We start from the raw sequence: 144,179 nt of genomic DNA on the forward strand, positions 1-144,179 counted from the left end.
TTTATTCACGTTATTTTTCCCGCCAAGTAAAAAATTCGTGCCCGTGCGAAAACCGGTTACGACAGCTTGGCGACTCTGCTGGGGATCCTTTCAAGCTTTTAAAATCAATTATAAATTGTCTCTATTAATTATAAATTAAAAATTCATATTTAATTATAATTCTTTCTTTTCAAAATTTTTTATATATCTTAGTATTTCATAGTATATATTAATATTTCATTTTATTTGCAAGCATTTTATTTCATTATTTATTATCTGTAGAGGTTTGAACATTTCTCCTCACACACAACACTTGCATTACATAAAGCTCTATAATTGAGTTTGTCCCTTTTAAGTGGGAGTGTAAGCGACGTCTTCGTGAGAATTTATTCTCCGTGTCAGACTTAACAAGTAACTTTCGGGGTTCATGCTCTATGTCTTCGTGAGAATTATTCTCCGTGTCAGTCATAAAGAAATGTGTCCCTCGAATTGAAACTCGATCCGCTTAAAGTCTGTAATGGACTAGGATTGAGGGTTTTGACAGCCCAAGGGGCATCAACAAGGACAGTTCGAGTACCTTTACTCCTAGAACTGAAAACCTGCATATAATAAACCCTAGAAACCTCCGATCTGAAACCATTTCGTAGGTATACACAAAGGAGAAATAGCTCTAGTTTTAATTTATTTATTTCCTTTTCTTTTTCCTGAATAAATGCATGGAACTAGAAATCATGCGGTTAGGTTAAATTTTCCAAAACAAAGCATGGAACTAGAAAACATGAGGTTAGGATTTATTATATACCATGATAAATACATTTTTTCTTTCAATTAGTTGGTATAACCATTTATTTTTCTTATTTTCCCATGCATGTTATTTTTGCTCTAATTGTTTATATGTTTTATTTTGTTTGCATTGCATGATCATGACCAAAAGGTGTTAACTGAAAAGACTGTTCATCAAATGGAAAGAAATCATAAATGGACAAAAGTTTTATGATCGAACAAAATATGACGCAACCGTGGAATGGCATCCTGAGGGAACTCCAAGGATAGAGGAGAGCTATGCACCCAAGATCGTATGCCCATTAAAGATCAAAAGGAGATAGTGAGATAAGAGAGCAGATGTCCAAGATGATGGATGGATGAATATCTGTTTGGCCAAAAGAGAAGAGATCCTGCACAGAAAGAGAGAAAGCTTAATAAAGATAATCCTGCAATTTCAGATATGCAAGAGACTTCTGATCCTAACCAACTTGAGAAATTACAGACAGTCATCATTCGTATTCACAAATCGTCTGGAGATACCAAAGAAATGGTGACCACTGTAAAAGCTCTCAGAGATGAGAAGAAATCATGTAATAAGAAATCATCAAGTTGGTCTGCTCCCGATGTCTAAAACTCAGGTTCAATCCAAGACAAAAGGTGGTTCTTATCTTGATACTATCCATATCATATAAAGAGTGTATGAGAAGCTACTTGAAGCACGAGAAGTGGATCCATATTATATAAAACGTTCCAACCTCCGTATCGAATTGGTATGACATCAACGCTCATGTGAATATCATGCCGGAGCTCAAGGACATACCATCGAGAATTGTTTGCCTTCAAACGTCGAGTCCAAAGTCTTTGGATCATGGAACCTTACAATTTATGGTAAATGATCGACTAGTTTGGTAACCGAGGGTCCTGCTAGATTAATACCAAAAGTCTTCAAAGGTAAGAATATCAGTAGGGGCTCCCAGAGAAAAGAAGATTTGCTGAGGTTTGAAGCTCAAATACGTCATTTGAAGATTGAAAACGATAAATGAGCACAAAATGGAAACCATACATGAAGATTTCCAGAAGGTCAGTCAAGCCTTTCAAAATGCTGGCATAGGAAACACCCCAGAAGAGTGGATAGCAAGGGTCACCAAACTGAAAAAGAGTTGCAACATACATGAAGATCTTGTCCAAAAACTTTTTGAACAAATGTTCTCTCACAAGGGAAATGAGCAAACTTCGAGAATGACAGGGATGAAAGAACATCAGAATGTCATGGAAGAAACTGCAGTCCAGACAAGCAATATAACCAATAAGTTGATAAAACTAACTTGATTTTAGAGAAGAAAATGGGAAAGTTATTCCCTATATGTAAAGTTTGTTGAAGTTAGGACTGAAAGTTGTCCCCTACATGTAAAGTTTTGTTTGAAGTACTGAAGTTTTTGTGTTCAATGAAATATGTTCTAAGATGATACTCTTGAGTAACACCTTTTCATACATGCATTACATTCTTATTCTTACTTTTTACATCTTTGCATTTCCATCTTGTATTCTTACTTTTACATTTGCATTACACAGTTTGCATTCTTATTTTTGCATTTATGCATTTCGCATTTACATTACATTTTTTAGTATTGTTATATACATTAAGTATAAAAACATGTAATAATTAATGAAAGGTTTGTAACAGTAAAACCAAGGTCATTCATTTTACTTTACCATTATCATGAAACAATGGAGCAATCTTATGAGGGACTACAAGATCAGTGGCTAGAACATTGACAGGGTTACCTCAGGATATAGGAAAGAAACATCAGATCAGTACCAGATGGATCAAATTAAATTATTCAGTGTGTGGCATTGATAAAGAAAAGATAATGCTAAAGAGCAACCATGCTATCAGAATGAAGAGTCAAGAATGATATACTTTGGGGCATCCCACTTGAACCAAAGAATAGCCTAGTCATTATTCACAATATGAGGAAAGATTTAAGAGGATGGATGAAGCAATCAAAAATATGAAATGGTTGATCTTCCCACAAAGAACTAGAAGCAAGAGAACTCAGTTTGGTTCCAGATTTGATTATTCCCTATGAATTCAAAATGCTGATTTTGAGAAATATGATGGCACAGTTGTCCCTTAATCCATTTGAGAATGTTTACAGAAAATGGACGGATATTGAGTTTGATGATCTATTACCTAGTTTGGTAACCGAGGGTCCTGCTAGATTAATACCAAAAGTCTTCAAAGGTAAGAATATCATTAGGGGCTCCCAGAGAAAAGAAGATTTGCTGAGGTTTGAAGCTCAAAATACGTCATTTGAAGATTGAAAACGATAAATTGAGCACCAAAATGGAAACCATACATGAAGATTTCCAGAAGGTCAGTCAAGCCTTTCAAAATGCTGGCATAGGAAACACCCCAGAAGAGTGGATAGCAAGGGTCACCAAACTGAAAAAGAGTTGCAACATACATGAAGATCTTGTCCAAAAACTTTTTGAACACAAATGTTCTCTCACAAGGGAAAATGAGCAACTTCGAGAATTGACATAGGAGATGAAAGAACATCAGAATGTCATGGAAGAAACTGCAGTCCAGACAAGCAATATAACCCAATAAGTTGATAAACTAACTTGGTTTTAGAGAAGAAAATGGGAAAGTTATTCCCTATATGTAAAGTTTTGTTGAAGTTAGGACTGAAAGTTGTCCCCTACATGTAAAAGTTTTGTTTGAAGTACTGAAGTTTTTGTGTTCAATGAAATATGTTCTAAGATGATTACTCTTGAGTAACACCTTTTCATACATGCATTTACATTCTTATTCTTACTTTTTACATCTTTGCATTTCCATCTTGTATTCTTACTTTTTACATCTTTGCATTACACAGTTTGCATTCTTATTTTTGCATTTATGCATTTTCGCATTTACATTACATTTTTTTAGTATTGTTATATACATTAAGTATAAAAACATGTTAATAATTAATGAAAGGTTTTGTAACAGTAAAACCAAGGTCATTCATTTTACTTTACCATTATCATGAAAACAATGGAGCAATCTTATGAGGGACTACAAGATCAGTGGCTAGAACAATTGACAGGGTTACCTCAGGATATAAGGAAAGAAACATCAGATTCAGTACCAGATGGATCAAATTAAATTATTCAGTGTGTGGCATCTGATAAAGAAAAGATAACTGCTAAAGAGCAACCATGCTATCAGAATGAAGAGTCAAGAATGATATACTTTGGGGCATCCCACTTGAACCCAAAGAATAGCCTAGTTCATTATTCACAATATGAGGAAAGATTTAAGAGGATGGATGAAGCAATCAAAAATATGAAATGTGTTGATACTTCCCACAAAGAACTAGAAGCAAGAGAACTCAGTTTGGTTCCAGATTTGATTATTCCCTATGAATTCAAAATGCCTGATTTTGAGAAATATATGATGGCACCAGTTGTCCCTTAATCCATTTGAGAATGTTTTACAGAAAATGGAAGGATATTTGAGTTCTGATGATCTATTAATTCACTCTTTCCATGATAGTCTTGTTGGCCCAACAGTAGTCTGGTACAATCAGTTGACCCAAGAACAGATCAAGAGATGGGTAGATCTAGCTGATGCATTTTTTGGGACAATATCGGTATGTTAAAGGCTTAGTTCCAACACGTATGGATCTTCGAAGAATAAAGAAAAAAACTAATGAAAGATTTCAAGAATATGCCTTAAGATGGAGAGGAGTGGTAGCACAAGTTCAACCTCCCATATTAGAAGAAGAAATATCACGTATGTTTCGTGATTCCCTTCCAGTGCCTTTCTTCGAGTTAATGCAGGCAAATCCGACAAAGGAATTCGAGAATCTTGTGACAAGTGGAGATTTAATTGAGAATGTAATCAGTGAAGAAAACTCAAAAGTCACATCCAGGAGCCCGACGGATCAAAAAGCAAAAGCTGATCATGTGAATGAGTGTCGCATCCAGAGTCCTCGTAATTGCAAAAGAAAAAGAGCAAGTAACTGTTCGAATCGACCAAAGAAAGTCATGAGATCAAGAAAAACTTTAGAAGTGTTCAAAACTTCCATTTCAGACTTGTATCCTCATTTGATTAAAGGTCAATACATCACACCAAGACCAAAGAAAGTGACACCAAACCCTTCTTCTCATAGCTATGATCAAGATAGTGTTTGTAATTTCCACTTGGGGGTATCTGGACACTCTACTGGCAATTGTAGGCCACTGTTGAAAGAAATTGAGATGCTTGTTGACAAAGGGGTTTTGACACAAGAAATGATCAAGGAATGGGGGGCAAATAAGGATAAAAATCTTGGGCCAAGTACATACCCAACAATAGAGGAGTAATGATGAATAAACAAGTGGAAGTGTTATCTATCACTGTAGTACTTTCTATTTTCAGCATCCTGTTTAAACTTGTTTTTGTTCATTTCTCCGCCTTTTGTGCAATAAATAAATTTGTGTTGCTTATTAAGGTTATGAGCATTGAGTCAATTTTGCAATCTTGCAGTTCTTTGAATATCAACTGGATTAAAAAGTTCTTCATGATTAGAGTTATAATCTTTGACAGAATATTAGGATTGAAAACCAGAAAAACAAGGACCATTGACCTTACCTCAGAAGAAATACACCCAAACACTATCCTATTACAAATATGAGATAGCCTACTCCTATTGAAAAGAATTACAAAAAGGCTTGGTATTTATATATAGGAGCGTACAACATGGGGCATCATTGATGTATTACATTACAAAACTGACTAGAGTATTTTTCTATGATGACATTCGATGATGAACATAATTTTACAAATAGTAAATCTAGTTTAAGTCAATTGCTTGAGAATTGAACTCTAACAAAGAGATTTTCTGAATTCCACCAAAACACCTAGACTATAACAGGTTCTTCTTAACAAGCTTAAGAAATTGGATTTGGATAGCCATGTTATATTATTATATACAATAAAGCTTGAGTTGTCCCACTAGAGCAAATGGTTAATCGCCCCGGCTTTATGGATATTCAGCCAACCCATTATATATTATATAATAAAGCTGTCCCTCTAGAGCAATTGGTTAATAGCCCCGGCTTTATAGATAAGTTTCAATTAACCTGATAAAGGTGATTATATTATTATATACAATAAAGCTGAATTCAGCTAGCCAAAATGGCAAATGTGTTAACAAATAGACTAAGGGAGTTGTGAAACACCTGTTAGTCAACTTCACACAAGCACTCAGAAATTTCATTTTTAGACCGATATTTTTGCACTGTTTTGATTAGATGAGTCTAAATGAAAGATTCTAGAGAATTGAAATGGAAGAATTCTAGAAGGTCTAGTGATTGGCAATCCTAGTTGCGTCATTTTGTACGCATCCGGTTAAAATACCAAGTACTTAAAGTGAGGCATGTGATAAAGTTCACAAAGAGATAGAGAGGAGTGACATCTTAAATAGATGTAAACATAGAAAATAGGAAAGCCATCCTGAAATCAAACCAAATCTTGATACTTGTCAAAGAATTATAATTCTCAAACATTACAGAGTTGTTGATTCTTTTGATATTATTTGAATTCATGCTTATGATTTGATTATATTGTGAACCTGAAAGGGGTAATACTTTACATAATTCTTTCATTCTTCAATAAAGAAAGGAGAAAAAACATTTTCAAACAGGACAGTCTCAAATGGAGAAGGTCCTTGAAGCAAATTGTTGCTTATTCTACCTCTGTTGAAGAAAAAGAATGAACGAGGCCAGAATAATGAAGCACTTCACATTTTTGAAGGCAAGTGGTCCAAGAAGCCAGAAAGTCTGGAGAATTGAACTTGTGATACTCTCCTAAGTGCTACTTCTTCTATGCCGATCATTTTCTTTGTCAAGATGATATCCATTATGTCCTTCAGAAGATTGCTGAATTTGAATTTGAGGACTTATGGAACAGAATCTACCCTTATATGCCTTTTATATAGGGTAAAATTGGTTACAGGATTCCAAAAGTTAAAGATGACCAGTTTTATTGTCAACTAAACCGTTCCATGATTCGAAAAGAGTGGGATATATTGGAGCAGCAGAAGAGACAGCTGTCGTAGTAGTCATTGCAAGAAAATGCACCAATAAAAATATTCTAGTTTATCCTGATGATGTTTATTTCTTCTAGTAAGGTTGTTACGCTGGATGCCACCGGCAACAAGGTCGAATTTGACAAATCTACTCATTAATTGCTCTAACCGATCATCATTCAGTTCTTGCACATCTGTTTTCAAAAGTATACCAAGACAGTAGAAGGTAACCTCTGCATCACTGATTTCAGAGAAAAGAGACAAGACATTGATATCACCGGGGAACATGTCTCTAGCATATCCTCCTCGGTATGGTTAAGGTCGAATTTGACAAATCTACTCATTAATTGCTCTAACCGATCATCATTCAGTTCTTGCACATCTGTTTTCAAAAGTATACCAAGACAGTAGAAGGTAACCTCTGCATCACTGATTTCAGAGAAAAGAGACAAGACATTGATATCACCGGGGAACATGTCTCTAGCATATCCTCCTCCTCGTGTATGGTTTTTAGGGAAACCTAGAAGCATTTCCACCTCATAAGGTTCAAGTGGAGCAACTTTATTCCTTCCAACCCATACTAGATTCCATTTTCGGCATTCATCAAGAATATACTTATGGATACTCGAAGATGGCTCATCATCACAAGCTTCAAGAACCTTGCAGATCCTTTCTGTCAATTTGGCATTTCTTGTATATAGTTCAACCTTGTTCATTGGATCTCATGAAGGCCACCATTTTGTCAATAGAAAAGCATCATGTATGGTGCAATGAGAAGGCAGATAAGAGGAAATCTGTTCTCAATTGGCAGATTATGAATATAGCCCTTTTCAGTGTAGCAGCATGAAAATGCTTTGAATCTACAAATTCTGGCTCTACATCGAATAAGTACTGTGATATTCCAGTCCAAACATTAACTGGAGCAAGTGCCACATTCTCGTAGTAGAAATAAGGAGACCCAATAGCATCTTCTGGAAATGTTCTTTGAGTTATCTGATCTGGTTCGGTATGAATCCCAGAACCAATCATTGGAATTGAAAGATGAACTGCATGATCGTCTTCATTAAGAAGCTTCTTTTCAAGCTTCCTTTGCTTCTTCCTTTTCAAAAATCATATCCCAAGTTTTGTCTTTGCTTGTTATTAGGGTCATTGCATAATTACTTCCTATCTTCTACCAGAAGAAGTGCGTCAACAACCTTTAATATTTGAGCAGCACATATAAAATCTATCAACTCTGTAATTGAAGAATTCAGAATCTGTCAACTCTGCAATTGATTAATTCAGACCACATCTCTTCATGGCTATTGAAGTTTCAGCTTCTGAGTACCCATTTTCGTCAAGAATAACAGTTTATTCTCCTCATCAGAATCAGAATTCAGGATTTCCTCGGTATCAGAAAGAACTATCAATATCTGTGAAATCATCCTGAAAGATCACTTCATAATCAGATGAGTTGTTATCAGAATCAACATATTGCATGGGTGTGGATTTTTCAAGAGCATGTACCATTGTATATGTAGTCTTGCCATTGCATCAGATTACTGTTTGCATAAATTGGTTTCTCTCCTACGGAAAAGTATATTTCAGAGATGGCCTTCACTGAAAGATGATAAGCCACTGTGTCAGCCTGGAACAGATTACCAAGTAATTTATACTACTCTGTCTCACTAGACCCCTCCAGATACAGAAAATGGTCACCTCATTTAGAAGACACATATTTCAGACGTTTCTGTCAGAATGATTGAGTACTTCTTAAATTTGTAACAACATGAAGAGAATTTCTCTAGTTACTTGACAATACTACTGTTTAGTGACACCAGAATGAGAGTATTCAAGATAAACAAATTTGGGTCACGAAAAAAGCTACAAGTACTTACAACAGTTCATTGTCAAAATTGGACCTCGTGGGGATCATGACATTTCTGTCAAACAGACATTGAGAGTGAATCAGACAAATCTAGAGGGACATCTTGAGGGCCCATTTCAATCCGAAATAGAATATTAGGGCATTTTGAAGGCTCACAACAATATGAATATTTGGGCATTCTTAGAGGCTCATCTCAACAAGAAGTAATGTTGAGCACATTTTAACATCTGTATCAGCAAATGTTGGGGAATTTTAAAGGTTCCTTCAGACAGATCCATGTGGGGCATTTTGAAGGCTCAGATTAACAAGAAGCAAATATCGGGGCATGCTGAAAGCCCATTTCAATCAGAATTAGGATTTTTGATGCATTTTTGAACGATCATATCAGCAAATGTTGGGGCATGCTGAAGGCCCACATCATCATGTGTTGTTAAAAATCATTGACTTGAGCAGATATTTCCAATGAGACAGAAAGATATGAAGAATGAAAATGATAAAACAGTGACAGTCGAACTGACTATACATAATTGCTTCGTTCATCAGGCAGTTGCATTAGAATCTTGTTGTTGAACAAATATCTACTCACCAAGTATGGTTTTCAAATACCCAATCTTCTTAACCATGTTTCATATGACATCGTGTTCTTTGTTAAGCTACAACACGGTTGCATGAATAAAGATGGTCCCCAGACAGACTACTCAATCCAGGGTTCAGTTCCTCGAGATCTCAGCTTTGAATTTGGCCTTTTGTGTGTCGGTGATAATTGAAAATATTTCTTTGAGATTCCTGGCAGTTAGTTTCAACCATATTGTTGGGATTATGAAACTATTTTACACATCGGTTTTTGCTTACTTGATGACATTGAAAAGGGAGACTCAACTCACTTATATTACTGTTATTCCCGTTGTTACTGGATCATCATTGCCAGCCAGGCTGAACTGAATTTTTATTTATTTTAGGTTTTATTATGTGCGTTTCATCCCCAGCAGCAAGAATTCCACGAATATCTTTATGTGCATGGATCCTATAGCTAAAGTGTTTCTACTTTCTACAATGATCATTACAGAAGAAAACGTGATCAGTATTATATTTGCATTTGCCCGATATGAAAATGTGATTAGTTGGTACTTCTTATTCAATTCGACACTAGCACATTTTGTGAATTTGACCAACTTTTTGGTCATACTAACATCACACTTGATTCCCCACTGAGTTTTATTCTCAAATGGTCTTGTGACATCATACAAAAATTTTGAACACTAGGCAAAGAGCTTCAATGATTGAGAAATTTGAGCAGAAACCACAGAAAAGGATGAATGTGTTGTCAAGTGTTTTACATTTGAGCAGAAACCACAGAAAAGGATGAATGTGTTGTCAAGTGTTTTACATCTAAGCAGAAACCACAGAAAATGATGCATGTGTTGTCAAATGTTTTACGAACTAGTTATTCTGATGCTGAACCAATGTTGTGATCATATGGTTTCCATTTTTGATCCAAGATAAAGTTTGTATTCTTCAACTTCAAGATTAGAAGTGAGATATGATGAAGATTTCTTTCCGCAGAAAGAGAGCTGAAATTTTAACAACAAGAAACTAGTGGAGCCAACTAAGGTTGAACGATAGGTTGTTGTTAAACATCTCGACATGATATGGTCGAAGTTGCCTTATTCGAGATCTGATTATATGTGGAGACATGAAAGGAATTGGAATAAATCTTCCTTGTGACATGTTTCAAGAGTCAAATTAGAACAGACTCTACTCTCCTAATTAATTCCTGCTGAGTCAGGCATATCTACATCTACCTCTTCAAAGATGATAGATTCTCTTTTCAAAGATGATAGATTCTCTTTTTAAAGATGATAGATTCCCTTTTCACAGATGAAAGCTTTATTGGATTTCTACACAAATCCAGACAAAGAAAGCCGGTGTTACCAAAGAAAATGGGGCATCAGGGTCATAATTTTGACTACGACAAGAGTTCCATAAATGAAACATTCTTCTGAGACTTAAATGAAGTTAAGAAGATGCAAAAATACAAGTTGATCAGATGATTCTGTAGAAATGCAAGCTTGATAGCATAAGTTTCTACACTGATATCCAGAGGTAACCCTGGCAATAAATGATGAATTGAAAGAAAACCAAGTTCACCACTTTGAAGTCAAATGAAGATTGCATCAACATTCATGCATTCATAAGAATATCATTTACACAATAGACAATGCATTACATTGATACATCTGAGTGCATTCAAACATGAAGTTTTACAGATCTTCGGAAGAACAAGAAGATTCATGGTAAAAAATACCTTACACAAAGAATGTATTCAAAACCACAAATACATGAATCATGCAAACATCTGAAAAAGAGATGGACGTAATCCACAAAAATGAGCATTATCTTCAGATTGGGTCATGTTACCCAATCAACATGTTATTTCAAAAACCAGAATGAGAAAACGATTTTCATAGTTTCTCATTTTATCTTTTCTAAAATGAAATTGTTGAAAAGTAAGAAAACGATTTCCTTAGTTTTTTTTACTTATTAAACTATTTCCTACATCTGTAAGTCCTGCAGTGCATGATGTTTCCAAAAAGCCTTCGGGAGCTTTCTGATGTTTTCAAAGCCTTAGGGTCATCTGTAAGTCCTACAGTGCATGATGTTTCCAAAAAGCCTTCGGGAGCTTTTTGATGTTTTCAAAGCCTTAGGGTCATCTGTAAGTCCTACAGTGCATGATGTTTCCAAAAAGCCTTCGGGAGCTTTTTGATGTTTTCAAAGCCTTAGAGTCATCTGTAAGTCCTACAGTGCATGATGTTTCCAAAAAGCCTTCGGGAGCTTTTTGATGTTTTCAAAACCTTAGGCTCATCTGTAAGTCCTGCAGTGCATGATGTTTCCAAAAAGCCTTCGGGAGCTTTTTGATGTTTTCAAAGCCTTAGGGTCATCTGTAAGTCCTACAGTACATGATGTTTCCAAAAAGCCTTCGGGAGCTTTTGATGTTTTCAAAGCCTTAGGGTCATCTGTAGTCCTACAGTGCATGATGTTTCCAAAAAGCATTCGGGAGCTTTTTGATGTTTTCAAAGCCTTAGGGTCATCTGTAAGTCCTACAGTGTATGATGTTTCCAAAAAGCCTTCGGGAGCTTTTTGATGTTTTCAAAGCCTTAGGGTTATCTGTAAGTCCTACAATGTATGATGTTTCCAAAAAGCCTTCGAGAGCTTTTTGATGTTTTCAAAACCTTGGGGTCATCTGTAAGTCCTGCAGTGCATGATGTTTCCAAAAGCCTTCGGGAGCTTTTTGATGTTTTCAAAGCCTTAGGGTCATCTGTAAGTCCTGCAGTGCATGATGTTTCCAAAAAGCCTTCGGGAGCTTTTGATGTTTTCAAAGCCTTAGGGTCATCTGTAAGTCCTGCAGTGCATGATGTTTCCAAAAGCCTTCGGGAGCTTTTGATGTTTTCAAAGCCTTAGGGTCATCTGTAAGTCATGCAGTGCATGATGTTTCCAAAAGCCTTCGGAGCTTTTGATGTTTCAAAGCCTTAGGTCATCTGTAAGTCCTGCAGCATGATTTTCCAAAAAGCCTTCGGGAGCTTTTGATGTTTCAAAGCCTTAGGGTCATCTGTAAGTCCTACAGTGCATGATGTTTCCAAAAAGCCTTCGGGAGCTTTTTGATGTTTTCAAACCTTCGGGTCATCTGTACCCTTCAGTGCATGATGTTCAAATATTTCCATCATGCTCAAAAGAAGCAAATGAAAAAATTATTGTCTTTTTCGTCTTTGCTCTATTCTTGTTAACAAGGATAAGTAAAGAGGGGCAGCTGTAGACATCATTTTTCATTTTAAATTTAAATTTATTATTATTAAAATTAAATTATTATTATTATTATTATTATTAATATATTTATTATTTATTAAATATTACAAAGCCCAAATCACATCCCAATTACATTCAAATCCCAGACCCAACCAGAACGGTCCAGACCTAAATGGAAACCCTAAACTGATTTGGGGTTTTAGCTAGGGTTTCTAAACCCTAGCGCCGCAGCCGCCTCTCCAAGATTCCAGAAGGCCAGCCGTTGCCTCTGCCAGGTGGTCCAACGTCCAGCTGCCGACGCTCCACCAGTGCCACGCCTCCGATGAAGACTCCAGAAGACTCGAGCGCCGCACACGTTGAAGTCTAGAGTGAGTCACCACTATAGCTTGGTGACTCACCAAACTTTACCCTATTATCCGGTCCGAGAAGACACTGTGGGGCTATAAAAGCCACCACGAACCTGCAAAGAGGGGAGAAACCACATCAAGCAAAGACGGAGAGCAAGAACAGAGAACAAAAAAAAAAGGAAAAAAATAGAAAGCAAACCAAAAACAAAAAGAAGAGCGAGAGAACTTACGGGAAGACAACAACTCGATCAGAGTCACCGGCCTCCAAGCGTCACCAAAAACCTTCGAAACCGAAGGTATTTTCCTAGATTTGCTCCGATCGGAGCTATTTAAGAGAAAAGAACACCAGAACGTCATTAGGACGGTCCGATCTACGTTTTGGTATAAAATAAAATTTTCCGGCCACCGGATGCGGTGGTCGGCGGTGGGGATTACGGCGGCAGACTGCCGGCCGATGACCGGCTTCCCTCTGGTGAGGGAAGCTAGAGAGAAGCGAGAGAGAATTCTCTTCTCTCTCAGTTAGAGAGAGAGAGAAAAGAGAAATGGAAACGATGGCCCTTCGCCAGCTGGAAGGGGAGTATATACCCCTTCCCAAACGACGTCGTTTGGGAGGGGTATGTCCGTATTTCACCACTGACAAACCTTTTCGCGGCCCTTCAGGTTTTGTAAACAATTCATTTTGGTCACTAAAATTGACTTTTATGCCTTTTAATTCATTATTTAATTTTGTGTTTTATAATTTAGTCACTACAATAATTTCTATATATTTTAATTTAGTCTCGTAATTTTTATATTATTAGTCCTTTCCAGCATATACTTTAGGGTAAATAACCGATTTAATCCCTTATAATTTATTAATCTATATTTATATCCCAATTAATTAATTAGGTTAAATTACACTATAACCATTATCTTTCAATATTTGAATTATTATCTTATTTTTGATATTTTATATTTAGTTTTATTTAATTTCTTTTATTTTGATCATTATTTAATTACAATATTAATTTGTTATTATGGCTTTAATTATTATTTTATTATTATCTTAGTCTTAAAATATATTTATATATTTTGTTTAAATTAAATATTATAAAAATTATAATTTATTTTTATTTAAATATTTTTTATGAAAAAGTATTACATTTTTAATATTTATTTTATTTTTTATATCGAAGAAAGAGCTGTCTTAAAGCACCTAGAAGCCCTTTTCTGATATTCTAAATAAATAAATCTTATTTATAATATATATTTTCTTAAAATTATTTGAAATAACATAATTATGAATTAAATATATCTTTGAATTCTTAAATTTCTAATAATAAGAGACAATGTATAATTAAAAAGTATCAATTTTGGGCGTTATATCATTCCCTAAACGTAACCGACCACGAATCCTTTTTTATTATTAAAAAGAAAGAATTTTTTGTTATAAACGCAGATCAGTTTATCTTTTAACTGATGTTTTCTTAAAAACTCTTTTAAAGATAATTTTAGGTATTCGACCTACCTGACCCAAAAGGCCGATGGTGACTCCCAAATTTATTTTAAAAACCATTTATTCACGTTATTTTTCCCCCAAGTAAAAAATTCGTGTCCGGGCGAAAACCGGTTACGACAATATAATTATAGAATGAAAAAGAAAACACAAAAGCAGAACGTTGGCATACGGTTGCAAGGAAGGGGTCAGGCAGGCCATAACGGTAAAGTATGGACACAACTGCAGTGTCATTTTGGTCACTGCGATGAACAATGTGAACCTCCAAGGGAAACCTTACTCCGTCGAAAGTGTGCTCCGAGGGTGAATGCCAGTGAATATTTTGCACTCTATAAGCTCTTCCATTTATGGTAAGTTCCCATTCCCTGTAAAGACCACCTGATTCACCAAATATGTATTCTTTTATTATACTTCATTCTTTCACCAATCAAATATTAACTGTTGAAGGGAATTGTCTTATTGTGTATAAGTAAACAATTTACGGCGACATCTATAGTTCTGTTCCTCAAATCAGCTGCAGCATATCTGTAGTTCCTTTGCAACTCTCTCAGCTCAGAACTAACTTGGACCGGTCGGATATCGATCGCAGATTGCCGTAGTCCGGCGCTGCAGTTTAAATTGAGTGTGCCCCAACTCGACGGTCCCCTTCCACTTCCTTCATCGTAGTTAAATTCGTCTCCTGTCACAAACGAATTACTAGGTCAGTTTTCATTTTTTTTATAAAAAAAATAGGGACCAAGTTGAAAATCTTGTTGTGTTCGGGAGTGGAAAATGCAATTTGCCTATTAGTTTATTTTTGAATTGGTGTGATAACTAATAAGGCATAATGATAGATTTAATCTTTAACGTCTACATTTTCCTTCAATTTAGCCCTTAATATTTTTTTAGTTAAACTTTCAACACTTCACTAGAAAAGTTAAAATTAACACTCACCTTTTAAAAATAGTTGAATCATTATTTTTTTCAATAGAAATATTAAGGTTTTAATATACAAAAGGTGCCCAATGTATACCCGTTTTTCTAGTTCAGTGCCTAAATTTTTTTTCGTTTCAGTTTGGTGCCTAACGTTATATTTCGTAACTCAGAATGGGTCACGCCGTGACAGATCATTAGTTTTCTCCGTTAAGTGACATGTGTCACAATATGGTAATTTTAAAAATTTCTTTTTGAAAATAAATATTATTATATTTATAAAAAAATTTTATTTCTTTGAAATTACAAAAAATCCCAAATCCTCACATCGAAACTTAACCACGATGACGGACGACGACTACAACGTGACCCACCAGTTGGGTTTTGAGAGGACAGCGATGAGGAAGCTTAATGTAGTGGCGGTGTGGAAAACAGAGGTCCGAGGCGGCCGGAATCGTCCAAAATCCGAGATGTCGGGGTGGGTTTTCGATGAAACGATTCTGACGAATGGCGACTACTATCCACCAATTGTTTTGGGGGGTTTTGATCATGGAGGCGAGGCGCTTCGATTGGGCTGGGCGGTGACATGAACGAACGAGCGACGGCGACTATCGGCGTGGGTTTAGGGGTTGAAATGAATATTTTTAAAGTATTGGGATTATTTCTTTTATTTAATCATTTTTCAATCCCCAATCTCTTGATTTAATTACGTTGGAACGCTCTTTCTCCATCTAACCACGCAGCTGGTGACTTTGCCATGGACGCCGGTCACCAGGAAGCCTTTGAAGTCCTTCTCACCGCAGGTAATCCGTTACTTTGTTTATCTCTTTACATGAAGTTTAATATCAAAGAGATTTAGAAAGCTGAATAATTCATTAAATTTAGTAATTGAAACCAGTTACAGCAAAAAGGTTACCCATTGTTTCAAAAGGAACGACGGGGGAGATTCAAACAGCGAATTTATATGATGTGTTCACAAATAAGTGTATGTAATTGAACATGAATTCAGGCCGACTTGATTTTAATGAGGATAAGTTGATGGACTCTGATAGCAAGGCTGTGATGATGACTTGGGAGAAACCACTGATGGAAGCTCATGTTAAATCTGGTTGCTCTGGGATTGAAAATGATTAATTAAAAGAAATAATCTCAAAACTTTAAAAACCTTCATTTCAACTCCTAAACCCATGCCGATCGCCGCCGCCGATTGTTCGTTCTTGTCACCGCCCAGCCCAATCGAAGCGCCTCACCGCCATGATCAAAACCCTTAAAACAATTCGTGGATAGCCGTCGCCGTTCACCGGAATCGATTCGTTGAAAACCCACCCCGACACCTCGGATTTTGGACGATTCCAGCCAATTGGACGAAAGTCCAATTTAAAATCAATTGGACTACAAATTATGAAATCAAAAGAGTAGAGGGATATTTTTAAAGTGGAAAGAGTATAGGGACTGGAGGAAGAATTAAACCTTGAGTATTTCTTAAGTTTTAAGAAAAAAAAAACATAAAACAAAAAGACAAAATATTTAGGTATTTAAATATGTTTAATATTCTCACAAAAATGCATCAATTTAAAAACTTTCTTTATTAAAAAAAACACATTGGATCATTGATTAATGTATTGCTTATTAAAATTTAAAATAATTATTTTATTATGTTAAAAATATTTAGGTATTTAAATATGTTTAATATTATTTTATTTAACGATAAAGTACATAAATGGTTCATCGATTTTAGAATATTGTTTTGTTGAATCTTCGGACTATTAAAAGTTATAAAATATTCCGACTTTAGGGATTACTTTGTTGAGTCTCTCAACTATTAAAAGTTACAAAATAGTCACCGATTATTCATTAAATTTCAAACTCGTCATTTCCTGTTAAAAAATTAATGGTTGTCTGAGTTGGAAATTAACATGCTGATTGAGATATGACAATCGTTTGAGATTATGATACCAAATTTTATCATATCTCACTCAGCAAGTTAACGTCTAGCTTAGGCTATCGTTAATTTTATAATAAAAATGACGAATTTGAGACATATGAATAGTCGGAGATCATTTTATAACTTTTAATTTTTGGAAGGCTCAACAAAACAACGTTTTATAGTTAGAATACTATTTTGTAACTTTTAATAGTTGAATGACTCAACAAAACAACACACTATAGTTAGAAGATCATTTGTGTATTTTATCTTTTATTAAAATGACCATCCAGCTCAGTTGGTAGAGCACAAGGTTCTAAACCTTGAGGTCGTGGGATCAAGTTCCACGGAGGGCATTTCATAATTCGGAGGTCTCCTACGGAAGCTGCTCTCAACCTGGTGTTGGGGGCCTCCTACTATCTTACCTCCCCCTTACCCCATACATATGGGAAAAAAGGGACAGTCATTTTATCTTTTATTAAAAGTTAAAATATTTACAAATAGAGCAAATTGAATTAAGAGAATCGCTCTAATATCTATGTAAAACTTGAACTGAATTAAGAGGTGAATTAAGAGGTAGATTTAAAACAATAGATCCTTATAAAAATATATGTAAAGAAGAGTAGCAAACGTGTACATTTAAACCTGAATAAGATTAAAGAGGAGTACATGATTAGAGACTACGCGTAATAGGAAGTGTGACCCAAGACCTTGACCTGCTATACATCAAAGCGAGTAAATGGCGAATAAAGCCAAATACTTATATTATTATTACCTGCTTCTTCCTTTTTAAACACTCAACTTTACGTCCTTGTCACATGGTTGCAATTACAGTGAAATTATAATCCCCCAATATATATTAATTCAATGCCCACCATTGATTTATCCTCTATTATCCTTTACAGCATAGAAAACAACTGCTTGACAATCCACCCCTTTAAATGAAAATCAAAGAAAAGTGAAAAACTTGAAGAAGAAGAAGAAGAAGAAGAAGACTCGGTGATGGAGTCAAAGCCTTTGCGTTTCCTCACACAGCAGTGTTTCTTCGCAGCTGTTCGATCTGGGGAGCTCGAATCCGTGAAGCTGTTATTGGATAAGTTGACGAAAGATGAACCGGCAGATGGGTCATCAACGGTTTCTGATGTTATGACTGCTCGAAATGAATCGGGAGCTACCGGTTTGTATATTGCTGCCGAGAACAATTCCCAGGAGATTTTCAGCTATTTGCTCAAGTTTTGTGATGTGGAGATTGTTAAGATCAGGTCCAAGTCAGATATGAACACTTTTCATGTTGCTGCCAAATTAGGACATATGGGTATCATCTTTTTTTTCTTGATCCCTTTGCTTAATTTTAATGGTTTCTACTGTTTTCAGCTTTGATTTTGATGAATTTTGAACTTTGGGGTTGATGGGAAAGGGATGAATTTTGATGAAATCATCTGCATATATCTAGATATGGGATTGGACACATACCGATATATTATTCGACATGCTCGAGTTCGAGTTTGAAATTGAATTAAGCTTACTTTAGCAACATAGAATTTTGTCATTGCTGTGTGTATACATAAGATCATTCACTATTTCTCGAACCTTGATCTCTGCCTTGGCCTTGGATGAACCGTGTAGCGAAGATGAACCACGAGCTCGAATCGAAGAGCTTTCTGCACCCATGAATAAATACTCCGTAGTAGCCTCATCAGGCTGTATATCTTTCTTGGTATATTGAGATTCGAGATAATCAATAGCTGCATAAGTATACGAGCAACTCTGAGCTGAAATCCGGTATTCGTTCTTGCAGCCTTGTGATGTAGCCTTCCATGTGATTTACGATAGTTAATAATATAGAATTGAACATGTTTTATGTTGTCGTTTGTAGACTGTGATTGACTGTTACGGATTTATGTACTGAATTTTGTAGGCATTGTGAAGGAACTTTTGGGGATATGGCCGGAGCTTTGCGAGATATGCGACTCTACGAATACGAGCCCCCTTTATTCTGCAGCTGTTAAATGTCATTTGGAGGTGGTAAACGCGATATTGAGTGCCGATGCCAGCTGCATAAGGATAGTGCGGAAAAATGGAAAGACTGCATTGCATACGGCCGCTAGGTATGGCCTTATCGATATAGTAAAAGCTCTTATTGATTGCGATCATGGAATTGTTAGTGTCAAAGATAAGAAAGGCCAAACCGCACTCCATATGGCTGTCAAGGGTCAGTGTCCGGCGGTAGTCGACGATATATTGCTTGCCGATCACTCCATTCTGAACGAGCGTGACAAAAAGGGGAACACGGCATTGCACATAGCTACAAGGAAATCTCGCCTGCAGGTATCTGTGTAAATATGATAAACCAAATATATTGCTTCAGCTTTTCATTTTTCTTGAAGTTCCTTTGTCCAAAATCCGTGTATAATTCATATACCTGTGGTGGGCACGTATCTTATCCGATGCTCACACCCGAATTCAAGTAATATGTCTTAAGATTTCAAATATTGAGGATATATAATCTGCTTACTGATTTATGGATATTTCCATCTACTTATGTTTTCTGCTTCCTTTTGCAGAATGTGAGCTTGTTGCTAACTTATAGATCTATCAATGTCAACACCGTAAATAATCAGAAAGAAACTGCGATGGATTTGGCAGATAAACTCCAGTATGGAGAATCTGCACTCGAAATTCAAGAAGCTCTAACAGAGGCTGGTGCTAAGCACGCTAGGTATATCGGTCAAGTAGATGAAGCAATGGAACTAAAGAGGACAGTGAGCGATATTAAGCACGAGGTGCACTCGCAGTTGATACAAAACGAGAAAACAAACCGAAGAGTTTCCGGAATCGCCAAAGAACTTAGGAAACTTCACAGAGAAGCAGTCCAGAACACCACAAACTCCATCACGGTCGTGGCCGTGCTCTTTGCATCGATAGCTTTCTTGGCCATCTTCAACTTGCCCGGTCAATACATAAGCGATGGAGCAGATTCTGGGAAGGCTAACATAGCCAATCAAGTCGGTTTCCAGGTCTTCTACCTCCTGAACACTATATCCCTCTTCATATCACTTGCCGTTGTTGTCGTTCAGATCACGTTGGTCGCATGGGACACGACGGCTCAGAAACAGGTCGTATCAGTGGTTAACAAGCTGATGTGGGCCGCTTGTGCTTGCACCTGCGGAGCATTTTTATCAATAGCTTTTGTGGTTGTCGGAAAAGGTAGTTCATGGATGGCTGTTACTATAACCATCGTAGGAGCACCGATCCTGGTCGGAACACTTGCCAGCATGTGCTACTTTGTTTTCCGGCAACATTTCGGGATCTTCCGGAGCGACTCTCAGAGACAAAAACGAGCAAACGGGAGCAAGTCTTTCTCGTGGTCATACTCTGCAAATATATCAGATGAGGATGACTATAATTCTGATCTTGAGAAGATATATGCTTTGTAAACACTTATTGTAAGCATTGTAAAAAAAGCACGGTACGGCCCAGAATAGTTAATACTTGAGAAGAATCGGTCATTCGTGGAATGGCCATTGGTCCGACCAAACTTCCGGCTTACTTTGTAAGGATTGAATAAGGGGAGTAGAGATCGGAATAGGCAATCCCTCAAGCCAATCGTGATGTAAATCTAGACTTCTTGATTACAAGGTTTGGATGTGTAAGCTAATAAGACACGGTAAATGTTAACAAAATGCTCGAGTACCGGTTAAGTATATATTTATAGAAAGAAACTTCTCTTTCCTTTCCCGGTAAAATGATAATTGAATCATCTCTGTCTTCGAAGATCTGAGAGGGGGGGGGAATTCAAAAATTGATCGAAATTGTAGTATTTGGATTAGTTTTTATTCATAAGCTAAACAATAGGAGTGTTAGAATGAAATGAAATCTGATTTTATTTTTTCATTATTTTATTATAATAATTAAATAAACATTTTATATTTCAGATAACGGAAATAATTTTAAATGTGTTATATACAATTTTTTTTTAAAATACTATATTAAGAATTATTGGTTGTTTTTATATACTTTATAAATATACTTAAATGATCATTTTATAATAATTCAATAAAATTTAATGATCATTTTATAATAAATTTATTGATTAATTTGGTAACATCACAATAATTAATTTATAACAATTTAATAAATATAATGATCATTATGTAACTTTTAAAAATTCAATGGCAAAAAAATTATTTATACATTATTTAAGAACCTCATATGTACTTTATACAAATATTTTAAAAAATTGTACTTGTGAAAGATTTTGAAATGTTACCTAATAATGTTCAGAAACAATAACAAAATTCGATTTTAAATTTTAATCCTAAATTATTATTATAATCAATAAATCCAAATAACTTAACTACAATCAATTATTATAATACAAATATAATCCATCAAAATAAATGCACTCATATATATGTCTAAAAAGATCCCTTGCCAAACAAATAATCAATTTATGTAGAGAATGCAAGGAAGGAATATATGCACAGTAGTTTCACCCAATACAAATTTTGTACATTAAATTAGAAAATTCCCTTATTTTATAAGATTCCACCAACAAACAAATTGTATTTTTCTAAATTCAGTTTCTCCCTCTAAAACCATGTGGTTTTCTTCAATAATAATAACCGAACCACATGCGCGTAGTTTGTTTATAAAGGGAAAAAAGAATAGCTTTCCAACCCCCCAAAGCTTATATTAACCATGAGATTTAGATGAAAACAAACTACCATGATATACAACTTTACAATCTACTAACAGATATCGGATCTCACCTGGACCATGGCAATGGTTAAATTTACGACTGCCCCGGGCCTCTCTTAGATAATCTCGAAGGGGGCCTATTTGTGTCCGATGTTGCAGGCTGCCAGAGTTCTTCAGCTTTTGGCCCCTCCTGCATAAACGAAAGACAAGAAGTTGAATCTCATAGTGTGGAAAGCCATACAAGAGACGGGTAAAAGAATAAAGGTAAATCGGAGTTGCTAAGGCGTGCGCCCTAGTGCCAAAACAACAAAAGCACATTACAACCTTTAAGACGACGCCTAAACATGCTTTTTCATAATGCGATAACCCCCCAAAAGGCCTGCTCGATATAGGCATGGGGCTTTAACCCTCCAAAAACCCTCAAAATACAAGGAAATCTTGAAAATAGTTTTAACTCGAACCCGAGTCCAAGTAATATAGGGTTTTCAACCATTTTTGAACATACAATGATATGGATCTAATTTGCAGTTATTCCATTCTTTTAACATAAATTTAGAGATTACCGACTAATGTCTAACACAACCATTATAATAATATCCACCACAATTTAAACGAGATTCTCTCGACAAGCAGCTTACATACCTTCAATAACAAAATGGAACTGTTTCGTGATTGTGATTGTGATTTTGCTGCAAGCATACGGTGTTGTTGCTGCATTTGCTCAAACTGTCGCAGCCTTGAAGCAAAATCAATTTCGTTTTGTAACTTGTCATCATCCAAAGTTATTTGAGATGCACCATGTAAAATTTGGGAGTACGGGTTGCCTGATGATGCTTGTTTGAGTTGATCACCATTGAAGGAGTATGATGGTACAGTTTTTAAGCGAGTTCGCAATATCTTGAATGCAGCACTTTGCTGCAGTTAAATAAAGAAAACGGAGTAACTTAACAATGAAAAACTAATGTCCAGTGTATAAGTACCATCAGTTTCTTACGGGCATGAATGAACTCGTGGTTTCTCATCATACCCAAAAATGGAGTAAAACAAAAAGAATACACATACCTGTGGAAGTAGCATTAAAAGACCATATAATGCTTTCAGCAACCATACATATCTTCCAGGTTCGAGAAGCTGAAAATAGAGAAAAAAAGGACCAACTACATAACGGATCTTCAAAAGACAAAAAAGGAAAATCGAAATAAACCAATTACTTACAAAGAAAAATGCAACTATAATGACAATTTTTGAATTCAACAATGCTATGTTCGAAAATTTGAATTTAGATATCATTTATATAATTTGTGAAATGAGATGCATGGGTTATGTATAAGGTAGTTAAGATTCAATATGGTAATATTTTGAAAGGTATAAGAACATGAATTTCAGTATCATAAATATTTTAAGAATTTCAAATTCACCACTGAATAGCAATCCAACAAATCCATCAATTTGAAAAATAATTACGGGTGTTACATTTATGCGTTTTATCACACAATTCACACTATTTTTAGAATCCAAATCCATCTTTTAAAATCAAATTTTCAATTGCAAATAATGCTTCAGAATTGCTGAAACAAACATGGGATGTTACAAATTCTAGAAATCAAGCTTATTAAAGCTATTAAAAGGACACATTTGGAAGGTAAGTAGTTGGTATATTTATGCACCTGCAATCTTAGATAAGCGAATACTGGAGTTTCGAGCAAGCGAACTAATTTATCAAGCTGAACCAAGAATTTGACGTTAATATCTTCCTCGACAAGGGACTGAATCACAGCGCTTGCGTGCTGATACATCTATCAAGCAAATAAATACTAGATTAACAATCACGAAAGTAGATGGAACAAGATTGCATCTCCTTCCCCTTAGCCCACCACAAAAAGAAAATAAGAGATTGGCAGGCCATTACAAGGAGATAGTTTCTTACCCGAGCTAATAAACAAAGACTTATAATTGCCATGGGTGAATGGCTCCATGAAGCATACAAAGAAACCAATAAATCTTTTCCGGAAGCATTAGCCAGTGACTGTTTCAAAAGTTTACGAAGCTCAGATAGCTCAGAAGAAGTGAGCAGAATTAAATTCAAAGCCTGAAACAGAAGAGAATAAAATTTAAAATTTGGAGCTTGATGGAAATAACAAGCTATTAAAAGTAAAAATTCAAATCTATTTTCTCTTTAATAACAATGTGAAGTCCATCCCAAATTTAAAGTCGTGGGGTTACATTATTTTCTAACTTAAACCAAAGAGCATAATTGCAATAGCTAAATTCTTAAATATATGACAACAGAACCTGAACCATAACGCATGCAAAGTCTAGGTCTGCTTCTTCCCCTAGTATGGTGGATAGCTCACGGTAGACCCTTTCAGCACCCAAGAGAACACAAAGTCTACGGATTATCAACGGACCACGCCTAAGAAAACAGAAGTGTGATTTGCAAAAGAAACAAATGAGACACAAGTACATAGTTATAATAACCATAGCTAGTTGAACATGTAGCCTCCATGACTGCTCAACATAACAAAACAACTAATATGAGTAACCAATTTGATTTAAAATATAAAAATAAGGGGCTTGAGGGGCCACCTCTCCAGAAGAGAATGATCAATCTGGAAATTATGCACCAGAAAAACAAGAAGCTGGCGGAAGTGTGGAGGGTCTTGTGCTATGCATGCATGAATGTCAAGAACCAGGAGCACCACCTGGTAGAAAAAATCCGATTTGCAAAATAAATTAAATATACAAACATGAGCAACTTAAAGTTAACACTACACAGACAAACATATAACAAATATATTAATAAGAGAAAATTATATAAATAGTTGAACTCAAAAAATCAGAAAATCAAATATAAACAGTTAATTTCATTTTTATGTCAAAAAACATATTTTTTGAGAGGAAGAGACATCATTCTATTTAATACAAGGCAAAAGAATTAAGGACTAACTAATAGTAATGACTAAGATGTTTCAAAAACATTCCTAGGAAGAAGTTTTTCCTAAGCATATGCCCCATTATCTTCCATTCAGCCTTTAAAATAACTATTGGGAGATAAAGAGAGCAGTAACCAGGACCAATTATTGCAATAAAATCACAACTAGAAATGAAACCAAATAAACTAAATAATTGAAGTTGAAAATGCACTGCCTGGTAGTAACTTAAGACAAATTATGGAATATAATGTCAAAGGGATTAAGATAGATGTTATTATAACAAAATTAAGAGAACAACCAAAGGGAGGCAAGAAATGAAACTAACTGTGTGTGCCCAAGAAAGAGAAACAACAATCACAGCATAATAATGTTTCACTTCATAAGTACTATAATTTTCCAACCCATTTTCCCCCCTTTTTGATGATATTTTTTAGGCCCAACATTTCAACATAACAGGCACATCCCAGACTCATCCTTTGTCCCCAATTCCTTCCAAAAGTGGAAGGAAAAGGAGGGAATGTAGACAAGGAAAACCTCGTGCAGAGGCACCTCTTTCTATTTATGGGAAGATAAGGTTATTACAGCTGACTTGGCTATAAGTTTCAATAGCAGTTTCACCCAAGAAACAAATTGTCACACATAGGGCTCGTCCTATTGTAATTATAGTGATACTATATACAGAACAAGAATAAAGGAATTCAATAAAATAAAATCCTTAACGGAACAATTAAATACGAAACACATAAGCAGCAGCAGAAATTTACCTCATCAGAAGAGTCAGATAGAGCTTTCAAAAGAGTGTCAAATATGTCATTTAGAAAACACAAGACCTGTTTTAGGTTTAAAAAAAAAATAAGCATCATCTATATTTGGCATATGAAATTTAAAATGAATATAAAAGTCAAATTATAGATTTCAAATGAGCTTATACACTTTTTCCTTTGAAAATTATCATGCCTTTACACAGGTAAATGTGGACTTTTTTATACATGGAAATATTTCAGGTATGCAGCACCAATGTGCTTCACCAAACATGAAAACCACAACTTATAAAAGATATGAGATTTTACCTAGGGAGCCTTTAAATCCTTCAACAATGACAAAAACATGGACCTCTAAGTTTTTTGCAAGTAATGATCACTATGATGATAGTAAAAGACTAATATATTATGCACACCACCAGATGTATATGAAAGTCACAAGTAACAAGCTCATCACCTCAGAACGATGTCTGTCTAAAAGGGTTGATATCCAGTGCAATGCTTCAATTCTTGTGGCTTCCCACTCACTATCCAGTTGCCTGATCAATAAAAAATTATAATAATCACTACAAAATCATTGTAATGTGAAATTATTTTAGGAGTAAAACAAGTAACAGTTTTCTGCACTTCTTTATATAGCTCTTGAAATACAGAAGAGTTATATGTAGCCATTTGTTCAGGAGTAAGTGCAAACTGCTAGTAACATTTCAAACCTAGAACTTTTCTCAGGTAAAAAAAACTACACCTCCTTGCAATGGAGAGAATGGCTCCCACGTTAAAGGCTTCTTCAGGTTCACCCTTGATTGAACGAAGCTCCTCATTGGTTTCACGAGCAACCTAATAAGAAAATATAAACACAAACAAAATTAACAAAAAGGAAAGAACTCCAAATAAGTTTCTAAAAGACATTGCAGATAGTTATGGGGAGAACCCCAAATGAGTTTCTAAAAGACATTGCAGATAGTTATGGGGAGAACCCCAAATGAGTTTCTAAAAGACATTGCAGATAGTTATTTAAGATACATTAAGGAGAATATAAAATAAGAAAGCTTACCACTCTAATTTTCTCTTCTTTATCAGATATGCAGGGGAGAATTGCTCCCAGTATGTCAGCATAGTAAGGAACAAGCTGATCTCCACCAAGTTTTACAAACTCATTTATCTGTAAAACGAGAAAAGAAAAATGTGAAAGTACCAGATGGGATAATTAGTCCATGAATAACAAGAAATATAAAGAATACCATAGTATGGACAAATATATTGACGAGGGAAACAATCCACTATCAAGATACTTTTCCTTTTTATGCTTTACTAATCTTATTTACATTGTAACCTAAGTCTAACTCTACTTACCCAAGTGATAGCTGTTAACCGAGTGAATTCATCTGGAGAAGCTGCCCTTTGCACCAGTATTTCAGCCATGCGACCATAATCTACAGACTTCAAGAGTAGCACTGCTTGAGTCAGAAAATTACAAATGAACAAAATATTTAATTTTCAAGAGCAATACTTCGGTAAATGATACCTAAAAATGGTGCAACTTTTTTTTACTAAAATGTTGAGGTGTCAATCACATAATTTCCATAAAGATGTGTGGAAAAGAAAGTAATGGCATAAGAAACTTAAAAACAAGCACCCACGGAACAATCTAGCAGTCTAAGATCAAAATATTAGTAAAAAATTTACTGGGGAGTTCTTAATCTCTTGGAGAAATTCCGAAAGTGCTGAATCAGCTTGTTGCCGTATTTCATGACTAGAATCACTTAACATATTAAACAAACCTGAAAGTTATCAACAGCTAGTTAATCAAAATAACATCTCATAGGGAAGTAGCAAATTAGTTTAAAAGACCATATTTTTATTACCATCAAGAAAATCAGGTAGGAAACCCAACATGTCAATATCTGGAACACTATCCAGTACTGTTATCCATCCAACCAAAAACTGACGGACAAAGGGATTCAGGACATTCATGCGCTCTCTCAACAATGGTATAAATTCTTCAATACTGAAGACAAAGAAACAAAATAACATTAAGAATAGTTCCCAAGAAAACTTGATCAAGACCTGTAAATATGACAAGATTCATGGAGTGAAATTGGATGGCAATAAAGCACACCTGAACTGGTCACTTTCAGTAACAATATCCTGTTTCACATGGTAAAATAGAATAGAAATAAATCCCAAATTTCACATAATTACCGATATGCCAAATTTAGATCAGGGAGCAATTATTAACCTTCACTAGCCTGTCTAAAAGGTGAGCAGCACTCTGCACATTGGCAGCTGAATCAGCCGATAGCTTGCATAGAGCATCAAATATCTGATTAAAGAATATGATGAAATCTCCTCGAACAACCTGTACAGCATATGAAAGCATATACTGTCCACCATTAGTCAATAAAGCAATAAATGGCGATAAAATAAAAATCATAAGCTAACCAATCTCCTTTCACCTTTGCAATGTTATATAGAGCTTCACAAGCATAATAACGAACCCTGCTATCTTGGTCAGAAAAAGAATTAAGCACTGGCGGCACAATTTGCTGGCAGATTTCACCAAAAGCAAATTAATCACTAAATTATATACAAAAGAAGAAGAGAGAAACAAGTTAATAAAGTAAACGACTGAGAAACAAACTGACACTTCTATGAATACAGGTAAAAAGTAATCATCCGACAATTTTTTTAAAAAAATTTACTCTCCATTCTACTTGAGAAAGATTTGAAACCCTTCTAACTGCATGAAATAGCCTAGAGTCTCAATTCTTTTAAGTGTTACCAATTCTACACATGTTTCTAACAATGTCACAGTAAACATTATTCTATACGTGTTTCTAACAAGATTTAAACATGTTAACAGAGTATTCAAATGCAAACTAATCCTTACCTCAAGATGTTGGGAGGCTTCAGAAGTCAACCCAACAGTAGCAGCAGCTAAACCTATCAATCCTCCCTACATAAACACAACACCAAACTTCTACAAAACTGAGCCGAATTTTAAATTAAATAGGTTCAAAATCACATAAAAAATCAAAATTCTGAAAAATTAGTCATCATGCACAAACCTTACGGTGATTGGCTTGTGGCGAGTATGTAAACTCTGTGGTCAACAAACTGATCACCGCTGATATCTTCTCATAATCTCCCGACGCCGCCAGCTGTTTCACAATTCCTTCAACCTAAACATAGAATTATTACATTTACGATAAAAAAAGTTTAAGCAACTCACTATCCAAAAATCAAATTCCAAGGGAATTCACAAAAAAAGATGAACCTCAAGCGCCGCATTCTTCCGTTTCTCGTATAGCTTATCGGAGAGATTGCGTAGAACGGAGGCGGGAATCACAGAGAGCGCGTCAGCCATAACAGAAGTATTTTCAACAAAGAAAAACGAGGAAAAACAACAACGAAGAATAAACTTAAAAAAGAAATCCTTCGATTCAATTAAATTCGTTCTCTGATATTTTCAAATTCGAATCTGAACATAGCTTTTTTTTTTACTCATTTAATCTTCCACCCCCCCCCCCCCGGGTTCCCCGTTTTGGTCTTTTTTTATGGGATGGAGAAATGAAAAATTGAGGGAAGCCAGATCTGACGAAATTAAGCATAGACGAAGCGCTTTTTTTCGTAAAAAGTCGATAGGATTTTCTTTTTCTTTTCAGTTATGAAAATAATAATAATTATTATAATAAGGGTAAATTCACTATTTAGTCATTATACTATAAGATCAATTTAATGGTGATCATTGAATAAAAATTATCAATTAAATCACTAATTAAATTATCATTTTAGTTACTAAATTATAAGATCAATTTTCACATGGTTTTAAATTAGTCACATAAAAAACTTCTAAAATGTTTTCAAATAATTCAATTAACGAAAGCCTTCAGATAATATCAATTGAGTCCAATTATTAAATCAAAGGAAGGATAAACTGATTAAATTCCTGAAATTTAAGATAGAGGACCAAATTTCAAGTGTAGGAAGAATATACAGTGACCGAGCGCAGAGTTATACCAAAGATAAAAGAGTGCTGGAACGGACGTGACTAAGGAAATGACCAAATTACTCTTCTTTAATGCAAGCAAAACCACGATTGATGATCCGGCGCCAAGCCTGTGATAGGTTAGTTTAAGATGGGCGGTCTTAAGGGTATACTCGGAATTTCTGAAATTAAACAGTTAATTCACTTCTAACTAAATTCATTTATAAATACCTTTTTTGTAAAGTAACAACTATACTAAAAGTAGTTTACTAAGAACGAAGTTAAATGTTTGAATTTTATTGTGTGAATTAAGAAAATTAAGTTGAGATTTTATAATAAATATTAATAAAATTTGATTCAATTTAATCGAATACCGAACAAAAAATATCTGTAGAGTCCGGCTCAACTAGATCGTCACTCGGCGGGATACAAATAATATAGAGGTAAAGGCAATTTCAAATGTGTTGGCTAACGCTTTTGAGCTTTCCTACGTCTAGACTGTGTCTTCTGCCATTTCTTTTTCGGAACCAGCTTGCTCTTTGGTTTCAACTTCAACTCCGGCGAAAACTTGTAGTTCGGATCCCTCATTCGTGCTTGAATATCCTTGAAAAATTCCATGTTCAATTTCTTAGGTCCTCCTTTCCGGAGCTCCTCATATTCCGGCCCCGAAACTATGTTCTCGAACGCTCCTATTAATATGTCGATATCACTCATCACTTCCCAAACATTCGTATATCGCCCATCCGGTCCTTTCTTGAGTTTCTTCAATGCATTCTCTACCGCTAGCTTCCTTGCTTTCTTACCTGGCGATAGCTCCTCGGGTTCTTTTTCGGATTTCAGTAGCTCTGAGATCGTCCTGTACTTCGGTTTTTCCTCAAACTCGAAAAGTTTGTCTATGTACTTATCGCTAGCTTCATTAGGGTAAGGTTCTGTAGGAATGTCATCATCGTCATCACCTTCACTACCAGTCCATAACGTCTTTTCCTCATCGCTTCCAGACCAAACACTCCTTAACTCATCACTGTCATCAGCATCGATTAGCTCCGAACGATCTTTGGCCTGCTGTCTGGCTTTCCGTATCTCTCTTTCCAGGCAGTTCCGGTCGGTTTTGGAATCATTTTCGGGATCACTGTCATCTTCGCTGCCAGTCCATAGGGTCTCATTTTCATCAATCTCTTTCTGCCAGACCTTCCTGAAATCTTCATCTCCTGGCGTTTTGCTCCCAAAGAGATCGTAATGTTTACGCCCTTCACGAGCATACGATCGCAATACTGGCAAACATTCAACAATGTAGGGATGAGCATTCAATCCATTCGGTTTGTTTAATTTCAAAGTTTCGAAAATCAATTATACCAGCTTAGGCGTTTTAAACAATTAGTCGACGCTGAAGTTATGGATTAAGGGTCATAGTGCTTCACAATAATTATATCTAAAAATCAATTAAAAAATCAACAAAAACCATATAATTCGAACCTATCATATTTCAACATTACAAGAGAAACACAATATGAACAACATCTAAAATGGGTCAACTGAAAAATTCTCAAGCTGCTTCTTTCTGTCAGTACTTTTTACAAACACATTGACTACATTCCATATTCGTACCTAGTTCAAAACAATTAACTAGACCAAAGACTATTGACTTCTTCACATGCATTCAAGATATAAATTCAAGAAACGGGTATAAAAGAAATTGATATTTTACACTCAAGTTAATATAAATACTTTCTCTTAGTACTTTTTACAAACACATTGACTACGTTCCAATCTGCACCTAGTTCATCCCGACCAGCTTCATGGCTTCTTCACATACATTCAAGAGATAAAATCAAGAAGAAATGGGTATCAAGAAAATGCATTTTATACGTAAGAGAGCAGGAATCTTACCTTGAAAATTCGGATCAAACCCGCCATTAAGATGATTTTTAGAAGAGCTTAGCAGTGGGTTCAGAAGAGATTCTGACCTGCAAACGAAATGGGTTTTTCCCTTCTTATTTTGCATTTAAATTTCAAGCATCGAATAGAAATATTATATATGGAAAGAGGTATGGATTTTGACCTTGAAAATGGTTGTGGTGGCAGCCAACAGGGTTTCGGCGTTCTAAGGAACAAGAGGCGGGAACAAAGCCTGCGAGCCATTGTTCTCAACAAGGCGGCAAAACTAAAGCAAACTAAAACACAATAATTAACAATCCAATAGTATGGATAATTATACATACATGGATCTTTTAACATGTTAAAATATACTCATGTCATTAAATTATGTTCAAATAATTATTTTGATAATTGAATTTTTAAAATTTATAAAATAATTATTGTAATGTTATATTAAATTGTATTATTTTAATACATTTAAGGATTATTTTGTAACATTTCCATAAAATTTAATAATAAATTTATAACAATTCGATAAATTTAATATCATTTTATAATCATTCGGAAAATATAACGTCCATCTTATAACTATTAAAAGTTCAATTACCAAAACAATCAAATGAGCATAGTTCGATGACCTCTAGCGAATAAATTTCAGTGTCACTTCTTCCATTGTTTTCGTAAATATCAAGTATATACGGATACATATATCTGATACTCACACCTAAACTCGCTTTAACTTCATTACCTAATCACGATCTGTAATCTAAAGAACATCTTCAAGTCGTTTGTAAAGTAGCACCTTTCATGATTGAAATGATTTTCCATGCAAGTTTTTCATCAGCCACTGACCAACAGCAACAAAAGAAAACCGATTCCGAATCGTTCTGAAAACTAGCGGATAATCTATGAGGGCAATTGTCCAAAGAACAAACGGATACACGGAATGATTCTATTTGAAGTTGTTCCCCCAAATCTAGGATATTACCTTCAGAAAGTTCATTTGATAGTATCGTTGATAATCGAGTAATCAAAGTGCATTTGTCAAGATCGCAAAGCAAATCGAAAGCAGATGGGATGTCTTCGGTTCTGGTTGCATGCATCGGGAAACAATAAGCAAACTGAATCTCATGCTTTTTTTCTCCGAATGTATTCAGAAGCTCACCCTGGTGTATAATCTTTGCCTTTTTGCCTTTTCCTACTACTAAGATACTTCGGAAACTCTATCATCACTTACGGAAAGCCTTGAAACTGCTTTCGGTTCGTTTGAATCCAAATAAGATTTATCTACTGAACTACATGTTGAGAACTTGAAGTTTGGATTCAAGCAACTCCGGATAAAGGTACCTGATGCGTCTGCTTTCACATAGTGTGTCGAAGGAACAGTCACCGTTTCATTGTTTGACGGACAATAACATGGGATCCCAAGTTCAGATTGAATCCTTTCTTTAAGAGTGGCCATTTTCGGTTTCTCACCATGTACAAGAATAGCGTGTTTTGGTGAGAGAAATTTGACAAGATCCATAATCCCTTTGGCATCGGTATGAGGACTGAAAGATAGCTGGTGAATCTGCAATACAAATTATAATGTGAATTAAAATGCATATATATGATGACCTTTTTTAAATGCAGAAATGAAAAAACCTGGAAAAAGATGAAACGAAAAGTTGAAGCATGAAAATGGGATAATTTTATGTTTAAGGAAAGGGGCATCAACCTGGCATCGCACATCGATTCGGGTGTCCTTGTCCAAATCAATTTTGGTTGGTTTACCGGACATTAACTTATGGCCTATCGTTCCGGCCACACAATACCTATAAAAGGAGAAAAATTAGAGCAATATAAATTCACACTGTTGAAAGTATTGTTAAAAATGGTTTTCAAGTTTGGCAATCAACTTTGAAAATTTAGTTTTTAAAGTTTGGTAAATTTTTCTTTGAAAATGATTTTTAAAGTTTGGTAAATGTTTCTTTGAAAAATAGTTTTTCAAAGTTTGGTAGATGTTTGTTGAAAAATGATAATGGGATAATCATAATTAATCCCTAGGCTTTAGGGTATTTACAAGATTAAGTCCTTAAGTTTCAACTATAAATACCCTAGCTCATTTAGCTTCAAAACTATCCTAAATCATTTTCTTTCTCCTAATACTAGAGAGCTTTCTTGTGAGTAGTGAGTGTTTTGTAAACACCTGAAAATTTTCTCTCTTAGTAAAAGATCTGCAGTAGTCCAGAGACGTAAGCACAATTGGCTGAACTCCGTTATCAATTTCGGGTATTATTTTTTCGCTTTTATTTCGCATTCTAACTAATCTGGTTATAGCAAAATTACTTGTACTCGGTTTATTTTATAACTGGTATCAGAGCTTTTGGTTGTGAATTTTATCATTTTTTGCGAGGTTACTATTCATTACTATTCACGTGAATAGTAAAATTTTTGTTGGCGATACGAGCTTGTCGAATGAGGTGTTCTAATACACGGTGGTTCGCAAGAATTGTCAGAAACGATCCAAACGAAACCAGATTCGAGTGAGAGCGATTGCTGCAGACGAAGGAAATGTGAAAATTGAAAAGTTCGATGGTGCGAACTTTGACTTTTGGAAGATTTCAGATTGAAGATTTTATGTACCAGAAAAATCTATATCAATCTCTCTCAGGAAAACAACCAGAGGGCATGAAGAATGAAGACTTTGCTCTTCTCGACAGACAAGCCCTCGGAGTTATCCGACTGACGTTATCCCGCAATGTTGCTTTCAACATAGCAAAGGAAAAGACCACGGCGGGTCTTATGGCCGCTCTCTCCAGTATGTATGAGAAACCATCAGCCTCAAACAAAGTGCACTTGATGAGGCGATTATTCAATTTGCGGATAACGGAAGGCGCATCGATGGCACAACACTTAAATGAACTCAACACAATCCCTTATCGATGATGAAACCTTGAAGATCGTCGGAAAAGGAGACGTCCGACTAAAGTTGTCAAACCAGACCACCTGGACGCTGAAAGGAGTGAGACATATTCTTAGCCTCAAAAGAAATCTGATTTCTGTTGGACAACTTGATGGAGAAGGATATAGCACAACCTTTTCAGGCTGTGAATGGAAGATTACCAAAGGAGCACTTGTCATTGCTCGTGGTAAGAAAACTACTACTCTCTATGTAACCTCAAATTTAGAGAATATCATTACAGCCGCAGATGCTGATGGAAAATCAAACATATGGCAGCAAAGGCTTGGTCACATGAGCGAGAAAGGGATGAAGACACTTTTGTCAAAAGGAAAGCTGTCGGATCTAAAGAATCTAGATGTCGAACTATGCGAGGATTGCATCTTTGGCAAATAAAAGAAAGTCAGCTTTGCAAAGATTGGTAAGACACCCAAGGCTGAAAAGTTAGAGTTTGTTCATATTGATGTATGGGGACCATCTCCAGTTCCATATCTTGCAGTCTCACTATATTATGTCACCTTCATCGATGATTCTACAAGGAATGTGGGTTTATTTTCTGAAGAAGGAAATCAGAAGTCTTTGATACCTTCAGAAAATGGAATGCCATAGTGAAAAATGAAACTGGTCTTAAAGTCAAGCGGTTGAGGTCTGACAATGGAGGAGAATACAGAAATCGTAGATTCAGAGATTTCTGCGCAAAACAATAGGATCAAGATGGAGACAACAGTTCCCATGACACCGCAGCAAAATGGCGTAGCAGAGCGCATGAACAGAAATCTGAATAAACGTGCCAGAAGCATGAGGATACATGCCGGATTGCCCAAACTTCTATAGGTTGAAGCTATCAACATTGCAGCTTACTTGATCAACCGTGGGCCCTCGGTTCCTTTGAATGGCAGTATACCAGAGGAAGTTTGGAGCAAGAAAGAAATAAACCTTTCACACTTAAGAGTGTTTGGTTGTATTTCTTATGTACACATAAACTCTGCTGAAAGAAGTAAACTTAATGCCAAATCCAACAAATGTGTCTTTTTTGGTTATGGTGGTGATGAGTTCGGCTACCGGTTTTGGGACTATGAAAATCGGAAGATCATCAGAAACAGAGATGTCATTTTCAATGAGAATGTGATGTACAAAGACATGTCAACTGTAGAATCAAGCAGCTCCAATACCAAAGCTGAAACAAAGGAATTTGCTGAGTTCGAGGAGATTTCTGGAAATGATGTTCAGATCAGTCCTGAAGCAGTTCAAGAAGAATCAGGCACACCGGAACTAAGACGTTCCTCCAGAATTCCTAAACCAACCCAACGTTATTCTCCTTCTTTGCAATACTTGTTGCTGACTGATAATGGTGAACCAGAGTGCTATGATGAAGCAATGCAGGTGGAGGATTCAGTCAAGTGAGAGTCTTCCATGAAAGATGAGATAGACTCGCTTATGTCAAATCAGACGTGGGAATTAGCTGAATTACCACTAAGCAAGAAAACGCTCCACAACAAGTGTATTTACAGGATCAAGGAAGAGCACTATGGGAGAAAACGCTACAAAGCAAGATTGGTTGTCAAAGGTTTTCAGTAAAAGGAAAGTATTGACTACAATGAAATTTTCTCTCCAGTTGTAAAAACTGTCTACAATCAGATTGGTGTTGAAAATTGTAACTGTAGAAAATTTACATCTTGAGCAGTTAGATGTAAAGACAGCTTTCCTTCATGGTGATTTGAAGGAAGAAATCTATATGAGACAGCCAGAAGGCTTCATAGAGACAGGCAAGAAAAACCTGGTATGCAGGTTGAAGAAGAGCTTGTATGGTTTAAAACAAACTCCTAGACAGTGGTACAAGAAGTTCGATAGGTTCATGAGTAGCAATGATTTTACCAGATGCCAAGCAGATCATTTTTGCTACATCAAGAGATTCGACAATAGCTTCATTATTTTATTGTTGTACGTTGATAATATGCTCATTGCAGGCTCAGACATGCAAGAGGTTATAAACTTGAAGCAAAAATTGTCGAAGCAGTTTGCTATGAAGGATCTGGGCGCTGCAAAGCAGATTCTTGGGATGAGGATTAAGAGAGACACAAAGCGGGGACTTTGATGTTATCACAGGCTGAGTACATCAACAAAGTACTCCAGGTTCACATGCAAGATGCTAAACCAGTAAGTACACCTTTAGGAGTTCATTTTAGACTCTCCAAAGAATGGTCACCAAAGGCGGAGGAAGAACGTGCACACATGGTGAAGGTGCCGTATGCCTCGGCAATTGGAAGTCTAATGTATGCCATGGTTTGTACCAGACCAGATATTGCTCATGCAGTGGGAGCTGTTAGCAGGTACATGAATAATCCAGGCAAGGTACACTGGGAAGCAGTCATATGGATCCTCAGATATCTGCGCGGTACTACAAACAAAGCACTTTGTTTCAAAGGTGGAGATACGATACTGACAGGCTATGTAGATGCTGACTTAGCTGGAAATGTTGACATCAGAAGGAGAACTACAGGGTATGTCTATACTCTAGGAGATACTGTAGTGAGTTGGGTTTCTCAACTATAGAAGATAGTTGCTCTCTCCACAACTGAAGCAGAATATGTCGTTGTTACGAAAGCCAGCAAGGAGATGGTTTGGGTCCAAAGTTTCTTGGAAGAGTTAGACAAGAAACAAGAAAACAATGTCTTGTATTGGGACAGTCAAAGTGCTATCCATCTAGCAAAGAATCCATCTTTTCATTCCAGAACGAAGCATATAATTGCGATATCATATGTTCGGTCTTCTGGAAGATGGGATTTTGAAACTTGAAAAGATTAGTGGAGCTCAAAATCTGGCAGACATGTTGACAAAGACGGTAACCACGGACAAACTGAAGTTGTGTTCAGCTTCAGTTGGCATGCTAGACTAATAAGACCAGAAATCCTATTGCATTGATCGATGTGTGAAGACAGATTAAAATCAGTCTTCAAGTGGGAGATTGTTAAAAGTATTGTTAAAAATGATTTTCAAGTTTGGCAACCAACTTTGAAAAATTGGTTTCCAAAGTTTGGTAAATGTTTCTTTGAAAATGGTTTTCAAAGTTTGGTAAATGTTTCTTTGAAAAATAGTTTTTCAAAGTTTGGTAGATATTTGTTGAAAAATAATAATAGGATAATCACAATTAATCCCTAGGCTTTAGAGTATTTACAAGATTAAGTCCTTAAGTTTCAACTATAAATACCATAGCTCATTTAGCTTCAAAACTATCCCAAATCATTTTCTTTCTCCCAATACTAGAGAGCTTTCTTGTGAGTAGTGAGTGTTTTGTAAACACCTGTAAATTTTCTCTCTTAATAAAAGATCTGCAGTAGTCCAGAGACGTAAGCACAATTGGCTGAACTCCGTTATCAATTTCGGGTATTATTTTTCCGCTTTTATTTCGCATTCTCACTAATCTGGTTATAGGGAAATTATTTGTACTCGATTTATTTCGTAACACACACACAACATAATAGACGTAAGATTATTATTCTCATTAAATGGGTTTCTGTGCTTGAATGTGATATCCAAACTTTTAAAATTGACACGATAGTTTTTTCTTTTTTTCCCCCTTATGTTCCATGTTATATAAGTACCAATACTAGCATTATGATGTAAGCTTGATGATGTACAAGAAAGCCATACCCTGGCAATGTCACGAGATTGTTTTCCGAAGGCGCCCATTGCATAAAAACCTCAAGTGAAAATCCGCCAACAATCATACCAGGTGTAGCAAAGAGAACGCAAGGTCCAGGAGCATTTATCAAAGAACGGTCAAAATTCCGAACTGCAACAAAAGAGTAGCAGATGAAATACTAGTATAAAAATATATTTTTTCCTTCCTAAATGTTAACCCTATTATATTCATGCAAGTCGCTATACCACTTCATTTTTCGGTGATAATTTATAACCTTAAAACAACAGTAAAAAGAAAAATGTGTTACAAAGATATAGCTCATGCAACTTTTAATTTCCCTGCTTTATGCAATTCTTCTATACCAAAGGGAACTAATTTTTAACACCTTCAAGTTCTCACATTCTGCCTCTTCAATTCAAGAGTTTATTTACATGCATGAATAAATTACATACATATATAGGAAATTTTAGGTTATTTAAGCTTTAGGACATTAAAAGGTATATTAAGCCTTTGGTGTTTATGTTAGGGTTTGGCTGTAGTTTCCTATTAGTACTTCCTATTTCAACATCATTAATTTCTCAAAAGAAGAAACTTGGCAATGGCAGGAACAAGGAAATAAGTAAACTGGTATGACTCATTAATCATTATCTCAGCAAGATTTGTACCACTTTTAAATTCAAATGCATTATGTGTGGCATATGTCTCCTTGATCTTCTGGCTCGTCCAGTTAATAAGCATTTTTATAATACATATTGGCTTGGATGGTCAAACCTGAAACGCGATAAATCCGACTCATCAGCAGAAATTCGTTATCTATCAATTAACTTAAATACAGCTATGAATGAAGACATTGACAAGAACATATAGATTCCACTTCCAATAATAAGACAATAAAAAAGAAGAAAAAGAAAAACCAATGAGGCAAAAAGTTAAACACAAAAGATGGATCAAACCTGCTGAGAAGTAGATAGGAACATTTAGATTCATGCGTTCCCAGTAATCTTCCAATAGTATACATAGTTCCTATGATATAATCATACGGAACTAGATATTAATCAATGGATCAAGTTATACAGCATGAAAGCATCTACGACTAGTCAACAACATAATTGTTAAAGGTGACAATGACCAATAACTGTAAGCAGCTTGAATTTGAAATACTATTTTAAAATATATGCAGATTGGTTAAGATTTATTGACTCCTTTATAAATCAACAGAAGTGTTAAAAGGAAAATTGATTCATTTCAATGAGGTGAATTTTTTTAACCTGTTTCCCTCATGATTAGTGGTCATCTGAAAAGTATGGAACTTTGAACAACTATTGGTTAACATGCCCTCAATAATCCATACTAGTTTAAACTTTTGCTACCAACTAAATCATTTTAATACCAAAAAAATCATAGCTACCCAATATATATAAGATCGTCATATATACCTGAGCTCTTCCTAGTGCAAATGTTGGAATAAGCACCTTTCCTCCAGCAGCAACACAATTATGAACCTGAAAAGTACCACAACCACCCCACCCCCAAAATAAATAGAACAAAAAGGAAGAAAATCAATCCCGTAGAGTGTAACTTTAAAATAAAAAGCACAAACCTGAACCAAATATATTAATCCATGAAAGTTCGAAGTACTAAAATAAGGAACGTCCGCAGAGAACATGCTCAGGTCAAATGAAATCATCATACTTCCAACATTTCTCTCTCCAGTAGATAAAAAATGAAGTTTCTAGAATAAAGTTAACCATGTACTTCGGAGACCAACTACTAACCTCCAGTTCAAAATTCTTCAGTTAAGCTCATTCTTCAAGTAATTATGCATCTAAGACTAAGAGCATTCAATTATCTAGTTATTATCCTCTGTGCTTAGGAGACTAATACCACTGTATTCACAACTGTAATAACTTCCTGTCCCCACCCGGTGTTCCCTCAAAAAGGAACAATTAAAATAAAATAAGAAAATACTATCAAAATAACATAGAGGATAACACAGAGAAACCAACTGCATGTGGAACAGATACTCTAACTTTAGCGATCTAAAGAGCAAGTAAACAGTCACAATGTGCAAGAGCAAATTGTGAAAGTAGTATATACATACAGCTTTAAGGAACTCCCTCTCTCGCCCATATCTTGAATCACGTATGGTTGTTGCGTAAGTTGACCTGTTATGGGAAAAATATTAGGAAAATTTTTATCAAGCACTACTAACCAAACTTTACTTATTAATGAAACCAAAGAACAATATTATATTTGTATACTCTGTTATAAGAAGGTCCAACTGTAGTCTATCAATTTGAGCTGCCCCGAGATGTCTATCTGGCGTCATATTATAGTCTCCTGTGTACACCATAGCAGCATCTCCCACCTTTGCATAAAACATTGCTGCCCCAATGACCTTGCAACGAACAAAGAAAATTAACCACTTGGATAGAAATTATTGAAAGCATTCTCAGTAAAGAATGGTGAAGAACTTTAAAAAAGGAGGAAGACTTAGAAAGAAAATTAATATTTTAGAAATGAAAAGAACTATTACTGCTGTGCAATTCATATTTCAGCCTAATAGGCTACAATATAGCTAAAGCACTCAATGATTTAAACTCAAACAGTGGTCCAACATTATTCAATCAATTCCTCGATAGCCCTCTTAAGACCTAAAAGTTAGGTAGCTCTATCAGAAAAGATAAAATTTAGCAGACATACTTGGCAAATCTGCAATGATAAATGTGCATCGTTCTTATACCAATGGATTAAAATGTATAGGCACTACAAATATAAAAAAAGGCTAATAAAAATCATGCTTTAGAACTGAATTTAAAATGCTTACATGTCCTGCATAGTAGGCACGGATTTGAAGACCTTTATCAACCTGCACAGTCTGCTTCAAATCCACAGGTATAACTGAAATAAGGAGTCGAATCAGAATAAAAAATAAAAATGACAACTTCAGACAGTACAATTCAAGCAAGTAATTAAAACCAGTAGGCTGGTCTTGCATAAAAATATACTTGTGAATATGTAAGGAAACTAGATCATATATATTAAGGAAATCTTTACAACAATCCTATTCCACTAGCTAGTCAATAAAAGTTTCATGATTTAAATTTTAAATAGTGAAACTTAAAGTTTGTTTCAAATCAAATGATACATTTGATAAAGTTCAAGTTGACCACTTTTCAATTCTACTATTAGAGCATTTAAATACAGGAAGCTAATAATGATCAGAGATCAATAATGTGATGCTACTCAAGGTGAACCCCAATGTCCAAAAAAATAAAACTGATCTAATGCTTGAGTGCATTTTCTCAATAGTTAATCTTTAGTTGCAGCTTGATACCAGGTACAGCATGCGATATCATCTTGATATATCCTTGATAAAATGATTTCCAGGAAGATTGAAGAACATAAAATTATGAATGGGGTTCCATGTCCACTTTAGATCATAAGAAATATTTAGCCTGAACCATACTCCAAAAATAGCAGGGTTGTGCAAATGATTCCTATCACAGCTAATGACACAACTTTGAAAACATATTGGAAGGAAAGTGGCACTCTTAGACAATTCTGAATTGCTACCTGATGAACCAGATAGACAAGTCAACCCATCATATGCACATAAAACTACTCATAATAACAATACTTTTTTAAGCACTGAAGCATCTGAAAAAAATGTTCAAATAGAGATCCAAGTACCCTTTTTCATGCATTCTGCAATATGGTCCGCAGTAAATTGTTCGTCCTCAACCCTTCTGTCCATATTCTTTCTGTAGTCCTCCAACATCAAAGGGGCCAATGCTTTTGTCGGATACTGCCAATACCAGAATTAACATCAAAAAAGTAAAACCAAAAGAATAAAAACAGTCATACCCCAAGTGGGACATTTTATCAAATACATAGAGGAAGAGAAGTTACAGTCATGTAAATTGGACCCTTGTACCCGCAAACTTCAGTGAAATAAGGAAGCGCTCCAATATGATCCAAGTGACTGCAAAAAAAAAAGTTTGTCAAAAATTCAAACCAATAAATTATATCGACTGAAAGAACCAAAGAAAAAGTAAATCAATTGAGTGAATGAAAGAATACAAGTGAGTAACAATGACACAAGTGAGAGCATTATCAAAATCTCCGGTTTTTGAAATGAGAGAGAAATTTGGGTAGCGACGAGAATCAGTGTATCCCATGTGCATCCCACAGTCGAACATGATTCTCTTGCCATTTATCGACACCACCACGCAGCTTTTCCCAACTTCTTGGCCTGCCCCTGAAAATTAAAATCGTCGATTATTTTGTGAAAAGACTAAAAAAAATCTTGGAAATTCATGAAATGGGGAAATAAACCGTGGGTAGTGTTTAGAAGTTACCAAGGACGAGGCAGTCGATCGCCATGATCGGAGCTAATCGAGTTCAACTTCAAAGAATTGAGAACTACTTGGTTGGCGCGCTTCCCCGTGATTATCAATGTATTTATTTAAGGTATAAACTATGGTTTTAGTCCCTCTACTATGTTTAAATTACTATTAAATCTTTTTGTGTGTTTTCTTTTTTATTTATCTCTTATTGTTCTCTTTATGATTTGGTTGAGTTGGATTTATGGGTTTTGTTGGTTGTGATTTTTACATTGGATTTTTGGGATCATGGATGTTGGTTCAAGTTGATAAAGAATCAATTATGTGTGAAGAATTTTATTGTTTATGATTTATGATTAAAGTTTAAATTGTTCTAAATTTCTTTTAAAGTTTAAGATTTAAAAAAAAAATCGAAATTGGTTAATCGTGTTATAAGGTTATGTTAAATGGGATAATTAAGTGGGGTGATGATAGGGTTATGCCAAATCTCAATTAAGTTGTGATAAAATTACAATTTAAGTGTTGTGTTGTTGAGAGAGGAATTTGATTATAGTTGTGTTTTGAGGTTAATAATGACTATTGAAATTTAATTTTATAATGGTAGACTAGATGAAATTAATATAATTTATAATTATAAATAATTATATTTGTTTGATTATACAAAATTAATATTAAATGAAGAAAATGTATAAATATTAAAAAATTAATTTATTATCCTACAATTAAAAAATAAGTTTAAATGTACATGAAATTTTTAAATTTTTTATTAGTTCATCATTTTGATCCACGTTGATTATTAAATTTAGTCTTTTTTATTAATTGGCGTTGTATATATTATCACAATATTCTCAAATAATTATATTCTATAAATTTATTAATTTTAAGATGAAATCATTTATATAAAAACCGTATGTTTTAATTCCCTTCAATCAAATCAATAAGATTTTTGATTGATTAAGGGCGTCGCCCTCATTCTTAGAACCCATTGAGGGGGGCTCGGCCCAGGAAAGGGAGAGTGGTCGAGTGGTCAAAAGCGACAGACTATAAATCTGTTGAAGTTTTCTAAGTAGGTTCGAATCTTCCCTCTCCCACTTGTTTGTTGTAGACTTTAGAGAAGAGAAATGAGGCATTCGTCAACATAGGAAAGCCCACCGAGCGAAGCTCTTTCTTTTTTAGGGTGTGTCGTGAAGTAAAATTGTATCGTATGTTAGTTAGAGAGGTTGGTGAACTACTACGATTTATGGATTCCCCATCTATATCCAATCCAAACGAGAATAGAAGTGAGTCGCTTTCGACTTGGCTTTTAGTTGTAGTCCTTTAGCTTATGTAATGGTCGAACTTTTTACATGCACGCGCCTGCCAAAATGCCTCGTTGATTCTAGACGAAGCCAAGTCGATACATATGATAGGCGAAGGAAAACCCCCCATTTAATAGCGCCTAGGGAACATAAGTTTGATTGAGGATTAGAGAGGAGGGATGGAAGAAAAGACTCGAAATGGATTTAGGAGTCTTTGTGTGAGTCGTATGCAGTGAGAGTCGCATGTACGATAACGATGGGGTTCGCGTCTATACGTGTAATGTGGTGGTTGGGCCTACCCACCCTATTTGTTCCATGATCTATGGGTCGACTGGAGCTACCCACTTCGATCAATTAACCAAGATTTTGACTGGATATGAAATCACTGGTGCTCGATCTAGTGGTATTTTTATGGGGATTCTTTTTATCGCTGTAGGATTCCTATTCAAGATCACTACAGTTTCTTTTCGGGCGGCTGTAGGACTGACAACCGCTTATAGGTGGTAGGGTATGGTGGGTGGTACCGATAAGATTTCAGCCAATCTTCATTATCGCATGTGGGTCGTGCTTAGAGTGCGTGAAACTCATCACTACCTCATAAGGGCATTAAGACAATAGCATGTTAAACAAAAGTGTCGCTTTCTCTGTAGTGTTGTCACACAACTGCCCAAAGCTACTCACTCTGTAATATTATCAAACAAGATAAGCACGTCGCCCGCCTACTGGTCGGGCGAATCGAAGTTCTCTTCCGGTCAACTGTCCACCTTGTCAAGTGCAAAAAACACAGTAGAATCATGTAACACACACTACTGGTGTGCTTCTTGCCCACGAGGAAAGAAAAAAGAGCGATAATGTTTAGTTTAAATTTAACTGTTTGTAGTATGGGAGCAGATTGCCCAAAAAATCCCTTGAAACAATGAAAAAAAGATATCTCGGTAACGAAAATTATAGGGGTCTGTATTGGTGAGATCTAACGGTGAATAACTGCCTAAAAGAAAAACTGCCTGAAAGTCCGAGGACCTTTAGTACCGTACCCTTCCCCCAAACCAACAGCCTTCGCACCAAGCAAGACCACCCTTGTCCCTTTTCTTTATCCATTATGCCTTTTCCTTTGCTTTATTCTAATAGATTCTAAGGCAAAGTAAAAGTAAGTAAGTGATTTGTATGCCTACTTGACGAAAGGAAACGAACTTTGGTTCGTTTTCGGGGTTATGGATTGGATTTAGTCACAACATAATCAAAAGAAGGGAGTGCCGCTTTGGTTACCGAAGAACGCTTCCAAAGTCGACCCTCTCGAGTTTTCGGCTGTTTTCTAGATTGAAATAGCCTTTTCTCGCCCTAGCAAACGAAAGAATTCACTATCAAACATCTTTTCCTATTGAAGTACCAAAGGTGCGCTCCGCCGATGACTAAGTAAGAAATGGGTTTGACTTAAATTAAAGTGATGAGGTTGCAAAGAGGGAAGTAGGGATCCTATTGACTAAAGGTTGGTTTTTCGGTTTCCTTTAGAATGAAAGTAGATATGAAGCCCTTGCTACTTACTTTGTTTGATTCAAAAGGCTACCCCGACTAGTCGTATGGGGTGGGGCTTGTGGAAAGCTACCTCGGATATGAGAAACTCTTAAAAAATAGGCAGAGCCCAATATTTGACAAAGATCTTCCTATCAATAGATAGGAATTAGTGTTCGATATAGGTTATATTGAGCATCTGCTATTTCTCTCTCTATTTTTTAGAGAAAAAAGATATTTCGTTCATCAATCTTTTGTCTATTTATCATTGATTCTATATATGAATCAAGTCGAAAGACTTCATTTTTGGGTTCCCAAAGTCCCGAATGGATTTGATCATTTCCGCCAACGAAATGAACGTGAATCCTGTTCCGATCTGGAAGTTATTACAAAGAGAATAAAATGTTGTTCTCTTGCCCTTTGTCTTTTCTCACTTTGCTAATCTTCCCCTCTAAAGCGGGCCGGGAGATCGCGGGCGTGGGAGAAAGAAACCTAAGAGAATACGTTCTTATCCGTTGTCCTTATTTTTTTAGTGCAACATAGGAAAACACCCTCTTTTTGTCATCTCTACAGCTTTTTTTTTTATCTTATTTCACTAATTATACTTTTAATTTTTCTAAATTACTCTCTGAAGTTTTGAATTATTCATGTTTTGGTCTCTTTGAATTATTTTATTATTATTTCGGTATTACATAATATTTTTTACTATTATTTAATATAAAAATTATCTAAAATATAAAATAAAAGTAAATGGTGATCGTCCATTGTTCGCCGGCATTGAAACCATCGTTGACGACTGTAGATGGTGGCCATTCGGTCCCAAATTTCATCGATCATTTTGTCTCGACCCCTGAGTTCAAATGTGACCTCCATTTTATCGGAACATGCTCCAAATCTGATAAAAAAAAAAAGAAAATCGAAACTTTGATCGGCGTCAACCATCTTAAATGGTGGTTGTTCCGTCCCAGATTTCATGGGTCACTTCTCCTCAACCCTTGAGTTCAAATCTAACCTCCATTTTATCGGAACATGCTCCAAAGTCAAAGATAAAAGATTGAAAATGAGGAAACCAAAATATTTCTATATATATTCATGGGTTTTGAGACATTTTCAGATGAAAAATCCACAAGATTTGGACTCAGTGTGTCGAAGTGAGTCTCTAGGTACAATTTCAGATCATCCGATTATTAGTTTCGAAGGCCGATACTGGTCGACGAAGACTAAAATGAGAGGTGGAGATGTTGCAAATGATGAAGAAGTGAAAATATTATTTTATTATTTATTTTAAATTATTTTTATATTTTAATAAAAAAAATACCACATCATAAAATAATAATAATTATTATAGTGACCAAAATAGAAACAATTCAAAAGTTAATAAATAAATTAAAAAAATTGAAAATAAAGTGATTGAAATAAGAGAAAGAGTAATATTCAGTGAGAAATGGTGTAGTTTACTCTTATTTAATATGAAAAATTAAGATTTTTTTAAATAATTAACACTCTCTTTCTCACACTGCCACTGCAACCAAATTTAAACCCACAATTTAGAGAGAGAAAGCTAATGCGAAATTATTATTTTATCTCACTCAAAGCTCAAACTTTCTATAAATATCTCAAAACCTATTCAAACATCTGGTTTCAACTGATTTTGGAACCCTAACATTCATATCCAACTTCAAGTTATAGACGTGAAGCAAACTTCTCTCCCTGAATAGTTTTTTTTTGGTTGCATTTTGTGCTTGCACTGCTGAGAGGAAGTGTTTGAATCGGAGATGGAAGAGATTGCCGGCGAAACGGCGGAGATAAGAAGCAATGCGAGGAGCGAGTCGCCGATGAAGGCGAGTGTACCTCCGCCTTTGACGGTCTCTGCGTCGTTTAGGGAGAGTGGAGGGAAAAGTTCGTCGAGGAGGAGAGCTGTTAGACCTAGCTTCGAGGCGGATAATGATTTCATCCCGTTTCTTCACGGGTCGGATCCGGTGAAGCTGGAGATTACCCGATTGGAGAATGAAGTTAGAGGTGATGAATGTGGATGGATCTAGTTGTTTTTCGCCTTGATTCGGTTCAATTCAACTGCTCTTTTGGTTAAAAATTAACTTTATTGTTTTTTTGATGTAATTTCTTTGCCTTTTGGATTGGATTGCAGACAAAGATAGAGAATTGGGAGAAGCACAAGCGGAAATTAAGGCATTAAGGATGTCTGAAAAGCTAAGAGAAAAGGCTGTCGAAGAGGTTTATTTTTTAATTTTTTGAAAAAAAATTACTGGATTTTATTTTTTTTGGAAGTAATTAAACTTAATTGATTGGTGGAACTCTTTAGCAATAGTTGTAATTAAAGTAATAAATATTTAGAAAATTTTTGGAATTTTCTAATTTCGAGGATTGAAGTCTGATCTTAGTAGAAGGTCCATTTACCTTCTTTTTAAGTGATGGATGTTTGAGTTTTGGGGTAAATTTAAGAAATCTTTGAAATTTATAAATTATAATAATGTTATAAAAATAAGAAATTGATGGAAGATGGTCTGAATTTTGGTGTGTATAGTTAGGGGAGATCAAAACTCAATCAAAATCAACTTAATCGATCTAACTATGCTAATTCTTGTAACATGTTTTGTGATTAAGATGGAACTGACTCTTTTTATTTTTCTTTTGTACCATAGATCACTGATGAGCTCTCGAAAATGGCGGAGAATCTTAAATTGACAGACTCTCTTCTTGAAAGCAAGGTATTGGTTCAAATCCTTCTCAACCCTTTCTAATTTTTATGTTGTCGTGTTTAGAAAGAAATTTAGTTCATAAACATGTTTTACAGAACCTTGAGATCAAGAAAATAAATGACGAGAAGAAGGCATCCATGGCTGCTCAGTTTGCAGCTGAGGCCACTTTGCGGAGGGTTCATGCTGCTCAAAAGGATGATGATATGCCTCCGATTGAAGCAATTCTTGCACCCTTGGAGGCTGAGCTGAAACTGGCTCGGCAAGAGGTATTTCATATGTTGTTTGAACTGTTGCTTCTGTCTCACAAAGAAAATATAGAATGCCTTCTAGACTTATATGTGATAAATTATTTTCTTACCAGTTAGTTTTTTTTTTTTTGGTGCAGATTGCAAAGCTTCAAGATGATAACAAAGCCCTTGACCGTCTAACTAAATCAAAAGAAGCAGCTTTACTTGAAGCAGAAAGAACTGTCCAGGTTGCATTGGCCAAAGCGTCCATGGTGGATGATCTCCAAAACAAAAACCAGGAGTTGATGAAGCAGATAGAAATTTGCCAGGTATTCCTATCATCCTTGGTGTTTCCTTTTCCCAGATCCATATTTTTTTGGCTTAGTCCGTTAACTATATAATGAAGAAAGTCACATGTTTACTACTTGTCTGTGGCAGGAAGAAAACAAAATTTTGGACAAAATGCATCGCCGAAAGGTTGCAGAGGTCGAAAAGCTTACACAAACAGTAAGGGAGCTGGAAGAGGCTGTTCTTGCTGGTGGTGCTGCTGCAAATGCAGTTCGAGATTACCAACGGAAAGTTCAGGAAATTAATGTAATGCCTAAATTTTACCTGTTCTAGACTTCTAGTTTGCCTGATTTCCTTTTTGTTGATATAATCCTAAAGCTTTTCTCAAAATGAATGATTGTTTTGTGTTTCTTAGGAGGAACGAAAAACACTTGATCGAGAGCTGGCACGTGCGAAAGTAACTGCTAATAGAGTCGCCAAAGTTGTAGCAAACGAGTGGAAAGATGCTAATGACAAAGTGATGCCCGTAAAACAATGGCTTGAAGAGCGAAGATTCTTGCAGGTTTTTGTAGACAGTTTCTCCCATTGAATAAAACTACAGGCATTTGCTTTAATAGTTCTTATTCATTGTGGACTTTATTTCTTCCAGGGAGAAATGCAGCAACTTCGTGACAAGCTTGTTATAACCGAGCGAGCTGCAAAATCTGAAGCACAATTGAAAGTATAATCTGATTGTGATAATTACCATTCTGTTATCTATTTTGATTCTGTTTGTTTCGAAATAAGAGCTTTTCTCTGATTTTCCAGGAGAAATATCAACTGCGGCTTAAAGTTCTAGAAGAAAACTTGAGAGGATCTTCAAACAGTGTTAGTATCAATACCTCAGATGGAAGAAGCATGAGTAATGGACGATCTAGGCGTCAGTCTCTTGGTGGAGCTGATAACTACTTAAAACTTACATCCAATGGATCTTTACCCAAGAGATCACCAAGCATTCAATTGAGATCTTCTTTGTCTTCTAGTACAGTGTCCAAGCATGCTAAAGGAACACCCAAGTCATTTGACGGAGGCACGAGATCAATAGATAGGGCTAAAGTGCTTTTAAATGGAACCGGATCAAATGCATCATTAAACCAGCCTTCTGAGGGAACCAAGGAGGGTGAGGCCCTGAATGATGAAAAAACAGACGACTTCCAGCCAGTAGACACCGAGGATAATGTTCCAGGAGTATTGTATGATTTGCTGCAGAAAGAGGTCGTAGCTTTGAGGAAAGCTGGTCATGAGAAAGATCAAAGCCTTAAAGATAAGGAAGATGCGATTGAGGTAGATACATGTGTTCTCTCAAGTCAATACCATTTTAATTTATTGTTCAGGATAAATGCTCTAGTAATCCTTGTATTTTTCAGATACTTGCTAAGAAGGTGGAAACATTGACTAAGGCAATGGAAGCTGAGGCTAAAAGGATGAGAAGAGAAGTAGCTGCTATGGAGAAAGAGGTTGCTGCCATGGGGTGGAGAAAGAACACGATAACAGGGCCAAGCGGTTCGGTAACTCCAAGGGATCGGCTGCTCAGCTGCTTGGTGGAAGGTACTTCCATCTTTTATTTAGTTGTTTCTATTTAATATTCTTTATTTTCCTCAAATTATTTAAGTTAAAAATTAGTCTCCTTAGTTTGTTGCATTTGTCCTTTATAAATTACAAAATTATCAGCCATGGTTCATCTTATATTACTCCAACTCTTCATTCTTGAAGTACTCATGCCCAACATTCATGTCTAGCACATATCCGGACATATGTTCGAGGATATGACCCTCCAAGGATGTACAAATCCTGTCTTAGTAAAGATACAGGACTCATAACCTACTTGGCCCATACCCATTCTGTTGTTTACGACCAAATGTCCATGCATATCAATAATTTGTCCTTTGTAAAAAAGATGAGCAACTCTGCATACGGTTTAGAGTAATTCGAATGAGCGCTGCAAGAATTATATAGATTGGAGATTCTTATACTCTTCTGGATAGGGTACTTCAATACACCGATGAACTTCCGATTTGGTTACATGTTGATGTTTGGATTCATTTATATTTTTACTTCAAGTCTTTACTCACTCGGGTAGTTGGGTGCAAGTGTTGGTCTATGTGTATATATCCAACACATGTCCACACGGATATTTGAAGCAAAATGAAGAGTCGGAACAACATAGCTTCAAGCTGTAGTGACCTATTCCAATGGATCCACCTTTTATTCCTTTTCAATTTTCAGCTAATCGATCTTCAATGACTTGTGGAGTCCTATATAAACGTCACCACTCTAGTTCAGTATTCATTGATTACATAGGTATATATTTTGAATTTTGATACTCAATATAACTAAGCAGATTCTCTTATTTATGCAGAAATGTGTCCCGAAGTGGGTTAACACGTAGCACTCAATAACGACAAATTTTACTCGAAGCATCAACGGCAAGTACATTTGCAAACTTGCATAAGTTTCATTTTTCTTTTTTATAATTTTCTTACTCTATAACTTGCATGCAATTGAACCTATGTTCTTAGAAATCGACAAAGAGAGGAAATCCGGGAAAAAAGAGGGCAAAATTCGGAGGAAGAAATCAAATTGGTGTGCTTCTAACATAGACTGCTTGTTCCTCTGCCTAGAGATTAACCGAAAACAAGAAGAGATAAAAAGGAACTATTAACTATGGGTGGGGCTAACATTATGATAGGTTTTCATGGGTGGCCAGTGATTGTGTTTCTGTATAGGTAGGGTTTCTATTCTTTCGGATTTTTCATCGGTCATTGTCGAATCATCCCTGGGTTTCATTTTCCCAGTTCATATTTGTAATATGCAATTACAGTGTTTGTTAATATTCTTGTATTGAGATCTGTTGGTTGTGTTATTTGAATCATATTAGCAATCGAGCCGAGTTTAATAAAAATCGAACTAAACACGATAATCCGAATCAAATTTCAATGTTCTCCCTGCTATTGCCGAAGCGGGCCTTAAAAGATTGCCATTGGAAAGCTATTTCAATGTATTGAATGTTGGAAGGATCAAAAGGACCTTCCATTCTATAAATGGAGTTTATCACCGCTCTTCTTGGAATCACACTCTTTGATGGATCTGGTGAAGTCCCGTAGCTCAAACATGAAGAAAACCCCTACAACAATGACAAATCGTTCTTTCACAAAAAAAAAAAAAAAAAAACAAAAGACTAGAAATTCGACTATAAATGAAGATGGTCAATATCGTACCAATGATTTAGAGTGTAATGAGCTGAACCTGAACATACACGAACTCAAGCTCGAAGGACTCCATACTCGGTTTGAGCTTGATTGAAAAATCGATTTATAAATTCAAGTTCAGCCCAATATATAATTACATTATTCAAACTTGATTAAATTTGTTCATCGGTTTTTGTATTAAAGTTTGAGCTTGAGTTCAATTAAGTTGTCTGCATTTAATAACATATAGCAAGGATATAAATGTAATTTAAAAATATAAATATACATTAAAATCTAAAGGTTTGATTAGATTTGCGAGCCATTTGAGTCGAGTATTATAGTGTTTGAATTTGGTCCAACTGTCCAAGTGATAATTTAGGTTCGGCTCGAAAATTACCGAGTTGACTTTAGAGAAAAATTAAATCAAATTTTAATAACTTAAAAATATAGGTGTCTCATTTACATTCCTAAGTCCTAACGATGAATGCATTGTTTTATCTTGATATTGACATGGGCAGAGCCGCGTGGTAAGTAGAGGTGTCAAATGATTATCCAAAAATTTAAAATTATTTTTTATAAGTTTTTTATATATAAATTTATATGGAAATTTGCCATGTTTTGGAGTCATGTACCTTTCCGACCGGAATCGTTTCTACCGGTATTAACGGAAACAAACCAAATATAAGATCGGAATTATAAATACCGGCGGCGATACCGATTACCATGGTGTAAATAGATCAAAGTAACAACAACAACAAAAGCTGATGGTAAACCAGACCTTGAATATAAGAAGTTCAACTTGTTGTTCATCTACAAGTGCATGAACGATAAGAGCTTCTTCTCTAGCAGATTGACTGTAAACCTCGAGCATTGCGATCTTTCCATTGTACCCATTCTCTTATTTCGTCGTCATATCTGATTCTTCTTCTTGCGGCACAAGAAATGTTGAAAGCTCTTTGATGGCTCCAGAGTTTCAAAGCTTTAATGGCAGGGAAACGGCGGGTTTCGTGTATGGGGAGGTGAGTCCTCAAAAAATGGGTTACACGAATGGAGTAGATGCTTGAAATTTGGATCAATATGGCATCATGTCAATTGTCACATACCTTTTCTTCTCCGTCAACCTCTAAAGCTCCTGCGATGATGAATTGGAACGACGCGAGCCAACAGCGGGTGTGGTTGATCTTTCCATCGATGGTAAGATCATCACCGGGAAATCCAAATGCATGTGGATGGGGATGGTACCTAATTATGAAAATAAGTACATAAATGCTCCATTAAATACTATATTACAGATAAATATCAAAATTAAGTATGAAAATGTTATATTTACCTTTTTTAAAGGTAAATCTTATTTTCTATTTCCTCTCTCACTTTCTCTTTCATAGTTTTTTTTTTATAGTTTTCTTCTCTCTTTTTAGTTTGTTTTTCCTCTTGAGTTCTCTCTCTCCAGAAAGGGCAAAAATCTAAAGATCCATTTACACCCCAAAATTATGAACCCTCCTTCAAAGGACATCTCGGTCTGCAGCTAATGTCGAGCGTGGTTGAACGGGACACAAAGCCGTTTAATCCCGGGAGTGATTCCAATCTCATGGTTAATACCAATGCAGCCTTTCACCCACGGGACTGCATTGTTTCTGAGGCACATATCCCCATGAATTATGCTCGGGATAGTTGGATTGGCGAGAGAGAGAAGTTTTTCAACATGTTACCGGCCGCCGCCCCAATTACGGCATTCTTCCGGAAACTTCGTCAGCTCAGTCATTGTAAAATTTGCAGCCGCCACCTGATTCTTCAACAAGAGATGAGATGGTGGCAAGTAGAGTCGAAGAGGTACCAGCTAATAAGGACGGTGTTCAACCAAAGAAAAGGCAGGATGGGGCTTCAGCTAAGATGCCGAAGGCCAATAAGCCTAGGAAGCCAAAGGAAAACGTCGATTCTACAGTTCAACGTGTGAAGCCAGCAAAGAAGAATATTGACATTCAAATAAATGGTTCGACATGGATGTTTCACGCATTCCGATTCCGGTTTGCTCGGGCACCGGAACCCCTCAGCAATGTTATCGATGGGGCTGTGGTGGTTGGCAATCCGCTTGTTGTACCACAAACGTAACCATGTATCCTTTGCCAATGAGCACCAAAAGGCGTGGTGCGAGAATAGCTGGCCGGAAATGAGTCAGGGGGCATTCAAGAAGGTCCTCGAGAAACTCGCGGTTGAAAATTATAACTTCAGTAATCCAATTGATTTGTGAGTCATTGGGCGAGACATGGTACAAACAAGTTTGTCACTATCAGGTAGGTTTAAAATCGACGGTAATGATAATCCAACTCCATCACTTATTGTCTGCCTCACCTGTATATATATATTCTTTTCAACTTTCTACTTTTCCATTTATGCTCCTGCTTTAGCAGCATCCCTTTATTATTGAACTCGATTTAACAAATATTTTTATCATTTTAATATTTTTTTTTTATTTTTTTTAAAAATAACCTTGAATGGGATAGCTTTAGGGGAAATTCACTTAAATGTATACGTTGAGTAGTTAATGGTATTGACTATATAGAAGTAAAACGAACATAAAATATGAGCAAAAATAGTAAAATAACATTTCTTAGAAAAACTAAATTAAATTTTAAATTTGAACATAATAAAAAAAGACCAAAATTATAATTAAATCATTTTAGACATACAACTTGACTAATTAAGACAAACAAAACAAAACATATATAGTCTGCATTGATTACTGTATAATCTATTGACTCAACACAGATGAACCAATCAATACATAGAAAAGTTAAAGAGTATGAAAGCAATTGGAAAATATATGGAAAAATTGTGCTATGCAAGCTATTCGAGTTGGATTTTATATATATATATATATATAATCCCACACGTTATAATTGTTCCAAATTAAACTGCTAGAAACATATGAAATCTGGGATTTCATGAAGATTATAAAATGGAACATGATGAATGAGTGCAGATGAATTCTTGTCATTATTTTCTTCACTCATCTTTGTATTTTCATCAAAAACCACCCATTCCTCTGTTATTACCGTCTTCAAACCTCCCTTTACTTCTTTGTATTCAACAACGGCGTCGCCCTTGTACGCTGTCATATGCGAGGCTTGACTTGAAGCAACATATCGAGCAAATATTGCCATTTATGAAGTGTGGAAATATTTACAAAGAAAACTCCACTGCTAATGTCTTAAAATAATTATTTATAAAATTATTAATATATATATATATATATATATGGTATGTACATCTTGAATTTGATGTTTTAAAAGAACATACAATATATACACATACATTTATAATTTTATCCAATTTAATTTGTGTGATTAAATATTCTCTATGTTAGATTCAAGGTGTCATTGAGTTAATAAATAACAAGATGAAATAACTTGATTGATAATATATTATTGTTTGGAAAGTAAATTAAATAATTTTCAGTTTCAAGGATCAAATTAGAATTTAAACCATTTGAAGATTGACGTCGCAATTATCCCCTTAAACTTATTTGCACGCATGTTTTAGGTTTGTTCTTTGTAACAAATGAGAAAAAAGTTTAATTAAAAATTAAGGGTGAACTGCACCCTTACTCATCCAATTATTAGTAGTTTTTTATTTTAGTCACCCTAATTGGAATATAATATTGACATACACATCGAAGCTATTGGACAAACTTTCACATATGGAAAGCATTATTATCAGGTATATTGCCCATGAAAAGTAGAAATTTCACAGCGGCCTTAAATTGATTTTTATTTTTTATTTTTGTGAGAGCAAAGCATGCAATTTTTTCATTTAATCAAGGAGCTAAAAGAACTTAACTTGAAATATTATTTTTTGGAAATTAAGGGATATATGATGAAGTTGTGCATACCCCAAAGAAGAAAAAGCAAAGGAAAAGTGGGAGATTTTCAACCAAACTACAGCGGCGGTTTGTAAAAAGCAATAAAGGAAAGAGTAAACAAGAAAAGAAAAAGAAAAAGCCCCCGTCAATTCATGTGTACATACAGACCTAGTAAAGTAACAAAGAAACAAAGAGAAAATGGTTAAATTTTGAATTTTTCTAACAATAATATATATAATTGTCGATTGATTTATTGAGATGAGATATTAATTTTTTTAATTAAGGTTAAAAGTTTGAATTATAGAATTGTGAATAGAGAAAATTGGGTTGCAATGGTTACCTTATGATAAATCTTTACAATACACGATCTGAATTAATCGATCAATAAATTAAATATCGATGGTTATATAAAATATGAAGAACACACGTCTCTTTTATTTAAATATAAATTTATTTTTGTTTTTGAGAAATACAACACATGTATATGCACATTTGGTCGATCATTATTTTTATTCTATACAATATATATATATAAATTATAAAATAGTTGTGTATATCTACGTAGGTAGTTGAGTGTATAAATATTATAGTATGAGCCTGGGAGGGACCGTTGAAGGTGTTTCACTGTGCAAGCGTCGATTCTCCTTCTTTTGATGCTCCCTTTTTCTTCTGCTTTATCCTTCTCTTTCATTTTAATACAGACTCAAGCTTTTCTCTCTGCAATCTGTTCCATGAGCTTCACTCCTTTCTATTTCTCTCCTCAATTCCCATCTCTCGTAGCTCCTTTCTCCAACTGCATTTCTTCAATTCCAGAATCTTGCTTTTATTTATGGTTGAATCCATGTTTGTTTTCGTTTTCAGGAAAGTGAAGTTGTTGTGAGGGGGCGGAGCTGGGAGCAGCCGGGACTCGACGGCGGTGGAATAGACATGGACTTGCGCCGGCAGCCACATGCGGTGGAGTTTGACGTCGATTTCTTCTGCCCCTTCGAACATCCCATGGAACCTCCGGATGAAGATCGACCTGTGAAATGCCCAATGTCTGCTGCTGCTGCTTCTTCTTCCATCGATGTACGTTACAATATTCTTATTTCTTTTCGCATTTTCTACAAAAGTTAATACATCAATTAAAGTTCACTAAACTAACGAATGAATGACCTAATTTGCCAAGTATGTATTTGTTTTTCAAGTATGGAAAGGGACGTGAAGGAAGAGTTGCCGCAGAGAGTTCACGTAAGAGATCAGAGCAGCCAACGACGGTGAACAACGGAATTGTGGGGATGGCAATGACGGAGGAGCCACCGATAAGAGCTGTACGTAAAAGGCATCACACACTCACCCGCGACAACCACATAAAGACGGAGCCTTTTATTACAAAGCCTTCTCTTCCTCCAATTCCACCTCACACTCTTACCACCTCTCAAATGCTTAATAGATTCGACCAAGTTTGAATCATTTGAGAAGAAACATCTTCTTTCTCCAAACTCGTAATGTTTTAGTTTCAAATGCATATGGAGAACTGAGAAAATCGAAAATTTTACCGGGAAAATCCTTGAAATGAAAATGTAGCCCAGGCTTCTAATGTAGTAGTAGCATGTTGAGAGCCATTATGTATATTTGAAGCTGAAAATATGAGATTTAGGTTTCTCTTTAAAAATAATAAAACATCTTAAAATTTTAGCCGTATAAAATGAACTTATTAATCAATAAAAAATATAAATAAAATAATTAAATTATATAAAGATTTTACTCTCTTTTTTTTATCATTTTCTCTAACACTCTTATAACCTATCATCACTGCTCATATTCGTATTTAAATAAAAATATCAAATACGAATATTTTAAAAAAACTCGAAATAAGCAATAAATAGGGTTACCCAACGAATATGGAGCAACATACACAATAAAACAAAGAGAATGAAGTGAAAGGGGTTATTTTCCTCGATTCTCAACAGACAAGAGGGGACCATTCTTCTACTAAAATCCACTTTCATATTGCACTTGTGTCAAACCATGCACCAAATCTAATCTTAATTCCCCTTTTTTGTTTTATCTTAATGATATATTAATAAATATTACTCCAATTTTTCCACTTACATATAATCTAGAGGGGCGAATAAAAATTTCAAATTCCTATATATTTTAAATATTTTCTATTGAAAATATGTTTTCACCCCTCTAAGTTCTCCTATGCTTAAGATCTTATAAGTTTGCCCCTTCAAACACAAAATCTTGCATTCTTCCCTACTTATAGAGATGATTCTCATATTTTACATACCCTTGCTTCATTGCACCGATGCTAATTTCTTGTACTAATAGAATTCTTCTAATAAATATTTTTTCCTTCTTTTTTGTCACTCCCTTTTCGTATTAATGATATCTATCTCTTAAAAATTATAAGAAGACACAATATATTCTGATTTTAAGGTGATCGAATAATGAGAATTATAAATCCAAATTATTTTTTCGAATTTTGAATTAAAATTTAACAAGTTTTAAAGAGATTTTAAGGAAACCTAAATTAATAGAGTGATAGGAAACGATGAGACAAATTTGAGGAGACAATGAGACAAATTTGTCAATATTTAAAATGGTTGAAAAAGACAACATAGAATTTTGAGATCGATGTGATTAGAATGAAATTATAAAAGTTCTAAAATTGAGGGAGGGAAAGCATAGTTTATCAAAGAATATTTTCTATTGTAGTGTGTAGATACATATCCGGATTCGGATAACATACCTAATACCTTTATATTCCATTCTCATGATATAATAATATATCCTCTGGTTCTGCCAGCTTCTCTACAATATCAAATCCGCATTCATTTATTTGCATAATATATAATAAATATTTAATAAAAAAGAATGAATATAGTTTTAAAATTGAAAAATAAATATAAAAGGGATTTCGGTGCCCAAGGTAAAATATGTCAGCAAATGCAGCATGTGGGGACAAAAAGCAGTACCACTTTATCCTACAATATAACGCTACCTGTTTTCAAAAAGAAAGGAATATAACAGAGAAATGTAGCTTTCACCTATGGGGGAGGGAGAGTGAATAATTATGTTACTTCGACTCCGGTATGAATATCAGATACTAAATATGTGTCCGACAATGAAATGCTTAAAGAGAGATGTAGTTTTCACCTTTCGACTCGGGTGTGAGTATCGGATATGGGGTATGTGCTGGAGAAGGGTACGATGCCGACAATATATAACCGAGTAAAGTTACCACTTGATTCATTGATTCTTACCAAAACCAAAACATTCATCCATACCTAAATCCAACTTATTTTGTAGAAGACACCTCCAAATCGGACAAAATGAACTCAAAGCATAGTATCGAGGTTCACATCAACTTATGAGGTATTATCCGTTATCGACCTATTGGGCCTCAAAGGATTTGATCAACTCCGGGATTCATAGCTCCTCTGTAGGACCATGACATCCCCATTTGAACGGAAGCTCACTATCCTACATGATACACCATTAGTAACTTCAGAGCCAACTTTGATACTGATTGTTACGATCCCCCCTAACCAAGGGGAATTATTTGTTATCGACCTATTAGGTCTCACAGGATTTGACCAACTCTGGTATTGTCTGCTTCAGTTCTTCGAGCCTAGCGGTTTTGCTCCCAAAAGGCAATTCAAAGGCTTAATATGGTATGGACACTTGAATACTAACACCAACTCTAATAAGTAGTTGATGCCTAGAATTCATGGTTCCTCTCCGGACTATGGCACATAATATAACCACAGTTGTTCAGTCATCAGGGGAATGTTTTAACACTAGCATCTAAAGGCTAGGGGTGAGCATTTATCGTTTTAAACCAATTTAACCGATCAGATTTAGTTAATTTGATCAAAAAGCAAAACAGTTTTGGGCTATAAAATCTAAAAATACAAATAGCTAATAAGCTGAGGTATTTATCACAAGATCACCATAGATTCTATAACTAAATTTCCTCCAGAATCATGACACATCAAATTTGATACTATATATAGCTTGATGAGCTCTCCATTGAGGCAAGCTCAATAATATTTCTTTATGTAACTTGCATGAATAGTCTTCCCATGCAGTAATAGCACCAGAAAAAGTGGCTGGATCAAAATAACATTGATCCGCACTATGAAAAACGGACTCCACCAGTTTAGTATCCTTCAGAAAAACAGAATTCACCTGAGTAATCTTCTCGGATTGTGGTTGTGATAATCGAACAGCCTTGTCGCATTGAACTTCGTTTGTCAAAGCTTGAGATTTGCACAATTTCCAAAAGTAAAACTGTGCCACCTGTTCAACATCAGAGATTTACTCTGGTTATCAGAGGATGATCGGAATATCCGCTGAAACAGCTTTAGGAATTGCAATGAGTAGACTCAGTTAAACTCGTGGATAAATTCAAATATGACAGTATCTTATTATTCTATTGCACCAAATCAACAGATTTTTTGAAACTGAAATACTGATAGTAAGAAAACCTGAAGTGAATGCAGAATGTTGACAAATTTATGGTCAATCAATTGATCTCGCCTTGCTAATTGCATCGGTTCCATAAGGAGTTCAGACAAATCCGCAGTAAAGTTCAAATCTTGGGAATAATATACATCAAATCCAAGAGCATGTAATCTTCCCAAGCGAATATCGAATTCGATGTATTGATTAGAAGCTTGGTTAGGTGAAAACCAGTACATATTATCCGATGCTGGCAAAGGTAGGAATGACCATGGCACATTGTTAGACTTGTGCATTAGGTTTTCTTCAAGTAGTGAAATAAGTTTAGCATCCTCGTCATGGGAACTATCACGGCTGAACCATAAAGTAAGTGTCAGCCGTTCTCCGTCGGCTACCTGTCAAATAATGTAATATGTAAACACCAAAATGGCCAACGTAAAGGGCCCATTTTATTTGCAGCATATTTAACAACTTTTTTTTTCCAGAATACTCTCTTACCGCTTACATTACGGGATTGAGTTTTATAAAATTGTCAAGCCATGAAAGAAAATGGAAGTTAGCATAAGTCAAATTTTCACTAAGAACGTGACTCAGCTAAGACACAGTATTGGCACTATCTTCTTAGCTCAAATCCATGCTTAAAATCCTGCTTTAAAATCGATATCAAGCCCAACACTAAGCAGCTAAACTTGGTTTTCCCAATTGAACCCTAATAGCATTCATTTTCCTTTGATAGACGAATTACATAGCATATTATATATATATTACGAGAGAGAGAGAGAGAGAGAGAGAGAGAGAGAGAGAGTACCTCATCCACAGAATGAGTGTTGCGGCTGTCAGCTGTATAAATCACGACATCCTGATATATATTAACGCAAAGAGTATCAATCAAATGTCAGAGTGAACATGCTTTCACTAGCTAATAAAATAGACATGGCTGCTTCTTCACCGAGATGAGGAAACTCACCGCAGAAGAGGTTTCCAAATACCTTACATTTCATTAAGTAAAGATCATCTTAGCAACCAATGGATTCTACACAAGCAAAGTAAGAACTCCGAAATTTGGCACCCCAACCACATTATGTTACCTTCCTCATGACTAACAACTCAAAGGCATTTTCTACCCCTTATTTAATTCCTATAAGTAACACTTGGAGAAGTACTTCTCGAAATTAGACCTCAATAATTCTAGATTGTTACTCCGAATATTCATTTTTCTTGAAGCACCCGACACATCTCCAGACATGGATATGGAGCTACACCCTCCAGACAATGGAAAACATTTAAAGATTTAAGCATACCCCTGCTTAAATATGATTGTACATTACCGTGCAAGAAATACTAAGAGAAGACATATCTTAAGAGGACATTTAACAGCTGCACTTACTCCAACCATAGGAGCAATCGTTTTCGGTTCCCCATCTTGGAAATGAAACAGTCCGCCTTCAAAATCCTTCCCATAACTATTCAAATAACACACTGCCTTCAAACAAAAACGAAACACCCTAAGCAGGAATTTATTGACAAAAGACTAATTGCAAAAGACATTACTATTTCCCAGAAAAAGCTGTGAACACACACCGTAAAGTCGCGTTGCTTGAGATAAGGCCTGTTATCATCACTATGCCAACCTATACTTGCTCCTCTGCTCCAACTATACAATACGCATGATGTATGGTAATCATAACATTAATCAAAGGTAAAATGAATAAAGAAGCATATGCACATCGACTTATCACTTTTCTTTAAGTATCTATGTCCGACACTTGGACATGGTTATGTATATGTGGGGGTAAAACTCTACAAATTCGAAGATACCCATGTCAGACACATATCCATATGCAACACTCTCATCCGAGTTTGTGTAACAATCCTATATTACTATTAACTTCCTTAAAAACTTAGGCCAAAATTGGTACCTAATGAGGCCAGTGAACTCAGTAACAAGCTCATATTCACAACCAAAGAACTCCTCCACCTTCTCTTTCAACCTATCTGTACATCAAATTTTTAAAACTAATAATTAAAAATAATGAAATTATTCATTAAAAAGAAACAGAAGCAACAAAGGATTAACGAAGAACCTCTGATGGGAAGAAAAGGGGTGATTAGATGAGCAGAGTTAGTGGCGATGAGATGAGAAAGCGTTGTTGAAAACACGTTTGGCCTGTATCCAATCGTACTGCAGCTCTTGTGTATGAACTCCAATTCCTGTTTTATTAAGCTTTCAATTATTTTTCCTGTTAAATTCATTCATAATTTGACGATGAAATAGATTATAAGTGGGATCGAAAGTTTGGATCTAACCTTGCATTCATCTTCTGTAAGGAAACTGTGTAGAATCAACCTGGGATGCTCCATCTCCGTCTCAGTCATTTGTTTCACCACTAAACCATTAAATTGTTTGAAAATTTTGGGCAATGGCTCAATATTCATGGTTGGGTCAGATTATCGATCCGAAATTTTTTGTTTTCCAGGCCCGACAATCTATCTCATCAAGACAATGAGAAAGATTAAATCGTTAAAAATTTAGTAAAGACAGTTTAATTGGAGGTAGCAGGGTGAGTTTGGTTAACGTAATATAAGATTAAAGCCTGAAATAAGAATACCGGCATAAATAAAATTACTTAGAATGTTGTATTTTGTGTTTGGTTCGTTTAGCAAGGATATAATATTACAGTGTCTAGTTAAAAGAATAAAAAATTATTAAAATGTATATTTTACCAAATTGTCTTTATTATATGTTTGTTTTTTTAACAAGTTAAATTCTACTATAATATTACTATAAATAATTTATATATTTTATTTAAAAATTTTAAATTCATAAAATTTATATAATTATTTTTACAAAATTAAAAAGATAAATATGTTTAATGAAATGGTAAAATTTTATTTTAACCCCTGAACTTCATATAAATTTCTAATTATATATTTTTTGTAAATATAAAATAGTTTAAAGATAAATTTATAATTTAACCTACGTAGAATTTTTTTTTATTCAACAACAGAAGAAGAATATTTTTGAAAAAAAAATTTAAGGGCATTTTAGTCTAAAAAGCCAGGAATGTAACAATACCTAAGGGAATGAGTATTTATATTCCTGGTAATATACTCCTAAAATATCACTGTTGGGAATAACTTATTACCGGGGCTGGGAATGTTTGCCAACTAAAAGGGGGAATGACATTCCATTCTCCTGATAATGTGAGATACCCTAAACCAAACACCCCCTTAATATCTCCGTCCTTGTTTCTCAACATCTATTTTCTTCTTTTAAAATACTTAAATTATTTTAAAATTGAGACTTTACTTAAAAGAAACGAAAGCATCCTCCGATATTTCATATCCCATAGTCATGTATTAAGTAAAAATTTAATTATTATTTTGTATGGTATTCATAACATATAATAGTATGCTATTCAAAATTGCTAAGATTAAGCAGCACCAACTGAAAAAGCTTTTGTTTCATCAGATCAGGTATCAGAGTGGCCTGCAGTTTAAAATAGCTAAACCATATCCAATGAACCTTGTAAACCAGATATCATCATTAATGAGACGACCAAAGAACAAAAGAAAAAGAACAAGGTGTATTGTTGCGAGAAACTAACAAGTTCCTCGTTCCCCTAATCTTACTGGTTTCAAATGTTAAAAATGTCTTGAATCAATATCTGGCCACTCTTTTACAGTTGCATTCGATTTCCACACATCTCAGTTCGCAGCCCCCTCTCTCTCAACTGCACTAGCAGGTTTCCTCGACACAATTGTTAGTTGTTGTTAAAAGTTTCAAAGTTTGGCAACCAACTTTGGAAAATATTTTTTCAAAGTTTGGTAAATGTTTCTTTGAAAAAATATTTTTCAAAGTTTGGTAAAATTTTGGTAGATGTTTGTTGAAAATAGGAATGCGTAAATTCACTTTAGTCATTGCACTTTAGGGTATTTTCAAAGATTAGTCCCTAAGTTTCTACTATAAATACCCTTACCCATTTAGCTTCAAAATCATCCCAAAACATTTCTTTCTTCCTATACTAGAGAGCTTTTTTGTGAGTAGTGAGTGTTTTGTAAACACCTGTAAATTTTCTCTCTTAGTAAAAGATCTGCAGCAGCCCGGAGACGTAAGCACAATTGGCTGAACTCCGTTATCAATTTTTGAGTATTATTTTTCCGCTTTTATTTCGCATTCTCACTAATCTGGTTATAGGGAAATTACTTGTACTTGGTTTATTTCCCAACAACTGGTAATCAGAGCTTTTGGTTGTGAATTTTGTCAAATTTTCTACGAGGTTACTATTCATTACTATTCATGTGAATAGTGAATTTCGTGAATAGTGAAATTCGGTCAGCGATACGAGTTTGTCGACGGTGGTGTTCTAATACACGGTGATTCGCAAGAATTGTCAGAAACGATCCAAACGAAGCCAGATTCGAGTGGGAGCGATGGCTGCAGACGAAGGGAAGGTGAAAATTGAAAAGTTCGATGGTGCAGACTTTGGCTTTTGGAAGATGCAGATTGAAGATTTTTTGTACCAGAAAAATCTATATCAACCTCTCTCAGGAAAGCAACCAGAGGGCATGAAGGATGAAGATTGGCTCTTCTCGACAGACAAGCCCTCGGAGTTATCCGACTGACGTTATCCCGCAATGTTGCTTTTAACATAGCAAAGGAAAAGACCACGGCGGGTCTTATGGCGGCTCTCTCCAGTATGTACGAGAAGCCATCGGCCTCAAACAAAGTTCATTTGATGAGGCGATTATTCAATTTGCGGATGACGGAAGGGGCATCGGTGGCACAACACCTAAATGAACTCAACACAATCACAACCAGTTGAGTTCAGTGGAAATTGAGTTCGATGATGAAGTTCGAGCTTTAATTCTCTTATCATCTCTACCAGACAGTTGGAATGCTACTGTTACAGCAGTCAGCAGTTCGTCGGGAAACAGCAAATTAAAATTCGACGATGTTCGGGATCTGGTATTGAGTGAAGAAATTCGACGAAGAGAATCGGGTGAAGCATCAACCTCCTCAGCCTTGCACACGGAGTCTAGAGGGAGAACTTCAGAAAGAAATTCAGATCGTGGCAGATCAAAATCCAGAAGGGGCAAATCAAGAACAGGAAATAAAGATTTTACCTGTTATAATTGCGGCAAGAAGGGTCACTTCAAAAGAGATTGCCGAGCACTGAAGAAAAATACCGGCGCACAGGAATCTGCCAACATGACGGAGGAGACAGGTGATGCCATGATTTTAAGCGTCAACAGTCCGATTGAATCATGATCTTGGATTCAGGGGCATCTTTCCACTCCACCCCATGCCGAGAAATCATGGAGAACTATGTCAGTGGTGATTTTGGGAAGGTTCATCTAGCTGATGATGAAACCTTGAAGATCGTCGGAAAAGGAGACATCCGACTAAAGCTGCCAAACCAGACCACCTGGAAGCTGACAGGAGTGAGACATATTCCTGGCCTCAAAAGAAATCTGATTTCTGTTGGACAGCTTGATGGAGAAGGATATAGTACAACTTTTTCAGGCTGTGAATGGAAGATTACCAAAGGAGCACTCGTCACTGCTCGTGGTAAGAAGACCAGTACTCTCTATGTAACCTCAAATTTAGAGAATATCATTGCAGTAGCAGATGCTGTTGGAAAATCAAACCTATGGCACCAAAGGCTCGGCCATATGAGCGAGAAAGGAATGAAGATACTTTTGTCAAAAGGGAAGCTGCCGAATCTAAAGAATGTAGATGTCGGACTATGCGAGGATTGCATCTTTGAAAAACAAAAGAAAGTCAGTTTTACAAAGATTGGCAAGACTCCCAAGGCAGAAAGGTTAGAATTGGTTCATACTGATGTATGGGGACCATCCCCTGTTCCATCTCTTGCAGGCTCACTATATTATGTCACCTTCATCGATGATTCAACAAGGAAGGTGTGGGTTTATTTTCTGAAGAAGAAATCAGAAGTCTTTGATACCTTCAGAAAATGGAAGGCCATGGTGGAAAATGAGACTGGTTTGAAAGTTAAGCGGTTGAGGTCTGACAATGGAGGAGAGTACAGAGACAGTAGTTTCAGAGATTTCTGCGCAAACAATGGGATCAAGATGGAGACAACAGTTCCCATAACACCGCAGCAGAATGGCGTAGCAGAGCGCATGAACAGAACTCTGAATGAACGTGCCAGAAGCATGAGGATACATGCCGGATTGCCCAAATTTCTATGGGCTGAAGCTATCAACACTGCAGCTTACCTGATCAACCGTGGGCCCTCAGTTCCTTTGGATGGCGGAATACCAGAGGAAGCTTGGAGCAAGAAAGAAACAAACCTTTCACACTTAAGAGTGTTTGGTTGTATTTCTTATGTACACATAAACTCTGCTGAAAGAAGTAAACTTAATGCCAAGTCCAACAAATGCGTCTTTGTTGGTTACGGTGGTGATGAGTTCGGTTACCGGTTTTGGGACTAGGAAAATCGAAAGATCATCAGAAGCAGAGACGTCATTTTCAATGAAAATGTGATGTACAAAGATAGGTCAACCGCAGAATCAAGTAATACCGAAGCTGAAATAAAAGAATTTGCTGAGTTCGAGGAGATTTCTGGAAATGATGTTCAGATCAATCCTGAAGCAGTTTAAGAAGAACCACACACACCAGAACTGAGACGCTCCTCCAGAATTCCTAAACCAACCCAACGGTATTCGCCTTCTTTGCACTATTTGTTGCTGACTGACAATGGTGAACCAGAGTGCTATGATGAAGCAATGCAGGTGGAGGATTCAGTCAAGTGGGAGTCTTCCATGAAAGATGAGATGGACTCGCTTATGTCAAATCAGACGTGGGAATTAGCTGAATTACCACCAGGCAAGAAAGCGCTCCATAACAAGTGGATTTACAGGATCAAAGAAGAACATGATGGGAGAAAACGCTACAAAGCAAGATTGGTTGTCAAAGGTTTTCAGCAAAAAGAAGGTATTGACTACAATGAAATTTTCTCTCCAGTCGTAAAACTGTCTACAATCAGACTGGTGTTGAAAATTGTAGCTGCAGAGAATTTACATCTTGAGCAGTTAGATGTAAAGACAGCTTTCCTTCATGGTGATTTGGAGGAAGAGATCTATATGAGGCAGCCAGAAGGCTTCATAGAGGCAGGCAAGAAAAACCTGGTATGCAGGTTGAAGAAGAGCTTGTATGGTTTAAAACAAGCTCCTAGACAGTGGTACAAGAAGTTCGATAGTTTCATGAGTAGCAGTGGTTTTACCAGATGCCAAGCAGATCATTGTTGCTACATCAAGAGGTTCGACAATAGTTTCATTATTTTATTGTTGTACGTTGATGACATGCTCGTTGCAGGCTCAAACATGCAAGAGATCATAAACTTGAAGCAGAAATTGTCGAAGCAGTTTGCTATGAAGGATCTGGGCGCTGCAAAGCAGATTCTTGGGATGAGGATCAAGAGAGACACAAATTCGGGGACTTTGATGTTATCACAGGCTGAGTATATCAACAAGGTACTCTCCAGGTTCAACATTCAAGATGCTAAACCAGTAAGTACACCTTTAGGTGTTCATTTCAGACTCTCCAAAGACCAATCACCAAAGACGGAGGAAGAACGTGCACACATGGTGAAGGTGCCGTATGCCTCAACAATTGGAAGTCTGATGTATGCCATGGTTTGTACCAGACCAGATATTGCTCATGCAGTGGGAGCTGTTAGCAGGTACATGAATAATCCGGGCAAGGTAAACTGGGAAGCAGTCGAATGGATCCTCAGATATCTTCGGGGTACCACAAACAAAGCACTTTGTTTCAAAGGTGGAGATATGATACTGACAGGCTATGTAGATGCTGACTTAGCCGGAAATGTCGACATCAGAAGGAGCACTACATGGTATGTCTATGCTCTAGGAGGAACTGCAGTGAGTTGGGTTTCTCAACTACAGAAGATAGTTGCTCTCTCCACAACTGAAGCAGAATATGTCGCTGTTACGGAAGCCAGCAAGGAGATGGTTTGGCTCCAAAGTTTCTTGGAAGAGTTAGGCAAGAAACAAGAAAACAATATCTTGTATTGCGACAGTCAAAGTGCTATCCATCTAGCAAAGAATCCGTCTTTTCATTCCAAGACAAAGCACATACAATTGAGATATCATTTTATCCGGTCTCTTCTGGAAGATGAGATTTTGAAACTTGAAAAGATTAGTGGAGCTCAAAATCCGGCAGACATGTTGACAAAGACGGTGACTACGGACAAACTGAAGTTGTGTTCAGCTTCAGTTGGCATGCTAGAATAACAAGACCAGACATGCTGCTGCATTGATCGAGGTGTGAAGACATATTAAAATCAGTCTTCAAGTGGGAGATTGTTAAAAGTTTCATAGTTTGGCAACCAACTTTGGAAAATATTTTTTCAAAGTTTGGTAAATGTTTCTTTGAAAAAATGTTTTTCAAAGTTTGGTAAAATTTTGGTAGATGTTTGTTGAAAATAGGAATGGGTAAATTCACTTTAGTCATTGCACTTTAGGGTATTTTCAAAGACTAGTCCCTAAGTTTCTACTATAAATACCCTTACCCATTTAGCTTCAAAATCATCCCAAAACATTTCTTTCTTCCTATACTAGAGAGCTTTCTTGTGAGTAGTGAGTGTTTTGTAAACACCTGTAAATTTTCTCTCTTAGTAAAAGATCTGCAGCAGCCCGGAGACGTAAGCACAATTGGCTGAACTCCGTTATCAATTTTCGGGTATTATTTTTCCGCTTTTATTTCGCATTCTCACTAATCTGGTTATAGGGAAATTACTTGTACTTGGTTTATTTCCCAACAACTGTCATCATAGATCACCCGCTGCCAGTTCCATCTAAACTTCCACTGCCGTCTTGGTTTCGAGATTTCCCATCCGAGCTCACCCCAGGAAAAGTTGTGTGAAGGTTGGGTTTCTGAGAGCTATACTCTTTTTTCGTTGGGGAAGTTGAGTCAACGGGAATGTTGAGTTCATTTGCAGTAGATGGCAATAGTTGAGGTGATGAATTATTGGATCCTGGTGGAGGTAGGAAAACTCCGGTGCCAGGAACAGGTAGATGAGGTGGGGAATGCCTTGGAGGAGGAGCCGGCCAAGCAGTTGAACCGGGTGGGACAGGAACCGGAGCCGAGAAAGGAATTGAAGGAGCAACTGGACCGGGCACAAATAAAGTTTGAACACCATTCGGAGGTCGAATTTGTCGCCAAGTCGGGGAGACTGACAGTACACCGGTTGTTGGAACCACTTCATAATACTTGCATCCAACAGAATGTCGAAAATGATTGGGTGATCTATTAGGTGGAAGACACTGTCGAGACGACTGCAAAATCAAAGGTAAAATAAGTCTCTGGTTGTCAGACACAGATTTCCTCGGTTGACACTTGGTAAAGGAAACAAGTATACGTTGCTTCCGGACGGATGGCAGGGCTTGCTTGGCGAAATAAGTCGATTTTCCTTCCATCACAAGGAGAGATCTGCATGATAGTTAAGAAATAACACAATCTCAGGGCTATTAAACAGAACAGGAGACTCATATGGAACTTGAAATACCTTCGAAGCCATAATACCAGTTTTCAAGATCGACTAAATGCCTAACTTTCACCTTAGTGATCCAGAAATATATAGATATTATTAAAATTTTGAAGGATCATGAATGTTTTCATAATCAGAGAAACAGTAAAACTATTACCCGGGTGAAAGAGAAAGCTTTAGAGAGCCTCGAAAGTCCCCAGGATGATCAACTGCAATTACCCTTCCGAAAGCAATTTCGCACTCAGTCAAGAACAGGAGGCAAACAGGCTTTCCGAACCAAGGTGGCCATGTGCAAGGCTGTGAATGATCCCCCTAGAAAGAAAAAGCCACCATACTATCATCCTTAAAAGCTTAGCTCGCTTTATATAAAACCACAAGAAGCACCATCTTTTACCAACCTCATTATAGACATCGATGATGCAGGAATCGGGCTTTGCAGTCATATCTTGCAACTCGACCAAACGTTCAATAGCATCATGCAGAAAGGAAATAGTTATCTAACGGGAATTTTTTATACACATGCTTTGAATTTGATACCTACTCAAACGATATTAAGTTATTTATTACTTAAATCAATTAATAAATTTTTGTTCATTTTTAATTTATAGAAATTTATTTTATCGATAACAAATATCGTATTTGATATAATAAAATAATATAATTAACAACACTGATTATAGAACAAGGGAATTGAGAAAATCATCACCAGAATTTAATCCGTAAAGGGCCAGAGATAACATCAACTAATAAAATGGAATGGAAGCCTAATTTAAATGAAGTAAACCATGTAACATATCAAAACAGAAAACTAAAGGAAATATGCAGCAGAAACATAAGAATATTAGATAAGAAACATAAACGAAGAAGAGAAAACCAACAATTTCATTCATATCATTCTTATCTTTCTTAGCCTAACACATAGGGTTTATACAAACTTTTTCAAAACTCAACTCTAACATTTATTTATTTATAAAATCCCATTACATACCAATATCACGATGATATACAATAAATATGTCGTCTTCCCCATTTATTGGATGCAATCAGTTTCGGGCCAGCTTGCTTAGCTGCGGTGTTGTCATTTACAGTGACGTCGGCAGTGGCGCCTGCCTTCTCCACATGTAATCGGAACTTTGTATCGGGTTTGATCGTAGCAATATCATGTGCTTATTCTTCTTAAAGTTATCCATGTTGCTTCTTTGTGATGAGGGGTGAGAGTGGTTGGGCTTTGGGTGGTGTTGCATGTCTTTGATGGAAACTGGGTTCAAGTTTAATTGAATATTACTTTCAAAGTTGAAGCTTAATTACAAATAAAGATTAAATTGTTGTAATAATCTGATTAAGCTTATTCATGTATTAATAAATTGAATTTCATTTGAGAAAAGAAACTGATATTAGCAATTACTTATGAACACGTTAAATCAAAGACATACACACAAGTTGGTGAAATGATTCACATGAAAGAACAAAAGGTGGACTCACTGGGTTCCTCAGCTTTGGATTTGATATCTACAGATTCCGCAACTCGTGAAGATTTCCCTCTAATTTTCTTGGCATTAGAATTCAGGTCCCCACCTGTGATTTGAATTTCTAGGGGTTTGGGATCTTTTGAAGAATTTCCCCTCTTAATTGGAAGCAACTTATCATGTATGCACCAAGGGAAGCTAATGAAATGTTGTTCATCAGCCCATCTCTGGATAAACCCCAAAAGCTAGGGTGATATGTGACATGGTACCAAGCAGAAGCTTTTGCAAACTTATCTTCTGGGCTACTACTAACCTTCTCATTGAACCAACCTTTTGCTTCTTTTCTCAGTGATTTCACCGCTGCAATGATGTTCTCTAAATCTACCCTTCGATCGTAATATTTGGACAGTTTCAGGATGCATCCACTGATGATTTCAGCCTCGGTTTTTACCCCGAATCTAAGCATCAGGCTAGCTAGCTTATGGTCATACAGACGCTTGTAATGCAAGGCGTCGTTGACATGAGCTAGATACCCTTCAAATTCCATGTCGGGGTCGTAGGAAAGTTTCGCTACCGATCTGGTGAAATGTTTAGCAGTACTGACCTCGGCTTCGATGCTTTTCACCTCGCGGTAGAGCCGACCGATCACAGACTGGGACTCATAGGTTAACCTGTTAGGCTTTTCCATGAAATCCGGGTATTCACTGATGCGTAAACGACTGGGTATTTTGGCCGGAATGCCGGTTTTAGGGAAGTCAACCGCTTTGGACGATAGCTTGGCGAGCGCAATGCATTGCTCGCTCATTGCCTTTGCTGACTCCTTGTCGGCAAACACCGTGTGGGCATTAGAAATGACGCCCAAGCTGTCGTTTATTATGTAGTTAGTGAAATATTCTGCCACATCCTGCACATACAAGTGTATGCACTAAGTTATTTAGATTCTTCAAGATTTATACCGCATGTGTATCAGACAATTTTAATATATATATATATACACACACATACACACTTATATCGAATACTAACCCGAAACCCGAGAAATGCAGACATGTTTCATGCAATGGTAGTATTAATGTTAATGATTTGAGCAAATACCTCCATTGTGACATCACGATCCAAAAGCTTAGTTGGTTCAGCACGATAATCCATGGGCGGAAAATTGCAGGGAGGAATGAGATCTTCATCCCAAGAAACGAAATACAGATCGCCATCAAGATCACTGCCGGAGCATTCATTTGGATGGGGTCTGTTTGATCATGTAACCACTATCAGTAAAACAAGTATTTAGCAATCGAGAAAGTAAGTTCCTTGGACTCTTTCGTTAGTTTAAAATATTCGTGTTCAACACATATTTAAATACGGATCCTCAAGTATTTAAAAAAGTGCATTCGAGTATTGGAAAGTCATACCTAGGGCCTTTTTGAGGGAACACAATGCAATCCACCATGTGATGCAGGACCACAACATCCACAGCCTGTAGAACCCGTAGGTCTCCAGGGTGCAAACAAGGGTTTTTAGCAATTGAGACCTTCCCCTCGACGATATGGCAATTTCGATTTGATTGACGATCGTTGAATGTTAATAAGGTCTCATTGGAAGATTGCCTTGATTTAGAGTCGGAGTATTGCACAAAAACCTGACCATATTCAAGTGTCCCGGTTTCATCCAGGCACCCCATTAGAATCCCTCCTTTCTCAATCAAAATCCTTGTTCTTGTCCTCAAATCGAGCAGTTTTGAGGCACGAATCGTTCGTAACATCATTGAAAGGAAAGGTTCAGAATCTGGTTTGTAACCGCACAGAATCATTTCTCTTAAGATTTTTACAAGTTCACCATGGCATATCCTATCCATTGCCTCCCTTGCCTTTTCTGGATCCACCAAAATTGCATCCAATTGAGCTAAAAACTCTTTCTGCTTCATCTCGAAAACACTATCCTTGACCCCAAGAGTCGACATAAGGATAATTATTTGTCGGTTAAGGTAGCAAGGGTGAAGTTTGCTCCATGACAAAACATCAAGACTTGTAGAGTCCGCGTCAAACTTCTGCATACTCTCTCTCAAGGATAATTTCGCCGAAGATGATGGATCGACAGCTACGACTCCTTTGTAACCGCCATACCGAATTTGAAACGCGGATGGTGTGTTTCTCAATCCACATTTCCTAGCTACTTCCCTGGCTAGTTTAGCCGATATTTTCCCAATGCCATCAGAGAAATTATACTTAGTGTCATCATCGATTTTAACTTCTATATCGGGAATTATCTCGATTTCGTTCTGGCTCACTTGCAAGGTTTCCCTAGATGAACTTAGAGACTGGCCTAATCTGGCTGCATATTTGGCCACATTCCTTATGACATGGATATGACCCATTTTCTCTCGTATCCCCTCAGCAGTAAGCCCAGGCTTTGAGGCAAACATCCAAATAGAGTTCTCTCTTAATTGACTTGTCGAACAAGCAAGAAACTCGAATTTCTTGTCTCCAATAAGTATACCATTTCTGAGAGTCGACAATATCCTCTGATATATTCGTGTAGGCTTTCCATCAGTAACCGATGTGCTGGAAGACAAATCAGACGAATGTATCTTTCCAAGCTCCTCGTCAACAAAAGAAACTCGAAGAAAATTGTCAATATCTTTGATATAATTTCGAAGAACACGATTGGAGAGATTGATATCTGGACCGCTGAAATAAACCTTAGAAGGTGTCACTTGAATTCTTCTTACGGCTACCAACCCTTCAGGAAGAATGGGAGGTCTAGGAGGCTTGTTGCGGTATTCTTTGTATTGTTCATTCAGCCATTTAACAGGCTCATAGCAACAGTCTTTGAGGCTGAACATTTTCTCCAGTGCATGTTCGATGAACACGGTATCGATCCGATTGGGATCGACAGACTCGAAGAACCGGGAATCGAGTGTCGTGGGAGGAAGAAAACCGTTTTGGACCAAAGAATTGACTTTGAACAAGATATTGTAGGGTATGTGAATGGCTGCAGGTGGGTTTATGATGGGAACGAGATCAGTGTTGGATGAAAAGGTTGATCCTTCCTGGAGAAGGAAATGGTCTTCTACTTTCTTGTAGAACAAACTGGGATCAAACTTGGGGAGTTGAACTGATCGAGGAATCTCCAAACATATTGCAAAAGATTGGCCAATGCAATTTCCTGGTGTGAAATCCACTTCCCTAACCCACTGTTCATCCTCTGCAACTTCCCTTGAGGTGCTCAGAGCTGATGGATCTCTCTCATAGATCCGGGGGGCTCCCATAGCTAGAATATATGATACAATGAAGTCAATAATCATATTTATTTTTTATTTAAATCTAATGAGTTTTACTTCTAGTTTTAAAATATGTTGAATTCAATAAGTAGGAAAATGCAATTATTTTTATTAAAAGTTTACATTTTAAATAATTTTGTCTTTTTTATTAAAAAAAATTATTCGAATCTATCTAAAATAATATAAACTATTATACTGAAAGATTAAAGTAATAAAATAAATATTTTTAAAAATAATAACACTATTATTAAGCAATGCAATTATTCAAACTAATATAAAATTTTAACTTTATAAAATCAAAATTGTAAATTAATAATTTTCAGAAATTCAATATTTAATGTTAGCAAAAAAATATAATTATATATATACTACATACTTCATTCTTAGGAACATATACCGTAAATTCTTTATATGAAAAAATAAAAATCGAGGAATAAGTCAGATTGTAGCCTTTATAACTATCCAATTTTTATTTTAGTACTTAGTTTTTTGTTTAATCTACATTTATACTTAAATTTGTATATTTATTAAATTAGTATCTATTTTTTGGCCCACACTATAAAATAATGAGAAATTGTAATATATATGTAAAATTTATAAAAATTAAAATCATTTATAACAAAATACCGGTATCAGAAAAGTAAACAAATTCAGATAAAAAAAATTTAGGTACCAGTATAGAAAAAATGAATAAGTTGAAGGATTAAAATATGACTTATTCAAAAATTTACTATATAACTTCTTTTAAAAAATATTTACCTAACAACACATAATTCTAAAAGACGTCATCCAAGTCTATTCACGAAAACATTTGTAAAGTATTATTCAGATTCAACCATAAGGCAAAAGAACATGGATCCAAATTAAAGCAATTAGTTTGAAACATACCTGAATAACGAGACATTTATTTGTTTGATCAGGCAGATAATGCAACACAATCCGCCAAACATTGTCGTTGAACAATTCGAGCTTGTAATCCACTGAATTGTAAGACATAAAGAAATATAATTTGTCCATTTTTGGACCATATTTGAAAGAGACATTAGGTTGGTTCCAAAGAACGAAAACTTGTCTCTGGAAACTGGATAACCGAAATGTAACATCAAATCGTCGATACTGACGAGATCAATTTGGGCTTGGGTTGTGGGATAATGTTGTGTTTCATCGGCCATGCTCTCAAATAAGAATCGTTGTGCCATAGTGCTTGGCTAGCAGTCCATGACAAGATTCTTTCGACATCATCCTCGTTTTTTAACTGGACTTTGGCGTGTGCTCTTCCGCCTTCACTTGCCCTACTTTCACCGTTTCCACGCTTCCTTCACCGGTGTAATTCTCCAGGAAGTGCTTCACTTCCTCCACTGTCACGGCTGAACCAAACCCGAACAGCTTAATTGTCTTACCCATTCTCCTTCCAACTCTATTTTCACATTCAAAATTCAATTATCTTTGATATTCCAATATCATTTCAAATAAAGACCATATACTAATATTTCATTCAACCAATCATTCATAATTATCTTTAGCTTAAATTCTATTAGTCAAAACTAAATCAAGTTTATAGTTATATACTATTAACTATAATCGTTATTTGAACTTTTTTACTTTGAATCAATAATTATACATATTATAGTATTTAAATATTTGACTTTGTATATAATTTACGATTGTGTTTAACTTTATTTGTATATTTAACACATTTAAATTTAAAAAATTGATCTTTCATTAATCAAGTTTATATTTTATTAATAAAAGGATATCATTTTCATCATGATTAATATTAAGCTCTTAATCTAATTTTTGGATAACCTCACCCTTTTTTCTTATCAATAGATAAATAAAATCTTTATATTTTATGTATTTTACGATTGTGTTTAACTTTATTTGTATATTTAACACATTTAAATTTAAAAATATGACCTTTCATTAATCAAATGTATAATTTATTGATAAAAGGATACCATTTTAATAATTAATATTAGGCTCTGAATCTTATTTTTGTATACCCTCACCCTTTTTCCTAATTAAATAAAATCTTTACATTTTATGTAATTTTAAATTATACATTTAAGAAACATATATAATGTCTATATCTGAAATGACATACATTATAAATTACAGCTTCTGTTATATATATATATATATATCCGAATAAAATATTAATTTTCTCTATATAGCTATCAGCTATGAGCCTCTCACTAATAAATTTGATGGTAAAATTCAAATGGCGTTAAAGAAAATATAAAAGCACTTTCAAACTCAAATAAAAAATATAACAAAAAAAAGAAACAGTCAGCCAATATGAATTGAAAAGAAAAAAATACAGCGATAATCAATTATAACAGAGGAAAATAGAAAAGATGGAAAAACTCACCAAACTGAGAAAGAGATATTGAAGTAGAAGAATTACGAGAAGAACCAAAACGCAGAGAAAGAAAAGAACTCAAAGAGATCAGAACACAAAAAACAATATCATAAAAATTTTGAAAAACAGAGAAAAATCAATCATAGTAAAAGGAGAGGGACTTACCAGACTTGGAAAGAGAGAGATATCAGAACGAATTATGGGAAGATTCAAGGTCACAAAGAAAGAAAATGGTTGAAAGAAATCATTAGAACAATAAAAAATTAGACGGTAAGAGAATTAAGAAGACAATGAAAGAAATTACCAGAATTTGAAAATAGAATCAACAAGGTTTGCGAGATTTTGGAGGATGAAAATCAAAGAACTGAAAGCATAGAGATAAGATGAAATTGTGGCGACAAGAAATTTATATTCAAGTAAAGATGGAAGGGAAGGATTTTGAGATTCTATGCTTTGGTTTGTTTGGTTAATATTAGAATTAGAATGTTTTGATGATGTCATGGAATATGACGTCATGCTCCCTGGGTACTGGTCGTCTCAATTATTATTATCATATTTGGATTTATTATTTGGTCAAATTCTAATACTCCATTACCATTTCTAAAATTACGTATTCAGCCCCTATATTATAATTTGATAATTTCTATTCCAATATTTTTCAAATTTTAAAGTTTAAGTCCTGAACAACTAAATTTGTTAAATCAGGTAATGATCAGTAATATTTGGAAATAATAGGTTTAATTATTGTTTATTGATTCGATCATATTTATTACAATTATGTAAAATTGCTTAGACAACAAGAATTCCATCGCAAATTCGGTGATTCTTTACCAAGGATGAAAATTATGCTTTTGCTTTGAGACTCGAATTTTACTTTGCTTCGCTTCATTAACTTGAATACTAAAAATTCGGCCAAACTTGGGCAACAAGTTAGTGGATTTCTCGGTCAAATGTTTGCCTTGCCATCAAGCTACACTTATCCCATTGCATCGGACTGACGCCACTCGATACCAGACTTTTGTTGTAAAAACCTGGCAGCAGGAGCTGAGTCACTCGATGAAGCGACACGAGTCGTCGTTGTAGGAGCTCCGCTCCAGTTCTCTGAACCAATACCGGAGGCTTGTTTTCTCTCTGCATGAGTTGTCAGTAATTTTAGACAAATTAGTAAACATAAACAAATAATTTCTTACAATTAAAATATAATTACTGTTCGGTATATTGATAACAGTGTTTTGTTTTTCGCAAACGGTACCCCATACGTATTAAATAACCAAGACACATGGTTTGATGGTGGGTGGATTAAGGTAGCTTATGCAGAAAAGTACTCGCGTACACTATTATCCATTAGTATATAATACAAAAGAAATATAGATGAAATACATAAAAAATCATTGGACAATTACTGTTTTGATCAGTAAAATTCTAAAAATTATAAAATAATTATCATACTATTAAAAATAATCACTACGTTATTATAATAACTTATAAAAAATTAATCATTTTTTGAAAAAATTACCAACTTTTTAAATTGACTTAAATCTTACCATTACTTGTGAATTTTTTCCTCAATGACATTGTCTGAGATGATTTCGCTCCTTGTTCCGCCGTCCATGGGCTTGCCAGGGACCACCTCCCCTTCTTTGATCCAGGCTTTGAGTTGGATATCTAATGGTCTGCTGCTGATGAGCAGTGTGTGTTGGAAGACGGCCTTCAAAAAGATTTTTCTTTTCAGTCAAAATTCTAAGGGGCTGGCCAAGCAAAGTAGAGTTTGGTTCAGATCAAAGAGGCTTAGAATGGTAGGTTTTTGTTGTATCAACAAGTCAAACCTTCATGAGCTTGGCTCTTATATATTGTTCAAAATGCCAACAATTGAAATCTCAATCCTCTGTTTTTTTTAGTAAAAATAAATTTCATCTTCCATCTTTCAACTCATCTCTATACATCGATTCTGCAATATCGAGCATCAACACACATCAACCTTCCTAAAGAAACCTATAAATCATGTCTATGCGGTATGTCTCATATTTATGCATGTCTCAGTTTCATCTATGTATTCCACAACATCTTTACATACATAGATACATATTTGTCGCAAGCTCTTGCAAAATGGTATTGTTTTATCATCAGAATCTACAACCTTCCTTATTTTCAACGGCTTAAAAAAGTTGTAGAATTCATGTACCTATTTTGCTTTGTCTGATTTTTTACAGGATACAGAAGCCATGTTGAAAATCATTACTATGATTGGTTCTTGCGTCGTGTCATCGTCAACCTGTGAAGATCAGTGTATCGGATGATACTGGGTAATACCTCGTCTTGGTGGCAACTTCCGCAAAATGAAAAGGACCAAAGTTGAAGGTAATATCTCCACCAACTGCCCAAGAAAAATAATAATAGCCTTATTTGTATACATGTTCAACCAAAATGACTAAAGCAACTAAAAGCAAGTGGAGATGATGGGGAAAAAGTTAGAAAGACATGAATAAAATATCATCATCCACACTCATAGGTAACATTATTAAACCTAATTTGCAAATAATGATAAAAGTACGAGGGTTACACACCTGCCCATTTATATAAGTCAGGATCAAAAACTTCCATTCATTATCGAAACAAAATACCATGTGATTGCTATCTATAAAGCATTCCAATTTACCAAGTGATTATCTATAATGAATTTAGAGAGCATACTTACTCAATGCTGTTAATTATTAAATCTACTAAGGATACAACAAATACTTACCTGCAAAGAACATCTTTGATATAATGACCAAAACTGGGATATACTTCCACCATAATACCAGCCACATTGCTATCTGAAATCAATTCCCTCATCAGAAGTCACACTTCCAAAGAAAATCAAGTATGCCACACTTTCCAACAAGGCTGAAACTGAATGTGCTAGGATGAAAAAATGCTACACTGTACGTCCAATTTGCTACTAAAATCTACAAAAAGTACCATTTACATACTAGACACTGTTCTGGTAAAGGAAATATTATATTCTAACCTATCTAACAATTTTTTTTTCATCTGACCATGATTTATAGAGGCCAGCATCAGGGTAGCTTGTTGGCATATTCTAACAGAAGAAACTGTGTAAAGTAATAAGAAAAAGGAAGCTATTGTGAAAACGTAAATGCGCAGTGTGCACAGGTCAGAGTCTTATTGAATATAGCTTGACATGTAAATTAAGCAAGATAAATTAATAAGAAATTCCAACCAGGTTAAAGGTAATGTGAAATAAAAAAATTAAAAAACAATTGGTACAGGTCAGAGCCACTAATCACTAAATTAACAAAGAGCTACCAGGAATGGAATACTGAAGCACTACAAACTACCTGACTTCATTGCTAAAGCATGTTAGACGTAGTGTCTTAAATCATGACTAACAGTTGACAAGAGTACAGTCAAAAAGGAAAAGAAATATTAGGGTGATGCATAAAGCAAAAGCAATTTCATTTATCATTTTAGCATATTGACAACTGAGACTATAGAATAGGTGTCAAACTCAAATCCCTATTGGCAATAGAATACTCGACTTCTTGGAGGCAATAGCTATGAGAAGGAACTTCAGAGTATGACATAACAACCAACGCCAAGAAATTTCTGATGGAAGACGACATTTTTAACATATTAGAGGTTTATATGACGTATGAATGAATAAAGACACCAATGCCTTGTGCGTAGGGCTGAGCAACGAAATCGAGAAAATCGAAAAACCGACACGAACCGAGTAAAACAGTTCGGTTCGGGTTTACCTTGTGAGCTATATTAACTGCTGCCTGGTTGTCACAGTTCAATATTATAGGTGTTGAATAGGATAATTTTAGTTCTCCCATTAGCCGTTGTAGCCACATTCCTTCACATATGCCTTGGGACAGAGCTCGATACTCAGCTTCAGCACTGCTGCGTGCCACAACCGACTGCTTTTTACTCCTCCATGTCACAAGATTACCCCAAACATAGCTACAATAACCACTTGTGGAGAGCCTGTCATTAATAGCACCTGCCCAGTCTGCATCAGTGTAGACTTCTATGCTTCGATTTACATTTTTCTTGAAATGCAACCCCTTACCCGGAGTCCCTTTTAAGTATCTCAATATCCTGTAAGCAGCTTCCAAATGTTTATCCCTAGGAGCATGCATAAATTGACTAATAACACTTACTCCAAACGCTATGTCTGGACGAGTATGAGAAAGATAGATAAGTTTTCCCACTAACCTTTGATATGTCCCCCAGTCTACCTCTTCTCCATCCTTATCAGTTCCTAATTTAAGGTTGGGTTCCATGGGAGTCTCGGCTGGTTTGCAACCCAACAGTCCGACTTCAGAAAGTAGATCAAGAACATACTTTCTTTGAGAGATTGAAATACCTGCCTTTGACCTTGCTATCTCCATTCCAAGAAAATATCTAAGATTCCCCAAGTCTTTAAGTTGAAACTCAAGACTTAAGAATTCTTTTAGTCTTTCAATTTCAATAGAGTCATCTCTTGTCAATATTATGTCATCAACGTATACAATGAGAATACAACACTTCCCATTAGCCGAGAGTTTGTAGAATAAAGTGTGATCAGCTTGACCTTGAATATACTATCTACTCGTCATGGCTTTGGCAAAACGATTAAACCAAGCCCTGGGGGATTGTTTTAGTCCATACAAAGACTTCTTCAACTTGCATACCTGGCCCTTGCTTCCTTCGAATCCGGGCGGAAAATCCATGTAGACTTCTTCGTTTAATTCTCCATTGAGAAAAGCATTCTTTACATCCAATTGGATCAAAGGCCAATCTAAATTGACAGCAATTGAGAAGAGCACTCGAATAGTATTTAGTTTGGCCACTGGTGCAAATGTTTCCTCGTAGTCCAACCCATATGTTTGAGTGAAACCCCTGGCCACAAGTATAGCCTTGTATCGATCAATGCTCCCATATGGTTTAACTTTCATAGTGAAAATCCACTTACAACCCACGGTCTTCTTTCCAGTAGGTAGTTTAGATATTTCTCACGTTCCATTGTCTTCAAGAGCCTTTATTTCTTCCAACACGACTTGCTTCCATTTGGTTGACTTAAGAGCCTCTTCTATGTTCTTTGGAGTTTCTACAGAGCCAATATTAAAAATAAAGGCATTGTAGGATTTAGACAAGTTCCCATAAGATACAAACCGAGAAATGGGATGTTGAGTACAGCTTCTCGTGCCCTTTCTGATTGCAATTGGAAGATAGATGGAAGGCGAAGGAGGTGAGACTTCTTCCTCAGGATAGTCCTCGGATAAAGATGGCATTGGCACTGCTGTTTTAGTTTCTGGCAGCTGATGTTTCCGAGAATAGACACGAAACTGCTGAGTTTTTTCTTGTTGTTTTTCCTCGAGAATATCCACGGCTACAATGTGTTGTTTTTCCTCTCAAAAACCCCATTTTGTTGAGGGGTGTCAGGACAAGAACTCTGATGTATGATTCCTTGCTCAGAAAGATAAGGGCTTAGGATAGAATTAAAGTACTCTCTCCCATTATCAGTTCTAAGGGTATGAATTTTGGAATTGAACTGAGTTCGAATCATTGAATGAAAACTTTGGAAGACTCAAGAGACTTCGGTTTTTTCTTTGAGAGGATAGACCCGACAAACTCTAGTGTGGTCATCAATGAATGTTATGAACCACCTGATCCCTGTGACATTTTTTACTCGACTGGCTCCCCATAGATCACTGTGGATTAAAGAGAAAGGTTGAGATTGAAAATAAGGTTTCAAAGGATAAGGGACACGAGTATGTTTAAACAGTTGGCAAACTTCACAATTCAAGGAACTTATTTTCTGATTTAGAAATAGTAGAGGAAACAATTTCTTCAAGTACATAAAATTACGGTGTCCTAGTCTACGGAGCCATAGCATGATAGATTCTTCTTTCGATGTAGATAAGGCCATCCCTTCTTGTGAACTGTTTTTATTCCAAATATATAAGCCATCATCAACTTTAGAAGTGACAATCATCTTCCCCAATTCCTGTTCCTGAACCACACAACCGAAAGCAGAAAATTTAACAAGTACTTTCTCATCCTTGGTAAGCTTGCTAATTGAGAGTAAATTACAAGAAATATTTGGAACATATAGAACTTTATCAATGGAAAAATTTTCAGTAAGTCTGATCATTCCAATTCCAGCCACCGGGGAGTAAGATCCATCAGTTATGCGAATCCGAGAATGATCATGACAAGGTAAATATGTGTGAAACAAACTTAGATTACCTGTCATGTGGTTGGATGCACCCGAATCTAGTATCCAGATTGGTTCATGTGCAGTATTTAAGGCAGTACCTTGAATAACTAGTGATCCAATGGTTGTAGGAGTCCAGAGGAGTTTATGAAGAGCCTCAAGTTGAGTTTTGGTTAGTCGAACATCCTGGGCATCTTCTTCAGTAGTAGATATCATTGCTGCCTTGTTTTCTTTCTGATTTTTTCCAGGATAACCATGGAGTTTAAAGCATTTCTCCTTGATATGTCCAACCCGGTTATAGTGGCTACACCATGGCATATTTGAACCGGAATTAGAGAGGGTTTCATTGATATCACCCATGAGAGAGAAAAAAATGTTTAGGAAGAGAGATGAGAGACAAATGAGTAAGATCGAATGAATCCTATGGCTTTGATACCATGAACAGATTTAGGAAGAAGAAAAGTCTTTTATTTCTTCGAATAGGAGTACACCCTTTTTAACATAGCAGAAATAAATAAAAAAGGAAATAATCTCTAATATTTACAAGGAAATAATCTCTAATAATAAGCCTATCCCTAAAAATCAGTAAATAGATTATGGCTAATATTTACAAGGAAATTCCTAGAACTAAGGTTGAAAATCTCCTTAATTTAAGGATTTCCAACAGCATATGTCGTGAAGAAGGCTAGACATGGCATGTCCAGCAAGATATGTTGAACAATCTAACAAAAATGCAAGCAAGCAACCTTAAGAAACAAATTGTGAATAAATCAAGCCCGAGAACATAAAAAAACAAACCTCTGGATGCAAGCCTTGCACATTCCGCCTGAAAACAAAGACTAGCCCACGAACTGTCATACAAATAAAACCATGATAAATAGACAAATCAATGTAAATGAAAAAAAAAAGTGATAAAAAAAGTTCAGATATTGATGAGTGTTCAGAATCGTTAATATTTGTTCGTTATTTCTTCGATTTTGTGAAGTTATTGCTGCTGATTTGGTTGTGTTATGTTTATTTTCGTGCAGGTCCTTACTTTCCAGAATTGGTGATAAAACGGGCGAATTCTGTATTTTTTTATTATTTGGTCACGGCTGGAGACATGGGCACGACTCTGGGCACGACGCGGTCTGACATGGCAGTTTCTAGAAGGTCCAGTCAGCAGCGGTTTCTATGATACTTCGTCTGCACGCCTTCTGGAAGATTGACGATCAGAGTTGCATTAGGAGACTAGTTTAAGTTTGAATTTAAATTTAAAAACAATTATCTTTTGTATTATTTTATTATTTTCTTTGTTTATCCTTTAAGCTTTGAGAGGCTATAAATACCCACTTGGGGTAAGCCTAAACTCATCATTCATAATACATTCTTCTTTTCTCTCTAGTTTTTATAAAAGTTTTCTCTTTTCCTTTTCAAGTTCTTTTTTTTATTTTTCTTTATTTTCAAGTTTTATTTTTATGCTAAGTATGACTTTTGTCATGCTTAGCTAAACTTTTCATAAGCCGAGAGCTGTCGCGATGATTCAATTCCAACGGGAGAATTGAAACTGTCCCTTAATATCTTCGGAATCTCTCTCTCAATCTCTGCGCTTATTTTTCAAAATCAAAACAGTTTTCAAAATTGAAGATTGACTTTGGTCAAGAAGTTGTTGCGATTAAACGTGTGGGAGGAAGATTCGGCTTATAGAAAGCAATTCGACTTCCTGGGAACACACTTGGCGAGATAGCTTCGCCAAGAGGGATTTGAGATCGGAATTGACGGTTATAGAAACAACAATCCGAGTCGGTCGCCACGAACTTAAACGATATTTGATCTACGACAATAGATGTTGTTAGAATCAACTACCGAAGCCGGAATCAAAGATTGCCTTGGGTATTCGGTATACAAGATAGAGTCACAAGGATAGCCCTTGTAGACAAAGTAACCGACGTGAATCCCGAAGAGAAAATCTTATTCGATGATCTAAAGGAAATTGAATCAAAGCCAAGCTTGAGGCTACTTTTACCGTATTTATTCACAATTTTCACCTTCTTATTTTTATTTTAATTACTTTTATTTAATCACTTTATTATCTTTTATTAAAATCCCCCCAATTTTTACTGTTTCACGCCTGGCATAGATAATTCAGACAGAAATTTATAATTTTCTAAGTCCCTGTGGAATCGACCCTTACTTCTCCTTGTTACGCATTTCCTTAATTTATTGATTGAGAATAAGGAATTATTTTGACAACAAAACGACAATTGTCAGATATGAACCCTCATTCACCAGAAAACTTAGTAAATGAAAGACCTTCTGCGAGGTCCAACCAAACTCAGGAACTCTCAAATGTATGCGTATCAATTGAACCTATAAAAGTCAACAAATAAACAAGTTGCAAACAAAAATTGTAACTGAAAATAGCTATTCATGACAACGACATTAAGAGAATCTTCTTATATTACCTAAAAGTAATGAAACAAAATCTTTATTGTAAGCAATAATCATAAGTGTTCCTAGACAACGCCAATCAAGCAGAGATATGCCTGAGTTCCATCCGTTCCGACATATGCTAACAACAACTAAATGTACGGCTACCGATACTCGTACATAGTATAGTTTTCACTTTAATAAACATCCAAGATCTAAAAGCAACCCATCATGTCAAACTTATACATAATCAGATTAAAAGGGGAATAAAGACTATGATAGTGATTTCGAAACAAGAAAGCTTGATTTTAAACTCCTACGCTCAATAGAAATTTTACCAAAGAACACAAAAGGCTACTTTCTTGTTTAGAATGATATGCCTAATCCAAGAAAGAAGCAAATATGGTAGCCTGTGTTAATGTTACTCAAACTCAAGTGAGAGTATCGTATATAGATACATGTTCAAAATTACTTCAATCTCCTACGCCGGATAGAAATTTTATCAAAGAACAAAAAGGTAGCTTTCTTGCTTCCAATAATATGCCTAATCCGAGACAGACAGACACATGACAATCTATATACTTGAAACTCGAGTGATCGTGTCAGATATATGTAGGTATATGTCCAAAAAATGAATATGTGTGTCGGTTATGGATAAGGTAGTAAACAATTCCTATGTCAATGATATCAACAACCAAAATCCTTAGGATATAGAAAAACGGGTATGTTCAAGATCCTCGAAGAGTCGTATCAGCGAATTGTCTCCAGAAATGTCCAACAGGAGTGTTGGTTACAAACAAGCTAGTAAACAGTTCCTAAGTCAACAATACCAACATTCAACACCCAAATCCTTTCGATAATACGAAAAATTAGATTACCTCCACAACAAGCCAAGGTATTATTCAATATTAATTAACAAATTCATGCTTCACCACAATATAAGGCAAAACAGATAAAAGAAAGAAGCATGAAGTTAACCTGTTTTATCCTCCACATTCCCCAACTCACCACTCGACTTAAGATCCACGCATTTCACAGTCACTCTATCTCCGGAGAAGAAGAAACAGTCGAATTCACATCACAATCCGCTATAGAATTCTGCAATTCTTTAGCCACTAGCTCTACCCTGTGCCCCTTGAACCCAAAGGTTGATCTTTTATACTCCTTTCCCCCAACATTCCCTTGATCATAAAGCCGTTGTCTCCGCCTCCACGCCGCCTGTTGGAGGGTGTACGAGACATCGGCGACCGGAAAGTATTATTGCATATGAAGCACGGGATTCCAAGTATATCTCCTTTGCTGAATGGAAGCAATGACGACTTCATACTCACCAACCTCCCCCACCTCACGGAGATGGTGACAAAGCAAGTCAATCATGGCATTCGCCGCTGCGAATTCCCCACGCAACCAATGGATAAACCCATCACGCTCGTCGGGGAACCATTTCCGGTGATGGTGCTGCTGGATTTCTCCTCCCAAGGCAGCATCTCCTCCGCCACCACCGACACAACCAACTCCAGCTGCAGCAGGAGGAGTAGCTGGGAGCTGCATTTTATCAGACGAAACTACGTTCCCGACGGCATTACAATCCAGATAAACTCCGTAAACCAACCAAGAAATTACCCAAACTACTAAAACAACATAAATAAATTAAAAGATCACAAAACAAAATTCTGACAAAACAATTCAACTTGCAGAACAATTCAATGAAAAAAAAAACAAATACTATTAATGAGTGGGGTTTCTTTGATCTTCTTGAAAGACTTGCAACGAGATAAGAAATGGTTAGCTAAGGAATAAAGCAAAAGCAATAATGGTGGATTGGGGGCGATTTGATCAAACTGACACCCTTTAATCGAATATCTTTCTTTTTAACACCGTTTGTTCTATATTTCTGAAGTGATACCCTTTCGGCTGAGGTGACGAAAGGCGCATCCCCAGGGATGCGATTTACCTGGTTTTACGCTGAGTTAGATGTCACGTGTGAAAGGCGCATCCCCGGGATGCGCTTTACCTTTATTTTGCTGATTCAGTTACCACGTGTGAAAGACGCATCTCCGAAAGACGCGCATTTCATTAAATGTCTTAAATACCCATCCGATTTTTTTCCAACTACCCCTCCTCCTCCCCTATATAAACCCCCTCAACCCCCTCATTCTTCACACCAAAATCTTCTTCTCATTTCTTATATAACTCAAATTCTCTAAATCTTTGAGTTTTAAATTTATTATTAGTGGTAAGAAATTTATTTTTCAGTTATTTTTTTTAAATAGTTATTATATTTTATATTAATATAATTATATAAATATTATTTTTTTATTAAAATAATATTTATATAATTAATATTTATTTAAATTTATTAATTAATTATTTTTTGTGTTAATTATTATTTTTTGTCTACAGTTATAATGGAAAGTGAAATGCTGCTGCGATTGGATACTGACCATATCTCTAGACATTTTAGCGATATGGTAATATTTTTTTTATAATTAATGTTAATATTTATTGTTATGTTTAATTTAAATTTATTATGAATTTATATTAATTTTAATTTTTTATAATGCATATTATTTAGGATACTGATTGTATTTTAGAGACATTTATTAAAAATCCACGTATACCGACACTAGAACATATTTTACCATTTTTGGCTTTTGCCGGGTTCGAATATATTGCAACAATCATTGGCGGTTGCAAACTCGAACTTGTCCTAATTTTTGCATTGATTGAGAGGTGGAGGCCCGAGACATACACTTTTCACCTTCCATGTGGAGAGACTACAATTACATTGGAGGATGTCTTTATGCATCTGGGGCTTCCCGTCGACGGAAATATGATGTGTGGTATGGCGGATGGTGATTGGCAGTCAATGTGCATTGATTATCTTGGAGCTGCTCCGCCAGAGTTTAATGGAGGTAGAATAGCTTTATCTTGGTTGAAAGCTAATTTTGAGGTTTTAAATGAAAATTCTTCAGAGGATCAAGCAAAGGCATGTGCTCGGGCATATATTCTACGAATAATTGGAGGAATATTGATGCCCGGAAAATCTCACAACCAGGTGCATTGTATGTGGTTGTGGCATCTGATCGATTTTGATGAAGCTGGAAGATATAGTTGGGGCGCTGCAGTTTTGGCATTTCTCTTTAGAGAAATGTGTCGGGCGACGAATTATAAGAAAACTGCTATCGGTGGATGTCTCATGCTTCTGCAATCATGGGCGTGGTTTCGCATGCCTTTCTTATGCCCGATCGTGAATGAACCATACGTATTCCCCTTATTGTTGAGGTAATTATCGAACTAAATTTTGATTTAAATATTTTTAATTAATAGGGTGATATTTAGTTTATATTATATTCATAGGTGGTCGATGAAAAGAAAGAACCATAGAAGTATACCTACTGGGTTAGAGGAAATTCGTCTATTTATTGATACAAAAGCTAGGTCTGAGGTATGTTTTTACACCTGTTTAAATATTAATATTTTAATTTAAAATGTTAGATATAATTAGAATATTTTATTTATTTGAATTGTATATTTATATTTCAGTTTCAATGGATACCTTATGCGAGCGATGAAGTGAAGGCTTGCATCCCACCCCACCTTGGTGGGTCATTAGAGGTTTGGATATCGGTTATACCTCTTATATGTTATGCTATTATTGAGTGGCATCCAGTTGATCGTGTGCTCCGTCAGTATGGTTGTACGCAATATATTCTTGGAGCACCTAGGAATTTAGACGACGTGCATAACATAGATAGACGAGGAAAGAAAGATGTTAACTGAGTGGTGAGACACAGAGATTGGATTGCGCTTTGGGAGAACCGGTATGCACAGTTGGCCCCTCGACAATATTACGCTAAAACTGGTCATATGGTTACTGATAACTATATGGACTGGTTTAATGAAAATGGGAAGCCGTTTCTACTTTCGGCGGAAGCACAAGGGGTTAGCATTCCTAGGCGCCGAGAAAGACGTCAACCGTCTCAATATCATCGTCCTCCGACGTATGGACGGAGAGAAGGTGCTACCGGTTCTGCATCAGTCCCACCACAACATCCTTATCCACCGATGCCACAATGGTACATGCCCAACCCTCCACTTCAGATGCCATCTCCTCAGGGGTATATGCCAAGCCCACCAGTTCATATGTCATCTCCGCACGGTTACATTCCTAGCCCGCAGGATTACATTCCTAGCCCGCCAGGTTACATGCCTAGCCCGCAGGGTTTTATACCATATGGAGGTGCATATACGGCTATGTTTAATGATCCATCATATGATTCATATGCATCTTATTTGGGTGGTGGTGCTTCTCCTCAGACACTTCAATCTCCATCTGGATCACAGACATCGATGCCAATGTTTCCACAGTTTTCATAGTTCCCGGGGAGCGGTGGGATGGTTACTAGCACTGCTCCAGGGTCGTTATTTTATACAGGCCCTTCAGCGTCATCTACGCCAAATGAAGAAAATGCTGATGATGATGATAGTGAAGATGAGGAGACTGAAGAACAAGTTCCACGAAGAAATCCTCCGCGAAATAGACAACCACCACCATGTGGAACTCATTCGAGAAGACGACATCGATGATCCAGTTGTATTTTAATGTTATTTAAATAGTTATATTTAAGAAATTTACGTAATTTAGTTATGTTATTTAAATGTTTCATGGTTGCTGCCAATATTTTTAATGTTATTTTTTATTCAAATTTAACATTAAATGTTTAATAAATGTTTTTAAAATACAAATTATAGTATTCAAAATTTAAAATTAAAATACAAATAATATTATTCGAAATTTAAATTATTTTATTATTTTCTTTGTTTATCCTTTAGGCTTTGAGAGGCTATAAATACCCACTTGGGGTAAGCCTAAACTCATCATTCATAATACATTCTTCTTTTCTCTCTAGTTTTTATAAAAGTTTTTTCTTTTCCTTTTCAAGTTCTTTTTTTTATTTTTCTTTATTTTCAAGTTTTATTTTTATGCTAAGTATGACTTTTGTCATGCTTAGCTAAACTTTTCATAAGCCGAGAGCTGTCGCGATGATTCAATTCCAACGGGAGAATTGAAACGGTCCCTTAATATCTTCGGAATCTCTCTCTTAATCTCTGCGCTTATTTTTCAAAATCAAAACAGTTTTCAAAATTGAAGATTGACTTTGGTCAAGAAGTTGTTGCGATTAAATGTGTGGGAGGAAGATTCGGCTTATAGAAAGCAATTCGAATTCCTGGGAACACACTTGGCGAGATAGCTTCGCCAAGAGGGATTTGAGATCGGAATTGACGGTTATAGAAACAACAATCCGAGTCGGTCGCCACGAACTTAAACGGTATTTGATCTACGACAATAGATGTTGTTAGAATCAACTACCGAAGCCGGAATCAAAGATTGCCTTGGGTATTCGGTATACAAGATAGAGTCACAAGGATAGCCCTTGTAGACAAAGTAACCGACGTGAATCCCGAAGAGAAAATCTTATTCGATGATCTAAAGGAAATTAAATCAAAGCCAAGCTTGAGGCTACTTTTACCGTATTTATTCACAATCTTCACCTTCTTATTTTTATTTTAATTACTTTTATTTAATCACTTTATTATCTTTTATTAAAATCCCCCCAATTTTTACTGTTTCACGCCTGGCATAAATAATTCAGACAGAAATTTATAATTTTCTAAGTCCCTGTGGAATCGACCCTTACTTCTCCTTGCTACGTATTTCCTTAATTTATTGATTGAGAATAAGGAATTATTTTGACAACAAAACGACAGTTGTCAAATTGGCGCCGTTGCTGGGGACTTCGCCAAAGTTACTAATTTTTGTTTGTTTTTGATTTATGACCAGGACTAATCCGGGCACATTAGTGGAGTACAACCCGGAGATCGAAGCTGAAGCTTGGAGACTCCACGCATAGACACTTCGGGAAAGAAGGAGACAACAATTAGATCCAGAAGAAAGATCAAATTCAGGTAATACAAATCCGATGGCCGAACCTACTATTCGGGAGTTAGCCCGGCACCCACTGAACAAGGGCCTATGTGCATTGATCTTCCCCAAGGCGAAACTCCATACCAATTAAAAACTGGCCTTATTCATCTCCTCCCTACATTCCGCGGATTGCCAAACGAGGATCCACACGAACATCTCAAAGAATTTCATATGGTCTGCTCTAGCATGACACCATAGGGAGTAATCGAGGACCAAATAAAACTTAGAGCTTTCCCTTTTTCCTTAGCCGACTCGGCTAAGGAGTGGTTATTTTATCTTCCTCCTAATTCTGTTACTACATGGGCTAATATGACTCGTCTTTTTCTTGACAGGTTTTTCCCTGCGGCAAAAGTAAGTGAACTATGAAGGAGAATACTTGGAATCAAGCAACTTGATGGAGAGTCGCTCTACGACTACTGGGAGCGGTTTAAGAAGTTGTGTTCTAGTTACCCACAACATCCGAACAAACACTCATTCAATACTTCTATGAAGGATTTTCTCCCCTGGAAATGAAGATGACCGATGCTGCTAGCGGTGGAGCCCTGGTGAATATGACTCCTACCGAGGCTAGAGACTTAATATCGACGATGGCTGCAAATTCCCAACAGTTCCGCGCAAATAATGAACCTTCTCGAAGGGTTCATGAGATAAGTTCATCTTCCTTGGAAAGTAAAATAGATAAGTTAACTAAAGTCGTAAACTCTCTTGTTGCAGGAAAGACAGGACAAAACCGAGTATGTGGAATATGTGCATTGCCTGATCATCCAACATACGGTTGTCCACTGATTCAAGACGATGCAACAGCTCAAGTCAACGTAGTCAGAAACTTCCCGAGACCTCCCCAAAAAGCTTATAATCCTTACGGTAATACATACAACCCAGCATGGAGGGATCACCTGAACTTCAGTTATGCGCAGAACCCGAGACCGAATCAAAGCTATCAAGCGAGACCTCCACCACAACAACAGCCGCAGAGGACATCACTAGAATCGATTGTCGAAAGGTTAGCACTATCCCAGGAGAAATTCCAGACTCGAACTGAAGCCCACTTCCAAGAGATGGACAAGCAATTGAGCCAACTGGCTCAAATCGTTGGGAGATTAGAGTTACAAGGTAAACTTCCGTCTCAAACTGAAGTGAATCCGAGGGAAAACGTTAGCGCCATCACCCTTTGGGGTGGTACAGTAGTAGCGCCATCTATCCCATCGGACCAAGCAGTCCAAAAAGAAAAGAAGACCAATGACGTAGGATCCCAGAATAAGAATGAAGAAGAACAAGTGGACGATCCGACGCCATCTCCCTATGACGTGCCACCACCTTTTCCATCAAGGTTAGTTAAAAAGGATAAAAAAACCGAAGAAAAGGAAATATTAGACGTACTTCGGAAAGTGGAGGTTAATATACCTCTCCTTGAGGTTATCCAAAAAGTTCCAAGGTATGCCCGATTTTTGAAGGATCTCTGTACGACAAAGAGGAAGCTTACCAGAGTCAAGAAAGTAAGCTTAGGAGCGAACGTCTCAGCCGTTTTCCAACGAAAGTTACCACCCAAACTGAAGGACCAAGGTATGTTTGCAATCCCTTGTAAAATTGGTAAGGTTGAGATTAAACGAGCTATGTGTGACCTTGGTGCATCAATTAATGTAATGCCTCTATCTGTCTATAAAATGGTCACTAACAATCCTTTGAAGGATATAAAGATTTCGATACAGCTTGCCGACAGATCAGTAATCTATCCTGAAGGACTCTTGGAGAATGTATTGGTGGAAGTAAACGACTTGATATTTCCCGCCGATTTTTATATAATTGACATGGAGAATGAACGCACGAACACATCGTCCGATATTCTTTTGGGGCGTCTTTTCCTGAGCACTGCACACACAAAAATTAACGTGAGAAGCGAAATTTTAACTATAGAGTTTGACGGTGAGATCGTTAAATTTGACGTATATAACGCAATGAGATATCCTGATAAAGTGGAAAGTTTAAATTCTGTCGACTCAATTGATCCTTTGGCTGACGAATTTTTAAAAACTAATTTCTCTTTTGATATATGCAGGGAGTTGGAGGGTCATGATGAGAACGTGAATTATGATCATACAGAATTGAATTTGATTTCTTCTAAAATCTTACCTTCCGTTCTGCAGGCACCCGAAGTTGAACTTAAACAGTTGCCTGACCACTTGAAATACGCCTTCCTCGGACCAAACAACACTCTACCAGTAATCATATCAAAAGGGTTATCCGAGGAGGAGGAAAAAGACTTGATCACGGTTTTGCGCCAAAATAAAGGGGCTATAGGATGGACCATCGCTTACATAAAAGGTTTGAGTCCATCTACTTGTATGCACAAAATTAAAACCGAAGAAGGCGCAAAACCAACACGTGAGGGTCAACGCCGGTTGAATCCACCAATGATGGAAGTGGTAAAAAATGAGATACAAAAACTCCTAGATGCAGATATTATATATATCCAATTTCGGATAGCAAGTGGGTAAGTCCGGTACATGTAGTTCCTAAAAAAACTGGAGTTACTGTGGTTGAAAATTTGAAGGAGAACTTATACCAACACGAGTTCAAAATGGGTGGAGAGTCTGCATCGATTACAGGAAGTTGAATTCGTTAACTCGGAAAGACCATTTTCCTCTTCCATTTATAGATCAAATGATAGAACGATTAGCCGGTAAATCTCATTATTGTTGTCTTGATGGATTTTCAGGTTTCTTTCAAATTCCAGTAGAACCTGAAGATCAAGAAAAAATGACATTCACGTGCCCCTTTGGTACCTTCGCCTACCGACGTATGCCTTTCGGACTTTGCAATGCACCTGCCACATTCCAAAGGTGTATGATTAGTATTTTTTCTGATTTTGTTGAGAAAGGTATTGAGGTCTTCATGGACGACTTCACTGTTTACGGTAATTCATTCAAGGAATGTCTATTAAATTTGAAAAATGTGTTGCGTCGGTGCCTAGAATTTAACCTTGTTTTGAATTATGAAAAGTGTCACTTTATGGTTGATAAAGGTTTGATTCTAGGACATATTGTTTTGTCCAAAGGTATTGCGGTAGATAAGGCGAAAACGGATATCATACGTTCACTTCCTTACCCCACTTCGGTGAGGGAAATTCGTTCTTTCCTTGGTCATGCATGTTTTTACCGTAGATTCATTAAGGACTTCTCTAAAGTGGCGCAACCATTGTGCGAGCTATTACAGAAGGATAAAATCTTCAATTTTGACCAAAAATGCCAACAATCGTTCGACGTATTGAAGGAAAAGTTAGTGTCGGCACCCATAGTCCAACCGCCAAATTGGGACTTTCCCTTCGAGATTATGTGTGATGCTTCGGATGGAAGCATTGGGGCTGTGCTCGGACAAAAGATCGGGAAAGAACCTCACATTATCGCTTATGCATCTCGCACCTTGGATTCCGCACAACGAAATTATTCAACAACCGAAAAAGAATTACTTGCCATTATTTTTGCATTAGATAAATTTCGATCATATCTTATTGGCACTAAAGTTATTGTTTTCTCCGATCATGCAGCCTTGAAGTACTTGCTCAGCAAAAAGGAGGCGAAACCACGACTAATCCGTTGGATCTTGCTCCTCCAAGAGTTTGATTTGGAAATCAAGGACAAGAAAGGATGTGAGAACTTAGTAGCCGATCACTTAAGCCGGCTTCCAATCACTACGGTTGATTCTCCCATTCGTGAAGAATTCCCGGAGGAAATCTTGATGATGGCGCAAACATCAATACCTTGGTTCGCAGATATAGTTAATTACTTAGCTACAGGGAAGGTACCATCTGATTTAACGAGAGCCGAAGTAAACCGCGTTAAGAGAGAATCTCGTTTCTTCATTTGGGATGATCCATATCTTTGGAAGCATTGTTCAGACCAGGTAATTCGTCGATGTGTTCCTGAAAGCGAGGTAAGCTCAATCTTAAATTTTTGTCATTCTTATTCGTGTGGTGGACACTTTAGACCGAAACGAACTGCTCATAAAGTCTTGGAATGCGGATTCTTTTGGCCTCATATTTTCCGTGATGCCTACTTGTTCTGCAAAACTTGTGATAATTGTCAACGTGCAGGTAATTTGAGTCGAAAAAACGAAATGCCCCTTAATCCTATACATATATACGAAATATTTGATGTTTGGGGACTTGACTATATGGGTCCATTTGTTTCTTCTTTTGGCAATTGTTATATAATTCTTGCGGTTGATTATGTTTCGAAGTGGGTGGAGGCTAAGGCCACTCGCAACAACGATGCTAAAACTACTGTTCAATTTCTAAAGAATTGTATTTTTCCAGGTTTGGTACACCGAGAGAGATAATAAGTGATCGTGGCACACACTTCATCAATCGAGTAATTGATGTGCTTATGAGGAAGCATGGAGTGAATCATAGAATTGCCACGGCTTATCATCCGCAAACGAACGGACAAGCGGAAGTTTCAAACCGAGAAATCAAGATGATTCTTGAGAAAATAGTTAAGCCAAATCGCAAGGATTGGAGCTTGAAATTGATTGACGCTCTGTGGGCTTATTGGACTGCATACAAAGGACCTATTGGCATGTCACCATACCGCCTTGTGTTCAGTAAGCCGTGCCATTTACCTGTCGAGTTAGAACACAAGGCGTATTGGGCCGTAAAACAGTACAATATGGAGCTAGAAGCGGTTGGCGAAACACGGAAGTTACATATACAAGAGCTTGAGGAAATTCGGAGAGATGCTTACGACAACGCAAAAATATATAAGGACAAAACAAAAGAATTTCATGATCGAAAAATTGTTTCCAAATCTTTTTCTATCGGGCAAAAAGTTCTTCTTTTTAACTCAAAATTAAAACTTTTTGCAGGTAAACTTCAGTCAAAATGGAACGGACCTTATACAGTAACTGGAATATTTCCTCATGGCGCAGTCGAAATTGAAGATAATTCGGGCACTCGGTTTAAAGTCAATGGACACAGGGTTAAACCATATTATGCGAATAGCGAAGTTTGCTTAATTGAAGATCTCAAATTGGAAGAACCTGTAGTCTGAATCAGGTCGTCGAGCTAACGACGTTAAACAAAAGCGCTTCATGGGAGGCAACCCATTGTTTTCAATTCCGTTACATTTATATTTATATTTATATTTTTACTTTTTGTTTTAGTTTTATTTTTTTATTTGATCAAGCATGTTTTATTTAATTTTTATTTTTATTATACAGGAACCGAAGATTTTTTATTCAGACTTAAACGACGAAAAATTGCGGAAATTTCATTCGAAGTATGCAACTTTCGGAACCTACAGAGCAGTTCAAAATCGCACAAAGCAGAAAATATACCCCAGCCGTGCGCACCGTTTCACTAAACGGCGCACGATAGCAGAACCCATGGAGGGGGCCGGCGCACGTTAGCCAACCCCAATTTTTCTCTTCTCCCCTTGTGATATCTTCCGCCCAAACCCCCCAATCCCTTCTCTTCATCTTTTATTTTAACCATGGACCCCACCTTATCCTTTTCCATCACCTTTTCAAAATTTAAAATCTATCTTTTTCTAATCCACCTCAATGTCCTCCTTTACTTCCAACTCTAAAACCAGAAGCCAATTTTAAACCCACCCCTTCACCTTCTTCAAATCGATACCCCCCATCGCGCATCACTCCATCGCTCCTCCTCTTTCTGCTCACAACCGGCGGCACCAACCAACAAGTCAACCCGCTTCAACGCTTTCACGACACCCACTCCTCCCTAATCCGCTATGGTGCACACACGAAACCGACCCGAAAATGCCAACGCCCCTCCGCCCACCGTCCTAGGAGGACGACGCCGTTCAAACGCGCCGGCGTTCGTCGAATTGCCGAGCGACTCCGACACCATTCCGCCGCCTCCTCTGACTCAACCGACTCAAGGTCATGGCCAAGTGCCGATATCCCCGTATCACTCGTCTTTTGCGCCGACCGCCTCCTTCCGTCCCAGACGATCACGTCTCATCGCCCGTCCCCTCCACGATCTCCGTCCCCGTCGTTTCATTCCATGCCGACTGAAGCATCGTCATCTCGCTCGCGACGGACGGCATTCCCGTCATACTCGATGCACTCTGCAGCGTCGGATACTGCTCCCGAGGTAAACTCTAGCCCCGTATCGGTTCAACCTTTGCTAATATACCACCCTGTCTATGGTTTTACAGAGGACTTCACTACCGGATTTCCACCCCCGGATCCCTCACCCGCGACGTCCAGCTCTCGGCAACACCACGACCATGATGCTTCGCACACCCATCCACCTAGCTCGGGGATGTGCCCGACGACCCGCCACCAACCCACGAAAACCCGGAGCGCAACCGTCGGGGCCGATCATACGCAGTTCCCCCTGAGGAGATGCTGCACGGCTATTTACAATTCTCCAATGACGAACTGGTACGTTTCGAATCGGTAAGACACCGCCCTTTCCGTGTTGCTAAATATATTCCGACGCGTACTCTAGAAACATTGCATTTACGTGAGTCTGTTCATGCATACTTTGCTGCCATTGGTTGGGAACTTTTTCCGATGATTAACTGTGGAACGTTTTATGAACTTGTGTTTGAATTTTATGCAACTTTTAATTTTTCGCCCCAACGCCTGCTTAATGTTAGTTCACCTGATGTTATCTCGTTCCGACTGTGTGGGTCTTACTTTTCAATGTCTATATCGGAATTTAATCTTGCTATGGGGTTCGTGACGGATGTCACGAATCATTCGTATCTAACCGCTTTACTTGAGATTCCCTAGAGTTTCGATGCCGATACAGCTTATGAGGCGCTCACAGGTTTAGCCGAACAACCATTCAACGCCCGCTCGACGCGAGCCCACCTTATCCACGACCCGACCTTGCGCTATATCTATCGCTTCCTCGCTTACAACTGTTCTAGCCGGAATGACTCATCGTCCTCCTTAAGCCGAGTCGAGCTATTCTTTTTATGGTGCATGTCCTCCGGCGAGCATGTGAACCTAGGATTTTGGTTTGCTCGGGCTTTTGAGATCGTTATCCGATCCAATCGCCCACTTATCCTTGGCCCTTACATTACACATTTAGCTTCTCGTAGCGTTCACTTTGATGTAACACGATTTACTTATGCTTTTTCTACAGATGCTTTAGATGAGCGTTGCTTGGATTCAATGGGCCTACTTGCCGGAACCCCAACTGCACCTTACTTCGTTCCACCGGGTGTCCTCACTCCTCGCAGCGAGCGAGTCTTCATTCGTTGAAACACACAAGCGCCGTCTCCTGCAGCACCACACCCAGATATGCAGTCACAAATGCATGAAGTTCACGACCGCCTCCACTCTATCGAGACGAACATCACAGAAATTCTCTCATACCTCCATCCTAGCACCTCTCATCGCGACCGAGGCCGTGGTCGCGGTCGACACTAGATCAGGGGAGTACTCTATTCCTTCTCTTGTATTTTAATTTTTTGTTTTGAGGCAAAACGCTTTAAGTGAGGGGGAGTAGAGTGTAGGATTGAATTTCCTTCCGTTTGTCTTTATGCTTTGAATCTAGTATGTGTTAGTTGAATTGGTCGGAAATTTTATTGATTGTCTTTGTCTTGGTGAAATTTTTGGAATGCTATGCTTGTTTGGGAACACATGATTATTTAGGTTATGATATTCTTGATAATGGATAGCATGGATTGTGATAGGTTGGTATTTTTGTGATATTCCATGATTTTTTGGTTGAAATCTGATTAGCTCAATGCATGAAAACAATTTGGTGAGATTTGAGCCTTTACGAGCATATCATTTTCGCTCTCATTTTGTTTGATTGAGTGTGTCGAATTTGACATTGGCATTCTAGAACCTGCATGTTAAATACTGTCGAGATTACACATGAACATGAAGCTTAAAAATGATTTGGGCACCTTAGGATTAACCATTCCGTTTCCCCACTAAATAGCCTACCCATGCATATTTTCCCTTAGTTAACCACTTTTGAGCCTATTTCTATTTCTTTGTTTCCACCATATTCATAAACCCGAGCCTTTTTATTTTATCCATCTTTTCTACCTTTTTCAGGGCAAGTGAATAATTTTACCATTGTATTCTCCATCACAAAAAAAGTTGAAAAAAAAATAGCAGTTCAAAAAAAAACTGTTCGAAAAAAAAGACATGAAAGAAAAAATGGAAAACAAAACAACAAAATTGTGAAAAAGAAAAAATGCATTTCGACGAGAAAATTGTTGTTTGATATGTCGTTTTTTTTCTTGTCGTGCTTAATCTTTTGATGGAGTTGAGATTATTATTTGTTAGTTCCTTGCCTTGAATTTTAGCCATATATTTAGCATTTTCCCCACCTTTACCTAAGCCACGTTACAACCAATAAAAGACCCTTTGATTTATGCATCTTGTTCTTATTAGTAGTGGAGATTTGATTTACTTGCAGGCTTATGGTAATATCGTGTCGATTCTGACATTGAGCGTTTCTTTACCCCAAACACATTGAGTGATTTGAGTGAATCCCGGTAAGGTATTGAGTTATGAGCATTGAGATTTATGAATGAATGGATATTACAATTGCACTTGACTTGTTTCAATTGGTGATGTTCTGTTGATTGATTTCTTGACTTCAATAGTTATTGTGGTCTCTACCTTGCTTCCTTGAATATGAAACTTGACAAAGAACGTTTAATGAAGTTTTTGACTGATTTGGTTAATCATACTTGAGGACAAGCATGAGATAAGTGAGGGGGAATTTGATGAGTGTTCAGAATCGTTAATATCTGTTCGTTATTTCTTCGATTTTGTGAAGTTATTGCTGCTAATTTGGTTGTGTTATGTCTATTTTCGTGCAGGTCCTTACTTTCCATAATTGGTGATAAAACGGGCGAATTCTGCATTTTTTTTATTATTTGGTCACGGCTGGAGATATGGCACGACGCGGTCTGACATGGCAGTTTCTAGAAGGTCCAGTCAGCAGCGGTTTCTAGGATACTTCGTCTGCACGCCTTCTGGAAGATTGACAAGCAGAGTTGCATTAAGGGAGACTAGTTTAAGTTTGAATTTAAATTTAAAAACAATTATCTTTTGTATTATTTTATTATTTTCTTTGTTTATCCTTTAGGCTTTGAGAGGCTATAAATACCCACTTGGGGTAAGCCTAAACTCATCATTCATAATACATTCTTCTTTTCTCTCTAGTTTTTATAAAAGTTTTCTCTTTTCCTTTTCAAGTTCTTTTTTTTATTTTTCTTTATTTTCAAGTTTTATTTTTATGCTAAGTATGACTTTTGTCATGCTTAGCTAAACTTTTCATAAGCCGAGAGCTGTCGCGATGATTCAATTCCAACGGGAGAATTGAAACGGTCCCTTAATATCTTCGGAATCTCTCTCTCAATCTCTGCGCTTATTTTTCAAAATCAAAACAGTTTTCAAAATTGAAGATTGACTTTGGTCAAGAAGTTGTTGCGATTAAACGTGTGGGAGGAAGATTCGGCTTATAGAAAGCAATTCGACTTCCTGGGAACACACTTGGCGAGATAGCTTCGCCAAGAGGGATTTGAGATCGGAATTGACGGTTATAGAAACAACAATCCGAGTCGGTCGCCACGAACTTAAACGGTATTTGATCTACGACAATAGATGTTGTTAGAATCAACTACCGAAGCCGGAATCAAAGATTGCCTTGGGTATTCGGTATACAAGATAGAGTAACAAGGATAGCCCTTGTAGACAAAGTAAAACGACGTGAATCCCGAAGAGAAAATCTTATTCGATGATCTAAAGGAAATTGAATCAAAGCCAAGCTTGAGGCTACTTTTACCGTATTTATTCACAATTTTCACCTTCTTATTTTTATTTTAATTACTTTTATTTAATCACTTTATTATCTTTTATTAAAATCCCCCCAATTTTTACTGTTTCACGCCTGACATAAATAATTCTGACAGAAATTTATAATTTTCTAAGTCCCTGTGGAATCGACCCTTACTTCTCCTTGCTACGCATTTCCTTAATTTATTGATTGAGAATAAGGAATTATTTTGACAACAAAACGACAATTGTCAGATATGAACCCCCATTCACCAGAAAACTTAGTAAATGAAAGACCTTCTGCGAGGTCCAACCAAACTCAGGAACTCTCAAATGTATGCGTATCAATTGAACCTATAAAAGTCAACAAATAAACGAGTTGCAAACAAAGATTGTAACTGAAAATAGCTATTCATGACAACGACATTAAGAGAATCTTCTTATATTACCTAAAAGTAATGAAACAAAATCTTTATTGTAAGCAATAATCATAAGTGTTCCTAGACAACGCCAATCAAGCAGAGATATGCCTGAGTTCCATCTGTTCCGACATATGCTAACAACAACTAAATGTACGGCTACCGATACTCGTACATAGTATAGTTTTCACTTTAATAAACATCCAAGATCTAAAAGCAACCCATCATGTCAAACTTATACATAATTAGATTAAAAGGGGAATAAAGACTATGATAGTGATTTCGAAACAAGAAAGCTTGATTTTAAACTCCTACGCTCAATAGAAATTTTACCAAAGAACACAAAAGGCTACTTTCTTGTTTAGAATGATATGCCTAATCCAAGAAAGAAGCAAATATGGTAGCATGTGTTAATGTTACTCAAACTCAAGTGAGAGTATCGTATATAGATACATGTTCAAAATTACTTCAATCTCCTACGCCGGATAGAAATTTTATCAAAGAACAAAAAGGCAGCTTTCTTGCTTCCAATAATATGCCTAATCCGAGACAGACAGACACATGACAATCTATATACTTGAAACTCGAGTGATCGTGTCAGATATATGTAGGTATATGTCCAAAAAATGAATATGTGTGTCGGTTATGGATAAGGTAGTAAACAATTCCTATGTCAATGATATCAACAACCAAAATCCTTAGGATATAGAAAAACGGGTATGTTCAAGATCCTCGAAGAGTCGTATCAGCGAATTGTCTCCAGAAATGTCCAACAGGAGTGTTGGTTACAAACAAGCTAGTAAACAGTTCCTAAGTCAACAATACCAACATTCAACACCCAAATCCTTTCGATAATACGAAAAATTAGATTACCTCCACAACAAGCCAAGGTATTATTCAATATTAATTAACAAATTCATGCTTCACCACAATATAAGGCAAAACAGATAAAAGAAAGAAGCATGAAGTTAACCTGTTTTATCCTCCACATTCCCCAACTCACCACTCGACTTAAGATCCACGCATTTCACAGTCACTCTATCTCCGGAGAAGAAGAAACAGTCGAATTCACATCACAATCCGCTATAGAATTCTGCAATTCTTTAGCCACTAGCTCTACCCTGTGCCCCTTGAACCCAAAGGTTGATCTTTTATACTCCTTTCCCCCAACATTCCCTTGATCATAAAGCCGTTGTCTCCGCCTCCACGCCGCCTGTTGGAGGGTGTACGAGACATCGGCGACCGGAAAGTATTACTGCATATGAAGCACGGTATTCCAAGTATATCTCCTTTGCTGAATGGAAGCAATGATGACTTCATACTCACCAACCTCCCCCACCTCACGCTGATGGTGACAAAGCAAGTCAATCATGGCATTCGCCGCTGCGAATTCCCCACGCAACCAATGGATAAACCCATCAAGCTCGTCGGGGAACCATTTCCGGTGATGGTGCTGCTGGATTTCTCCTCCCAAGGTAGCATCTCCTCCGCCACCACCGACACAGCCAACTCCAGCTGCAGCAGGAGGAGTAGCTGGGAGCTGCATTTTATCAGACGAAACTACGTTCCCGACGGCATTACAATCCAGATAAACTCCGTAAACCAACCAAGAAATTACCCAAACTACTAAAACAACATAAATAAATTAAAATATCACAAAACAAAATTCTGACAAAACAATTCAACTTGCAGAACAATTCAATGAAAAAAAAAACAAATACTATTAATGAGTGGGGTTTCTTTGATCTTCTTAAAAGACTTGCAACGAGATAAGAAATGGTTAGCTAAGGAACAAAGCAAAAGCAATAATGGTGGATTGGGGGTGATTTGACCAAACTGACACCCTCTAATCGAATATCTTCCTTTTTAACACCGTTTGTTCTATATTTCTGAAGTGATACCCTTTCGGCTGAGGTGACGAAATGCGCATCTCCAGGGACGCGATTTACCTGGTTTTACGCTGAGTTGGATGTCACGTGTGAAAGGCGCATCCCCGGGATGCGCTTTACCTTTATTTTGCTGATTCAGTTGCCACGTGTGAAAGGCGTATCTCCGAGGACGCGCCTTTCATTAAATGTCTTAAATACCCATCCGATTTTTCCCCAACTACCCCTCCTCCTCCCCTATATAAACCCCCTCAACCCCCCCTCATTCTTCACACCAAAATCTTCTTCTCCTTTCTTATATAACTCAAATTCTCTAAATCTTTGAGTTTTAAATTTCTTATTAGTGGTAAGAAATTTATTTTTCAGTTATTTTTTTAAATAGTTATTATATTTTATATTAATATAATTATATAAATATTATTTTTTTTATTAAAATAATATTTATATAATTATTATTTATTTAAATTTATTAATTAATTATTTTTTGTGTTAATTATTATTTTTTGTCTACAGTTATAATGGAAAGTGAAATGCTGCTGCGATTGGATACTGACCATATCTCCAGACATTTTAGCGATATGGTAATATTTTTTTATAATTAATGTTAATATTTATTGTTATGTTTAATTTAAATTTATTATGAATTTATATTAATTTTAATTTTTTATAATGCATATTATTTAGGATACTGATTGTATTTTAGAGACATTTATTAAAAATCCACATATACCAACACTAGAACATATTTTACCATTTTTGGCTTTTGTCGGGTTCGAATATATTGCAACAATCATTGGCGGTTGCAAACTCGAACTTGTCCTAATTTTTGCATTGATTGAGAGGTGGAGGCCCGAGACATACACTTTTCACCTTCCATGTGGAGAGACTACAATTACATTGGAGGATGTCTTTATGCATCTGGGGCTTCCCGTCGACGGAAATATGATGTGTGGTATGGCGGATGGTGATTGGCAGTCAATGTGCATTGATTATCTTGGAGCTGCTCCGCCAGAGTTTAATGGAGGTAGAATACCTTTATCTTGGTTGAAAGCTAATTTTGAGGTTTTAAATGAAAATTCTTCAGAGGATCAAGCAAAGGCATGTGCTCGGGCATATATTCTACGAATAATTGAAGGAATATTGATGCCCGAAAAATCTCACAACCAGGTGCATTGTATGTGGTTGTGGCATCTGATCGATTTTGATGAAGCTGGAAGATATAGTTGGGGCGCTGCAGTTTTGGCATTTCTCTTTAGAGAAATGTGTCGGGCGACGAATTATAAGAAAAATGCTATCGGTGGATGTCTCATGCTTCTGCAATCATGGGCGTGGTTTCGCATGCCTTTCTTATGCCCGCTCGTGAATGAACCATACGTATTCCCCTTATTGTTGAGGTAATTATCGAACTAAATTTTGATTTAAATATTTTTAATTAAATAGGGTGATATTTAGTTTATATTATATTTCATAGGTGGTCGATGAAAAGAAAGAACCATAGAAGTATACCTACTGGGTTAGAGGAAATTCGTCTACTTATTGATACAAAAGCTGGGTCTGAGGTATGTTTTTACACCTGTTTAAATATTAATATTTTAATTTAAAATGTTAGATATAATTAGAATATTTTATTTATTTGAATTGTATATTTATATTTCAGTTTCAATGGATACCTTATGCGAGCGATGAAGTGAAGGCTTGCATCCCACCCCACCTTGGTGGGTCATTAGAGGTTTGGATATCGGTTATACCTCTTATATGTTATGCTATTATTGAGTGGCATCCAGTTGATCGTGTGCTCCGTCAGTATGGTTGTACGCAATATATATTCTTGGAGCACCTAGGAATTTAGACGACGTGCATAACATAGATAGACGAGGAAAGAAAGATGTTAACTGAGTGGTGAGACACAGAGATTGGATTGCGCTTTGGGAGAACCGGTATGCACAGTTGGCCCCTCGACAATATTACGCTAAAACTGGTCATATGGTTACGGATAACTATATGGACTGGTTTAATGAAAATGGGAAGCCATTTCTTCTTTCGGCGGAAGCACAAGGGGTTAGCATTCCTAGGCGCCGAGAAAGACGTCAACCGTCTCAATATCATCGTCCTCCGACGTATGGACGGAGAGAAGGTGCTACCGGTTCTGCATCAGTCCCACCACAACATCCTTATCCACCGATGCCACAATGGTACATGCCCAACCCTCCACTTCAGATGCCATCTCCTCAGGGGTATATGCCAAGCCCACCAGTTCATATGTCATCTCCGCACGGTTACATTCCTAGCCCGCAGGGTTACATTCCTAGCCCGCCAGGTTACATGCCTAGCCCGCAGGGTTTTATACCATATGGAGGTGCATATACGGCTATGTTTAATGATCCATCATATGATTCATATGCATCTTATTTGGGTGGTGGTGCTTCTCCTCAGATACTTCAATCTCCATCTGGATCACAGACATCGATGCCAATGTTTCCACAGTTTTCATAGTTCCCGGGGAGCGGTGGGATGGTTACTAGCACTCCTCCAGGGTCGTTATTTTATACAGGCCCTTCAGCGTCATCTACGCCAAATGAAGAAAATGCCGATGATGATGATAGTGAAGATGAGGAGACTGAAGAACAAGTTCCACGAAGAAATCCTCCACGAAATAGACAACCACCGCCATGTAGAACTCATTCGAGAAGACGACATCGATGATCCAGTTGTATTTTAATGTTATTTAAATAGTTATATTTAAGAAATTTACGTAATTTAGTTATGTTATTTAAATGTTTCATGGTTGCTGCCAATATTTTTAATGTTATTTTTTTATTCAAATTTAACATTAAATGTTTAATAAATGTTTTTAAAATACAAATTATAGTATTCAAAATTTAAAATTAAAATGCAAATAATATTATTCGAAATTTAAATTATTTTATTATTTTCTTTGTTTATCCTTTAGGCTTTGAGAGGTTATAAATACCCACTTGGGGTAAGCCTAAACTCATCATTCATAATACATTCTTCTTTTCTCTCTAGTTTTTATAAAAGTTTTTTCTTTTCCTTTTCAAGTTCTTTTTTTTTATTTTTCTTTATTTTCAAGTTTTATTTTTATGCTAAGTATGACTTTTGTCATGCTTAGCTAAACTTTTCATAAGCCGAGAGCTGTCGCGATGATTCAATTCCAACGGGAGAATTGAAACGGTCCCTTAATATCTTCGGAATCTCTCTCTCTCAATCTATGCGCTTATTTTTCAAAATCAAAACAGTTTTCAAAATTGAAGATTGACTTTGGTTAAGAAGTTGTTGCGATTAAACGTGTGGGAGGAAGATTCGGCTTATAGAAAGCAATTCGACTTCCTGGGAACACACTTGGCGAGATAGCTTCGCCAAGAGGGATTTGAGATCGGAATTGACGGTTATAGAAACAACAATCCGAGTCGGTCGCCACGAACTTAAATGGTATTTGATCTACGATAATAGATGTTGTTAGAATCAACTACAGAAGCCAGAATCAAAGATTGCCTTGAGTATTGGTATACAAGATAGAGTCACAAGGATAGCCCTTGTAGACAAAGTAACCGACGTGAATCCCGAAGAGAAAATCTTATTCGATGATCTAAAGGAAATTGAATCAAAGCCAAGCTTGAGGCTACTTTTACCGTATTTATTCACAATCTTCACCTTCTTATTTTTATTTTAATTACTTTTATTTAATCACTTTATTATCTTTTATTAAAATCCCCCCAATTTTTACTGTTTCACGCCTGGCATAAATAATTCAGACAGAAATTTATAATTTTCTAAGTCCCTGTGGAATCGACCCTTACTTCTCCTTGCTACGTATTTCCTTAATTTATTGATTGAGAATAAGGAATTATTTTGACAACAAAACGACAGTTGTCAAATTGGCGCCGTTGCCGGGGACTTCGCCAAAGTTACTAATTTTTGTTTGTTTTTGATTTATGACCAGGACTAATCCGGGCACATTAGTGGAGTACAACTCGGAGATCGAAGCTGAAGCTTGGAGACTCCACGCATAGACACTTCGGGAAAGAAGGAGACAACAATTAGATCCAGAAGAAAGATCAAATTCAGGTAATACAAATCCGATGGCCGAACCTACTATTCGGGAGTTAGCCCGGCACCCACTGAACAAGGGCCTATGTGCATTGATCTTCCCCAAGGCGAAACTCCATACCAATTGAAAACTGGCCTTATTCATCTCCTCCTACATTCCGCGGATTGCCAAACGAGGATCCACACAAACATCTCAAAGAATTTCACATGGTCTGCTCTAGCATGACACCATAGGGAGTAACCGAGGACCAAATAAAACTTAGAGCTTTCCCTTTTTCCTTAGCCGACTCAGATAAGAAGTGGTTATTTTATCTTCCTCCTAATTCTGTTACTACATGGGCTAATATGACTCGTCTTTTTCTTGACAGGTTTTTCCCTGCGGCAAAAGTAAGTGAACTATGAAGGAGAATACTTGGAATCAAGCAACTTGATGGAGAGTCGCTCTACGACTACTGGGAGCGGTTTAAGAAGTTGTGTTCTAGTTGCCCACAACATGGGCTAACCGAACAAACACTCATTCAATACTTCTATGAAGGATTATCTCCCCTGGAAATGAAGATGATCGATGCTGCTAGCGGTGGAGCCTTGGTGAATATGACTCCTACCGAGGCTAGAGACTTAATATCGACGATAGCTGCAAATTCCCAACAGTTCCGCGCAAATAATGAACCTTCTCGAAGGGTTCATGAGATAAGTTCATCTTCCTTGGAAAGTAAAATAGATAAGTTAACTGAAGTCGTAAAGTCTCTTGTTACAGGAAAGACAGGACAAAACCGAGTATGTGGAATATATGCATTGCCTGATCATCCAACAGACGGTTGTCCACTGATTCAAGACGATGCAACAACTCAAGTCAACGTAGTCAGAAACTTCCCGGGACCTCCCCAAAAAGCTTATAATCCTTACGGTAATACATACAACCCAGCATGGAGGGATCACCTGAACTTCAGTTATGCGCAGAACCCGAGACCGAATCAAAGCTATCAAGCGAGACCTCCACCACAACAACAACTGCAGAAGACATTACTAGAATCGATTGTCGAAAGGTTAGCACTATCCCAGGAGAAATTCCAGACCCGAACTGAAGCCCACTTCCAAGAGATGGACAAGCAATTGAGCCAACTGGCTCAAACCGTTGGGAGATTATAGTCACAAGGTAAACTTCCGTCTCAAACTGAAGTGAATCCGAGGGAAAATGTTAGCGCCATCACCCTTTGGGGTGGTACAGTAGTAGCGCCACCTATCCCATCGGACCAAGCAGTCCAAAAAGAAAAGAAGACCAATGACGCAGGATCCCAGAATAAGAATGAAGAAGAACAAGTGGACGATCCGACGCCATCTCCCTATGACCTGCCACCACCTTTTCCATCAAGGTTAGTTAAAAAGGATAAAAAACCCGAAGAAAAGGAAATATTAGACGTACTTCGGAAAGTGGAGGTTAATATACCTCTCCTTGAGGTTATCCGAAAAGTTCCAAGGTATGCCCAGTTTTTGAAGGATCTCTGTACGACAAAGAGGAAGCTTACCAGAGTCAAGAAAGTAAGCTTATGAGCGAACGTCTCAGCCGTTTTCCAACGAAAGTTACCACCCAAACTGAAGGACCAAGGTATGTTTGCAATCCCTTGTAAAATTGGTAAGGTTGAGATTAAACGAGCTATGTGTGACCTTGGTGCATCAATTAATGTAATGCCTCTATCTGTCTATAAAATGGTCACTAACAATCCTTTGAAGGATATAAAGATTTAGATACAGCTTGCCGACAGATCAGAAATCTATCCTGAAGGACTCTTGGAGAATGTATTGGTGGAAGTAAACGACTTGATATTTCCCGCCGATTTTTATATAATTGACATGGAGAATGAACGCACGAACACATCGTCCGATATTCTTTTGGGGTGCCTTTTCCTGAGCACTGCACACACAAAAATTAACGTGAGAAGCGAAATTTTAACTATAGAGTTTGACGGTGAGATCGTTAAATTTGACGTATATAAGGCAATGAGATATCCTGATAAAGTGGAAAGTTTAAATTCTGTCGACTCAATTGATCCTTTGGCTGACGAATTTTTAAAAACTAATTTCTCTTTTGATATATGTAGGGAGTTGGAGGGTCATGATGAGAACGTGAATTATGATCATACAGAATTGAATTTGATTTCTTCTAAAATCTTTCCTTCCGTTCTGCAGGCACCCGAAGTTGAACTTAAACAGTTTCCTGACCACTTGAAATACGCCTTCCTCAGACCAAACAACAATCTGCCAGTAATCATATCAAAAGGGTTATCCGAGGAGGAAAAAGACTTGATCACGGTTTTGCGCCAAAACAAAGGGGCTATAGGATGGACCATCGCTGACATAAAAGGTTTGAGTCCATCTACTTGTATGCACAAAATTAAAATCGAAGAAGGCGCAAAACCAACACGTGAGGGTCAACCCCGGTTGAATCCACCAATGATGGAAGTGGTAAAAAAGGAGATACAAAAACTCCTAGATGCAGATATTATATATCCAATTTCGGATAGCAAGTGGGTAAGTCCGGTACATGTAGTTCCTAAAAAAACTGGAGTTACTGTGGTTGAAAATTCTGAAGGAGAACTTATACCAACACGAGTTCAAAATGGGTGGAGAGTCTGCATCGATTACAGGAAGTTGAATTCGTTAACTCGGAAAGACCATTTTCCTCTTCCATTTATAGATCAAATGATAGAACGATTAGCCGGTAAATCTCATTATTGTTGTCTTGATGGATTTTCAGGTTTCTTTCAAATTCCAGTAGCACCTGAAGATCAAGAAAAAACGACATTCACGTGCCCCTTCGGTACCTTCGCCTACCGACGTATGCCTTTCGGACTTTGCAATGCACCTGCCACATTCCAAAGGTGTATGATTAGTATTTTTTCTGATTTTTTTGAGAAAGGTATTGAGGTCTTCATGCACGACTTCACTGTTTACGGTAATTCATTCAAGGAATGTCTATTAAATTTGAAAAATGTGTTGCGTCGGTGCCTAGAATTTAACCTTGTTTTAAATTATGAAAAGTGTCACTTTATGGTTGATAAAGGTTTGATTCTAGGACATATTGTTTCGTCCAAAGGTATTGCGGTAGATAAGGCGAAAACGGATATCATACGTTCACTTCCTTACCCCACTTCGGTGAGGGAAATTCGTTCTTTCCTTGGTCATGCAGGTTTTTACCGTAGATTCATTAAGGACTTCTCTAAAGTGGCGCAACCATTGTGCGAGCTATTACAGAAGGATAAAATCTTCAATTTTGACCAAAAATGCCAATAATTGTTCGACGTATTGAAGGAAAAGTTAGTGTCGGCACCCATAGTCCAACCGCCAAATTGGGACTTTCCCTTCGAGATTATGTGTGATGCTTCGGATGGAAGCATTGGGGCTGTGCTCGGACAAAAGATCGGGAAAGAACCTCACGTTATCGCTTATGCATCTCGCACCTTGGATTCCGCACAACAGAATTATTCAACAACCGAAAAAGAATTACTTGCCATTATTTTTGCATTAGATAAATTTCGATCATATCTTCTTGGCACTAAAGTTATTGTTTTCTCCGATCATGTAGCCTTGAAGTACTTGCTCAGCAAAAAGGAGGCGAAACCACGACTAATCCGTTGGATCTTGCTCCTCCAAGAGTTTGATTTGGAAATCAAGGACAAGAAAGGATGTGAGAACTTAGTAGCCGATCACTTAAGCCGGCTTCCAATCACTGCGGTTGATTCTCCCATTCGTGAAGAATTCCCGGAGGAAATCTTGATGATGGCGCAAACATCAATACCTTGGTTCGCATATATAGTTAATTACTTAGCTACAGGGAAGGTACCATCTGATTTAACGAGAGCCGAAGTAAACCGCGTTAAGAGAGAATCTCGTTTCTTCATTTGGGATGATCCATATATATTTGGAAGCATTGTTCAGACCAGGTAATTCGTCGATGTGTTCCTGAAAGCGAGGTAAGCTCAATCTTAAATTTTTGTCATTCTTATTCGTGTGGTGGACACTTTGGACCAAAACGAACTGCTCATAAAGTCTTGGAATGCGGATTCTTTTGGCCTCATATTTTCCGTGATGCCTACTTGTTCTGCAAAACTTGTGATAATTGTCAACGTGCAGGTAATTTGAGTCGAAAAAACGAAATGCCCCTTAATCCTATACATATATACGAAATATTTGATGTTTGGGGACTTGACTATATGGGTCCATTTGTTTCTTCTTTTGGCAATTGTTATATAATTCTTGCGGTTGATTATGTTTCAAAGTGGGTGGAGGTTAAGGCCACTCGCAATAATGATGCTAAAACTACTGTTCAATTTCTAAAGAATTGTATTTTTTCCAGGTTTGGTACACCGAGAGAGATAATAAGTGATCGTGGCACACACTTCATCAATCGAGTAATTGATGTGCTTATGAGGAAGCATGGAGTGAATCATAGCATTGCCATGGCTTATCATCTGCAAACGAACGGACAAGCGGAAGTTTCAAATCGAGAAATCAAGATGATTCTTGAGAAAATAGTTAAGCCAAATCGCAAGGATTGGAGCTTGAAATTGATTGACGCTCTGTGGGCTTATCGGACTGCATACAAAGGACCTATTGGCATGTCACCATACTGCCTTGTGTTCAGTAAGCCATGCCATTTACCTGTCGAGTTAGAACACAAGGCGTATTGGGCTGTAAAACAGTACAATATGGAGCTAGAAGCGGTTGGCGAAACACGGAAGTTACATATACAAGAGCTTGAGGAAATTCGGAGAGATGCTTACGACAACGCAAAAATATATAAGGACAAAACAAAAGAATTTCATGATCGAAAAATTGTTTCCAAATCTTTTTCTATCGGGCAAAAAGTTCTTCTTTTTAACTCAAAATTAAAACTTTTTGCAGGTAAACTTCGGTCAAAATGGAACGGATCTTATACAGTAACTGGAATATTTCCTCATGACGCAGTCGAAATTGAAGATAATTCGGGCACTCGGTTTAAAGTCAATGTACACAGGGTTAAACCATATTATGCGAATAGCGAAGTTTGCTTAATTGAAGATCTCAACTTGGAAGAACCTGTAGTCTGAATCAGGTCGTCGAGCTAACGACGTTAAACAAAAGCGCTTCATGGGAGGCAACCCATTGTTTTCAATTCCGTTACATTTATATTTATATTTATATTTTTACTTTTTGTTTTAGTTTTATTTTTTTATTTGATCAAGCATGTTTTATTTAATTTCTATTTTTATTATGCAGGAACCGAAGATTTTTTATTCAGACTTAAACGACGAAAAATTGCGGAAATTTCATTCGAAGTATGCAACTTTCGAAACCTACAGAGCAGTTCAAAATCGCACAAAGCAGAAAATATACCCAGCCGTGCGCACCGTTTCACTAAATGGCGCACGATAGCAGAACCCATGGAGGGGGCCGACGTATGTTAGCCAACCCCAATTTTTCTCTTCTCCCATTGTGATATCTTCCTGTCGTCCAAACCCCCCAATCCCTTCTCTTCATCTTTTATTTTAACCATGGACCCCACCTTATCCTTTTCCATCACCTTTTCAAAATTTAAAATCTATCTTTTTCTAATCCACCTCAAAGTCCTCCTTTACTTCCAACTCTAAAACCAGAAGCCAATTTTAAACCCACCCCCTTCACCTTCTTCAAATCGATACCCCCCATCGCGCACCACTCCATCGCTCCTCCTCTTTCTGCTCACAACCGACGGCACCAACCAACAAGTCAACCCGCTTCAACGCTTTCACGACACCCACTCCTCCCTAATCCGCTATGGTGCGCACACGAAACTGACCCGAAAACGCCAACGCCCCTCCGCCCACCGTCCTAGGAGGACGCCGCCGTTCAAACGCGCCGGCGTTCGTCGAATTGCCGAGCGACTCCGACACCATTCCGCCGCCTCCTCTGACTCAACCGACTCAAGGTCATGGCCAAGTGCCGATATCCCCGTATCACTCGTCTTTTGCGCCGACCGCCTCTTTCCGTCCCGGACCGAGCACGTCTCATCGCCCATCCCCTCCACGATCTCCGTCCCCATCGTTTCATTCCATGCCGACTGAAGCATCGTCATCTCGCTCGCGACGGACGGCATTCCCGTCATACTCGATGCACTCTGCAGCGTCAGATACTGCTCCCGAGGTAAACTCTAGCCCCGTATCGATTCAACCTTTGCTAATGTACCACCCTATCTATGGTTTTACAGAGGACTTCACTACCGGATTTCCACCCCCGGATCCCTCACCCGTGACGTCCAGCTCTCGGCAACACCACGACCATGATGCTTCGCACACCCATCCACCTAGCTTGGGGGATGTGCCCGATGACCCGCCACCAACCCACGAAAACCCGGAGTGCAACCGTCGGGGCCGATCATACGCAGTTCCCCCTGAGGAGATGCTGCACGGCTATTTACAATTCTCCAATGACGAACTGGTACGTTTCGAATCGGTAAGACACCGCCCTTTCCGTGTTGCTAAATATATTCCGACGCGTACTCTAGAAACATTGCATTTACGTGAGTCTGTTCATGCATACTTTGCTGCCATTGGTTGGGAACTTTTTCCGATGATTAACTGTGGAACGTTTTATGAACTTGTGTTTGAATTTTATGCAACTTTTAATTTTTCGCCCCAACGCCTGCTTAATGTTAGTTCACCTGATGTTATCTCGTTCCGACTGTGTGGGTCTTACTTTTCAATGTCTATATCGGAATTTAATCTTGCTATGGGGTTCGTGACGGATGTCATGAATCATTCGTATCTAACCGCTTTACTTGAGATTCCCCAGAGTTTCGATGCCGATACAGCTTATGAGGCGCTCACAGGTTTAGCCGAACAACCATTCAACGCCCGCTCGACGCGAGCCCACCTTATCCATGACCCGGCCTTGCGCTATATCCATCGCTTCCTCGCTTACAACTGTTCTGGCCGGAATGACTCATCGTCCTCCTTAAGCCGAGTCGAGCTATTCTTTTTATGGTGCATGTCCTCCGGCGAGCATGTGAACCTAGGATTTTGGTTTGCTCGGGCTTTTGAGATCGTTATCCGATCCAACCACCCTACTTATCCTTGGCCCTTACATTACACATTTAGCTTCTCGTAGCGCTCACTTTGATGTAACACGATTTACTTATGCTTTTTCTACAGATGCTTTAGATGAGCGTTGCTTGGATTCAATGGGCCTACTTGTCGGAACCCCAACTGCACCTTACTTCGTTCCACCGGGTGTCCTCACTCCTTGCAGCGAGCGAGTCTTCATTCGTCGAAACACACCAGCGCCGTCTCCTGCAGCACCACACCCAGATATGCAGTCACAAATGCATGAAGTTCACGACCGCCTCCACTTTATCGAGACGAACATCACAGAAATTCTCTCATACCTCCGTCCTAGCACCTCTCATCGCGACCGAGGCCGTGGTCGACACTAGATCAGGGGAGTACTCTATTCCTTCTCTTGTATTTTAATTTTTTGTTTTGAGGCAAAACGCTTTAAGTGAGGGGGAGTAGAGTGTAGGATTGAATTTCCTTCCGTTTGTCTTTATGCTTTGAATCTAGTATGTGTTAGTTGAATTGGTCGGAAATTTTATTGATTGTCTTTGTCTTGGTGAAAATTTTTGGAATGCTATGCTTGTTTGGGAACACATGATTATTTAGGTTATGATATTCTTGATAATGAATAGCATGGATTGTGATAAGTTGGTATTTTTGTGATATTCCATGATTTTTTGGTTGAAATGTGATTAGCTCAATTCATGAAAACAATTTGGTGAGATTTGAGCCTTTACGAGCATATCATTTTCGCTCTCATTTTGTTTGATTGAGTGTGTCGAATTTGACATTGGCATTCTAGAACCTGCATGTTAAATACTGTCGAGATTACACATGAACATGAAGCTTAAAAATGATTTGGGCACCTTAGGATTAACCATTCCGTTTCCCCACTAAATAGCCTACCCATGCATATTTTCCCTTAGTTAACCACTTTTGAGCCTATTTCCATTTCTTTGTTTCCACCATATTCATAAACCCGAGCCTTTTTATTTTATCCCTCTTTTCTACCTTTTTCAGGGCAAGTGAATAATTTTACCATTGTATTCTCCATCACAAAAAATGTTGAAAAAAAAATAGCAGTTCGAAAAAAAAAACTGTTCGAAAAAAAAAGACATGAAAGAAAAAATGGAAAACAAAACAACAAAAGTGTGAAAAAGAAAAAATGCATTTCGACGAGAAAATTGTTGTTTGATATGTCGTTTTTTTTTCTTGTTGTGCTTAATGTTTTGATGGAGTTGAGATTATTATTTGTTAGTTCCTTGCCTTGAATTTTAGCCATATATTTAGCATTTTCCCCACCTTTACCTAAGCCACGTTACAACCAATAAAAGATCCTTTGATTTATGCATCTTGTTCTTATTAGTAGTGGAGATTTGATTTACTTGCAGGCTTATGGTAATATCGTGTCGATTCTGACATTGAGCGTTTCTTTACCCCAAACACATTGAGTGATTTGAGTGAATCCCGGTAAGGTATTGAGTTATGAGCATTGAGATTTATGAATGAATGGATATTAAAATTGCACTTGACTTGTTTCAATTGGTGATGTTCAGTTGATTGATTTCTTGACTTCAATAGTTATTGTGGTCTCTACCTTGCTTCCTTGAATATGAAACTTGACAAAGAACGTTCAATGAAGTTTTTGACTGATTTGGTTAATCATACTTGAGGACAAGCATGAGATAAGTGAGGGGGAATTTGATGAGTGTTCAGAATCGTTAATATATGTTCGTTATTTCTTCGATTTTGTGAAGTTATTGCTGCTGATTTGGTTATGTTATGTCTATTTTCGTGCAGGTCCTTACTTTCCAGAATTGGTGATAAAACGGGCGAATTCTGCATTTTTTTTATTATTTGGTCACGGCTGGAGACATGGGCACGACGCGGTCTGACATGGCAGTTTCTAGAAGGTCCAGTCAGCAGCGGTTTCTAGGATACTTCGTCTGCACGCCTTCTGGAAGATTGACGAGCAGAGTTGCATTAGGAGACTAGTTTAAGTTTGAATTTAAATTTAAAAACAATTATCTTTTGTATTATTTTATTATTTTCTTTGTTTATCCTTTACGCTTTGAGAGACTATAAATACCCACTTGGGGTAAGCCTAAACTCATCATTCATAATACATTCTTCTTTTCTCTCTAGTTTTTATAAAAGTTTTCTCTTTTCCTTTTCAAGTTCTTTTTTTTATTTTTCTTTATTTTCAAGTTTTATTTTTATGCTAAGTATGACTTTTGTCATGCTTAGCTAAAACTTTTCATAAGCCGAGAGCTGTCGCGATGATTCAATTCCAACGGGAGAATTGAAACGGTCCCTTAATATCTTCGGAATCTCTCTCTCAATCTCTGCGCTTATTTTTCAAAATCAAAACAGTTTTCAAAATTGAAGATTGACTTTGGTCAAGAAGTTGTTGCGATTAAACGTGTGGGAGGAAGATTCGGCTTATAGAAAGCAATTCGACTTCCTGGGAACACACTTGGCGAGATAGCTTCGCCAAGAGGGATTTGAGATCGGAATTGACGGTTATAGAAACAACAATCCGAGTCGGTCGCCACGAACTTAAACGGTATTTGATCTACGACAATAGATGTTGTTAGAATCAACTACCGAAGCCGGAATCAAAGATTGCCTTGGGTATTCGGTATACAAGATAGAGTCACAAGGATAGCCCTTGTAGACAAAGTAACCGACGTGAATCCCGAAGAGAAAATCTTATTCGATGATCTAAAGGAAATTGAATCAAAGCCAAGCTTGAGGCTGCTTTTACCGTATTTATTCACAATTTTCACCTTCTTATTTTTATTTTAATTACTTTTATTTAATCACTTTATTATCTTTTATTAAAATCCCCCAATTTTTACTGTTTCACGCTTTGGCATAAATAATTCAGACAGAAATTTATAATTTTCTAAGTCCCTGTGGAATCGACCCTTACTTCTCCTTGTTACGCATTTCCTTAATTTATTGATTGAGAATAAGGAATTATTTTGACAACAAAACGACAATTGTCAGATATGAACCCTCATTCACCAGAAAACTTAGTAAATGAAAGACCTTCTGCGAGGTCCAACCAAACTCAGGAACTCTCAAATGTATGCGTATCAATTGAACCTATAAAAGTCAACAAATAAACGAGTTGCAAACAAAGATTGTAACTGAAAATAGCTATTCATGACAACGACATTAAGAGAATCTTCTTATATTACCTAAAAGTAATGAAACAAAATCTTTATTGTTAGCAATAATCATAAGTGTTCCTAGACAACGCCAATCAAGCAGAGATATGCCTGAGTTCCATCCGTTCCGACATATGCTAACAACAACTAAATGTACGGCTACCGATACTCGTACATAGTATAGTTTTCACTTTAATAAACATCCAAGATCTAAAAGCAACCCATCATGTCAAACTTATACATAATCAGATTAAAAGGGGAATAAAGACTATGATAGTGATTTCGAAACAAGAAAGCTTGATTTTAAACTCCTACGCTCAATAGAAATTTTACCAAAGAACACAAAAGGCTACTTTCTTGTTTAGAATGATATGCCTAATCCAAGAAAGAAGCAAATATGGTAGCCTGTGTTAATGTTACTCAAACTCAAGTGAGAGTATCGTATATAGATACATGTTCAAAATTACTTCAATCTCCTACGCCGGATAGAAATTTTATCAAAGAACAAAAAGGCAGCTTTCTTGCTTCCAATAATATGCCTAATCCGAGACAGACAGACACATGACAATCTATATACTTGAAACTCGAGTGATCGTGTCAGATATATGTAGGTATATGTCCAAAAAATGAATATGTGTGTCGGTTATGGATAAGGTAGTAAACAATTCCTATGTCAATGATATCAACAACCAAAATCCTTAGGATATAGAAAAACGGGTATGTTCAAGATCCTCGAAGAGTCGTATCAGCGAATTGTCTCCAGAAATGTCCAACAGGAGTGTTGGTTACAAACAAGCTAGTAAACAGTTCCTAAGTCAACAATACCAACATTCAACACCCAAATCCTTTCGATAATACGAAAAATTAGATTACCTCCACAACAAGCCAAGGTATTATTCAATATTAATTAACAAATTCATGCTTCACCACAATATAAGGCAAAACAGATAAAAGAAAGAAGCATGAAGTTAACCTGTTTTATCCTCCACATTCCCCAACTCACCACTCGACTTAAGATCCACGCATTTCACAGTCACTCTATCTCCGGAGAAGAAGAAACAGTCGAATTCACATCACAATCCGCTATAGAATTCTGCAATTCTTTAGCCACTAGCTCTACCCTGTGCCCCTTGAACCCAAAGGTTGATCTTTTATACTCCTTTCCCCCAACATTCCCTTGATCATAAAGCCGTTGTCTCCGCCTCCACGCCGCCTGTTGGAGGGTGTACGAGACATCGGCGACCGGAAAGTATTACTGCATATGAAGCACGGATTCCAAGTATATCTCCTTTGCTGAATGGAAGCAATGACGACTTCATACTCACCAACCTCCCCCACCTCACGCAGATGGTGACAAAGCAAGTCAATCATGGCATTCGCCGCTGCGAATTCCCCACGCAACCAATGGATAAACCCATCACGCTCGTCGGGGAACCATTTCCGGTGATGGTGCTGCTGGATTTCTCCTCCCAAGGCAGCATCTCCTCCGCCACCACCGACACAGCCAACTCCAGCTGCAGTAGGAGGAGTAGCTGGGAGCTGCATTTTATCAGACGAAACTACTTTCCCGACGGCATTACAATCCAGATAAACTCCGTAAACCAACCAAGAAATTACCCAAACTACTAAAACAACATAAATAAATTAAAAGATCACAAAACAAAATTCTGACAAAACAATTCAACTTGCAGAACAATTCAATGAAAAAAAAAACAAATACTATTAATGAGTGGGGTTTCTTTGATCTTCTTAAAAGACTTGCAACGAGATAAGAAATGGTTAGCTAAGGAACAAAGCAAAAGCAATAATGGTGGATTGGGGGCGATTTGACCAAACTGACACCCTTTAATCGAATATATTCCTTTTTAACACCGTTTGTTCTATATTTCTGAAGTGATACCCTTTCGGTTGAGGTGACGAAAGGCGCATCCCCAGGGACGCGGTTTACCTGGTTTTACGCTGAGTTGGATGTCACGTGTGAAAGGCGCATCCCCGGGATGCGCTTTACCTTTATTTTGCTAATTCAGTTGCCACGTGTGAAAGGCGCATCTCCGAGACACGCCTTTCATTAAATGTCTTAAATACCCATCCGATTTTTTCCCAACTACCCCTCCTCCTCCCCTATATAAACCCCCTCAACCCCCTCATTCTTCACATCAAAATCTTCTTCTCCTTTCTTATATAACTCAAATTCTCTAAATCTTTGAGTTTTAAATTTCTTATTAGTGTTAAGAAATTTATTTTTCAGTTATTTTTTTAAATAGTTATTATATTTTATATTAATATAATTATATAAATATTTTTTTTATTAAAATAATATTTATATAATTATTATTTATTTAAATTTATTAATTAATTATTTTTTGTTAATTATTATTTTTTGTCTACAGTTATAATGGAATGTGAAATGCTGCTGCGATTGGATACTGACCATATCTCCAGACATTTTAACGATATGGTAATATTTTTTTTATAATTAATGTTAATATTTATTGTTATGTTTAATTTAAATTTATTATGAATTTATATTAATTTTAATTTTTTATAATGCATATTATTTAGGATACTGATTGTATTTTAGAGACATTTATTAAAAATCCACGTATACCGACACTAGAACATATTTTACCATTTTTGGCTTTTGCCGGGTTCGAATATATTGCAACAATCATTGGCGGTTGCAAACTCGAACTTGTCCTAATTTTTGCATTGATTGAGAGGTGGAGGCCCGAGACATACACTTTTCACCTTCCATGTGGAGAGACTACAATTACATTGGAGGATGTCTTTATGCATCTGGGGCTTCCCGTCGACGGAAATATGATGTGTGGTATGGCGGATGGTGATTGGCAGTCAATGTGCATTGATTATCTTGGAGCTGCTCCTCTAGAGTTTAATGGAGGTAGAATAGCTTTATCTTGGTTGAAAGCTAATTTTGAGGTTTTAAATGAAAATTCTTCAGAGGATCAAGCAAAGGCATGTGCTCGGGCATATATTCTACGAATAATTGGAGGAATATTGATGCCCGGAAAATCTCACAACCAGGTGCATTGTATGTGGTTGTGGCATCTGATCGATTTTGATGAAGCTGGAAGATATAGTTGGGGCGCTGCAGTTTTGGCATTTCTCTTTAGAGAAATGTGTCGGGCGACGAATTATAAGAAAACTGCTATCGGTGGATGTCTCATGCTTCTGCAATCATGGGCGTGGTTTCGCATGCCTTTCTTATGCCCGATCGTGAATGAACCATACGTATTCCCCTTATTGTTGAGGTAATTATCGAACTAAATTTTGATTTAAATATTTTTAATTAAATAGGGTGATATTTAGTTTATTTTTATATTTCATAGGTGGTCGATGAAAAGAAAGAACCATAGAAGTATACCTACTGGTTAGAGGAAATTTGTCTACTTATTGATACAAAAGCTGGGTCTGAGGTATGTTTTTACACCTGTTTAAATATTAATATTTTAATTTAAAATGTTAGATATAATTAGAATATTTATTTATTTGAATTGTATATTTATATTTCAGTTTCAATGGATACCTTATGCGAGCGATGAAGTGAAGGCTTGCATCCCACCCCACCTTGGTGGGTCATTAGAGGTTTGGATATCGGTTATACCTCTTATATGTTATGCTATTATTGAGTGGCATCCAGTTGATCGTGTGCTCCGTCAGTATGGTTGTACGCAATATATTCTTGGAGCACCTAGGAATTTAGACGACGTGCATAACATAGATAGACGAGGAAAAAAAGATGTTAACTGAGTGGTGAGACACAGAGATTGGATTGCGCTTTGCGAGAACCGGTATGCACAGTTGGCCCCTCGACAATATTACGCTAAAACTGGTCATATGGTTACGGATAACTATATGGACTGGTTTAATGAAAATGGGAAGCCGTTTCTACTTTTGGCGGAAGCACAAGGGGTTAGCATTCCTAGGCGCCGAGAAAGACGTCAACCGTCTCAATATCATCGTCCTCCGACGTATGGACGGAGAGAAGGTGCTATTCGGTTCTGCATCAGTCCCACCACAACATCCTTATCCACCGATGCCACAATGGTACATGCCCAGCCCTCCACTTCAGATGCCATCTCCTCAGGGGTATATGCCAAGCCCACCAGTTCATATGTCATCTCCGCACGGTTACATTCCTAGCCCGCAGGGTTACATTCCTAGCCCGCCAGGTTACATGCCTAGCCCGCAGGGTTTTATACCATATGGAGGTGCATATACGGCTATGTTTAATGATCCATCATATGATTCATATGCATCTTATTTGGGTGGTGATGCTTCTCCTCAGACACTTCAATCTCCATCTGGATCACAGACATCGATGCCAATGTTTCCACAGTTTTCATAGTTCCCGGGGAGCGGTGGGATGGTTACTAGCACTCCTCCAGGGTCGTTATTTTATACAGGCCCTTCAGCGTCATCTACGCCAAATGAAGAAAATGCCGATGATGATGATAGTGAAGATGAGGAGACTGAAGAACAAGTTCCACGAAGAAATCCTCCGCGAAATAGACAACCACCGCCATGTGGAACTCATTCGAGAAGACGACATCGATGATCCAGTTGTATTTTAATGTTATTTAAATAGTTATATTTAAGAAATTTACGTAATTTAGTTATGTTATTTAAATGTTTCATGGTTGCTGCCAATATTTTTAATGTTATTTTTTATTCAAATTTAACATTAAATGTTTAATAAATGTTTTTAAAATACAAATTATAGTATTCAAAATTTAAAATTAAAATACAAATAATATTATTCGAAATTTAAATTTAAAATATAAATTATAGTATTCAAAATTTAACATTAAATTCAAGTTAATATTCCAATTGTATTTGAAATTAAAAGTTATATTCCAGTTATAGTTCACAGTACTTAAATTGAAATTAAATTTATCCATACATATGATTTTATCATTAACATATATATTAAAGCGTATACATTAAAATCAACTTATCACTTCACATTTATTCGTAAAAACATGTCGATGTTCATTCCATACAATTTCAATGTCACAATAAACTTATCACTTCACATTTATTCAATTTATCCATAATATTTTATATAATTTATTCAAACTTCACATAACGTTTTAATTTAAGTTATGAACTTAAATTTATATATATATATATATATATATATTTATCCTTAACTTGCTGAACTTCCAAAAGAAGTTAAATTTTGGTTATAATTTACCTGATTTCACCATCCATCTATAGTTCCCCAGGAACGCGCTTTAAAGTCTCCTAAGGAATAATATGTATTGACATGAATAGTTCTCGGGGAACATAAGTGACATAATAGGGTAATGATATCATATTCTCTGACAAAATAATGGAAGGCGCGCCCCCGGGAACGCGCCTTCACGGTCCCCTAAGGAATAATAGGTATTGACATGAATAGTTTCTGGGGGACATAAGTGACATAATAGGGTAATGATAACATATTCTCTGACAAAATAATGGAAGGCGCGCCCCAGGGAACGCGCCTTCACAGTCCCCTAAGGAATAATAGGTATTGACATAAATAGTTCCCGGGGGACATAAGTGACATAATAGGGCAATAATAACATATTCTCTGACAAAATAATGGAAGGCGCCCCCCGGGAACGCGCCTTCACGTGAATAGTACCCTGGTTATAGACACTATTATCTGCAACATATTATAAACTTTCAAAACAAACTTCAGTTCACAAGCTTTGAAATTCTCAAACTCTTAATTTCTCAAAAATCTCAATCCTCTATTCTCTGAAAATGAGTCATTTTTCTACTATTGTTTTGTATGACGGAGAAATTAAACAAGCTGAAGAGGGGGTTGTTTTTGAGTCAGATCATTATATCCCCTTAACCTTGAAGAGAAACATCACTCTTGAGGATTTAATCACAAAAATTTCGTTAAAGATTCGTGTAGCAGGCCGGAGAAGACTATCTTCACTTCAGTACAGATTTCCTACTGAACTTTTTCTGCTCACGTATACATCATTTCAGCTTTCATACGATGATGATGTTTCTATGATGGTTGATGCTCATATGAGAAGTTCACAATCTCTTATTGAAATGTATGCGTCTTTTATTGAGGTTCGTGCTTCTCATGGTCTCCCATATTCCTCTCACTTTGGCATTGTATATCAAGCTGATCAAGTTGATAGCCCGACACAACTGATCTATAATGATTTCACATCATTAATGACGGATCCAACACCATATGCCATGCCATCAAGTTCAGTAGGAAGACATTCATCTACAACTGCTTATGATCTCAACCCACATGGTTTCACCAATAATCCATATGGCAACATCTCTTCTACTTCAAGGGGTAGACATTCATCTGCCAATGTTTTCGACTTACATATGGAAATGCCAACGAGACGGCAGCCTATTCACATCCCACGTGATACAATGGCCTCAAGTTCAAGGGGAGGACACACAAGCGGGAACTTATTTGACCTCAACATTAGATTATCGGAGGAACCATCATCTCTACCAGAAGAACCTCTTCGGGAGCCAGGTGCAGATGGTGCTGAAACGGGATTATTCGTTGAACCTGACTCACCACAGTTTAACGTACATTCTGATGATGACGAGGATGACGTTCCGATAAATACAACACCAGCCAAACTTCCTGCACATATTGGAATGTATGGGGTTGATTATGATGCAATGTATGAGCCTGAATTTCCGGATCTTCCTGATGTTGGCAATTATGGACTTCAATCAACAGTTAATGACGGTGATTTACATATTGGAATGGAGTTCGCATCGAAGGAGGAAGCAATGATGGCAATAAAGAGTTATAATATTCGTAACTCAATTCAGTCCCGAGTTGATCGATCTAACACAGAGAAATATGTCTGCTATTGCGTCCAACGTGACAACGGATGTCAATGGATGGTTCGTGTATCAAAGAGGAAGAGAAAGAACAACTTATGAGAACTAACCAGATACAACGATCCTCATACGTGTTGTGCAAGAGGTATAAACCAGGATCATCCCAACTTGGACTCCAACATTATTTGCCAAGCAATCATGCCCATTGTGAAGCAAAGCTCTCATATAGCTGTTGCAGTGTTGATTTTTGCTATACAATCACAATATGGGTACACTGTCTCATATAAAAAAGCTTGGTTGGCAAAACAGAATGCCATTTGCAAACTTCATGGAGAATGGGATTCATCTTACAACGAGCTGCCCAGTTGGTTTCATGTTGTGCAAAGACTCAATCCCGGGACAATTGTTGAGTTCGAAACTCAACATCATTACGTGAATGATCGAGTGGTTCGTGATCGCTGCCAATTCTACCGTGTCTTGTGGACTTACCCTCAGTGTATTAATGCAGTCAAGTACTGTAAACCAGTTGTCCAAATTGATGGTACTTTCTTGTATGGGAAATACAAGCAAGTTTTATTATTGGTTGTGGTCCAAGATGGAAATCGCAATATTCTTCCCGATGCGTTTGCCCTCGTTCAAGGAGAAGACACTGAGTCTTGAGCTTTTTTCTTTAAAAATTTACGTTTACATGTTGTCACCAGGGAACGAGTATGCATTATTTCATACCGAGGAGTCGGGATAAAAGTAGCAATGGACTCTTTGGGTACAATGTATAGACCTCCACATGTTCAACATCGTTATTGTGTCCGTCATATTGCTGCAAACTATTACGGAAAATACAAGAAGAACGATGAACATCAATTAGTCATGCGGATGGGTATGTTACTTTCCCCAATTTTTCTATCATTTTTGTATTACTTATTTATACTTCATATTAACTATTACATATTCATAATGGCTTAGGTTACGAACTTTTACCTCAAAGGTATGAGTCGATGCTACAAGAGTTGTTTGGCAAAAATAAGAAGGGGTGCGAGTACATTATGGACATCAACAAAGAAATGTGGACAAATGCGTATGACGGGGGGTATCGCTATGGTCATATGACAACAAACTTGGCTGAAGCAATAAATTCAATCTTAAAGGGGACACGTCATTTACCAGTTACGGAATTGGTCAAAACGACTTATTTTCGTTTGCGTCAACTCTTTGCAAAGCTCGGTGGACAAGCTCTTACTTGGATGCAAAACGGTCATATTTACCACCCAAGACTAGTAGCTGATTTACAGAAAAAAGTGGCTGCATCAAATGGGATGTTGGTTACAAATTTTTCTCGCACCCGTGAATTGTTTCGTGTAACCGAAATGCCTCGTCCATTGCAAGGGATTGAAGCTAACTCTTTCAGAGTTAATCTGCATGAGAGGTGGTGCAATTGTGGTTTCTTTCAAGCACTCAAATATCCATGCTCTCATGTCATTGCACTTGCTCACATTCGCATTTGGACTACAAAAATTATGTTGATCCCGTATACCAACTTTCACAAGTATTCAAGGTATATGAATTTGAGTTTCCTCCCATAGGAAACGAAAGAGACCCATATGAGATTCAAACTTGGCTTACAATTGTACCAGATCCATTGCTATTGAGGGACTCAGATTGTCCAAAATCTACTAGAATACATTGTGATATGGATATTCGGGAGAACTCAACAGAACAAAAACGATGTGGGTATTGTAGAAACATCGGACACAATAGAAAAAAATGTACAGCTCTATTATCATCACATAATCGTTAACCCTTATTTAACTTAATATTCTATTTAAATGAATGTTTTTGTTTCTAATATTTAAATGTAATTGCATTTTCTATAATTTCTCAATGTATAATAATAATAACATATTAAATGTGTAATTATACTAATTTTATTAACTTATGCATCAATATTTTGGTTAAATAATAATAACATATGACTAGATTGATAATATTTAAATAATTAAGTGATAAAATTAATAGATCGATAATCAAAATAAAAAAAAATAATATAACCATACGTGTAATATAATAATTTTATACAAATTTCATATAACTACAATAAAATAAAAACTAGTTTTCATCTGTTGTTCTATCCGATTAATGTGGATGATACACTCCACCTTTAACACACATTAAAAAAATACATTTGATAATTATTAAATTATAACTGAAACAATTTACATAATATATTATTAATTTATAATAACAATAAAAATAAAATTTTTATTATTAAAAAAATACCGCGTGGCAACTGAATCAGCAAAATAAAAGTAAAGCGCGTCTCCGGGGATGCGCTTTTTCACACGTAGCATCGAACTCAGTGTAAAACCAGGTAAAGCGCGTCCCCGGGGATGCGCCTTTGGCCACCTCAGCCGAAAGGGTGCCACTTCGAAAAATATAGAATAAACGGTACTAAAAAGAGAGATATTTGATTAAAGGGTGTCAGTGTGGTCAAATCACCGTGGATTGGGGTCGGTTTAGTCTAGTTTAGCTAAGATCTGGAAAATAGGTGTTTGGCCTTTTCTTTTTTGTGTGTTCTACGAGATGATTGTTGGGTTTAACATCAAAAAGGGAAAAAAAAGATATCTAAAGATTTGGGTTTTTAAGTACATTTTTGGGTGTTATCTAACGGGTAATTTTTGTATACACAGAATTTGATAGCTAGTCAAACTATATTAAGTTATTTACTAATTAATAAATTTCTGTTCATTTTTAATTTATAGAAATTTATTTTATCGATAAAAATTATCGATAGTTGATATAATAAAATAATATAATTAACAACAATGATTGTAGAACAAGGGAATTGAGAAAATCATCGCCATAAGTTATTTCGTAAAGAGTCAGAGATAACATCAACTAATAAAATGGAATGGAAGCCAAATTTAAATGAAGTATACCATATAACATATCAAAACAGAAAACGAAAGGAAATAGAAGAAGAAATAAGAAATGCAGTAGAAACAGAAGAATATTAGAGAAGAAACATAAGCGGAGAATAAATATGCCATGATGATATACAATAAATATGTCGTCTTCCCCATTTATTGGATGCAATCAGTTTCGGGCCAGCTTGCTTAGCTGCGGTGTTGTCATTTACAGTGACGTCGGCAGTGGCGCCTGCCTTCTCCACATGTAATCGGAACTTTGTATCGGGTTTGATCGTAGCAATATCATGTGCTTATTCTTCTTAAAGTTATCCATGTTGATTCTTTGTGATGAGGGGTGAGAGTGGTTGGGGACTTTGGGTGGTGTTGCATGTCTTTGATGGAAACTGGGTTCAAGTTTAATTGAATTTTACTTTCAAAGTTGAAGCTTAATTACAAATAAAGATTAAATTGTTGTAATAATCATGATTAAGCTTATTCATGTATTAATAAATTGAATTTCATTTGAGAAAAGAAACTGATATTAGTAATTACTTATGAACACGTTAAATCAAAGACATACACACAAGTTGGTGAAATGATTCACATGAAAGAACAAAAGGTGGACCCACTGGGTTCCTCAGCTTTGGATTTGATATCTACAGATTCCGCAACTCGTGAAGATTTCCCCCTAATTTTCTTGGCATTAGAATTCAGGTCCCCACCTTGATTTGAATTTCTAGGGGTTTGGGATCTTTTAAAGAATTTTCCCTCTTAATTGGAAGCAACTTATCATGTATGCACCAAGGGAAGCTAATGAAATGTTGTTCATCAGCCCCATCTCTGGATAAACCCCAAAAGCTAGGGTGATAGGTGACATGGTACCAAGCAGAAGCTTTTGCAAACTTATCTTCTGGGCTACTACTAACCTTCTCATTGAACCAACCTTTTGTTTCTTTTCTCAGTGATTTCACCGCTGCAATGATGTTCTCTAAATCTACCCTTCGATCGTAATATTTGGACAGTTTCAGGATGCATCCACTGATGATTTCGGCCTCGGTTTTTACCCCGAATCTAAGCATCAGGCTAGCTAGCTTATGATCATACAGACGCTTGTAATGCAAGGCGTCGTTGACATGAGCTAGATACCCTTCAAATTCCATGTCGGGGTCGTAGGAAAGTTTCGCTACCGATCTGGTGAAATGTTTAGCAGTACTGACCTCGGCTTCGATGCTTTTCACCTCGCGGTAGAGCCGACCGATCACAGACTGGGACTCATAGGTTAACCTGTCAGGCTTTTCCATGAAATCCGGGTATTCACTGATGCTTAAATGGTTGGGTATTTTGGCCGGAATACCAGTTTTAGGGTAGTCAACCGCTTTTGACGATAGCTTGGCGAGCGCAATGCATTGCTCGCTCATTGCCTTTGCTGGCTCCTTGTCGGCAAACACCGTGTGGGCATTAAAAATGACGCCCAAGCTGTCGTTGATTATGTAGTTAGTGAAATATTCTGCCACATCCTGCACATACAAGTGTATGCACTAAGTAATTTAGATTCTTCAAGATTTATACTGCATGTGTATCAGAAAATTTTAATATATATATACATACATACATACACATATACACACTCATATCGAACACTAACTCGAAACCCGAGAAATACAGACATGCTTCATGCAATGGTAGTATTAATGTTAATGATTTGAGCAAATACCTCCATGGTAACATCACGATCCAAAAATGCAGTTGGTTCAGGACGATAATCCATGGGCGGAAAGATGCAGGGAGGAATGAGATCTTCATCCCAAGAAACGAAATACAGATCGCCATCAAGATCACTGTCGGAGCATTCATTTGGATGGGGTCTGTTTGATCATGTAACCACTATCAGTAAAACAAGTATTTAGCAATCGAGAAAGTATGTTCCTTGGACTCTTTCGTTAGTTTAAAATATTCGTGTTCAACACATATTTAAACACGGATTCTCAAGTATTTTAAAAAAAAGTGCATTCGAGTATTGGAAAGTCATACCTAGGGCCTTTTTGAGGGAACACAATGCAATCCACCATGTGATGCAGGACCACAACATCCACAGCCTGTAGAACCCGTAGGTCTCCAGGGTGCAAACAAGGGTTTTTAGCAATTGCGACCTTCCCCTCGACGATATGGCAATTTTGATTTGATTGACGATCGTTGAATGTTAATAAGGTCTCACTGGAAGATTGCCTCGATTTAGAGTCGGAGTACTGCACAAAAACCTGACCATATTCGAGTGTCCCGGTTTCATCCAGACAGCCCATTAGAATCCCTCCTTTCTCAATCAAAATTCTTGTTCTTGTCCTCAAATCGAGCAGTTTTGAGGCACGAATCGTTCGTAACATCATTGAAAGGAACGGTTCAGAATCTGGTTTGTAACCGCACAGAATCATTTCTCTTAAGATTTTTACAAGTTCACCATGGCATATCCTATCCATTGCCTCCCTTGCCTTTTCTGGATCCACCAAAATTGCATCCAATTGAGCTAAAAACTCTTTCTGCTTCATCTCGAAAACATTATCCTTCGCCCCAAGAGTCGACATAAGGATGATTATTTGCCGGTTAAGGTAGCAAGGGTGAAGTTTGCTCCATGACGAAACATCAAGACTTGTAGAGTCCGCATCAAACTTTTGCATACTCTTTCTCAAGGATAATTTCGCCGAAGATGATGGATCGACAGCTACGACTCCTTTGTAACCGCCATACCGAATTTGAAATGCCGATGGTGTGTTTCTCAATCCACATTTCCTAGCCACTTCCTCGGCTAGTTTAGCCGATATTTTCCCAATGCCATCAGAGAAATTATACTTAGTGTCATTATTGATTTCAACTTCTATATCGGGAATTATTTCAATTTCGTTCTGGTTCACTTGAAAGGTTTCCCTAGATGAACTTAGAGATTGGCCTAATCTGGCTGCATATTTGGCCACATTCCTTATGACATGGATATGACCCATTTTCTCTCGTATCCCCTCAGCAGTAAGCCCAGGCTTTGAGGAAAACATCCAAATGGAGTTCTCTCTTAATTGACTTGTCGAACAAGCAAGAAACTCGAATTTCTTGTCCCCAATAAGTATACCATTTCTTAGAGTCGACAATATCCTCTGATATATCCGAGTAGGTTTTCCATCAGTAACCGATGTGCTGGAAGACAAATCAGACGAATGTATCTTTCCAAGCTCCTCGTCAACAAAAGAAACTCGAAGAAAATTGTCAATATCTTTGATATAATTTCGAAGAACACGATTGGAGAGATTGATATCTGGACCGCTGAAATAAACCTTAGAAGGTGTCACTTGAATTCTTCTTACGGCTACCAACCCTTCAGGAAGAACGGAAGGTCTAGGAGGCTTGTTGCGGTATTCTTTGTATTGTTCATTCAGCCATTTAACAGGCTCATAGAAACAGTCTTTGAGGCTGAACATTTTCTCCAGCGCATGTTCGATGAACACGGTATCGATCCGATTGGGATCAACAGACTCGAAGAACCGGGAATCGAGTGCCGTGGGAGGAAGAAAACCGTTTTGGACCAAAGAATTGACTTTGAACAAGATATTGTAGGGTATGTGAATGGTTGTAGGTGGGTTTATGATGGGAACGAGATCAGTGTTAGATGAAAAGGTTGATCCTTCCTGGAGCAGGAAATGGTCTTCTACTTTCTTGTAGAACAAACTGGGATCGAACTTGGGGAGTTGAACTGATCGAGGAATCTCCAAACATATTGCAGAAGATTGGCCAATGCAATTGCCTGGTGTGAAATCCACTTCCCTAACCCACTGTTCATCCTTTGCAACTTCCCTTGAGGTGCTCAGAGCTGATGGATCTCTCTCATAGATCCGAGGGGCTCCGAGTAGCTAGATTGTAAGATACAATGAAGTCAATAATCATATTTATTTTTATTTAAATCTAATGAGTTTTACTTCTAGTTTTAAAATATGTTGAATACAATAAATACGAAAATGGAATTATTTTTATTAAAAGTTTACATTTTAAATAACTTTGTCTTTTTTATTAAATTTTTTATATTCGAAACTATCTAAAATAATACAAACTATTATACTGATAAGATTAAAGTAATAAAATAATTTAAAAAAATAATAATAATACTATTATTAAGCAATGCAATTATACAAACTAGTATAAAATTTTAACTTTATAAACTCAAAATTGTAAATTAATAATTTTAAAAAATTCAATATTTAATGTTAGCAAACAATATAATTATATTTATACTCCATACTTCATTCTTAGGAACATATACCGTAAATTCTTTATAAGAAAAAATAAAAATCGAGGAATAAGTCAGATTGTAGCCTTTATAACTATCCAATTTTTATTTTAGTACTTAGTTTTTTTTATTAAATTTGTCTATTTATTAAATTAGTATCTATTTTTTGGCCCACACTATAAAATGATGAGAAATTGTAATATATATAAATATATAAATTTGTAAAATTTAAAAAAATATTAAAATCATTTTTAACAAATTACCGGTATCATAAAAATAAACAAATTCAGTTACTAATGTAGATAAAAAAGTTTAGTAATCAGTATAGAAAAAATGAATAAGTCTATTCACGAAAACATTTGTAAAGTATTATTCATATTCAACCATAAGGCAAAAGAACATGGATCCAAATTAAAGCAATTAGTTTGAAACATACCTGAATAACGAGACATTTATTTGTTTGATCAGGCAGATAATGCAACACAATCCGCCAAACATTGTCATTGAACAGTTCGAGCTTGTAATCCATTGAATTGTAAGACAGAAAGAAGTATAATTTGTCCATTTTTGGACCATATTTGAAAGAGACGTGAGGTTGGTTCCAAAGAATGGAAAACTTGCCTCCGGACACCGGATAACCGAAATGCAACATCAAATCGTCGATACTGACGAGATCGAATTTGGGCTTGGGTTGTGGGATAATGTCAAGTTTCATCGGCCATGCTCTCAAATAAGAATCGTTGTGCCATAGTGCTCGGCTAGCTGTCCATGACAAGATTCTGTCGACATCGTCCTCGTTTTTTAACTGGACTTTGGCGTGTGCTCTGCCGCCTTCTCTTTGCCCTACTTTCACCGCTGCCACGCTTCCTTCACCGGTGTAATTCTCCACGAAGTGCTTCACTTCCTCCACTGTCACGGCTGAACCAAACCCGAACAACTTAATTGTCTTCCCCATTCTCCTTCCAACTCTATTTTCACATTCAAAATTCAATTATCTTTGATATTCCAATATCATTTCAAATAAAGACCATATACTAATATTTCATTCAACCAATCATTCATAATTATCTTTAGCTTAAATTCTATTAGTAAAAACTAAATCAAGTTTATAGTTATATACTATTAACTATATACGTTATTTGAACTTTTTACTTTGAATCAATACTTATACATATTATAGTATTTAAATATTTGACTCTGTATATAATTTACGATTGTGTTTAACTTTATTTTTATTTTTAACACATTTAAATTTAAAAATTTGATCTTTCATTAATCTAATTTATAATTTATTGATAAAAGATATCATTTTAATAATTAATATTAAGCTCTGAATCTAATTTTTGAATACCCTCACCCTTTTTCCTTATCAATAGATAAATAAAATCTTTATATTTTATGTATTTTAAATTATAAATTTAAGAAACATATATAATGTCTATATCTAAAATAACATACATTATAAATTACAACTTCTGATATATTTGTACGAATAAAATATTAATTATCTCTATATAACTATCATCTATGAGCCTCTGACTAATAAATTTGATGATCAAAATCAAATGGAGTTAAAGAAAATATAAAAGCAATTTCAATTTCAAATAAAAAATATAACAAAAAAAAAAGAAATAGAGGAAAACAAGTCAGCCAATATGAATTGAAAAGAAAAAAAAATACAACGAGAATCAGTTATAACAAAGGAATAAAAGAAGAAGGAAAAACTCACCAAACTGACAAAGAGATATTGAAGTAGAAGAATTACGAGAAGAACCAAAATACGGAGAAAGAGAAGAACTCAAAGAGATCAAAACATAAAAAAAATTCATAAAAAATTTGAAAAACAAAGAAAAATCAATTATAGTAAAAGGAGAGAGACTTACCAGACTTGGAAAGAGAGAGATATCAGAACGAATTATGGGAAGATTTAAGAACACAAAGAAAGAAAAGGGTTGAAAGAAATCATTAGAACAATGAAAAAAAGTGAAGATAAGAGAATCAATAAGGTTTACGAGATTTTGGAGGATTAAAATCAAAGAACTGAAAACATAGAGATAAGATGAAATTGTGGCGCCAAGAAATTTATATTAAAGTAAAGATGGAAGGGAAGGTTTCTGGAGGTTCTATGCTTCGGTTTGTTTGGTTAATATTAGAATGTTTTGCTGGTGTCATGGAATATGTCGTCATGCTCCCTGGGTACTGCTCACCTCAATTATTATTATAATATTTGGATTTATTATTTGAGTGGAATTTGGTCAAATTCTAATACTCCATTATCATTTCTAAAGTTACGTATTCAGCCCCTATATTATAATTCGATAATTTCTACTCCTATATTTTTCAAATTTTGAAGTTTAAGTCCTGAACCACTAAATTTGTTAAATCAGGTAATGATCAGTAATATTCGGAAGTAATAGATTTAATTATTGTTAATTGATTCGATCATATTTATTACAATTATGTAAAATTGCTTAGATAACAAGAATTCCATCGCAAATTCGGTGATTCTTTACCAAGGATGAAAATTATGCTTTTGTTTTGAGACTCGAATTTTACATTGCTTCGCTTCATTAACTTGATTACTAAAAATTCGGCCAAACTTGGGCAACAAGTTAGTGGATTTCTCAGTCAAATGTTTGCCTTGCCATCAAGCTACACTTATCCCATTGCATCGGACTGACGCCACTCGATAACAGACTTTTGTCTGTAAAAACCCGGCAGCAGGAGCTGAGTCACTCGATGAAGCGACACAAGTCGTCGTTGTAGGAGCTCCAGTTCTCTGAACCATTAGCGGAGGCTTGTTTTCTCCATGCATGAGCTGTGAAGGAGAGGTTAGGTTGACAGTAATTTTAGACAAATTCGTAAACATAAACAAATAATTTCTTATAATTAAAATATAATTACTATTCGGTATATTGATAACAGTGTTTTGTTTTTCGCAGACGGTACCCCATACGTATTAAATAACTAAGGCACATGGTTTAATGGTGGGTGGATTAAGGTAGCTTATGCAGAAAAGTACTCGAGCACTATTATCCATTATTATATAATACAAACGAAATATAGATGAAATATATCAAAAATCATTGGACAATTACCGTTTGATCAATAAAATTATAAAATAATTATCATACTATTAAAAAATAATCACTACGGTATTATAATAACTTATAAAAAATTAATACTCATTTTTTGAAAAAATACCAACTTTTTAAATTGACTTAAATCTTACTATTACTTGTGATTTTTTTTTCTCAATGACATTGTCTAAGATGATTTCGCTCCTTGTTCCGCCGTCCATCGGCTTGCCAGGGACCACCTCCCCTTCTTTGATCCAGGGTTTGAGTTGGATATCGAATGGTCTGCTGATGAGCAGTGTGTGTTGGAAGACGGCCTTCAAAAAGATTTTTCTTTTTAGTCAAAATTCTAAGGGCTGACCAAGTAAAGTAGAGTTTGGTTCACATCAAAGAGGCTTAGAATGGTAGGTTTTTGTTGTATCAACAAGTCAAACCTTCATGAACTTGGCTCTTATATATTGTTCAAAGTGCCAACAATTGAAATCTCAATCCTTTGTTTTTTTTAGTGAAAATAAATTTCATCTTCCATCTCTCAACTGATCTCTATATATCGATTCTGTAATATCGAGCATCAACACACATCAACCTGTTGCAGAATACGGCTATCGGATAGAGCAAAATCGCAACTGATAATTTGAGAAAATAAAGATGAAGATGAAGATAAAGAAGAGACAAATTTTACGTGGAAAACCCCTAAATAATATAGAGTAAAAACCACGGGCAACGGTAGAAGAATTTCACTATGAGAAAATAGGAATTACAACTTCTCTCGATCTAACAAGGAGAAAACAGTAACAATTCTCTCTTGATAAAAAGGAGAAAGCAACTCTCAAGAAAACTCTCTAAATTCTCTAGTATTGAGAGAAAGCTAGAATGATTTGGGATGGTTTTTAAGCTAAATGGGTTAGGGTATTTATAGTTGAAGCTTAAGGAGTAATATTGTAAATACCCTAAAGTTCAAGAACTAAATGTGCAATTTTACCATAAAAAATTTTCAACAATTTCGATTGCTTTTGCACCGAAAATCATAGCCATTCACCGAAAGTGTCCAAGTTGGCCAAACTTTTGACTTTTCAACAATCTCCCACTTGAAGATTTGATTTGAACAATCATATCTTCACACCATTCTTTTTACCTTGTACCTTCATGTTGCTTACATTTCTAACATGCCACAAGAGGATCGACACTAAGTAAATTTATCAGCATTGATCGCCTTCGTCATGAAATCTGCTATGTTGTCTTTGGTATGGATCTTCTGCATATCTACCGTCCTTCTTCCACCTTTTCACGAATGAAATGGTACTGAACTCGTATGTGTTTTATCCTTGAATGAAATGTTTGATTCCTTGCTAAATTCAAGGCGCTTTGACTGTCACTAAATAGAGAGACATACTTTTGATTGTTCCCAAGCTCCTCCAATAGCATCTTCAACCAAATTGCTTCTTTACTGGCTTGTGTAGCTGCTACATATTCTGCCTCTGTTATGGACGTAGCCACAACTGACTGCAATTTTGAAACCCATCTTATAGCTCCACCAACAACTTTGAACACATATCCTGTAGTAGATTTGCTTTTATCCAAATCCCCTGCATAGTCAGAATTTACATACCCATTAATAAGTAAGTTTGATCCTCCGTAACATAATGCAATATTTGAGGTCACTTTGATGTATCTCAGGATCCTCTTTACTGTATTCCACTACTCTTTGCATGGATTCTCTATGTACCGTCTAACCACTCCCACTGCTTGTGCAATGTCTGCTCTTGTGCATATCATGGCGAACATTAAACTTCATACTGCCGATGCATACGATACTCGAGACATCTCCATCACCTCTTCTTCACTGCTAGGACTCATACTAGAGGATAATTTGAAGTTAGTAAGAAGAGGGGTAGAAATTGGCTTACAATCTTGCATGTTGAATCGTGACAAGATCTTCTTCAAGTAATTCTTTTGTGAAAGCCAAATCTTTATATTACTTCTGTCTGGGTGAATTTGCATCCCCATAATCTTGTTTGCTGATCTCAAGTCCTTCATTTCAAATTGCCTAGCCAGTTGAGCCTTCAATTCTTTAATATGATCTTTGTTGGGTCCTGCAACCAACATGTCATCCATATACAACAACAATATAACAAAATCGTTATCACCAAACCTCTTGAAATAAGCACAAGGGTCTGCATTAAGTCTGTTGTATCCAAGGTACATAACAAAGGAATAAAATCTGTTATACCAACACCTCGGCGTCTGCTTTGGACCGTACAAAGATTTGTTCAACCTGCAAACCAAGTTCTTCTTTTCTTCTTCTTCAAAACCTTCAGACTGGAGCATGTAAATTTCTTCTTCAAGATTTACATGAAGAAAAGTTGTTTTAATATCTAGTTGCTCTAGATGTAAGTTCAATGTATCACACATTGCCAAGACTACTCAAACTGTTGTTAGTCAAACCATGGGAGAAAAGATTTCATTGAAATCAATACATTCTTTTTTAGAATATCCTTTGACCACCAGTCTTGCATGATACCTCTCAACTTGATCGTCAGAATTTCACTTGATTTTGAAGACCCATTTGTTACAAATTGATTTCCTTCCTTGTGGTAGTGGTACAAGGTCCCATGTATTATTTTTCTGAAGGGCTTCGATTTCTTCTTGCATCTTCATCATCCACAGTGAAGCATCTGAGTTGTTTATTGCCTCCTGGTACGTTGATGGCTCACCTTCTTCTATTAAAAGACAGTATGCAATATTTCATTCTATAACATAATCTGAGTGCCAATTGGGACGTCTCCTCACACGATCTGATTGACGAATTGTTGGAGCTTCATAACTCTATGGTTCTTGTTCATCATGTATTGGTTCTTCTTTAGAAGAATCTCCTTGTTCAACCTCCTTTTCCACATATATCTATGTAGTCTCTAACTTTTCAGCGCTACCATCTTCTTCTTTTCTTTTTAGTTTATCTTCTACAAAGATAACATCCCTGCTGATGATCACTTTGCGGACAGTGGGATCCCACAAGTGATACCCCTTTACATCATCAGCAAACCCCAAGAATTTACATTTCCTAGATTTTGGATCCAACTTTGAATTTTCTTGGGAGTTGTACATCATGTACACTATACTTCCAAATACATGGAGGTTTGAATAATCAGCTGGTTTACTAGTCCACATCTCCATTGGAGTCTTCAGCTCTATTACAGTTGATGGAGCTTGATTCACCAAATAACAGGCGATATTGACTGCTTCTGCCCAAATTGATTTTTCTAGATCTGCAACCGTCAATATTGCTCTTGTTCTTTCTAACAAGGTTCTGTTCATCCACTTTGCCACTCCATTTTGGTGAGGAGTGGTCGCCACTGTGAACTATCTTTTTATGTATTCTTTCCTGCAAAGGTTATCAAATTCTTCACTTGTGTATTCTCCTCCATGATCTGTTATGAAACACTTGATCTTATTTCCAGAATCAAGTTTCACCCGTGCTTTGAAGTTTTTGAAAGTTGAAAACACGTATGACTTCTTCTTAATAGGGTACACCCAACATCTCCTGGAGTAGTCATCAATAAATGAGACAAAGTATTTTGCTCCGCCTAGGGATGTAACTGGTGTTTGCCATACGTCAGAATGATCCAATTCTAGAACACTTTTGCCTCTAGAATTTAACGTGTTGAATTTTAATCGGTACTACTTACTTGTTATACAATGCTCACACAAAGTAATTGATACCTTTATTAACCCTGGAAGTAGTTTTTGCTCCACGAGGACTTTCATTCCTTGTTCTGACACGTGTCCAAGTTTATGATACCATAGCATTGCAGAATCTGAACTATATGAGGCAACAGAGGCTTCTGCTTCTAGTAAAGTCTCTCCCTTCAGCATGTACAAATTTGTTGCTACATCACCATAAACGCTCTACAGAACACCTTCATGATTCCTTTTCGTGTTTCAAACTTGCTTGCATTATTATCCAATAATCCATAGGATAATAAATTTTTCTTCAAGCCTTTCACGTGCTGCACATCTCGAACAACTTTAATTGTTCCATCATACATCTTTAATTTGATGGTTCCCACGTCAATGATCTCTAAGGCGTTATCATTGCAACTATACACAGATCCTCCTAAGACAGCTTCATAATGATGGAACTGTTCTTTTCTTGAGGTCATGTGATTTGTTTCTCCCAAATCAATGAGCCATATATCTGTAAATCTCTTTCTGTCTTCCATGATGGTTGACACTTCACAACATAGAGCATCTCCATCATCTGAAGTGTTTGTGGTATTGCCTTGTGGATTGGAGTTTTTACTTAGACTCCAACAATCCTTCTTCAAGTGACCATTCTTTCCACAGTTGTAGCACTTTAAATTCTATTTGCTTCTCGACTTTGATCTACCATGTTTGTGATTGTTGTTTTGGCCACGTTCTATTGATCTCTCTCTCATCGTTGTCAACGCTTCTGTTTGTTGTAGATTTACTTGTCTTTCTTCCTTGTTCCTAAGCCGATTTTCTTCTTGTAGAACAGCAGCTGCAACGTCATCGAAGAGTAGACTGGTGACATTAATGTTTGTCAAGTTGATGATGAATTGATCATACGAATACGATACACTTTGAAGTAGAAGTTGAGCACGTTCTTGTTCTCCTATTGTACATCTTAAGGATGTAAGCTAAGAAAATAAAGTGTTCAACGTGTTTAAGTGATCTGTCACTAAAGTAGATTCTGGCATCCAGAGAGTGTACAATTTCCTCTTAAGGAAAATTTTATTGTGTAACGATGTGGCCTCGTACAGTTTGGTGTGATGATCCCATATCTCCTTAGTTGTCTTCTTCTCCTCGATGCTTGACAATACTTCATCTGTTAAAGCTAGATGAAAGTTTGTCATAGTATTTTCGTCCATTTCGATCCATTTAGGGGGTGTTTGGTTCAAGGATTGTGGGATTCCCATGGGATGGGAATCCCACATTCCCATGTTTGGTTGGCCGGGAATCTCATTCCCGGTAATGTTTTATTACCAATAGTAGATTTTTTGGGGTATATTACCGGGAATGTCATTACCTCCCTTTCCTTAGGTATTGTAACATTACCGGCGTTTTGGACTAAAATGCCCTTAAATTTTTTTTTTCAAAAATATCCTTCTTCTGTCATTGAATAATAAAAATTCTACGAAGGTTAAATTAAAAATTTATCCTTAAATTATTTTAGATTTACAAAAAAAAGTCTATAATTAAAATTTTATATGAAGTTCAGGGGTTAAAAAAATTTACCCTTTCATTAAATCTTTTTTATATTTTTATTTTTGTAAAAAAATTATATAAATATTATGAATTTAATTTTTTAAAGAAAATATATAAATATTTTACAATTTGTAATATTATACAAATATATAATAAGGATAATTTGGTCAATATACATTCCAATAATCTTTTATTCCTTTAACCAAACATGGTAATCTTACATTCCTGCTAAACCAACCAAACACAAAATACGACATTCTCAGTAATCCTATTCCCTGGTAATCTTTTATTCCCACTGATAATCTTACATTCTGTGAACCAAACGCATCCTTATTGTCATTTGTGAAATCTACCGGCCTTTCACTGATAGCTGCTAGACAACCGTCTTTCCTCAGGATAGTTTTCATCTTCAATTTCCACAATGAGAAATTTATCCCATTAAACTTTTCAATATCAAATTTCGTTGCCATAGCTTCTATTACGGATAGCTCCCACTATTTCACTATCGTGAATAGTTCTCTGTAACCTTCAAAGAATAGGTAATACCTTCTTACTTTCTTATGTTGGAGGATCTACCTTTTCTTGGTAACCACAAAGACAATAAGTAGATATTACACACTCTAATCTGGCTCTTGATACCAATTTGTTGAAAACATTTTTATTTTCGATATAACAAATTAAGTGTTATTGAATTTTAAGATTTTAAAATATATTCGAATAAATTATTCGAATATCAAAAATATTACTCCAAGTTTTTCAAAGGTCAATTTCAAATCCTTACTAAAGTGTAAAATTGTGTTTTAAACATAAAATATTTTTGAAACAATTTTTACAAAGTATTTCAAACCATAATCGGGCCAAAAATAATTTTTACAAAGGGATGTACCGATACTCTCTTGAATGCATCGATACACACCAACATCAATGTATTTTATGTACCGATATACTCTTGAATGCATCGATACACACCAACATCGAATGCATTTTATGTACCGATACACAGCTGATGCATCAATACACTCCTGGCTCCGAGAAACATCAAATGTAATTAGTGTACCGATCCACCCCAAGTGTACTGATACACTAGGTCAACTAACGGTCGAAATATTTGAATTTTACACTAAGTGTACCGATACACCTTGAGAGTGTACCGATACACCTACGCTCCTAATTGATTTTTTAAATGATAATTACACCATAACGGCTCTATTGACTTCACTAATGATCCCCAACGTTCATAAGTGATCTAAGGTGTATTTAAATAAGCTCAGAAGCCATTGATCAATAACAATTAAGAAGAGAAGCTAGAGAATCAAAGAGAAAGCATCAAACCTTATTGCTTGAGCATTTCAAGCCTATTTTCCATTCAATATTCATTTTACTTTCAAGAACATTATTTGTGCTCAATTGTATTATTCTTTAGTATTCTTTATTTATTCTAGAATTGTGCAAACATCTTACCTTGTAAGGTTTTTCTGTAAGTTTGCGAAATTTGTATTATTCTCTTTGGGAGAGAGTGTTCTCAAGAATTTGGGGTATAATTCTTGAGGGAGTTGTAAGGTTACTCTTTGTCCTCAAAAGAAAGAACAAATAAGTGAATTTGTTGAAAAATCCTTAGCGTGGATAGCTAAGGTAGTGGATGTAGACTTTGGTTTAGAAAGTCGAACCACTCTAAATCGCTGTGCAAATATTTTCAATTTTCTGCAAAAGCTTCCACCAAAATTTTTATTGTCAATTCACCCCCTCTTGGCCGATTCGTCGATCGATTAACTCAACAATTGGTATCAGAGCTATACTCATTTGAAGGTTTAACCATCTATTGAGTCGATTCATGAAGAGTTATATTGATATTCAAGTCATCAATGACCTCCACTTCAAACTTCGACTTCGGTCTTGATTCAATGCCCGTCAACAAGTCTCCTTTCTTCAATGGAGCAAATTATGCTTATTGGAAGAATATAATGAGGTACTTCATTCAAGCAAGTGACATGGGAGCATGGAATATCGTGGAAGACGGATACATCATACCTTCCACTCATTCAAGATTGTGGAGTGAAGAAGAGACAAGAATGTTCCAGCTCAACTCAAATGTTATCCATATTATATTTTGTGCTCTTGGACCAGATGAATACGGGAGAGTTTCATCTTGTACAAATGCCAATGAGATATGAGATAAACTACAAGTCACTCATGAAGGCACAAACGAGGTAAAAGAATCTAAAATTAGTCTTATAACTCATAGCTATGAAAATTTCAAGATGAAACCGGATAAAGATATCAAAGCTATGACAGATAGATTTTCTGTGATTGTCAATGGTCTCAAATTATATGGAGAGATCATTCTAAACGAGAAGCTTGTGAGGAAGTTAATTTATTCTCTTCCTAAAGCTTGGCAATCGAAAAAGACGACGACCATTGAAGCTAAAAACCTAAAGTCTCTAACTCTCGATGAAATCATCGGTTCTCTCCTCATGCATTAAATGATGATTCAAGATGAGGTAGACCTCGAGAAGAAGGACGAGACAAAGAAGGAGACGACGAAGAAGAAGAAGAAAAACGTTGGAGTTGCTCTCAAATCTACAAAAGATGAGAGTGATTCGGATGAAGATGACGATAACGAGGAAATGACATTATTTGCCAAACGATTCCAAAACTAATGAAGTCCAACAGAGGAAGAAAATTCAAAAGAAATGAAGGCTTCAAAATTGAATCAAAGGAGAAGGACTCTATCATTTGTTACGAATGTAAAAAGTCGGGGCATGTCAAATACGATTGCCTACAATTGAAGAAGAATGGTCAATCCAAAAAGAAGCACAAGGCACACGTGGCTACATGGAGTGATGACGAACAATCCGATGAAGAGGAACAAGAAGTAGCAAACTTGTGTTTAATGTCCATAGGGGAAAATTCTCAGGTAACCTCTAACTCATCCGATTTTAAAGATTATTCTTTTGATGAGTTAGTAGAAGAATATACTGTGTTGGCTTCGAATTATGAGAAATTATTTTCAAAGTATAAGAATGATATTTCAAAATTGAAAAACGAAAATAATCTTTTACCCAAGACCAACAATGATCTTGAAAGTAAAATTAATGAATTGCAAATCAAACTAAATGATTTTGAAAAGAAAAATTATGATTTGCATAATTTACTTTCAAAGGTCAACGATGATCATCAAAAAGAAATTGATGATCTTAAAGTTTCTTTCGATAAAGTTGGACCAAAACATTTTGAAAATGGAGAGTTCAAAATCCAACTTTGTTAGAAAAAGTTTTAAAAACTACAATCATAGAGGTCCCCAAAGAACCTCAAATGGAAAAATCGTTAGAAGCATATTGGTTCCTAAAGAACTTATTACTACTAAAGATAAGGATATCCTATACAAATGAATACCCAAGGGGACTAGGATTTTAGAAACTAATGAATATGGACCCAAAAGAAATTGGGTACCAAAAATAAAAAATTAATCTATGTTTGTAGGAAAAGGAGAATTGCTACAAGGCGCAAAATACAAGTTCAAACTCATGGTACCTTGATAGTGGATGCTCAAGACATATGAATGGAGACAAGAGTCAATTCATAGAGCTTAACGACAAAAATGGAGGAGATGTGACTTTTGGTGATAATTCAAAATGCCACATTGAAGGTATAGGTACTATAGGTAATACCTCTTCCATAAAAATTAAAAATGTGTTATATGTGAACGGGTTAAAGCATAATCTATTGAGTATTAGTTAATTATGAAATAAATGATACAATGTCTTATTTGAAGCAAATGGTTGTAAAATTGTTGACAATTCATCTAATCGGATTATGCTTGTTAGTCATAGAATAGGAAACATTTACATGGTGCATTTAGATACTATAAATATGACTAATTTGTGCCTAGTTGCTAAGGATGACCATGATAGTTGGTTATGGCATAGGAGACTAGGACACACTAGCATGAGTGTTTTACAAAGACTAATTCAAGGAGATTTAGTAAGAGGATTGTCAAAGCTAAAATTTGATAATGATAAAATCTATGATGTATGTGCTAAAGGAAAACATAAAAGATCTTCCTTTAAATCCATTAATGACGTATCAACTAGTAGAGTATTACAATTTATCCATATAGATCTTTTTGGGCCAATTAAGACTTTTAGCTTGGGTGGAAAACAATATTGTTTTGTATTGGTTGATGACTATTCTAGATATACTTGGGTTCTATTCTTAAGTACTAAAGATGAAGCATTAGAAAAACTCATCATGTTTTCAAAAGTAATCCAAAACGAAAAAGGTTACTCCATAACTAGTGTTAGGA

General features: G+C 36.6%; 10 protein-coding genes and 3 pseudogenes across 11 annotated transcripts; 4 read left to right on the plus strand and 9 right to left on the minus strand.

The window, feature by feature from the left end:
* Positions 1–4,643: 4,643 nt before the first annotated feature.
* Positions 4,644–20,835, plus strand: LOC120197538 (ankyrin repeat-containing protein At2g01680-like). 2 transcript variants are annotated; one of them, XM_039199039.1, is made up of 5 exons: positions 4,644–4,649; positions 9,738–9,744; positions 18,122–18,467; positions 19,071–19,480; positions 19,717–20,835. In XM_039199039.1, exons 3-5 carry the CDS (start codon positions 18,155–18,157, stop codon positions 20,587–20,589), a joined length of 1,596 nt encoding a protein of 531 aa, XP_039054970.1. In that variant the 5' UTR covers positions 4,644–4,649; positions 9,738–9,744; positions 18,122–18,154; the 3' UTR covers positions 20,590–20,835. The 2 variants fall into 2 exon arrangements, with proteins under 2 accessions (XP_039054970.1, XP_039054971.1); XM_039199040.1 differs by lacking the exons at positions 4,644–4,649; positions 9,738–9,744 and having other exon boundaries at positions 18,233–18,414.
* On the minus strand, positions 12,887–15,271 carry LOC120197336 (alpha carbonic anhydrase 2-like). Its single transcript, XM_039198902.1, has 4 exons — positions 15,250–15,271; positions 14,792–14,995; positions 14,489–14,694; positions 12,887–12,934 (listed from the first exon to the last, which is right to left on the minus strand). Exons 1-4 carry the CDS (start codon positions 15,269–15,271, stop codon positions 12,887–12,889), a joined length of 480 nt encoding a protein of 159 aa, XP_039054833.1.
* Positions 20,836–21,630: 795 nt separating the features above from the next.
* Positions 21,631–29,074, minus strand: LOC120197537 (protein VAC14 homolog). The gene is made up of 20 exons (XM_039199038.1): positions 28,825–29,074; positions 28,616–28,729; positions 28,438–28,503; positions 28,004–28,093; positions 27,787–27,906; positions 27,667–27,695; positions 27,413–27,555; positions 27,234–27,328; positions 26,901–26,987; positions 26,602–26,709; positions 26,293–26,384; positions 26,005–26,086; positions 25,551–25,616; positions 24,440–24,555; positions 24,146–24,266; positions 23,781–23,942; positions 23,521–23,649; positions 22,916–22,984; positions 22,496–22,768; positions 21,631–22,043 (listed from the first exon to the last, which is right to left on the minus strand). The coding sequence occupies exons 1-20, from the start codon at positions 28,912–28,914 to the stop codon at positions 21,948–21,950; spliced, it is 2,148 nt and encodes a 715-aa protein (XP_039054969.1). The 5' UTR covers positions 28,915–29,074; the 3' UTR covers positions 21,631–21,947.
* Positions 29,075–29,953: 879 nt separating this feature from the next.
* Positions 29,954–31,731, minus strand: LOC120197757 (nucleolin-like). Its single transcript, XM_039199169.1, has 3 exons — positions 31,595–31,731; positions 31,423–31,499; positions 29,954–30,806 (listed from the first exon to the last, which is right to left on the minus strand). Exons 1-3 carry the CDS (start codon positions 31,672–31,674, stop codon positions 30,004–30,006), a joined length of 960 nt encoding a protein of 319 aa, XP_039055100.1. The 5' UTR covers positions 31,675–31,731; the 3' UTR covers positions 29,954–30,003.
* Positions 31,732–32,072: 341 nt separating this feature from the next.
* LOC120197756 (cleavage and polyadenylation specificity factor subunit 3-II-like) lies at positions 32,073–42,468 on the minus strand. Its single transcript, XM_039199168.1, is given in 15 exon segments — positions 32,073–32,623; positions 32,626–32,980; positions 33,128–33,224; positions 38,003–38,144; positions 38,660–38,735; positions 38,737–38,765; positions 38,948–39,017; positions 39,431–39,496; positions 40,096–40,159; positions 40,256–40,392; positions 40,822–40,895; positions 41,688–41,802; positions 41,907–41,979; positions 42,078–42,255; positions 42,356–42,468. Coding segments are annotated over 15 exon segments (1,935 nt in total). The 5' UTR covers positions 42,381–42,468; the 3' UTR covers positions 32,073–32,189.
* Positions 42,469–46,737: 4,269 nt separating this feature from the next.
* Positions 46,738–51,063, plus strand: LOC120197701 (annotated as a pseudogene).
* Positions 51,064–51,344: 281 nt separating this feature from the next.
* LOC120197337 lies at positions 51,345–52,795 on the minus strand. Its single transcript, XM_039198903.1, has 3 exons — positions 52,772–52,795; positions 52,385–52,501; positions 51,345–51,542 (listed from the first exon to the last, which is right to left on the minus strand). The coding sequence occupies exons 1-3, from the start codon at positions 52,793–52,795 to the stop codon at positions 51,345–51,347; spliced, it is 339 nt and encodes a 112-aa protein (XP_039054834.1).
* A 40-nt stretch (positions 52,796–52,835) lies between these two features.
* On the plus strand, positions 52,836–53,960 carry LOC120197339 (annotated as a pseudogene).
* Positions 53,961–56,121: 2,161 nt separating this feature from the next.
* Positions 56,122–57,051, plus strand: LOC120197702. Its single transcript, XM_039199122.1, has 3 exons — positions 56,122–56,241; positions 56,327–56,533; positions 56,653–57,051. The coding sequence occupies exons 1-3, from the start codon at positions 56,197–56,199 to the stop codon at positions 56,911–56,913; spliced, it is 513 nt and encodes a 170-aa protein (XP_039055053.1). The 5' UTR covers positions 56,122–56,196; the 3' UTR covers positions 56,914–57,051.
* A 2,316-nt stretch (positions 57,052–59,367) lies between these two features.
* LOC120197399 lies at positions 59,368–62,343 on the minus strand. Its single transcript, XM_039198941.1, has 8 exons — positions 62,225–62,343; positions 62,002–62,128; positions 61,837–61,912; positions 61,499–61,571; positions 61,305–61,400; positions 60,726–60,776; positions 59,944–60,312; positions 59,368–59,755 (listed from the first exon to the last, which is right to left on the minus strand). The coding sequence occupies exons 1-8, from the start codon at positions 62,291–62,293 to the stop codon at positions 59,438–59,440; spliced, it is 1,179 nt and encodes a 392-aa protein (XP_039054872.1). The 5' UTR covers positions 62,294–62,343; the 3' UTR covers positions 59,368–59,437.
* A 6,397-nt stretch (positions 62,344–68,740) lies between these two features.
* LOC120197340 (RNA demethylase ALKBH10B-like) lies at positions 68,741–69,935 on the minus strand. The gene is made up of 3 exons (XM_039198904.1): positions 69,852–69,935; positions 69,611–69,765; positions 68,741–69,395 (listed from the first exon to the last, which is right to left on the minus strand). The coding sequence occupies exons 1-3, from the start codon at positions 69,894–69,896 to the stop codon at positions 68,741–68,743; spliced, it is 855 nt and encodes a 284-aa protein (XP_039054835.1). The 5' UTR covers positions 69,897–69,935.
* Positions 69,936–70,906: 971 nt separating this feature from the next.
* LOC120197341 lies at positions 70,907–76,924 on the minus strand (annotated as a pseudogene).
* Positions 76,925–128,019: 51,095 nt separating this feature from the next.
* LOC120197343 (probable RNA-dependent RNA polymerase 1) lies at positions 128,020–132,534 on the minus strand. Its single transcript, XM_039198905.1, has 4 exons — positions 132,010–132,534; positions 129,341–131,199; positions 129,024–129,174; positions 128,020–128,826 (listed from the first exon to the last, which is right to left on the minus strand). The coding sequence occupies exons 1-4, from the start codon at positions 132,526–132,528 to the stop codon at positions 128,020–128,022; spliced, it is 3,336 nt and encodes a 1,111-aa protein (XP_039054836.1). The 5' UTR covers positions 132,529–132,534.
* Between the last annotated feature and the right edge of the window lie 11,645 nt (positions 132,535–144,179).

The sequence above is a fragment of the Hibiscus syriacus genome, unplaced genomic scaffold (genome assembly GCF_006381635.1).
Source record: "Hibiscus syriacus cultivar Baekdansim isolate YM2019G1 unplaced genomic scaffold, ASM638163v2 tig00117048_pilon, whole genome shotgun sequence".
Taxonomy (NCBI): domain Eukaryota; kingdom Viridiplantae; phylum Streptophyta; class Magnoliopsida; order Malvales; family Malvaceae; genus Hibiscus; species Hibiscus syriacus.

What these genes read in the sequence shown, in the direction of transcription:
- LOC120197757 (XM_039199169.1), bottom strand. Translation starts at nt 31,674, where the DNA reads ATGGCTCGCAGGCTTTGTTCCCGCCTCTTGTTCCTTAGAACGCCGAAA. An exon ending in CCACCACAACCATTTTCAAG is followed by an intron (nt 31,500 to 31,594) that starts GTCAAAATCCAT and finishes TTTCGTTTGCAG; the next exon opens with GTCAGAATCTCTTCTGAACC. An exon ending in GTTTGATCCGAATTTTCAAG is followed by an intron (nt 30,807 to 31,422) that starts GTAAGATTCCTG and finishes AATGTTTGCCAG; the next exon opens with TATTGCGATCGTATGCTCGT.
- LOC120197538 (XM_039199039.1), top strand. Translation starts at nt 18,155, where the DNA reads ATGGAGTCAAAGCCTTTGCGTTTCCTCACACAGCAGTGTTTCTTCGCA. An exon ending in TGCCAAATTAGGACATATGG is followed by an intron (nt 18,468 to 19,070) that starts GTATCATCTTTT and finishes TGAATTTTGTAG; the next exon opens with GCATTGTGAAGGAACTTTTG. An exon ending in CAAGGAAATCTCGCCTGCAG is followed by an intron (nt 19,481 to 19,716) that starts GTATCTGTGTAA and finishes TTCCTTTTGCAG; the next exon opens with AATGTGAGCTTGTTGCTAAC.
- LOC120197337 (XM_039198903.1), bottom strand. Translation starts at nt 52,795, where the DNA reads ATGGAAAGATCAACCACACCCGCT. An exon ending in AAAGATCAACCACACCCGCT is followed by an intron (nt 52,502 to 52,771) that starts GTTGGCTCGCGT and finishes ACGAAATAAGAG; the next exon opens with AATGGGTACAATGGAAAGAT. An exon ending in TTGAACTTCTTATATTCAAG is followed by an intron (nt 51,543 to 52,384) that starts GTCTGGTTTACC and finishes TCATTGTTGTAG; the next exon opens with GGGTTTTCTTCATGTTTGAG.
- LOC120197702 (XM_039199122.1), top strand. Translation starts at nt 56,197, where the DNA reads ATGAGCTTCACTCCTTTCTATTTCTCTCCTCAATTCCCATCTCTC. An exon ending in CTCCTCAATTCCCATCTCTC is followed by an intron (nt 56,242 to 56,326) that starts GTAGCTCCTTTC and finishes TTTCGTTTTCAG; the next exon opens with GAAAGTGAAGTTGTTGTGAG. An exon ending in CTGCTTCTTCTTCCATCGAT is followed by an intron (nt 56,534 to 56,652) that starts GTACGTTACAAT and finishes TTGTTTTTCAAG; the next exon opens with TATGGAAAGGGACGTGAAGG.
- LOC120197340 (XM_039198904.1), bottom strand. Translation starts at nt 69,896, where the DNA reads ATGACTGCAAAGCCCGATTCCTGCATCATCGATGTCTATAATGAG. An exon ending in TCATCGATGTCTATAATGAG is followed by an intron (nt 69,766 to 69,851) that starts GTTGGTAAAAGA and finishes TTTTCTTTCTAG; the next exon opens with GGGGATCATTCACAGCCTTG. An exon ending in AAGCTTTCTCTTTCACCCGG is followed by an intron (nt 69,396 to 69,610) that starts GTAATAGTTTTA and finishes ACTATCATGCAG; the next exon opens with ATCTCTCCTTGTGATGGAAG.
- LOC120197399 (XM_039198941.1), bottom strand. Translation starts at nt 62,293, where the DNA reads ATGACTGAGACGGAGATGGAGCATCCCAGGTTGATTCTACACAGTTTC. An exon ending in CGATTGCTCCTATGGTTGGA is followed by an intron (nt 60,777 to 61,304) that starts GTAAGTGCAGCT and finishes AATATATATCAG; the next exon opens with GATGTCGTGATTTATACAGC. An exon ending in ACATTCTGCATTCACTTCAG is followed by an intron (nt 59,756 to 59,943) that starts GTTTTCTTACTA and finishes GATGTTGAACAG; the next exon opens with GTGGCACAGTTTTACTTTTG.
- LOC120197343 (XM_039198905.1), bottom strand. Translation starts at nt 132,528, where the DNA reads ATGGGGAAGACAATTAAGTTGTTCGGGTTTGGTTCAGCCGTGACAGTG. An exon ending in ATAAATGTCTCGTTATTCAG is followed by an intron (nt 131,200 to 132,009) that starts GTATGTTTCAAA and finishes CTTACAATCTAG; the next exon opens with CTACTCGGAGCCCCTCGGAT. An exon ending in ATCGTGATGTTACCATGGAG is followed by an intron (nt 128,827 to 129,023) that starts GTATTTGCTCAA and finishes TTGTATGTGCAG; the next exon opens with GATGTGGCAGAATATTTCAC.
- LOC120197336 (XM_039198902.1), bottom strand. Translation starts at nt 15,271, where the DNA reads ATGATTCAACTATTTTTAAAAG. An exon ending in TATAGATGTCGCCGTAAATT is followed by an intron (nt 14,695 to 14,791) that starts GTTTACTTATAC and finishes TTGGTGAATCAG; the next exon opens with GTGGTCTTTACAGGGAATGG. An exon ending in CTGACCCCTTCCTTGCAACC is followed by an intron (nt 12,935 to 14,488) that starts GTATGCCAACGT and finishes CCCTCTTTGCAG; the next exon opens with GTTCGTGGTGGCTTTTATAG.
- LOC120197537 (XM_039199038.1), bottom strand. Translation starts at nt 28,914, where the DNA reads ATGGCTGACGCGCTCTCTGTGATTCCCGCCTCCGTTCTACGCAATCTC. An exon ending in TCGCTTATCTAAGATTGCAG is followed by an intron (nt 22,985 to 23,520) that starts GTGCATAAATAT and finishes CTCTATTTTCAG; the next exon opens with CTTCTCGAACCTGGAAGATA. An exon ending in TTTTAATGCTACTTCCACAG is followed by an intron (nt 22,769 to 22,915) that starts GTATGTGTATTC and finishes ATTTAACTGCAG; the next exon opens with CAAAGTGCTGCATTCAAGAT.